At 34.1% G+C, this 121,424-nt stretch overlaps 6 protein-coding genes and 1 long non-coding RNA gene across 18 annotated transcripts; 4 read left to right on the top strand and 3 right to left on the bottom strand.

Moving 5' to 3' along the window:
- The first annotated feature begins 4,616 nt into the window (after positions 1 to 4,616).
- LOC120332750 (uncharacterized) lies at positions 4,617 to 5,140 on the top strand. The gene is made up of 2 exons (XR_013479886.1): positions 4,617 to 4,740; positions 5,019 to 5,140. It is a non-coding gene; the product is annotated as an uncharacterized LOC120332750 (long non-coding RNA).
- Positions 5,141 to 10,844: 5,704 nt separating this feature from the next.
- Positions 10,845 to 11,742, top strand: LOC120332899 (ribosome maturation protein SBDS-like). The gene has a single exon (XM_039400242.2). The coding sequence runs from the start codon at positions 10,902 to 10,904 to the stop codon at positions 11,658 to 11,660; it is 759 nt and encodes a 252-aa protein (XP_039256176.2). The 5' UTR covers positions 10,845 to 10,901; the 3' UTR covers positions 11,661 to 11,742.
- Positions 11,743 to 12,093: 351 nt separating this feature from the next.
- On the bottom strand, positions 12,094 to 48,140 carry LOC120332898 (sodium/hydrogen exchanger 3-like). 9 transcript variants are annotated; one of them, XM_039400241.2, is made up of 22 exons: positions 47,842 to 48,140; positions 47,288 to 47,344; positions 46,887 to 46,940; positions 46,368 to 46,460; positions 44,691 to 45,011; positions 44,126 to 44,286; positions 40,145 to 40,395; positions 36,365 to 36,585; positions 35,487 to 35,689; positions 32,912 to 33,001; positions 31,171 to 31,241; positions 27,511 to 27,650; positions 26,703 to 26,805; positions 25,931 to 26,069; positions 23,611 to 23,751; positions 22,585 to 22,660; positions 21,794 to 21,826; positions 21,491 to 21,511; positions 20,571 to 20,621; positions 17,334 to 17,447; positions 16,571 to 16,759; positions 12,094 to 12,938 (listed from the first exon to the last, which is right to left on the bottom strand). In XM_039400241.2, exons 1-22 carry the CDS (start codon positions 47,942 to 47,944, stop codon positions 12,817 to 12,819), a joined length of 2,754 nt encoding a protein of 917 aa, XP_039256175.2. In that variant the 5' UTR covers positions 47,945 to 48,140; the 3' UTR covers positions 12,094 to 12,816. The 9 variants fall into 9 exon arrangements, with proteins under 9 accessions (XP_039256175.2, XP_039256167.2, XP_077975652.1 ...); XM_039400233.2 differs by lacking the exon at positions 12,094 to 12,938 and adding an exon at positions 13,301 to 15,794; XM_078119526.1 differs by lacking the exons at positions 12,094 to 12,938; positions 20,571 to 20,621 and adding an exon at positions 13,301 to 15,794.
- A 1,933-nt stretch (positions 48,141 to 50,073) lies between these two features.
- LOC120333210 (uncharacterized) lies at positions 50,074 to 52,739 on the top strand. The gene has a single exon (XM_078119545.1). It carries the CDS (start codon positions 50,688 to 50,690, stop codon positions 52,050 to 52,052), a length of 1,365 nt encoding a protein of 454 aa, XP_077975671.1. The 5' UTR covers positions 50,074 to 50,687; the 3' UTR covers positions 52,053 to 52,739.
- A 10,355-nt stretch (positions 52,740 to 63,094) lies between these two features.
- Positions 63,095 to 66,972, top strand: LOC120332704 (galectin-9-like). The gene is made up of 8 exons (XM_039400007.2): positions 63,095 to 63,251; positions 63,344 to 63,432; positions 64,056 to 64,260; positions 64,687 to 64,812; positions 65,117 to 65,146; positions 65,489 to 65,577; positions 65,892 to 66,051; positions 66,146 to 66,972. The coding sequence occupies exons 1-8, from the start codon at positions 63,225 to 63,227 to the stop codon at positions 66,293 to 66,295; spliced, it is 876 nt and encodes a 291-aa protein (XP_039255941.2). The 5' UTR covers positions 63,095 to 63,224; the 3' UTR covers positions 66,296 to 66,972.
- A 3,519-nt stretch (positions 66,973 to 70,491) lies between these two features.
- LOC120332703 (macrophage mannose receptor 1-like) lies at positions 70,492 to 77,262 on the bottom strand. 2 transcript variants are annotated; one of them, XM_078119409.1, is made up of 12 exons: positions 77,183 to 77,262; positions 76,764 to 76,834; positions 75,911 to 76,143; positions 75,605 to 75,806; positions 75,010 to 75,257; positions 74,544 to 74,748; positions 73,933 to 74,162; positions 73,524 to 73,728; positions 73,144 to 73,379; positions 72,311 to 72,515; positions 71,441 to 71,679; positions 70,492 to 71,131 (listed from the first exon to the last, which is right to left on the bottom strand). In XM_078119409.1, exons 2-12 carry the CDS (start codon positions 76,813 to 76,815, stop codon positions 70,931 to 70,933), a joined length of 2,256 nt encoding a protein of 751 aa, XP_077975535.1. In that variant the 5' UTR covers positions 76,816 to 76,834; positions 77,183 to 77,262; the 3' UTR covers positions 70,492 to 70,930. The 2 variants fall into 2 exon arrangements, with proteins under 2 accessions (XP_077975535.1, XP_039255940.2); XM_039400006.2 differs by lacking the exon at positions 77,183 to 77,262 and having other exon boundaries at positions 76,764 to 77,120.
- Positions 77,263 to 92,112: 14,850 nt separating this feature from the next.
- Positions 92,113 to 117,353, bottom strand: LOC120332623 (E-selectin-like). Of its 3 annotated transcripts, XM_078119556.1 has the most exons (23): positions 116,909 to 117,353; positions 116,084 to 116,304; positions 115,788 to 115,989; positions 114,122 to 114,203; positions 109,918 to 110,024; positions 109,053 to 109,134; positions 108,252 to 108,343; positions 107,589 to 107,670; positions 106,786 to 106,877; positions 103,080 to 103,167; positions 102,547 to 102,644; positions 101,749 to 101,830; positions 100,877 to 100,983; positions 98,151 to 98,232; positions 97,388 to 97,479; positions 97,158 to 97,245; positions 96,625 to 96,722; positions 96,020 to 96,098; positions 95,306 to 95,400; positions 95,023 to 95,184; positions 94,669 to 94,902; positions 94,372 to 94,542; positions 92,113 to 93,507 (listed from the first exon to the last, which is right to left on the bottom strand). In XM_078119556.1, exons 1-23 carry the CDS (start codon positions 117,018 to 117,020, stop codon positions 93,344 to 93,346), a joined length of 2,712 nt encoding a protein of 903 aa, XP_077975682.1. In that variant the 5' UTR covers positions 117,021 to 117,353; the 3' UTR covers positions 92,113 to 93,343. The 3 variants fall into 3 exon arrangements, with proteins under 3 accessions (XP_077975682.1, XP_077975683.1, XP_077975684.1); XM_078119557.1 differs by lacking the exons at positions 107,589 to 107,670; positions 108,252 to 108,343; XM_078119558.1 differs by lacking the exons at positions 114,122 to 114,203; positions 115,788 to 115,989; positions 116,084 to 116,304; positions 116,909 to 117,353 and adding an exon at positions 112,906 to 113,259.
- Positions 117,354 to 121,424: the final 4,071 nt, after the last annotated feature.

Raw genomic sequence — 121,424 nt, 5'->3', positions numbered from 1 at the left:
AACAGTGTTCCCATGAGTAAAAATAAATACCGCGAAATTTTGTATGAAATATCATATCTCATAGGATTCATATAAAATTTGGGAATAAATAAAAGTAATAGCCTTCTGGGGAAAAATATAATCTTCACTCACTGAAAATTTCAAAGCAATTGGTCCAGTAATCAACGAGAAAAGCGATTTTTTCATAACGATACCAAGAAGAAGACAAATAAGAACAAGAGAGCAATGCTCAAATATATGGACACGCAGAACAATTCCCCAAAAATCATATGCGGTGACCAACGACTAACATACCGGCGGTGACTTACCAGTACCTGTATTGGGGTACCGTGACAGTACAGGGACTGTCATAGATATTTTAGGTCCTGTGACAATTGAAACATCAGTTGAAATATCTCGTGATATGAGTCAATTATGTACCGTATTATCGGATCAGGTACCGAACCACAGTCAAACATTTCAGATAAAAACGTTACTAAATAACATGCGTCAACTTAACACCAGCCGAATCGGGGTACAATTTTTGGTACAGTGACTGTCATAGCCGTTTAGGGCTGATGGACAATTCGACTACACGGACAACTCACCAGGCCTAGGGTGGTGTAGCCAGTCTGCGGACAATTTCATTCAAACCGCTATAAAACAAAAACCAATATATCTAACCCGTTAATTTTTTCACCGTGGGTGCATTGGCGGCATTTATTCTACACGCTAAACCTCGTATTAACTTTCTACGACAAAGGGTGGAAGCTATACAAATCCCCAAAGTACGGCACTCGAAAGACGTATTTGCGACCGAACGACCAGTGTGCGACCACGGATTTCAAGCCTTGATCATCGTTTATGCTGCGTCGAGACTATCGCATACGCAGCCATACAGCAATCAAACAGACAAAACACGGTGGTCGCAAATTGGTTGACAATTGTTGGTCTTGTGACAGCGTGAAAACATTGGGCTTCTAATTGCATTTCTGACCGTCATATATTTCAAGAACACGGTTATTTCGAACAAAATTCGTTAAATTATAAACAAAGCACCACATCACAGCAATCAAACAGACGAAAACACGGTGGCCGTAAATTGGTTGACAAAGATATGATCGACGTATCGGAAATGCACACCCCCTATTCCCCCTCCTTCAAATGTAGAAACGCGAAACTTTCAAATATGGTTAAAAGAAACACAACTCTACCCACCTGCCAAGTTTCATCTTTTTATTTCACATATTTGTATGGATTTTCAAGCTTTTGACAGCTACGAGTTAGTTCAGTGTCACCGCGCTGTGTTACGGTACCAGAACTCCTGTCTTGTGACAGCGTGAATTGAAATTGCAAGATGGTCCGTTGGACACAAAATGGCGTCCGATATCCGCAGAACGTTTAGTGACGTCATAGCAAACAAAAATAAATCTTACAGAGCTAACAGAAATATTTGAAATAAATAAAAGTAATAGCCTTCTGGAGAAAAATTTCATCTTCAACCACTGAAAATTTCAAAGCAATTAGTCCAGTAATCAAAGAGAAAAGCGACTTTTTAAAAACGTGTCAAAGAACAAGAACAAGAACAAGAACAACAACATAATATTGAAACGATCGTTATGTCCACTACGTGTCCAACAAGAACAACAAAAATACCAAAACGATCGTTATGTCCACTAACGTGTCCAATAATGTCATGTAATGTGCGATCCGCGTCAAATCTGAGACTGGGAGATGTAATTTGCGGCTCCAGAAGGCATTTGGGTTGGGCATGGCCGGTATGTTAGTCGTTGGGCATGGCTGTTCAAAACAAACAGGTTGAAGAAAATGAGCCCGAGAGCGAAGACTGAATGATAAAAAGGCAAATTTATAATAAAATAATTGACACACTACTGCACTAAATTTGATAGTGTTAACTGTAGTCTGTAATTGCTATACTACCATATTACACCCGTAGTAGTATATATTTAGGATTACACTACACTACCGGTGCCTGATTGATAAATTCATGGGGTATCGGAAATAAATTTTTTGTGTGTGTCAAATAAATTCCGATGCAAAACGGAATTTTTGTATTGAGAGTTTAGAATCGAATTATTATATTTTGAATACAAATTTTTTGTTTTCATGTTTCGGTTTTTTAATTTAAATCTGATTTCCCCCAATACATATAAATAAAATAATATAAATCCAAACAAATACAAATTCATACTATTACCATGATGTCATTAATTTAGTATATTTCATCATATGTCCCCAGGAGTTTAGTTTATCCACATTTAATCTAAACAGCAATTGTAAATTAGTTATTGGACACGTCAGTGTACATAATGATCGTTTCAATATCATTTTGTTGTTCTCATTATTCTTCTCCTTCGTCATGATGAAATCGTATTTCTCTTCGAATACTGGACCAATTGCTTTGAAATTTCCGATGATGGAAGTTTGATTTCTTGCTAGAATGCTATTACTTTTACCTTTTTCAAAAATTTCTGTAGACTTCAAAGATTCGTTTTTCATGTGTCTGAATAAAAAATAGCGACACCTTGTGACGTGTCAATATATTTGAGCATAGCTCTCTTGTATTCATATATAATTTGCAGTTGATCGTTTTATTAAATTTAGCATGAAAAATGCAACAAGAATACATAAATTAGACAGAGAATGAGGAAATACCAAGCTTTTATATTGTTTTTTTCCTTTTCGCCGCCTATGTCTCATACATCTGATGTACAAATTTTGAAATTGCAATAGCTTTCACAGGATATTAAGTATACTTGGCGTTGCATAGAAACTTACATCATGATTGACTTATGTATTAGATCAGCGTTTCCGAAACTTTTTCAACCCCGGAACACCAAAAAATGAAAAAGTAAAATTGATAAAGGAAAACGGTGTAATGTAATGTAACCAATGGGTTCGTCTGGCGAGTTGCCAAATGCGCCACGAAAACTAACAGAATTGTGTTAAATACCTAAAATATGATTGAATATTTTAAATATTGTATTTATTATTAATGTTTTATTGTTTCTTAATTTGAATGCTGTGTATATGAATCAACAAATTTATTTGACCTTTCTATGTCGTTTACTTTCCATTACGTAGTGTTTGTCTCTAATGTTACGTCTAATGGAGATAGAAATACATGCTGCAACTTTGCGAGCTGCAGTTTATTTATCTGCTGAATCGAGTTTAGCGAACGTGAGTAATTTTTTCAGCATTTCAAAGTAAAACCAGGCAGAGATGGCGGAAGATTTGCCTTTATTCTTTAGCCCTACTTGTTTGCCTATAGCAAAACTAAAAGGATTGCTGCAAACTTGATAACAAACTTAACAGTCGAAAAGCTTGGCCGACGGTTAGCGAAAATGCCACCACCTTACTTTATAGTTAGTCTGCTTTAGGCCGACAGTGATGCGATATTGAACGATCAGTTGGGCAACAATTTCACGATCGCCATGGCGACCCATTTAGACGTATTTTTGATTTAACACTAGGAAGACTAGTGTTCCGCGGAACACAATTTGCGAAACGCTGTATTAGATGTCCTATTTTTCTTACTTTGCAAAATCTTATAAATTTGTTTAGTGAATAAGTCTTTCGACCCATTGTACATATCAATTAATGTTCTTGTCTGTAATTTGTCCCGATAATAATTGAGGTCTAGGTCTAGTGTAGTTCAGTACCACAAGTACTTCTAGTGGGCTTGTCCTGACCAAAGCGTATAATATATAATCATATGTTATATATATGTAGCCTATATTATCATATTCTCAGCTCTCTTTGCGCAACAAACTGACAAAATTATGAAATTGCAAACAAACCAAAAAAAAAATGAATATCGGGCTCAAGGAATTTGTCAAGTCTTGATTAAAGTTTATAAAAGAGTTTATAATTAAATGAGCATTACATTAATATAAACTTAAATTACTATCAGGGAGGAAAGCCGATAACACGACTTAACATATGGTGAACCACGGCCTCTCGTCCGGTTACCATTTCATGTCGGGTATGGGATTAGTTAGGTATTTGTTTTCGGAAGCATGAACTCTATGCTATGTATATTTATATTTATGTTTAAATGGTTGCCTGCTATTCAATGCTGCTTCCCGTTGTGGGTTGGACATCGCTGGTTCAGAAGTTACATATCTCCTTCTGTTAAAACCTAACCGCAAAATCTTGGCAGAGATTCTGTCATATAGCTCCTACGTTTGTGGTCGTCCAAACAATGGCGTGTTTGCATTTTTTTGGGCAAACTTTTCATATAATGTTAAGTAATGAAGCGTATACATTATGATTCAATAGAGTAATAATATCTTTAGTATGACAAATGGGTGTCACTGATCTAACTTTAGTAGCAAAATGCCAATACCAGATAATCGTCATGTCTTGTTTCATTTTTTGCTAGTTCTATAGAATTGGTATTTAGTATTCTTTCGAGTTTACCGTACAGCTGAGTTATTCATTTATGTCCGCATATACTTATAATTTCTCTTTAATTATCCCATGATCATTTTTGCGTCAACAACCGGAAGAAGTTTAATTTCCGTATGGATCAATAGCTTCATGAATGAAAATATACTCTTAATCGAAAAAACATTAGCTCGTTGTTATCAGCTTGGTGAGAAGATGATGATGATACCACGAATCTTTCACTTCACGTTATTGTTCAACTTTTTCTTAGCACGCAGGATTAAATATGTTATTGCGATACCAGACCGAAATTGCAAATTACCAGAACAGCCTTATATAGATTGGACGAAAGTGAGTAGGCCGCTCTCTATTTCTTATATATTTGATTCACCAGTTTTTAGACAGCAATGATTCAGAGCGGTTCGTTGAGCGAGAAACTGGTTTTGCTTAATGAAATAAAGTGGGTTATCTACGTATTTCTTATTACAAAGTTTGTGTTTTTTTCAATTCACTTTCTCGTCTCACCAAGATATCATAAAAGTATGAAAAGATTATTAATTATATATAATATTGCGATATAAATACTCTATCAATAACATTTCTTTATTGAAGTATCATGCAAAATTTAGATGACAGGGAAATGGTATGAACACATGGCGAACGATGGAGAAAAACCACACTGCGATATAATAGACGATATTAGTTATCAATTATATGGATTCGATATGTGGATGACGCCGTCAAATCCAAGGTATATGAAATCATGTGGTCTCTGCTCATCTAATCTATTGAACTCGAGATACTGGTATCCTGAGTAAAATTTATATCGCGTAATTATTTTGTTTTATATTCTAGAGGAGGCATTATTTATTCTCTAACAATATCAATAAAAGATAATAAAGGGCCTTACAAGGTTTGGTATTTCGCAAGTAAGTGAGCTATTTTTTCATTCTCACTGATTAGACTTACTTTTAAATTACGAACGATTTGTTATCATATATTCACTCGTTTAACCAAGCACAAATCACAGACAGGTAAGTCATATTGAATTTCACAGTGAGTTTTCAGTGCAAGTTTTGTTCATATGTTTTAGATTCATTCATGATAGATGTGAATGTTTGATCTGGTATCGTTGATTTCAAATTGGATAATATTTATAACTATATTTTTAATTCATTTGTTCATTCCAGAAATTACGAAGCAAGAGCGCTCATTTTTGGAAGAACTAAGAATGAATTTTTGTCGAAATATGTCGAAAAGTAATAACGGTTAGTAGACGAAGTTTTCATGTATGGAGAGGACAATTGCATATACCGGTACCTATTATTTCAAATTGTCCTATATGGGGGAGAACAATTGCATATGCCCATTATTTTAATTTGTCCCAAAATGGGATTTATATATATCTTTGAGACTGTTTGAATCCGTGTTTTTTTAAACTCTCGTTCTTCAATATTGCAACAAAAATTGCTTTTCAGGAACAACACATATGGAAGCCGTTTACTTATCCGATTATAGCAATTACCTCATTTCATTACAATGTGGAGCAAGAGGTGAGATGTCCTACAATCCGAATAACAAACATTCGTTAAATTAAAGGATTTAATATTTCTTCCTCTGTCGAAAAGCGATATATATATATAAAATAGCGATAAATTTTGTAATTTTTTTTATTACTCGATTGTTAACATAGGCGAGCGATACGTTTGGACATTTGGACGCCATCGTACTCGAACACTAAATGACATTCTGCGAGAAAGGAACAAACTCGTCGAAATCGGTGATGGGTGGAACAATGCTGTACTTTATCTTTCAACATGCTAATTGAAAAACTATATTTTGTTATTCTATAAGGATCGCACCTCATTTTTTTGCTGCTATCCACATTTTCAACTTTATACATCGAGCACTATCAAATCGTAGCAGCAAGAAAAATAACATAGTCATGGGAAAGGCACCGCTTCTTCTAACTAACCATATCTTGATATACCATGAATATAATCCCATAAAACGTCATTGCAATTATTTTGTCCGTAACGAGGAACGCCAATGCTTTAGAAAATATAAACGAGACTTTAGACTTCTATCCTGAATAATGTTTTAAAAAAATCGGAAAACGATCGTTAATACTTAAATTTTGACTCCATACTCCATTTGATTAAATTATAAATGGAATAGTAACATATGTCACGGGTTGATTCACCAAAATTACATTTCGAGCTGTAAAACTGAAAATGGATCTTGATGGAATACCGCTGGAATATTCATATCAAATAAAATTCCTGTTAAGCAACCAATATAACTAATCCCATACCCGACTTGGAATGGTAACCGGAGGCCGTGATTCGCCATATGGATAAGCCTTCTTATCGGCTTTTCTCTCCCCCGGGATAAATATGTAAATCCTATCCTCCTAAGTAAACACTTGGTTCCCGGAAAAATAAGACAATATGTATATTCTCTTCTGATAGAGTGAAGTTTTCAGTGATGCATTTCTCAAGCTGATGTTCCAAATCTCTATCAATAGTCTATGTGGCGTAAATTCGGCAAGATACGGCTTATTACGATCTAGTGCATATATTTAAAAAAAACTTCAATCCTGATTGAAATCGGCAGCCTTTACCTCGTCAGAAGCAAAGTAACTTCATTTTTTTCTCTCTACCGACGGCATGAAATAAAATTTTCCGGAATCCGATTTCAAATTTTGAATATGTGAGTAAATCCTAAATGAATGGCTACATATCCATCGATGCTTTGTTTAATTTTGTCACATTTAGCGTTGCCAACATGTGAACAATTGACATTTCAATGTTCATTTTCTACGTGTAGAATTGATGCCCAAAGATCGATGCTAAGGTTTGTAAGGCCGTAAATATGGTCAGACCGATAATCAAAGACCCCGAATAAGACTTGACCAGAATGAGTACCTTTTTGTGTCATTTGTTTAAACATTTTGGATCAAAATGATATTTATGAGAAGTAATTCGCAAGAGTCAACTAAAAAAAAACACTCTCAAAATAGGCCTTCGTTTCACATATTTTTGCAATGGACCTTTCCCCGACCTTCGACCCCCGAAAAACTAATACTTAACCATTGCACAATTTTGGGGGCTATTTTAGAAGTGCTTTTGCGAGTTGGCGCTTGTAAAATTTGGTCAAGTGTTTCAAACCATCATTATAATTCATCGCATACAACAATCTTTTTTTAAAAAATGCCGGTAACGAATTTTAGCCTAGTCAATCACAGTTATTTCTACACTAATTTTTTATTACTGCAATTAAATTAAAACTCCTAGGAAGACAGGGTAATCAATGAATTATATAATTTATTTTTAAGTTTCCGAAACACAAATGAAAACTAACGAATATAGTTCAAAATCGCGAAAACGAGGTAATGTTTACAACCACGCTTAACAATCTGTATGAGTTAGAAAGATGTCTGAGCTGATGCGAAGTATAAGTATAAGTTTATTTCGACTCCATAATCAGCATAACAATACATTTGACAGATAAAAACAAATCAATAAAAACTAATTATGAAATCAGGGGAGCAAACGAAACCTTAGATAAAGTTTATAACGTACAAAATAAAAGATGGAAGATTTTGCATAGAGGAAGTGGTACGTGTTTACTCACTTAAAATTATTAAGGTATTTCACACACGCTCACATGCACCCACCGCCACACACAACCACTGAGAAGTTATTTAAGTAAGAATAAAACGCGATAAATTTAGGGTATACTATACAGTAAACAAAAAAAAAGTAATAAATACTAGAAAAGAAAAAAAGAGGGGGGCATTGTTACGAAACTTTTTGCATCTTACTGATTAGCCAATGCCACAAAGTAAACAAGGAAATCGATGCTCGGGGAAAGGTTTGAATGAAACTGGTTAGACATTGAAAATATTTGGGGTCAAGGGTCAGAAAACATCCATTGCGCAACAAAATGCTTGTAGGTACACTGGCATTACTATCACTGTGAGTTATAAATCAGTAGAGACTGCATTACCGTGCGGAATATTCTCATCCTATTCAGAAATTGCCAATGCTGGTAATGTTACGCCTTTGTGACTAGACCAGTAAAAACAAAACCTGGAATAAGAAATATAGCAGGAAATGATATGTGTGTGTTATGTGGAAAAGAACCAGAATTTGTTAGCCATCTATTTATGAATTGTGAATATTTTGATTATGTTTTTGATTTTATGGAAAATACTGTTAGGAAATTAAATAATGCCAGACTTTTGAAAAATTATGAAACTTGTGTTTTATTGGATTTAAGCTATTTGTTACATTCCAACACGAGATTTAGATATTATTGTTTATTTAATTTCAATCACTAGATATAAAATATGGATACAAAGAAATTCTGTTATATTCGAAGGTAATCCCCCTAATCAGCACCTAGTTATCAAACAAATAAAAACTGCAATCACTTACAGACTCAACATTGAAAAAAATAGAAAATCACCAAATTTTGTCAGAGAATTTGAAATACCTAGGAATTGTATTTGAACTATAAATCTAGTGTGTATAAATTTAGTATTTATTAGAATGAACATGTCTAATATATTTAATTTTTTACGTTTATTGTACATAATCTAACTCAATATACTAAAAATTGATGAATTGTATGCCGATGCGATCAACACCTCAAACACTGATGGAATGGACATATAAAAAATGAATATTGGATTATTTATCTTATGATTGCTCGAATGGTTATATACTTATTGTTATATTTTAATATATTATCCCATTAAAAAAAAAAAAAAAGAAACAACAGCATAGACTCATAGTGCTGTAGTGTTAGCCTTGAGCTCAGATAACTGTGTCTATACCAGTCTGCCAGTGGTAAGAGTGGTTCTCAAACTTTTTGAAAAACTATGCATAACGGTCCCCTCGCAATTTTTCTGATGACTAGCGGTCCACTAAAGAAATGGAAGCAAATAACAACGCGGTATATTAAGCATTCATCTATTGAATGACATTAAAACAGTTTAATGGGAAGGATGCGCCTAATTGACCTACAGGGGTGGTGACTCCACTACGACCCATGGGCCGGGGCCACGGCCCATCTAATTGGGCCACACGGGCCGTGGCCCATCAAGCTATGGGCCGCGGCCCCGTCAGGAAAAATTCAATTATCTTACCAAAAAATTCAATTATCTTACCAAAATTTTCAATTTTTACAAAATTGTCAATATTCGAACCAAAAAATAAACTCCTGTAGTATGTGTACCAGGTTAGGGTAAAATTTTGTTCAGATTTTTTACATTATAGTTCTATTATGAGTTTGGGGACTGTCTGTATTAGCCAAGTGAATAGTTCCTTTACACAACTTGATGGGCCGCGGCCCATAGCCTGATGGGCCTAGGCCCAATTTGACGGGCCGTGGCCCCGGCCCATGGGCCGAAGAGGAGTCACCACTTCCACTCTAATTGACTCCGACTAGTTCTTCTACCTTGGATTCTGTTTTAGATAATGCAACTCTCCTATCGAGTCCCACGTCCATTCTGTTTCAACATATTTTTTTAATGGCGAGTAACGTGGAAAAAGTTGCCTCACCTTCGTAAGTTGTTGCAAATGAAATGAGCATTTTAGTACCATCTTAGCGTCATCGGAATAGGACGGTGGTTTTCCTTTTCCTCCAGAACTTAGAAAAAACTTACAATCAGATGCGCACGCCTTCCATAAACAATACGCTCTTATTTGCCGTACTTGGCACGTTAACCAACGTTTGTTACGTAATAATGTTTTCAGGAGAGTGTGACGTTCTTTGGAGAAACACTGTAAAAACATGACATCAAAATTCCACCTCAAATCAAAGTGCTTCTGTGCCGAGGTTAAAGTTGTCAAGAGACAACTTTAACTTCAGCACAGAAGCATTTTAATTTAAAGTAAAATTTTGATATCATACTTTCACAGTGTTTTTCCAACGCACGACACACTCAACCGAAGACATTATTACGTAATAAACGTTGGTGAACGTGGCAAGTAGTGTAAATCAGAACGTATTGTTTATGGAGGGCTTGTGCATCTGATTTTAAACTTTCTCGGGGTTAGTTAAAAATGATTTGAGAGTGATGAGAGTTGCATCATCCAAATCATAACTCAAGGTAGAAGAACTAGTGGGAGCCAAGCAGGCCCACCTATCTCATTGAACTGTTTTAATGTCATTCAATGATGAATGCTTAATAGATATCAGGTTGCTATTTGCTTTCATTTCTTTAGTGGACCGCGAGTCATCAGAAAAATTGAAAGGGGACCGTTATGCATGAGACTGAGTTACGCTTATGACTGGAAACACATAACACCAGCTTAAAGTTAGCCTTGTTCTAAGATAATTGTCCCAAACACAAAAACACTATTTGCTTTTTTAAACCAATATTCATGTGAATTTATTCTGATATTCATCAAGCGTTCCTTTTTGATATTTTTTCATAAATAAAATAGACTAGGTGTTAAGAATAAATGAAAATATAATATCCTAGTTGGGTAATAGCGAGAATGTCATTAATATTCACTCCTGTCAACCAAGTGCGGTTGACAAATGTAGCAGTCGTGCGTATGAAAAAAGGTGGAAAGAGGTTTGAAATTGCCTGCTACAAGAACAAAGTAATGTCTTGGCGTAACAAATCTGAGAAAGATATCGATGAAGTGCTTCAAACTGATGCGATATTCACAAATGTATCTAAAGGACAAGTTGCTAAGAAAGAGGATTTGAAGAAATCATTCGGTACAGATGATGTCACAAAAATATGTGTTGAAATTTTGGCAAAGGGAGAATTACAAGTTTCAGAAAAAGAACGCAGTGACCATCTTGAATCAAAATATCGAGATATTGCAACAATGGTTTCTGAAATGTGCGTTAACCCCGAAACGAAGCGTCCATACACAGTTACTGTTATTGAGCGTGCAATGAAAGAAGACATACATTATTCTATCAACATGAATAGAAACGCCAAGCAACAAGCTTTACAAGTCATTAAATTATTACAAGAAAAAATCTCTATCGAACGTGCACAAATGAGAATGAAATTGTACATACCGGGTAAGACCTCAAAATCAATCAAAGAGAAGTTGAGACCGCTTTTCAAATCTATTGAAAACGAGGAGTTCACGGATGGACTTGAAATCGTTTGTTTAATTGATCCTGGTAGTTATAGACAAATTGAAGAATTGATAAGTAAGGAAACAAGGGGAAAAGGAAGCACAGAAGTTTTGAACTTGAAGGAAATGAAAGAAGTGGAAGAGGTTTTAGAATGAGTGTTGATTGTACGGAATTGTACCCTAAAACATGCATGCTAGCAATTCAATTGTGTTTGAGATATCTGCCTATACCTGAATATTGGGTATTCTAGTTAGCAACCAGTATTCCAAATGAACTACTTTACATCAATACTTTGTTATAAATCATTTTAACCAGCCTACTGACAAAGAGTGGCATTGATTCAAGGTCGCATACTGCTTCTTGCCGACCTTAAGCAATCTCATCTGTCTTGGAACTCCCTAAGTCCTAACACATGAAATACAATGCAGTATACCTATTTGCGGATGCATGTTGTTGTACTTCTTGAGTTCTACTATTTCATACTGCCTGTATTGTTGAACAATATACATTTTCTTTCTGCTTATATACAAATAATATATTTTTGGGTTTCTTGTTGATCATTTACAATAGTGATTGATGGCACAAAAAATAAGCAAGCTCAGGATTTGTTATATTCAGAATCAGATATTTATAAGCTTTAGACTACTTAATATTGCATTGCATTCTGGAATATAACAAATAGATGGATGTCAGAACATTGATAATAAGTAAGTTGAGGCAGTCTTGTAGAAATGATATATTGATTAACATTTGCAAAGAAAAATGGCTTTTAATCTTGTCGCGCTGGTATACACACAAGTTATATGACTCAAAAGCTTTGACAGTCTTTTACTTCAATCACATTATTAACAATGATTTTCTATAAAATATTCAAACAAAATGACAATTGTTATACAAAGATTTACAATTCCGGAGTGAAATTTATACTCTTGCTTCATGAAATCTGAAGTGTTTATGCATATGCAAGCTTTCTTGTTAATAATGTTTTTTTAGTTATCATCAGAAATTTCTACGCACGCTCTGTTAATAAAAACAGCAAAACTCAAACGACTTCAAAGCACTGACCAGAAGCACTATTAAGATTACACTTTATACTCCTGTTGGAAGGAGAATGCCACACATATCGCTTTACACATTCAAAACCAATATTTTGCTTGGGAATGACTTGCTTTAACAATACCTTTTATGCCTGGAACAGCTAGTTTCAAAACATGAGGATGGATGAATAAAGATATAATATGTCCTGATTAGATAAAGCCAGACTATGCTAGAAAGTTATGAAGAATGGCGTTCAAGATGGTTAATAAGTATTCAAATCCTCCACGTTGACTCTTTGTCATCTTCGTCCTGGGCAAAGTCATTCTGTATGACTGCGTCTGCGGTCTCACGAAGCTTCTGCAGTATTTCTTCAGGGATGATGGTGGCATCATTTGCTGCTTAATTTAAAACTGGAAGTTAATCTCGATCTAACTTGAATGAGAATGTTTAATCATGAAGGTTGAAACCACAGAATTTGTTTAATTGAACCTCAATAGTAATTCTAATTCAAGTTATGATTGTAGAGTTGAAATTTCAGAATTCTAAGGCGGTAAAAGAAGTCAAAAAACAATGAGTTTCCTAAGCTCTCATCCTAAGCTCTCATAAAAGTTTATAAAAGAACCTTGCATATATGGAATTAATTCTCTCAGTGTCTGAGACTTATAAATTTTGTTAACTCCAAGTCCGCAGATTGAGTTAAATATTTAGTCTTCCGTTAAAGTTCCAGAGCTGCACCAAAAGTAAACACAAAATACAATCTTGCATTTCAATTCTATATTGTTATTTTTACTGCAAATTGTTTAAATCACGCAAGAGTCACAAAACCAACACTCCAAACTTGCTAGAACTGTTGTTAAGTCTTTTATTAGCTCGGAGGCCAGGATAGAAATAGGTATAATAATTTTGCTCTTACTTATATTCATATAAAGATGCTCTTTCACTAAGAAATACATAAGCAATAGCATTATATATAGGTTTGGCATTTAGAAACATAGCAGATAGAAATAAGACCTATAAATTACATTTAAATTACTATGAACTAAGAATGAATCATCATAATATAAATCACAGGCAGTGCTGTTTAAGTGACCAACTTGGAAAATAGACTAAAGAATTGGAATATTTTGACTGAATCAATTACCATATCCAAATCAATTCCATCTTATGACTCACTACTTGTTAATTACGTAGGAGCTAGGCTAATTTTTTAAATAACTCAAAGTGACTAATTTACCATTATTTGCTATAAATTGTGAGAATGAAAAAGGGGGGGACTCCTTAAAATTGCACCGAATTCTATTTTTTGATTCATAATGAAAATTGTAAAGTTGAAATTGAGTCTTTTGCAGTTGGAATGTAAAAGGTACGTTACAGAATTACTGTGTATAAGTCATTGAGGTTACTGTATTTGGGAAATTATTTTTGTTTGATAGAATGTTGTTCTCCACTTAATAAATACAGAAGTGAAAGTTTGGTCAGGAGAGTGCAAAGCAATAGCACAGCTCAAGCAAAACAATAGATATTATTTAAACTGCCAATATGTGACATGCCAATATGTGATAGAAAATTTTAGTTGGTCATTGTTTGACTGATTATATTTCAGATAATATAAATTGAGATGGAAATTCCTTGAAAATGCTCGATTCCACAGCATCTATACTAATTTAGCATTGTAAAATATCTAGGTAGCAGAAATACACATAATATGATTATTATTTTTCGGGGAAAAAACACACTGCAACAAGTTTTTTCTCACCCCTGGAAGTCGACATAGAATAGTTTCCTTTTGTTCCATATTTTTGATATTTTGAAATATCAGAATTACCCAACCCTAAAAGGCAGACCCATATTGTAATAGAAAAATTAATTTAAGATGTACATCCTACATTAAAAATATGTAGTTTCTACAGAAGACAAAGCGTTACCATAACAACAAATTCTGAATTGATCCAATTTGACTATACTGTATATATCGGTTGAAAATGAAGAAAATGAAGTGCATCGACTTTCATATAAACTATACATTGTTGACGTTCTAGCATGTAAACAGCATCATCTTAATTAAATATCTTACAGCTGTGGGTATTCACAATTTGTGTGCAAAATGTGATTTAATATATAAATAAATATAATCATATGTTAAAAACTCAAGAAAAAAAATGATACATTTTTGTGTCCTTTGTCAGCAGCTCTACAACAAATGAAAAATTTACAGTAATGCATATTACAGGTAAATAGTTGACGCTGAAAAAAGTTTCACATGAAGCACAATTTTCTTCATTAAACTGGTATATTCCCTGAGTTTAAATTTACATTTCAAGAACTTTTCCAGTATTTAGTTATGTTAGAGAGGTGATATGGAAAACTTCTAAAATACTTTGAATAGGTATGAGTTGCAACATAGTCACATTATTCAATTAGGAACTTTATAGAATAAATTTTAGATTGGTCGTAATCGAAATAGGGCTATGACAAAGATATTAAAAATACATGTTGCACATTGGGCTATTCGTGCATGATATCATTTTTTGTATCCAGTTGTTATTTAAGACGAGATTTAAGAAAGAAGAGTGGAACTCGAAAATTTTTTTATCAAGAAATACATAACGTCCAAATTATCCCTTTCTTGGTTTCAAATTTACTTTTTCTGTGATATCATGATTTATGTCAAATTGTAAAGTATTTGGCATATATTGCAATTTCTCCCCTAAAAAAGAACAATACTGGTATGAATCGTGAAGCATTATTCAAATATCAAAAAGCTTATCACAGAAAAAATACCCAAACTTAACATTCCGCAGAAATATACGTTGACAGAAAATACTGTAAGAAATTTTTAAAAACACGCAAATGCACAACTGAAAAAGAACAAAAAATTTTTTCAGTGAAGCACGTTGCAAAGCATAGATTATAAATACTTTTGAAACTCCAGATTATATCAGTTGCAGCTACAGTATTCTATATGCAAAGCATGCTACGCAAAATGCCTCAAAAAGTGCTGAATCAACACAAATCAATGCATCAAACTTCATCTTCTGCCAGATTTTTAAAAATTTCGACTTCGATGTCCTCTGGTTTAAATAATAAGGGCACGGAGGGTGAAACTTCTTCAGGGTCGCATTCGAGTGTGACACTCGTAGTATTCTTTATTGCTGGCTCGCTATGAGTCCTTTTAGGAAAAAATGGACTTGAGGAGGATTCTTGTTCACTCTCCGCTGTTGCATTATTATTGTTAGTGTTATGAGAGGTTCCTGTTGTGTAGTAAATCAAAAAAACTTTATTAGTACAAAAAGGCATTATGCTGTCATACATAATGCCTCAATCAAACCACTCTCACAACACAATTCTACTTAGTAAAATGTTACAGATTTTGAGACTAGCATTATTACACCATCACTCCAAACATTTGCACAGGTAAAGGAAGTTTTCAAAAATGGCAATACCAGTGCTTTTTTTTGTTAAATTGGGATAATTTAAATAATAAATTGAATTTATGCATCATGTTCATTCACTTTCCTAGCAATTCATGAATTCCCTGGAGTTATTATTATTTCTTCGCACAAAATATTATCACCACTCTGCTTCTTCAAATTATATCAATATACAGGGTGTCCAAAAAATGTTGCCCAATTTTGTAGTGGTGAAAATTAAAAATTTCTTTGTCTTCGTTTATTACCTGATAGTTCCTATTGCGCCTGTATTTCTAATTTATTATACAATATAATTAAACTTTCTATAAAATCGGGCAGATTTTTTTATTGTTATTACTTTGGGATAAAGTGAAATTTTTCGAACACCCTTTATGGTGGCATTCTCATATAATTTTTATATATGTCCATACGACTTGCACAAAGATATAATATACAAAAACGGAGTTTCTGATAGTGTAAATTTTTTTATTAAACATTCCTTTGTTACTCATAGCTACTATCCACACCAAACTTAAATCTAAAATCACTCCATTTAGGCTACGCTTCAATCAAACAATTACCGGTAATTCTAAATTAATTTTAATCAAACATTTTACCTGGCTCCTCATCTTCAGAATCTTCACCATAATAATGTGGATGAAGAGATCCTGCTCTTTCTCTTGGGTCACAAATTGCTACTGATGGAATTTCAGTTCGCCATGGAAGCTCTTTATTCAATGCTACGTCATGATTCTCCTTGTTTGATTCTTTTGCTTCCTCATCATCAGGAAGTTTTGAATCAGGCTCTGAAAAAAAAAAAAATTTATAAAAAAATCTTTTTAATTGACCATTCTCCTCGGGCTCTCAAAACTTGGCAAAAATTTCATTTTTTTTTGCTTTTCATTTTTCTTGAGTGTGAATTAGCGTGATATACAATATGTTGATAGCAATGAAATGGGAAATGGAAGAAGTAACGATAAGTCATTAGGTAAGAACGTATTTGAATTGAATTAGGATCAAAATTATTCTGTTTGAAGGAGTTACGACTAAAAATATGATGGTAGCTTACAGTACTGACTTGGTTCCAGTGTGTTCATAGTTTCATATGAAAGCTAATACTGGCCTAGATTAACCAGAGTATTCTAAGTGTGTTACTGGTTCTTAGCAAGATACGCCAAATGTTGTTAGAATCATGATTCTCATGTAATGTAAATATACTTGTAAATGGATTTTCTCAATGAACACTTTCAAACGCAAAGCTACGAATTTACTTATTTTCAGGATGATTTAAATTTCAGTTCATTTTAAAGTTCAAGTATAGCGTAGTTGATAGAGAAGGACAGTCTGCTTTCTAAACAAATAAAAACTGAATTATCATACCATCGATAGCGGCCACTGAAAATGTGATTCCTTCATCTTCTGGTTCTTCTTTAATAGGCATTTCACCGTGTGATGAATTAAGAGATGGACATGTTTCAACCAAGACAGATGGAGCTTTTGAAAAATATCAAAAAATCAGCATTAATACAATTTGAGTTATATGGCTGCACAGAATGGAACTTTACTATAGATGTTAAAAATAATGGAACTTATACTTATAAAACTTCAGATATCATTGTAATTCAGTTGTTTGTGATGTAATTTCGACTTCATTTAATATTTTTACTGGGTGGTATCGCAAATTTTAATAAAAGAGGGTGATCTCTAATTCCCCAGCAAATTTTCATTTATGAACTAAGCGTTTTAAAAATGTTGATTTCCTTTGAATTACAAACAACTGTGATGAAACATAACCTCACTAATAAGTTGGTAGATAAATTTACATCCTAGAATATTTCTAGGGATATGTCCACATAGAGTTGACTGGGGTGAACAGTAATATTACAACTATTATTATCAGGAATCAGAGTTATAGGAGAGGTAAATAATAAGTGTACATTACGTTATCAATAAACAAATTGAATACACTGCAAATTACCACAAAAATTATCCAAAAAATTGAATCAAAATTTTTTTTTGGAGAATCATTGATTTACAGATGCAAATTTTCAATAAAACACAGAAAAAAAATTCCATATTAGTTGGTGTTTTTACGTGTTATGTCGTAAAAACACTGCTTATTCAAAACCAAAAAAACTAATAAAATGAGGTTCATGCTTTTTATTAATTTCTACTTTATGTTAAAAGAAATTAAAAATATCCTAAAACAAATTTTTAAAAAACATGCCTAAATATATTCATCTCAAAGTATTAGAATGAAATTATCAAAATCTATAGCATTGCAAAGATTTTCTAATTTAGCACACAAACTAAGACATATTGTCTATGTCATTTCATCAATCAAATAAGATAGATAAGAAGATATAAGTGACTATGTGGTATTTCATGTCACATATCTCAACATGAAAGTGACAAATCGTAAATATTCATGAAGAATGTATGTTTTTAAAATGCTCATAAATCTCATTTTACTCGGATATATTTTTCATTATTCTATGGGCAATTATTTTTCTTGTGATTAATTGTCATCACTATTGATATTTCGTTAGGGAGAATTTGTCATGAGCACTCGATTAGAAGTGAAGGACACTTGAAGGATGTAACAGGCACCACTGCAACAAAATTATATAGAACTATGGTATGGCAGTTAATACCCTTATACAATATCCCTTATCAAGTTTTTCATTCAGATCTCAGGACAAAAGGTTTTCATTTCCCAAAATGACATAAAACAAGTGACAAACAAAGCAAAACTTGCAAATGGTGAAAAGTGTCACTGAATAGAAAATCCTAAAGCATATTTAAAATTGGATTTGAAATATAATATTTATAGTTCTTTGTATTTGAGTAAAAAAAACTTATTGAATTTTCAAACAATGGCGAACCAACAAAATCAGGCGCTTCAAAAGTGTGTGTACCAATATGGAGATAACTAATTTTGTTCCCTACTTTACATGAAGTTGTGTATATTTACTTTGCTAACACAGATAGTCCCCAAACTCGTAATAGAACTAAAATAAGGAAAATCGGAATAAAATTATACCTCAACCTGGTACACACTATGGCAGTACCCATTATTATACAAATCTTGAATGAACGTCTGAGAAAATATGGGAGTAACTTCAATCCAACTAAATTTATTGTTTTGAATTGAAAATGAATTTCTTTGGTACATCTCCCCGCACTGTCAGTAGTGACAGACACCATAAAGCATTGAAATATTTGACATGCAGGCTTTCATAAATCCAAATATCAAAAAATCTTTATTATACAATTTAACTTCATGACAATAGGTTGTACAATACAAACAAAATATAGTATTTTTCGAGGTTTATAAAGATTTTAATTGGCAGTTTTGTTTTTTAGAATCTACGCCTCACATATTTGGCTTGTTTTCATTTCGATTATTTCTTTTCCCTTCCATTTGTTACAGGATTAAATCCGAAAATATTGAAGAAAGAATATATGAAGATCAGGCCCTATTAAATTATTTCATTGCCCTTCTAAAACACAATTATACTTTGTTTAGCAAGTACAGAAAAGTATCAATGTCATTATATCATGAGCTTAAATCCTGGAAAAACCCCACAGTTTCTTTCATTATATTGACATTATCATAATGTTCACAACCTTGAAACCTGATTAGAGAGTTTCTGATTGTGCTTTTCAAATAAATTTACCGTTATATTTTATCAACAATGCTAATTAGCGCTCAATTAGAAGAATATCAATGTTTTTTTTTTCACTTATACCCTATGTCACAAGATGAGAATGCCCTTATAGTACTCATGATTTGAACTTAATTTAAAATGTTATCAACATCCTTGAATTTCTATACTGTGTGTTTGTCTCATTGTTTTGTTCAATGGCGGAGTTTCAAAATAAATACCTGTAATTCATGTATCTATGGAAACATTGATTTTTTTCGATCATCAAAATATATATTATCAGGATTCTTAAATTATTTAGAATGAAGGATAAAAGAGAAGAGTGTTTAACCATGCAATTACATAGAACATAAAGTTTGTGAGTTTGAGTGAACAGGAAAAATGCATAAGGTATCTTTCCAACAATAGTATAATTTGAAACTTGAAAAAGAAAACCGAAAAGATTATTAAGGTTATTTCAGCGGAAAAAGAAATTGAATAAGTATTCTAATATCTCTATTCACATGCTTTTTCTAAAAATTCTTCAATTCCTTAGGTAGGATACAACATTTACATGTAACTTAACTTTTGGCAAAAATGAGGGAAATCTAATAAAATTACCTTATTATTAAGACTAAAGTAAGCATTCTAGAACCATGAAAAGAACACATCGAGTAAAACTAGCCCCGAATGCTAGGTCGCGCCATTAAGATATATGAAATCTAAATTTACCCAAAGCTGTAAAATAGATTTTGTAAATCTAGTAATCATCACCAATTAGAAGAGCTGCAATTAAAATCAATTTTTTTGCATCTCAAGAAATTAGTAATTTAGATTCAAATCAGCTTCCAAAAATACAGACCATTGAATTTTGTGAACATTTTTACACAACAGATCAGTAATTATTGAACAAAAATTAACCGTGCGACACAGTGCCGTGCTCGTGCTGTATGATTACTTATATTCTTACCAACAACACCCGTAAGAGGGTTAATCGTCTGCTCGATAAGTTGAACCGGTTCTGAGGATGATAAGTGACACAATATATTATAATAATTTGAGTGTATCCAGTAGGTATATATGACAAAAATTATGACTGTGTAAACCATAAAGATTTTAGGACATGTTTTCTTACGAAAAGACAATGTTAAACACAATATCAACACAGAACCAACATATGTGAATATGTTTTGTACTCCGTTTGCAACAATACTACAGTGTGCAAGATCATGGATCTCGTCTGGTAACCAAGATGTCAAGGGTTCGAATCTCAGTGGGTTTTGACACGCTATAGAAGTAAAGCTGAATTTGACAATATACAGCCAAAACCTCTTGGAATTGCTGAAAATCAAAACGACAGAAATAGCACATCACAGTCGCCAGACAAAGAAATAGTGAAATCTATTCATGAATAAAATACATTTAACAAATTTGATAAATCGCAAAGGCTTTAGAAAATCCAACTAATCTTATTCAAATAACTTTAATAAATTAAATAAATTGTTACAATTCAAAGAAACCGTTCTAAATCATTACAATGAACTTTATTAGAACATAAATCCCCTTAAATAAAAATAATTCATCTTATTAAAATGCTCGTTTAAAATTGGCTAAAAAAAAAATTCAAGGGGAATTTGAAATAACCTAAATATGAAATATGAATTTTGCCAAAATGGTATTTTTTATTTGTAGTTTGTAATAAATCACACAAAAATAAAAAACAAATGAAATATTTCGATTGAGTTTCTGGAACAACGAAAAAATTGTATGGGCCAATCAATGCCCATCATATTTTGATTCGATACAAAATGACAAACAATACAAAATGGAGAATCATTGTGACACAACAAAGGGACATAACTTAACATTGAAAATGCATTTGACGCTCACCATGACCATTTGAAAAGTGTACTGCAGTTTAGAAAAATCAAATTTCATCAAGATATTAGTTACCGCAAATAAATAGAAAATACCTACCACACCACACCCGAAAGTTATCATTAGATTATACCCAATTAAGCATGGAGAACTAATAAGAATATAAGACCCATGCTTAATCGGTGATAATCAAATCCTCAAGAAATGTTAAATTTGAGTTGTATTTAATACATTGTTTTCGCATAATTAAATACATTAATTATTATGTTAATTGAAAAGCGAAGAATAAAGGGTATGCCACATAAGCATAATTACCACTCTGTCTTCTGTTATAAATGGTGGCTAACGCTGGAAAGCAAAGACGTTTTTTATAAACTCGAACCTAGTCTAACATAATAATAATAATATAGTGAAGACTATAGAAAAAGTAAAAACAGTGAGAAAGTGAAAAAATGGTCTAAAAATTGAAAAAGAATGAAATGTTGCTCATATTTATGTCCTTATGAATTTAAATAATTCTACTCAATAACTCTAATCAGTGGCTCTTGGCATTTCAATGGTTGCCCACAACTCTGCTAAGAGATCAATCTCCTCAATTTCGGAGTGAGTGGCGTTACCTTGCGGCAAGCAAAGTTCCTCGAAAGGGAATATATATATTCCTTCACACTACTGTGCATTCAATATTTCTATCAGTTTTAAATAAGTGTATTGATTTAAGATAATTCAAATTATTATAAATCTTGGAAAAGTTTTTTGTAAAAAAGAATCCATTATATTATTTTCATATATCACATTTTTTGAGCATCGCTAATATTTTGGTATTTATTCTGCTATAACAGTTTTGACAATAATTACCGGTACTAAACATTAAAATATCCGTGCTCCAGAAGTAGTGTAACAATATGGAGGTAACTAATTTTGTTCATCAAGTTGTGTAAAGGGACTGAAACCTATGGGCAGGGGTGTGTGTTCGCTGGGCTAACACAGACAGTCGCCGAACTCGTAATAGAACTAAAATAAGGAAAATCGAATTAAAATTGAGGCCTAACCCTAACCTGGTACACATACTACGGGATGGGAGTACCAAAATATCTTTAAAAAAAAACCTGTGTGATGGTGGTGCGTCTTCGGTTTCATTTGAAACGAACCATTCCTTGATCTTGATGGTTGTTGTAAAACGTTCTGAAATTACAGGTAATTTATTGCCAAACTTACAATCGGCTTATGTATGGTTCTGAGATGGATAATATAAAATTGAAATCAAAGTCCATTGTCTCCAAAATTGAATATTTGGCTAATTTGCTGAAATTATCCAGTAATTTTAATATATTTATTATACAAAGTGTTCATAAAGTCCCCTTACGATTTCAATTTTGTTATGAAGTCAGTTCTCAATATATCTTAACCAGGTTTGTTTTAATATGATCAAGTTTTTTTTTCACTTTATTCAATAGGGGCCATATTATTCTGTAGGGGCCAACAAACTATATTATGGTATTGGTAAATATTATTGCAATTTATAAAAAAAAATTGAACTTTTAAAAAAAAAACCTGGTTTATATTTATATAAATCTACATTTATTCATATAAATAACATAAGAATGATGTCAAATTTCTAATAGGGTCATTCTTAATACGAGTGGAAAAAGGAGACTTACTTTCTTAGATTTGATTCAATAAAACAATATATATATTTGATTTACAGCAAACTAAAATTGTATCAGTTACTGTACATTTGAGCAAATTTTTGAGGGTTTTATGGGGTTCGGTTTTTGAGTGCGGCATCATCTCACTCGACGGCACGCTTGGGTTTTCAAGCACCAAATTTACGTTCGAGTACCGCAGCATTTTTTGGTCAACTACCAAATTGTTCAAGTATGAAGTCTTTCGACTATCGAGGTATCACTGTATTTTTTTTCTATTGGAAACCATGGGCCTACAGAGTGTTGGGAGTCTTTGAAAAGAGGACATGTATCATGGAAGTTTGAGAACCGCACATTCATATGTAATTTTGCATTTTAATATAATCAATAGGTATATTATTGTAATAAATGTATTCTGAAAAGCACTCTTCACAGATTTATTAAATCAAAAACAATATTTCTGTCTTATGCATGTCGAACAATACCTACCTTGAAATGTTTATTGTGCTTCCTGTGTTTTTGTGTTTTCTTTCTTCTGTTATGAATCCTTCTTCTAATTAAAATTTCTTGTTCTTGTCGTTTCTGAGTGTGAGATGTGTCAATTTCTCCACGTTTGTAATGGAAATCAGTCTGTAAAAAATACGATAATTTGTTAATATAAAAAACAACGATCTACATGAGGAATAAATAAACTGAGACTTCAATACCAGATGTGTAACCTGCAAAGCCAATACAGTTGAGTCTAACGCAAGGGTGTGCAACCTTTTATTTTGTCGGTAGGCCATATGACCAACTTTGGACATCAAGCTGAGCCACACGAAAATGAGGAATTGGAGCTATCGCTTATTCCTCCAGTAATAAAGGCACTGGGTAAAACGGCCACCGATTTAACGCAGCGACAAGAGCAAAAAACATTATATTTATTTATTCCTTATACCCATGTGAGCACTTTTTTGAAAAAACTGCCAGATTAAGATTTTTAAGCCTGATTGGGAAATATCTGAGCGTTGATAACGGGCCACACTAAATGGCTTGGCAGGCCGGGATGTGGCTCACGGGCCGCCTGTTGCACACACCCCGTCTAATGCTTTAACCACCTGGCAATCGCGCACGTTTTTCTAACAATGTTGACCATGAATATATCATGTTAACACCGGTGCCTACTGAGTCTACTAAATAGGGTTCTAGGATATTGCTTGATGCTCGAACCAGATAATGAATTTAATGATTTTCGTCCCCACAGTTATATCTCGTTTAGTTTGAAGAAGTTGGACTATGATCTAACGCAGGGGTCACCAAACTTTTTTGACCGCGGGCCGGATATGACTCAAATTGTGTTGAAACGGGCCGGATGAATATTTTTGTCAATGCAATACAATAAATTCACAAATGTTGGGAATATCGCAGAATATAGATCGAGAACATTCTAAGAAAAAAAATTAACATGATTTCCAGACATTTCCATTTCGAGACAACTATCCTGAGTTTAGATGTTATCAAAACGTTGCTGTCATGAATTAGGGATGTTATAAAATCCGCGGCAAAAAATGTATGCATCACGTCTGCTAGGTACCGTTACGCCGTGTTGAAATACCGCTTGTAAAAACGACTGCCTGCTGTAGCTTGGAATTCTATGAAATTTTGACATAATTTAGATAAAATAAACAACTATTATCTGGTATTTGATTTTTTCATTAGCTCATAAATTTCCCAACATTCGACGCTTTTAAAAATTACGCTCCAGTTATACGTAGCGCAAATTAATGATATTGTCTATGGACACCAATAAAATTTATGTGGACGTGTATATTTCTTTCCTAACATGATACAATTTTTATGAAGTTCGTACAATCAAAACATCGTTAATTATTACCCACAATGAACCACTGTCAAACTATCATGCACTCCAGCGTTTATTTACGACGATCTTTTGGCGGTGTCAATGACCGTTGCCAGAATAAAATCCTGAAATAGTCTCAATATTCCATAGATGTGACGCACAACGAAAGATTAGTGATTGATATGTGTTATTTTTCCATATTTAGTTCAGTTCTTATCAAAAAAGTAATACAATGTTTATGGAAAAAATTGGCCTGTCGGGCGGTACTAAAATTCCGATATCTCCGTTATTTCTTGATCATTTATTATAAACTTGGTATTGTTTTCTATTTTTACTCAGATCTTTCCACTGGAGCAGTTTTTATTTAAATCGGATGAACTTCAATTTTTTTGTAACATACCTACATGAATATCCGCATTGAAGCAGTACAAAAGTTAGTGTGGCTTTTGAAATTGAAGCAGTACGCGAGGGATTACAGTACTGTTAGCACAAAATGCACATTCGACGTTTATTTTAGCACAAAAAACAAACAGTTCCGCCGAAAGCACACGCCACGAGTGTACAAGTGTATCGCAGAAAACGTTACGTGCTGGTAGCATTCAAAGTTGCAAAAACGAAGTTTTGTTTACAACCACGACTGAAAATCTGTCAGGGTGACAAAAGTATCTGAGCGGATGCGGAAAGGCCTATTATTACGTCACTTTTTTGCATCTTGCCGATTGGCCAATGTTACGAAATAAACAAGGACGACGATGCTCGTGAAAATCTCCCTTTGAAAAAAATTTAGCCATTTCTGTGTGTTATTGCAGACCGGATAAAATGACGCCGCGGGCCGGATAAAATGACGTCGCGGGCCGGATCCGGCCCGCGGGCCGTAGTTTGGTGACCCCTGATCTAACGAAAGCTCAAAATACTCTGGAATTTGCTATTCCATGGAAAGAGATTTTATTATTCCTATTAAAAACATACTTTTGCTCTTGGACGATACATATTCTTCTTGAGTAAATGATGGGCATCACTAACTTCAGCAGCATCGCTTATTATAACAGCAGATTGTCGTTGCATTTCTAGTGCTCTCATATCAATACATGCATCTGATTGATTTCTCCTGTCAAAAAGGTTTCGATTTGGTTATTTGAAAAATAAACAATAAACTCTGACTGAACCATTGATATATGTTTTCGAACCAAAAAGGGACAAACGAATGTTATTCAGATTTTCCCAAACCACAAAAAAGCCAAACGATGTTATTCATATTTCTATTGAACACAAGTTGACATATAAACTGTTTTGTTGATTGTTGCTATTGTTCTTGTTGTTGTTGCTGCAATCATTTTTACGGTGGCTCCATAATTAATGAACCAATCAATTTCAAATTTCTACTACTCAAAAGATTTTTTTCAAATTTCCACAGAGTCATGCAATTGTTGCTATTGTTCTTGTTGTTGATGTTACAATCATTTTTGTATGAGAGGGAATTACTCCGTAACTAATGGACCAATCGATTCCAAATTTCTACTACTCAAAGATTTTTTTCGAATTTCCACAGTCATGAAATTGTTGCTATTGTTCTTGTTGTTGTTATGGACATTATTTGTTAGGGCCATTACCTTCCCATTTAATTTCTATGGAAATTTGTAACATGCAATCCTTATTCTCGCTAGGAAACAATCAAAAAAGGTTTTGCTAATTTAAACTCTCCAATAGTTAATGGACAAAAAATAGGTTTAGTTCATCTTACATTATAGAAGAGAAAGAAGTTGTTGAATATGATCTTCTCATCTCCATTGGCAACAATAAATTTGCTAGAGTCTTTTCAGAAACTAATTCATTGCTACTTCCACCTGAAAAATCAAGTGATGATGTCGCATTATATACCGGTAGGTAAATTAGAAAAAAAATTTTAATCTGTCTAAAATTCATTTTAACATGGAAAACATAATCTTAGAACCAGGAATGTGGTGTCAGGAGTCGGAGGTTGGCATGTTTTCACTGAAGTAGAACCTGGGGAATACATCACGGTTATTAAACAATATTAATAAGTCTATTAACTGAAGCTTGCATGTGCCAATGTTCTTGTTATCAAAATTTCAAAAGTTCAGAGTTGGAGTCAAATTCAAAATTTTTCACGTATTTCACGACCCAGTGTCTCAGGAATCGATAGCAAGTTTTTCCCAACTTTTCAGCCCTGTTTAAAATACAGTGATACCTCAGTAGTCGAATGAGCCGGTACTTGAACAATTCGGGAGCCGACCAAAAAATTCAAGGTAAAAAGGCTGCGTGTGGTACTTGAACAGAAATTTGGTGCTTATTATTGTTTAAATGCACGTTTTATTGATATTTTGGGCATTTTGGAATGCTTAGGAACTATCAAAATAATTACCATTATTTCTTATGTCAAAAAAGTTTCAGTACTCGGTCAAATTGGTAGTCGAACACCAATCCTGAACGAATTATGTTCGACTACCGAGGTATCACTGTAACAATGATGAAACTTCATTTTGAAACATCAATATTAAGACCACATAGCATCTTTTCAAGGCACATACCTCTCTCAATTTCCAGTAACATATCATGAGCTTCTCTCTTATTAATCCGGTGAAATGTTTCCAAAATAACTTGGTCATGTGTTTTGTAAGGTTCTCGAACAAACCATTTCATCAAGTAATCTGTATTGAGCCTGGTGAGCCTGTTAAAAAAAATAAAGCCTCATGATACAAATGTACAGAGCGTTTTCTCCCATCACAATTTTATTATGAAAACAGTTCTCATTCTTAACATGGTTATTCCAATTTTTTAATTGTAATTTGTAATACACCTGTAGGTGACAACAGACAAGAAAAAGAGTATTGATATAAATGAATAATATTCAATCACAAAACAATGCATTTTTATGTTGAAGATAACTTGTAATATTGTTTTTCCCAACCAGCCGACTGTTTATGCACAGCAACGCAGTGAAACATCAGAAAATGTGGCGCTCCAGAAGTAAGTGTACCAATATGGAGGTAACTAATTTTGTTCGGCTACTTAACATCAAGTTGTGTAAAGATACTGAAACCTATGTGCAGGGGGTATATTCCCTTGGCTAACACAGACAATCCCAGAACTCGTGATAGAACTAAAATAAGTAAAATCGGAATAAAATTATGGCCTAACCCTAACCTGGTACACATACTACAGGAGTACCAAAAATGCAACAAAAACTTCAGATTCTTTGAATATGAAATAGAGGGCAAAAAGGGGACATAATTCCATTTTAATTCTGTTAAAAGGTAGCCCAGTGACACCCTTGTTAAAAATTTCTACAAAAAATTATCATAATATGAAACTATAATAATAATATGGTATTCAATTGAGTTAATAAAACATAAATGACTCCGAGATAACAGACAGCTTTTCTCTTGAGAGCATACTAAATGCATTAAATTTGACACAAATCGACCTTAGACGAATTAAAAGCAGAGAAAGTGACATCAAATTTTCACTATGTGGTTATTCGTCGCTGAATAATTTATTTAAAGGGAATGATGGTTTTCAACTAAAACAGTAACAGAGTCGTTGATTTAATAAAAGCAAACCAGTGTCAGCCGGAATCGAATAATATTGTGGAATAATATCGCCAGATGAGAACAGAACAACCTAAGTCACAATTTTGAGGTTGAAAAAAATACAAAAAAACAAATTTGAATTCCAATATCCTTTAATTTCTAGATATTCACACTTAGTAAAGACCTGAGCTCTGGTTATTTCAATATGGATGAGAATATCTTTGTAATCAATATATTTTGGCACTTCCCTTCTGTTTTTTACCCCCCAAAAAGGCCCATTCGGTTTTCAACAACTTCTGAAATTTTTTGTATGGTATGCAAAGTAAAACGAGGTGACTTAGGTCCAAGTTGCACTGAACAAATTCTTAGAGATGTAAGTTTCAGACATTTTATTTCTGATGTCCAAGCCCATCATAGTGGAACTTATGGCTATTCTGTTCTTAACTTCTACAAAATATTATAGTCCCAAGTCCAGCTAAAATTTTTATTATTGAGAACTTCAGGATTTCAAGACCACCATCTTGTAGAGCATGGCTCAAAACCCCAAAGTATTGAAAAAAGTGAATTTCCCCAAAACGTGACTTAGGCCCCTTATATTTTAATCCGGCGATATCTGGTCAACGATATTTAATTAATTATGAGACAAATTTGATTTAAACAAAAACATAGCCTACATATCGACACCTCAAAACCAAACAGTGCTAAGTCCACTTTTCCAAAAAATGACATTTTTCAATTGCTGATTTTCCTGGACTTAACTCTACATTTTGGTCTATTTGCCTTATCTCTAGGTGCTCTAGCTAGATCTCAAGACAGCTATGAACATAACCCTGCTTTTTTTTAGGGCATTTGAGAACTAAACAGAGCTGTGTCTACTATAGTGGACTTAGCTCTGGATAACTGCATTGTAAGTTGGGGCTAAGTCCGTTTTTTGGACATAGCTCCTCTTAAAAAATATAATACAAAGCGCTAAGTCCATACCAGCCTCTATAATAACATAATAAAGGGGCCCTAAGTCCAATAAAATTGCTTCTGGTCCAGAAAATTGAGAGCCAAAAAGGGTTAAGTCCAAAAAAAAAAACCCAAAAAAATTGGGGCGGAGCACAATTTCTTCTATACCATCTAAATATGGCCTTCATTGTAACTTTGGTGGACCATAAAAACTAGACATCCTTGATGTAAGGTATTAGAGAAATAAAAAAAAGAAACAAAAAAAAAACGTTTTTTGCGCTTTTTTCAAAACTAGAAAAATGGACTTAGCCCAATTTGGATTTCATGCGTCGATATAGGGGCATATCCAGAAATTTCTAGAGAAAGTGTACCAATATGGAGGTAATGAATTGTGTTCGCCTACTTTACATCAAATTGTATAAAGGGACTGAAACCCATGGGTATGTTCACTTGGCTAACACAGACAGCCCCCGAACTGGAACCTGCGTCGATATAGGGGCATATCCAGAAATTTCCAGAGAAAGTGTATCAATATAGAGGTAACTAATTGTGTTCACCTATTTTACATCAAATTGTATAAAGGGACTGAAACCTATGGGTATGTTCACTTGGCTAACACAGACAGCCCCCGAACTGGAACCTATAGGCAGGGGGTATATTCACTTGGCTAACACAGACAGTCTCCAAAACTTGTAATAGAACTGAAAAAGGGAAAATCGGTATAAAATTATGGACATGGTACAATAGTATAATTTGGATACACAGTTTTTTGAATTATTAACTTCTTCATGAACAATAGTCCTCAAGTTCCGTTTAAAACCAATCTATTAAAAATTGCATACAAGTGTGTTGAATGTCCAAAAAAGCATGATACTAATATATATGTTATCCTTTGCTAATGTAAATGAATAAATGACCTGTCATATCTGTCTTATTATTAGTAAAATATTATTTCCTACACATGATTGCAGGACTTTTTCATTTAGAAACGAGAATTCGTCACATGCTGTCTGTGAAGCGGAAAGTTTCAAGACCTAACTTCACAGTTAATGATTTTATACTTATCCGCTTATGTCACTGATCTTTCTGTATACATTAAATATTCTCACAGAAAAAAATTGAAGCGAAATATAATCAAATAAATTAGGTTTTAAAGTGTTTTAATAATAACTTGCAAAGAGAATTTATCGATATAATATATAGTTTGATGGCCCCTATAAGTGTAATTATTAAAAGACGTTGAAAATTCCAATAAACACTCTTTAAAATAACATGAACTCGGTTGAGATATGTTATTAAGAACTGAATTCATAATAAAATAGAAATGCTTTATATATCGTCAAACGCAAAAAATTAAAATATCAAACTAAAATAAAAACTTACTAAAACTACAAACTAGAAAAAAGACGGAAAAATTACAGGAAGTGAAAACACATAACTGCCAAGTTGATATGAATAATGCCTATTCAATTATTTTCCACTTCCCATGCATTGCACTAGTAAATTTGCATGTAATGAATAGGCAAACACACCATAATTAGAATAGCTAACTTAGTTCAGTTCAGTTCAACAGAATTGCATCACACTACCTTACGTTCAATTTTATATATTTCCTAATGTAGCAATTTGAATCATGGATTCTATGTTGAAGTTGTTTATTTGAGAGAAAGTCTAAATACAAAACAATCAAGATAAAAAAAAAATTACCTTTGTGTCCAGTAATGGTGACCTCTATGACCGATGCAATCTTCAATTCCAGCCATTAGATGGTCAATCAACTGTGAAAACAATATATTACATTAGCATCCTTAGCTAAGGGTTTCCAAACTGGGTCTGCAAACCCCTGGGGGATACACACAATGTGGAAAGAGTCGGATCAATCTGTAATGATTGATTTCAATCGAAAAGCGGTTGCATCATTTTGGTTGAGCGTTGCGGACAAATATTCATTGCTGTGAGAAAAAGGCAATTGAAATTGTAAATATATGTGTGAGTCAGCATTTTTAGCTCTAACCAATATGATGACAGAATACAGGTCGAGACTTGCCGTAAAGTCGAACCTATTTTTTATTGTCACAAAAATGCTCCAAGGTTTGATAAATTGTGCAACCTCATCCATCATAGAATGTTGTTTGTGTTGTAAATGAAATATTATCCTTCCTCGTTCGTTAGGCACAGAAATTGATACGACATAGGATGCGGGTCCGTCAAAAATAAAATTCACAAACAGGGGGCCGTGGCCCAAAAAATTTGGGAAACTCTGCTTTAGATCATACAAAATAAGAGAAATGGAAAGAGGAAAGATGGGGACCAGCAATTTTGTTCATACCTCTTATTCTAATTGAGACCTGGTACAAGATACCATTCATTTCTGATGTGTTGGGAGCTCCAGTATTATTTTCGAATGAATCAAAATCTCCAGTTCGGCATTGGCAACCCAATTTTTTACACCCTGGGCGAAATTGTGGGTGTGGAATTAGAACCCAATATTTTGTGAGTTCAAACATGCTTTACAATGAATTGTATCGTGATGAGGGGTTTAACAAATGATAATTTCAATGACTTAAAATGTTCATATTTAATTCACTCAACTCTTCTGAATTACAAATTCTAAAGTAACAAAAATTTGATATACTGTCTCTAGATTGATAAAGGTGAAAATTTTAAGTTTTTTTTAAATCGAAAGAATATAAATGGCTACCTTTCTCAATGTCAAAAAATGACCGAACATTACCTATATTAATTAGAAATCAGTTAATCATACTGCATGTCTAATTTTAATGAACAGCAGACGCAAATTTATAAATTTTTAATGTCAATGAGGCACACCCTAATCTACCAGACCAGAATGAAATGTAACACTGACTGCCTGTCATTTAAGTCAATTAGATTTACGACGAAATGAAATTATGTTGTACATTTGTTTCCGATATTCTTTGTTCAGGTGTCGCTAAGAATATTAAATTACATCCACTCAATTATTTAAATTAGTTTGTGACATATGCTTAAATAAAAAAATAGAAAATATGTTTGTTTATTGTTTACACTTAATAAGTGAAGTAAGGCTGACGCCTGACGCGGCAATCAATAAAAAACAAAGCCATTCAACTAGTGATATATTTTCCATCAAATTCATAATTAAAAACAACAAATACTTTCTATCTTGTTAAATGGGAATGATTTATAAAGGATAAATCTGCCAATTTCAATGAAAAAATGAGCATCATGAAAATTTTAAATATCAAATATTTGAAAAAATGGAAAACAACTCAAATTTGTAGTCAATTTCCCCTAAAATAAATGTCATTATCAACATTTTTTCAAAAAAATATCAGAAAAAAACATAAAAATTTAAAATAGCATCTCATTTGTGAAATTGCAACACTATTTTTAACCCCCTGATACACTCTTTACGCATTAGGCCATCGCCAAAATAAATACTCCATACCCTCATGTTAATGTCTTCAAACATCGTTTCTTTATGTTCATCTGCCGTCGCTACATGTAGTAACTCGACAATTGGTCGAATAGTCGACCCCTGCGAAAAAAATTAATAAGAGAAACCAATTAGAAATGTTACTAATATGTCACCAAATATTTATTTTTCGGTCGTTGGTAATGTCAATGTTAGCACAGACACCGCCATTATCAATGTTTGTCTAACCTGTTTTAAAATACCATTGAACCAGATGTCTACTAACTACTATACGAAAGGAATTTATCAAAAGACTACAAACTAGAATATTATTTTTTTAAATCAAAATTAACGGAATGCACTTATGTGATCTGGATGTGTGGATAGTTTTCCCGTATTTCATTTTTATATGGTGAATATTGATGCATTTCTTCCGAAAAAGGCAATGTGCTGAGCAGTGAGCGGCCACTAACGAAAAGTACAGTAACCTAAGAAGATACTATTTTCAGAAGAATCAGAATTTTTTCGGTTTAGCATTGCTCACCCAATTTTTTACACCCTGGGTGAGGTGGCAATTCGAGACATGCAACCTGTGATGTCAACACAGTTATTAAGACTAACCGGCATCAATTTTTATTTCAAATCTTGCAGTTGTGTTATCAGCCGGAATAAACAAGATATCCTTTGTAAAATTAAAAACAAAACCCTGGCAGCCTTCAAAAGGGCTAAATAACATTTCAATATAAATTAATTTTCCTGAATTTTTGAAAATCAACGTTTTTGATTTTGAACATTAATTTTGAATTCAATTAATAACAAGATTGTGTATAATATTTATTAAAAATGAGTGAAAAAGCTCACTCAGCCATGAAGTTACCAGCATAGATTGTAATTTGGTTCTAACACAAATGGATATAAGGCACTACCCAAACCAAAAGATGGCAGAAGTCAATTATAATGACAAAAAAGGTCCCTTTCTGAATACTAATTTGGTTTTACTGCGGTGATACAATTCTACATCAGCATCATATCACAGCACCACATACATTCCGATCACCACATACAAAGATTGTTACAAACCACAAACCACTATGACACAATAAAGACAACGAAAATAATTATCCCTGACATTAGCCAAAACAAAAATAATTCTAATTTCGTACCTTGCATATGAATAATTCTAATTTCAAACCCTGCACATAAATAATCCAGACCAAATTTGATTAGTCACAGATTTTATTACTATAACTCAATACAGAGAAGCTAATGCATTTTAATAAAATAACTTAATTAGAATGACTCGACTGCAAATATAATTATGTCTAATGTACGAGAAATGTCATTTTGTCCACATAACATTCATAATTCTGAAATTTATTTGATTTGTTTCGGACATCCACGCAAACAAGACTCATGAATAATAGAAAATCCAGCCCTCAGTAAATTAAGATTTAAAAGTTGATGAGAAAAACTGATTCCAGCGCCTAGTAAGCTGGAGTCACTACACAACAATTAGGAATATTGACTAAATAAATATAAGTATTGATGGAAAATCCAATAATGTAGAAGTTCTGGTTATTCATTTGTTTATTGACTGCTATTTGGCAAACAGAGATAATACTAGTCTTAGAATATTGATGGTGTACAATAGGATGACATAATTTCTGATGTCTTTTTTATAGTTTACAAAAAAACTTCCCCCATTTATACTATCCAAATTGCCAACTTCTTTCAATACCAAAGTAATTTTCTAGTTTGAAATCAATTTGCCCATAATAAGAAAATTAGTTTTATATAGACCATGCTTCACCAACCATGATCTAATGATAAATCAATTCTGAGATTGCTCGCAAAAAGCCATATGTTAGAAGACATTTTAATCAATGTTAAGAGTTCAATAGAGAAGTGATTTATTGGCACTGTGACATCATAAAAGCTTTTACGAATATAACAAATGAAGACAACTGTCCTTCTTTACATAAATGAATTTGATCATGATAAACATTCATGGTCATGTCACTTTGAATATTCTTTTTATTCTAAAATGTTTAGCATATAACACGAAGCAATACATTATTTCCATATTTAATGACATGAATGCATATGAAATATCAATCGGTAAACTTGATACAACTGCACTAATTCTTTTTTTTATATATTTGCATGCTTGTTCTGCGGAGGGCTGTACAATTATCCACTGACCTTACTAGGATCGTATAAAAAACGGACATATTATATCATGAAATGTATTTAATTAAAATATGGGGTAAAGTTGACAACAATATAAATATCTACATAAAGAACGAAGGGCAAACCTTGACCCTTTTGTGCAAATATCATTTTAGGTCAGAGTATATAAATCTTTCAAAAGTACATTCATCGCAAAAGCCAAAAAATGTCATTTAAATGATAACATCGTTTTGTTATCTATATTCCTAACAAAACATTAGTCCTAATAAATATTTTAAAACACCATCCCAACATAGAAAATACCGATAAACAAAAAAAGATTCACACCAAATGTTTTTTTTATCTTTTTTTAAAAAGCTTGGAATCATGATACAGATAAGCCTGTCGAAGAGAACATGTAAATTAAACTAAGATTTACCTGAACGAATGATGTGAACAAAATGCAAACGATGCAAGCGCAGACCATTGTTTTGATTGCCGGAACAACTTCTGACGATGTGAGAGAAACCAGTGAAAAAGCAATAGCTCCACGTAAACCACCATAAGCCATAACAAATTGATCAACGGCGTTGATTTTATCCAATCGAATATAGTTTAGAATCTTTGTAAGAACAACAACGCCTGGAAGTAATAATTTGATTTGCTTTAGGACAGGGGTTACCAAACTTTATTGGCCGCAGGCCATAATTGGAATCAGAAGTATATTCGCGGCCCAGAAGAGTGTAGCACCCGAGAGTGCTTGACAGTTTAGCTGGGGTTCTGTGGATTCACTTTTATTTGACATTTTTTTGAAATATATTTGTTTGACTCATTATGACGCATAATGTCTTATTCCTTCGGAACTGGAATAGTTCGTTGGCAAAGAACCTATAGGACTTATAAATCAGGGATTCTCAAACTTGTTAATCTCGCGACTCCTTCCGATATACAGTATTAAAATTTTCCCCCACCCAACATTGTTATGCAAGCGCACGCTCTTCTCTGATCCTATGTATTCTCTCAAAATCATGATATTTGTGTTTTGCACTAGTTTTAAATATTTGGGTTTTAATAAATCAAAAGTCTAAAAAAGTACATCAGATCTGGTACTTTGTGTGAAATTGGTGTAGTCTTTGCGGCCTTTTAGCCCTCAAATTTGTTGCGCGCCCCCTGCGAGGTCACAACCTCCAGTTTGAGAAGCCTTGCTCTAAACGACTGCTCGTAAAGAGCCTTGTACGGGGCAATTTGAAAAACAATATTTAGGATGTTTTCGTAATTATAAATTATTCACTTTTACATACGAATCACATATCTTACCAATAGCCCTGTATATTGTAATAAATATCAGAGTCCATATAACGAATCCAGTATTCCAGTGTTGCCAGAAATCACTTACTGCTGCAATACCCAACAACATGAAAATAATAGTCTCGCACATTCCAGCAAGCATTTTCATTCCGTATTTTACAGTCGTGTGAGATTTCGGTGAAATGTTGTGCTCGACATATGAATTCATAATAAAACCAGCAAACACAATCCTAAAAGCAAAAACAAATGATATTATACTATAGTTTCTACTATTTTGAAAGCCGGGTATCGGGTTTTAGCAGTCTCAGCGGCAGGCCGGTAGCTCAATATATTATTTTTCTATCTAAACACCCAACCTACTGTTACAACATTGGTACTTGGCAAATGCTGTCTTCAGCCCTTCACAACTTAAAAATCACCATTCATACAGAAATTTTCAAATGCCTGACGGAAATTTACGAGTCAGCAATCATTATGACCTTATATTGAGAAACAGGTTTTGCCAAAAAATTGGTTTCACTTTCAAGCTTCAAAAAGTGCTCCAGACCCAGGGTTTCTGGGTTTGGGTAAACTCGACATGAACACTACTCAAAATATGATGAAATCGCATGTTACAACGACCTACCCCAGGGTATAATGAAATGAGTGAGGAATACCGAACCGAGAACTTTTTGCAGTAGAAGAATGATAAAAATCGAACATAAATCAAAAATATTGGTATGACATTGGCAATGGTGAATTTCAGCACGTAGATGAATTCTCTTGAATAAACAGTGAATTAATTCACAGCTGCCTACGTATTATCACTCCATTGTTATCTAAGGATCAATACTAAATTACAGAAGCGAAAAATAATCACAAATGACGATGTGAAAATAATAAAAAGATAAAAGAATAAAACCGAAAGTATAACTCGAATAATATAAAACAGGTATTTTTGAGCTGATCTTTAACAATAATTGAAGCAATTTTCCACAAATTATTTCGATAAAAATTTACACAAGTTCAAATAAATTCAAAAATAATTTTTTAAAAACATCTTATTCAAGTTTTGCCTCTTTGTTTAATTAAAACTGTGCTGGCTAAAACTGGATAGACTTTCCACAATGACCCTATTAAATATGAAATATTATTCTGGATTACAGCAAATTACACATAGAATCTGAATTTATTTAACGCAGAGTAGGCTGGTGGGTGATGATAAAAGCCAATACCTCAGGGGTCCCTTCTTGGTCCAAAAACCTGTACGTGTGAATTGAAAGTTACATTTTATGAACAATATTTACAGTGTTACAAAACCAAAATGGAAAACAATGAACCTCATCTCATGCCTTTAAATCAAAACAGCAGTACATGTGAAAAAAAGGTTTGTAGAAAATATTTATCTAATAACTGTTGTTTTGCTCTTACAGGCCATAATCTGTGAGGTATAATGCAAACCATACTTAATAATTAAAGCTTGAGGCATTATTAACAACAAGAATTATGAATGAAGGCTTCTGTATCAACAGATTAACGCTTAGAATTTAATTTTTATATGAATATCAATTTTTTTATCAAATTGGACTGTTTGTTACAAAAAATATATCAGATTTATTTGCAATTGTATTTTAAACACATTTTTCAGTAAATAACATAATTTCGCTGACAGAATAAAAATTTACTTTTGATAGCTATACCTAATGATAATGAGTTGATGAAAACTGCGGTGAAACTAATTACACATAGCCTACATTAGTGATTTACTCCACACCACAGGAGGAAATACCATCCAAACACCAAAATAGAAAAATGTACCTAACGATGACTTGCGAAATACCATAAGGGGTTTTTAGATGTGTCATATTATGATCATGTGCAATGGAAAGCAAATTACACCAACCACACAAGTATTTGGTATTTACTCAGACCATGCATGGGGTAACCATGATATTGCAATGATTCAATGAACAGATTGAATATGAATATTCAAACTAAAATACAATATTTTTAAATTCCCATGCAAAAAAGATCTTTTTTGTCATCAACATGTTGTAATTATACACTCCAATTCCAACACATATCACAATTAGTAATATTGCATTTAAGGAATATAATCAATAGCATTTCACTGTACCCACGGGACTTAAAATTATTTTTGAAACTCGTTGGACAGTCTCATAGTATTTATTATAATAATTAATCAATACATCAAAACGAAGATTTTTGAAAAGTGCTCAACGCACGGTCAAACAGGCATTCACTCAGAAGTAAAGGAGATTCATCTCTAGAACTAAGTTACATGTGACCTGTTGAAGAAATGGATTTGTACCATAATCCAATTTTATCATACATTTCATTATTACTTTGGTTTTCATTTTTTTTTCATACATCTAGTAGTGATGTGGAAAAGAGTTCATTTTAACAGATCATAATTATAAGTTTTTACATGAAATCATTATGAGTTTTGTTTTGAATAAAATGTTCAAATTTTGTTCCGTAGAATACAGAATAAAACGGAATAATTCAGATACAGGGTAGCCTACTCAAAAATAAAACTAATCACATAAATTTTGTGAGTACATCTACGAAAAAAAAAAAGGAAAATTTATTTTGACTCTTGAACTTATGTTTGTGTATGATTGTTCCCAATAGTTCCTAGAACGATTTATACAAAAGTTCTCTCTAGAATATGTTCCAAATGACCAGGGTTATCATTTTTTTTGTTTCTACCCTGTAAATGCCATGCAACCATATTATTAAAATTTTCTAATCGGCCATAAATATAATTCCTTTAGACCCAGGAATTTGAAACCAAAATTCGTTTCTCATCAATAATCTCCATGAAATTCAGCGCTTGCTATCCAATAAACTGCAATATTTCCCATGGCACCCGTAACTAATTTAGAATCGAACTTTGAAGACTCAATAAGTTTCAAGTCGATAAAGTAATTATAGAAATAAATTTATAGATTTTTTTACATCCAATATAATTCTTCAGTTTAATTTACCTACAATAATAGACTTCCATCGATATTGTATTATGGGTCAATATAAAACAAATATATAGTAAAATTTGTCTGCTGCCAATTCTAGACTGCAAAACTGCTAGCTTAATTAAAAAAATGTTCTTGTCAAAGATAATTTACATATCCAAAGTTCTGAGATTACTATACCTCGACTATAAGCATTCCAATTTATTATCGTTTGCCAGTAAGAATGATTATGATTAATTAAGAGTATATACTGTATATATTATTTAATGTTAGCTGACAACAAGCACAGTAAATTAATCTCAAAATTGCAATCGGCCGGATATTTTATTATCAAAATCACTAATTTGAAATAAAACAACATTGTAGGTAGTCCAGACTCCAGACAAATTTGCAAAACCTTAAAAATTTGTCAAATAGCATATTTTGGAACGTTTCCATTGTTATTTATTGACAAATTTAAAAGCGTTTGATCCAGTAGTTGTACAGTAAAGGAATACTTTTGTATGACAACAACAACCTGAATGCCCTCAATTATGTGAGGCAAATGGAAGGTACATTTCTTGCCGAAAACAATTTTACATCTTTGAATTCATTGAATTGTTTTCGAAGAAAATGAAACTCAATGACCATTCTAGCTATGATTATAAATTAATAAAAAGGGCTTAATAATAACTGACCCCCAATTGAAATTGAACACGAGGAAAGACCGTTACTAGGGTGAAATTAATTATATAAGAGATGAACCCATGCTTGGCTATTACTTGAATCGATCATAAAACAGTACTAAATTTGTCATTATAACCAATGAACTTACGCAATGATTCCAGAAAGGTGAAATACTTCGGCAGTGAGGTAAGCGAGATAACATGTAACGAACACAAACGTAGGTTCGATAACTCGATTGTTGACTGTGTATTTGGTGATAAATGATCCAAAATATCCATAAATGATTCCGAGTGATAAACCTCCTAATACAACGACGAAAAACGACATTACTGCCGCTATATAGTCGATAGGTAGGATTTCATCCATCTCAATATATTGCTCAAATATGTGATATAAAACCTGAAATAAAAATTGAGAAATTGGTAAGTGTTCTTGTAACATGACAGAGTACATTAAACAGAATGAATCCTTTTTAACTTTGATTGTATTTTCAACAAGATTGTCAAAATGAATGGAATGGAATATTTGAATACATTCAAAATTCATGATCACGGATTCGGGTTATACTGTAGTAAGTGCAGAATAGGCATAATATGATAATAACAAGAATTAGAGTTGTAGATGTGCATTTGAAAAAAAGGAGATTTGTACATTAGTTCTAAATTATTATGACTTATAAAGAAGCCTGTAGTGCAGGGGTGTGCAACATTTTCCGTCGGTGGGGTTATGGGGTATATAACCAACTTACGGACATTTAGCTGGGCCACACAAAAAATAGTTTTTCCATGTAGACTACAAAAAAAATTGAAAAGTTAGCAACAACCAGGGCACCATGGAAAAGGCAGGAGAATAGAATGTGGCCACGCTTCCAGTAATAAAGGCGAAAAGATTTAAGACAGGGACAAAAGCAAAAATCATTATGTAGTTTTACCTATGTGAGTGCCTTTTCAAATATAATATAAATATATAATAAATCAAATAAATAAAAAAAATAAAAATATAAATTGCCCGATTAGAATTTTATGCTAGATGGGGAAAAATCGGAGTGTTGACATGGGCAGCACTAAAAAAGTTGGCGGGCTGAGTTGTGGCCTGTGGATCGTCTGTTGCACACTTCTCCTATAGAACCACTGAGATGATGACATCACCAATAATATCGTTCCTAAGCACTCGGCATGAATTAACTATCGAGATTGAGCCAATCCCGCCCTTTGAATTCAGTTCAAAAAATCAAGGCTAATTAATCTAACTGGAACAATGGAATATTTGTTTTCTATAAAATCTATAGTTCATGAAGGGTAGAAGAAAACAAATTAAATTAATATTCAAAATATGTCCTTGAAAACTAATCTTGAATCTTAAATATTGAATAAATTCTACATAGGATTTGCATAATTCAATAATCTCCACGGAAAGGCAAAGATAGAGAAATTACTAATATTTTATTTGGTAATTACATTCTCAATATCAGAGGCAAAATTGTTTCACAAAGAACAATCCATAAAAACATTAAAATAGAAAACTTCTCCAAACAAGTGGTGTTAACATACCAAAGTTAATCTTGGAAATGTTAACATAGCTGTATGCAAATTGAATAATTAGTCTTGCGTAATCTCAACAGATAACTATATCATCGATTATTTGAAGTTAATTGGAGGAAAGAATTCTAAAATAGCATCTCTATTCTATACAGATAAGTTATCTGAGATAGCAATGTGTTTATTAGACAAGGAATGTACATAATATATGGATGGCTCTGTTAAATTGCTGTTGTATTTCTGAAAAAATGACTTGCTACGACAACTCAATTTCAAATTTAAATACTTGTAAAAAGTAACTATATAACTATCACTTTTTTTCAAGTTTTTCGATGGGCATTACCAGGCCTGATTTTGCCCCAATTTTGTCGTTTCATTCCAATTCACTGTTATGACATTTAACCTTTGTGGCCATATATTTGAGCAATGCCCTTTTATTCAAATTCAAAATCAATGTTATTGTGCAATTTTTAAACAATATTTAGACCAAAAAGAAAATCATTTAATCAATAATATAAGCTGATTGAAGCAAATCGCAAAGCCCAATCTCAAGTGTTCTTTTAATATGGATTAAAGGAGATAAAACGGCTTGAATAATTGATAAGAAAAAACATTGTGTTAATGTGACTATAGGATTATATAATGTTTTTAATACATAAAAAAACAGTTGTTAAATGTGCATTTTTGTATGTGATAAATAGTACTATAATTATTTTAGTCACTCATACAATATAACAACAAATGTTAAATTCTCAATAATTCAGACATATACGAAATATAACATACCGGCAAATCGCATAATTTGTTGTTAAATATTTTCGACTAAATTGGAATTTTCTCATTTACATTAAGTTTTCTTTATTTAGACTATCAATTCTTGTTTGCAGGATGGTATTCACATATTTATGCCTTAGGAAAGGGAAGCCAATAGGATGGCTTATCATATGATGAGTCCATGTTGCGTATAGGATTAGTTAGCCAGTTATTTGACCAGCGGTTATGTGAAACACCCTACGTTGACAAGAAGCCAAGCAATCCTCTGACGCATAATTATCCCCGAACAGAATTCGAACCCACTCAAGTTAATCAGAGGTGCGGTGGCAAGCGTATTTCCAGTGCTCAGTATAATGCGCCACATATGTCATTAACAGGTTTTCATATTCCATTCCAATCAAAAAATAGGAAATTCCAAATTACCTAGGTATGTATTTTATTAAAATGGAAATATAACGTATTCAGATATTTATGACGTTAACAAATCATTACACAAAAATTTGAATGCATGGATTGATTCTGTTTGCGCGTATGTGTGATAAATAACAATAATTTTGAAAAATCACATAACATTGTTATTAATACAAACTGGTATTGGAATCTAATTCCTACGGCTGATATAATGTATGTTTTACCAAAACATGGGTTTATTAAGATGATCTGAACTTTAATAAAGATATACTTCAAACCTGGCCCATGCACAATCAATCATGAAAACAAATATTTGATGGGGTCAGAATTATAATACAGAAAATATAAAAATAGGTGTGTAAATAGGTGAATAATACCAGTGCATTTTTCTACCATTTTGGTTTTTAAATTGATTATTAAAAGTTGACCATTTTGTTTACTGAAGAGCTCATTGATAAGGTATTTTAAATATTGACTCCCAAATACTTAGAAAACAAGATAACATAGTCATAGTGTTGAAACTATTTTAAAATACAAAAACTAAAATGTGGAAGTGGAACAAAACCCATTTTAACAATTAGGTATGATTCAGCAATATTTGACAGAAAAAGAATGGAAATTGATTATTAACTTGCAAAAAAAATCTTTTGTGAAAATATATCTGCTTTTATGTAATTTACCACTGAGAGTGCGAAAAAAATTTATACAAACCTAGATTTTTATTGAAGCATTTTAGAAAAAATGTCACAAATTAGAAATAAATAATCTTAACCAAAATTGCAAGGGAAATTACAATCACACATGTCACCCACCCTACAAAATATAGCAATCACTTTGCTAGATTAATGAAAGATGGTGAATACACAGCAAATGCATGTAGCCCACAAAATTGCCACAAAGTAACTTATATTTGTCAATATTGTCCGTATAATATAAATATTTTTGTATGCCAGTAACGCTTTTACACAATCAATTTTACTCTGTCCAATGCCAAAACCTGACAAATGAAAAGATGTAATGCTTACAAGACAGATTTGATCATTTCTTTGTAGCAGAAAATTATAAATATGACAAAAAACAATTACTGACAACTGAATTTCCCGATAACCATCCAATATGGTGGTAAGCTTGGCTCCAGCTCCACCAAAATGTCAAAGCTACATGGCTCCAGGTTCTGGCTTCTGAGCGTGATATTAACTAGCAATTTTAGCAAATTACCTTTATTTGGGTCGTGAGTTGGAACTGTTATACATGATAATAAAGTTGGGTCGCAAAGTAAAAAACACTAATAACCACCGGAATAAACAGCATGGTAAAGTTTATGAACTGAGGAAGTCACAATTAATAAAGAACAACATTTCTCGATTGAAAAGTTTGATGCCTCAATGTAAAAAAAAATAACTTACCACCGCGACACCATCATTTAGGAGTGATTCCCCAAAAACACAAATATATAAAACTATATTGACATGAATTTCTTCAAATACTGATATTACGGCAACAGGATCCACAGCTGATATTATACTTCCAAATAAAAGGCACTGAAGAAGAGTAATGTGCTGCATCGCTGTAATAAGACAAAAACAATGCAATTGAATCTTTTCTCCATAAAATTCACAATTGCCATACAATCATAGTTAATTTGTGTCTCCTCTATGGCAAATTTCAGATGAAAATTGCAGAATTACATTTAGCAGTTTAAAAGTATAAATTGAACATAAGAATTAATGATCCCTTATTAACGTGGTGGTACATTGAACAAAATTGTGTAGGGATTTCATCATAAAAAATACCTCCAATGCCTATTGTTTAGCCCAAGGGTGTACAATCTGCGGCCCGCGGGCCAAATGCAGCCCACAAGGAAAAATTATGCGGCCAGCGGAGAAGTGGAATTTTGAATGTTATATATAAATATAATGCTTAACAGTGAAACTTGAACAAAACAAAAAAATGAATACAAAAATAATATACCTGGCATAAGTCCCGCTGTGTAAACTCCATATAATGATAATCCAATGGCAAAGGCATTAAATATAGTTCCTATGATTGCATATGTTAGAATGCTTCCCAGATTATCGAAGAAGGGTTCCTTTGGCATAAAATACCCAGCTTCAAGAACAATGGGCGGTAGAATGAATAGAAAAAACGTGTCGGGATTAAAAAGCAATTTGTCAATCTGATGGTCTTTGTTAATCGCGTATGCAATTCCGCCGACAATAAGTCCGAGACAAATAAGAAGACAACTTTCGGGAACTCTTGAGACGACTTTGTGCATGTATTTCGATCGAAAAACTTGAAAAACAAATGAATTTATCAATTAGAAAAAATGTTTGATTAAAAAATTGATCCTAAAATCCAGTGGGAATTATCATTAGGTATGTAAAGTTTTACATACTGTTTTGCTTTTAAATGTATTATGGTAAATATATTAAAATGATTGTCTGCGAGAAATTGTTGAGTAACAATATAATATTATTTTCATCTAAAGCAGATGTTCTCAACCTTTATCTGTCAAGTACCCCCGAGTCACGAAACAATCAACGCGAACCCCCGGTAATCAGACACCGAACAAACTTGTGATATATAATACAATTTTATATTGACTAACGATTTGTTGAAACAAAAATTTATTGGCCAGACGCAACTAAATTAAATCTTCGTGTTGATATTATTGCCCTTGTCCTCCGCCTAACTAAGGAATTCTTAAAATCTCTCCCAAGTTTTAATAAGCATAATCACTTTCCAATGATCACAGCATGCGGTTTTTTAAAAATTCCACAGTTTGCCTGAAAGCCATGAAGTTCACATTGTTGCGCCACAATTACAACAACACAACATCAGGTAAAATCTACGTTTCAATGGACCTTTCCCCGAGCATCGACTTCCTTGTTTACTTCATGACATTGTCAAATCAGCAAGATGCAAAAAGTGACGTTACAATGCTCCCTTTTTGCATCCGCTCAGACACTTTTCTCACTCAGACAGACTTTCAGACATGGTCGTAAATATTACCTCGCGTTTGCGTTTTTGAACTCTATTTGTTAGTTTTCAGTTGTGTTTCGGAAATTTAAATATAAATCAGATAATTCAATGATCACTCTGTCTTCTCAAGAGTTTAATTGCAGTAATATTAAATAATTGTAAAAATAGCTGTGATAGACTGGGCTAAAGTTCTTTAACGGTACTTTTAAAAAACAGATTGTTGCATGCGATGAATCATAATGATGGTAGTAATAAAGGATATTAAAAAGCAGCAACACACAAAAACACGACTGCCGATCAAGTACCCCTGGAAATCTTCTCGTGAACCCCTGGGGGTACCCCAGTTTGAGAACCCCTGATTTAAAGCATGGAGTGGTAATCTTTTTTTGTGATGGGGAGAAGGGTAAAAATTGACTTGTCATAATCTCGGCAGGCCATACAGAAGTTTTATTCAGATTTACTCAGATAAAATATTGTATGTAAAGTTGTAAACTATTATAGATATCTTTTCAAAACATTTGTAAAGCATGAGAATTTTATATATGGCTTCCTTAAAACCGACGTTTGTTTTATTCCACTAGCCACGACTTGAATTTGAAATCGATGTAGTTTATGACTTTGTTGACGACTGATACAATACGATAAGTATATACAAAACCAACAAACCTATTTTAGCTAAACCAGCGAAGATAATCCAAATACAGACAATGAAAGGATTCTCCACTCTTCTCCAGTTTATACTTGCAACATGATACCGCTCTACAAATAAAAAGGAACAAATTTTTTATTACAAATCAAATTTCTATTAACTACTCATTTTATAGGAGAAGAAATGAGAAACTAACATTTAGTTTATAGTACTGACACTCAGTTGTCCTCAGTTGACATTATTTAGACCAATTTGTAAAGCAAAGCATGATTTATGGCATATTAACACTTCTTAATCAAATGGGTTGTAGCATAATATAAAAAATTACTGAATATTTTTAAAAAACCAAACCCTGAGACATATTGTGGTTATTGAAGACAAAATACAAAAAAATAATACTGCAAGAACATGAAATGAATCGGAAAATAGTTTTAAAAAATGTATCTAAAATATTCAAAAGGTAAGTAGGTATTATACAAATTTGCTCTTAAATAGGCTCCAGACAAGCCACTAATGCAGTTACTGCTACAGAATACCTGGATGATGAGAATATTCATCAGAAGATGTGGTGTTGTCATGTGATATTTCATCTAGAATTGAGAATATCAGTGATGATTAAGAAATACAATAATAGTAGCCCACCTATTTATTAAGATGAGAAATATTTACAGATGTGAACAATAATGTGAAACTAGCTTATTTTTGCTTCTTTCATATTACTGCACTGTAGTTTCAAAATGAAAAAGCTTAGGCAAATGCAAACTCATCACCTTAAGGTAATTTCCTCATTTTGAAATTTTTTTAATTATATTCTGAACTGCAGTGGTAAGTGAAAAATATAAAACTTTTTGAAAGAATGTCCTTCCTTCGATGGCCCGTACGTAGTATTACTTTTTGAACAGTAGTAAATTTTATATAAAAAAAAATATCATTGCACCTTCTGAACTTCTTCTGATTCTATGATACCAAACTTGATAATTGTTTTCCTTAGCTTCTGAAACATAAAAATAAAATCGTTAGATAATGAAAATATTGAAGGCTACACACCATATCAAAATGGAGGAAATAGTATATACAAAAAAGTAAACGTCAGAGTAATCACAAATTCAAGACTTCAACTAACCTAGTCATACATGTAAACCAGGGAGACACATCAAGAAATTTTTTGAAGGGGGTCAGAAATTTGTATTTGGCAAATTAGACTTTACCAACAAGCGCATAGATGGGCAACATACGGCCCGCGACAAGATTTTGACCGGCCCGCTGACTGTACATCATGATATTACATTATTACACTTTAAGTATATTACGATAATTTCATTATGTGTCTTTATTTTTTGTAAAGTTTAAACTTTATTTTAAACGCGATTTATAACTTTCTTTCTTGCATTAGCAAATAAATATGTGATTAAGATATTGAATACTATTCATGTTATAATCCGGCCCACTGAAGACTTATGTAACTGATAACAAAAACAGAACAATACTAACCATCTTCGAGGGATATATCATGCTCAGCCGATGAACAACTTGAAAGAATAGAAAACAACAAGAGAATTGTAAACAGAGGAACATATCCAAGAAAATATCCCATTTTTCTTTTCGAAACTGGTCTCAAAAATCTCAGAATGTGGATGTGTAAGAAGAATTATCAACGTCAATGAATTTTGTCAGAAACGAAGCGTGGTAGGGTAGAGTATGCTGTTGCTCGCATCGCAATCATAAACCAAAATCAAAAAGTAAGAAACACAAATTAAATTTGCTGATTGTTGTTAGTAGCAATTTATTTTATTACTGCAATCAGAAAATAGGAAATTAATGAATGACTGTATGGCACGGTACCGCATCCTAGACTGGCAGAATGGGGAAACATTCGGGTCTCGTGTAGTTTCGTACCTAACGTACTTCTAGTAGGCGCAGTATTACAATCTTTTGACATGCCAATCCTAACCCTCACCTGACTACGCCATTCCAAAATTACGTCACAATCACGTCATAGAGCTTGCTAAATACTCGTACGATTGCCCGAAATGTCATCGGCACCGACGATAAAGAACTGACTAACGTCAGCGATCTCTCTCCTATCGGGATCGTTGCGACTAGAAAACGAGAGAAATGGCTGTTCGATTTCGGGTTCTCGTCTGCGTGTCTTGGATGACAGTTCGCATAGTTTGAAGGACTCTATTACAGTATTACGCCACTGTGCCGTTGTAGTGAGGTAATTTTTGGATGATGTGGTCAGGTGAGGGTTAGGATTGACACGTGAAAAAATTGTTATGCTACGCCTACTAGAAGTACCGGTACGCTAGGTACGAAAGTACATGAGTCCCAAACATTCTGTAATAAAAAAAAAACAGCAAAATGTAGCATGCTATAGGGGTAATGGCTATGGGCTTACTGTAGAATAACGGAACCAGTAGGCTACTTGCTGCTGCTGACATTACAGCAAACCAACAAACATTACCGTTACAGCATTAGCATACAGAACCCCCGGAACCATGTTACCGGTATACTGTCTGACTGTTCTGTTATAGTATAACTTATCGGTCTTACTACTTACTGAATACAGCGCAAAACACCGCAAAACAGAGGGAAACAGCGCAAAACAGTGTGGAAACAGCGCAAAACAGCGCGAAACAGTGTGAAGCAGAAAAAAATTTTGCAATGAGTTCGGGGAACCTTGTTTTGAGTTGGAGTACCACGGCAGCAAATTAAAAACACAAACCAAAGTATGTAGCCAGTAATGCTGTAATGGCAGGTCTGCCCCTGCTGGTGACACATTTTGGGTACCATAATTTAGAACATTTTCCATATGGATATGGTTGGCTTTAGGGTTAGGGTTAGGTAAAAAGGGACCTCCAGAAGTGTGTGCACCAAGAATGCGCACAACCTGAAAATAGTATGTGTGTGTGTAGCGGATTCAGGTTGTGCGACATATTGCTGCACATACTTCTGGAGCACCAAAAAGGTAGATAAAATTTCGCATGATGACCTATAATCCGGTACATAACCTTGTAAATATGCCGGAAATAGCGCCATAAAACCATGGCGAGAGGCGCCGTGGTTCTTTCGTGGCAGGAGGTGGTAATGACTGCGTCTCCTGTTTTGCGGTGTTTCCCTCTGTTTTGCGCTGGTTTCCTTCTGTTTCGCGCTGTTCTCCTCTCTTTTGCGCTGTTTCGCGCTATTTTGCGCTCTTTGCGGTGTTTCGCGCTGTATTCATTAAGTAGTAAGACCCTATAACTTATACCTGTATACTGTTGCTATATACCGGTACTGCTTTGGCATGGTACAATGTGAACTCATTCATAAAACACGTAACAAGCGAGTGTTAAATGAAAGTTCGTCGTCGGAACTAAGCTTTACAGTTTTCAGGGAGGGATAAGATACGGTATCTATCTCCAGATCCAGTTACATAAGGCAGCAGGACCGCACGCTAACGAACTGAAACAGTGCGTGCAGCGCTTCTGGTAGTCTGAAGTTTTGCAAAATTTCCCTTTTTTTGTTTGTTTTGATTATTTTCTTGTGGTGCAATAGCGCCATCATGTGTCTAAAAAATTAATTTGGTCATGGTTCACTGAACGTTGTCTTAACAACGAGTCCCTGTCAAAACAAACATGGCGGCCTCCGAATATTTAAAGTTTGCTTGCATTTACCTTGGTAAAAGAATTTCAGATGATACGAAATTTTGGTAGTGGTATGATTTATATTTTTTCTATTTTAATTGTTACTTGTGGGGAATTTTTTTAAAAATTTGAAACTGTTTAATCAAGAAAAAAAAGTTGGGGCAACTAATTCGACACTAAAATCTCGAAAATTGCGTACCACAGTATGATGACTAAGCCGGCTTTTCTCCCGGTACTGGTACTGAAGTATCCCCAGCAGCAGTAAAATGATAAGACAGATAAATTATAGAACTATGGTGATATACGGTTTAGTTACGAGGTCAGGTATGGGGATATTTAATGCGTTGGTGGTAGAAGCAAGAAATCCAACAATTCCCCCACAATATTCCAATTAACTAAGAATTGGAATTACATGGCTCTAAATTATCCATCACATATTTTACTACTTTAATCTGGATATGAACCGTCATTATAGGCCTAGTAAACTCGAATCTCAGAATCTGTAATGGATTGTCAGTTCTATGTAGTGACATTGCACTACCAATTGCTGAATTTTAATATGACTAAAACGTATTGTTTTTCTTATATTCGTATGGTTTAATGAAGCTGTTTTCATCAAAACTTCTTTGTAGCTATATAGCTCTTGCTTAATCTTTGCACAATACCAGCTAGTTTAAATCATGGTGTGTCACAGAAGACATTTTTGACATCTTGATGGAATCCTATACAAAATCATTTGTTTTACAAACACCCTTCAATAGACAAAAAGCACCATCAGTCTTTAGTGAAGATGTCTCACAAAAATCAAAGCTAAAGAATACACATGCATATAATATCAAAAGCAAGAGCTATGCAGGAGAAGGCACTTTTGCAGATGTATTGGAATACAATAAACATCTGGCTGCATTAAGAGATTTAGAGAAATTGAAGAATCAATATTATGATGAATATGTAGAGAAACTGGAACGAAAAGTTTCGAAACAAAGAAAGCATCTTCAAAAGAAAGATGCGTCAACAGAAAATGGAGAATATGGACATAAGTTACCACTGAAGACAAATAAACTACCTCACCATCGTTTACGCCATGATAGGGATTACATGCAAAAGGTTACAAAATCTAGGTTTTATCATCTTCTTGCTGCTCGAGATCTGATGCAACGTCGAGGTTTAATAAAAAATAGAACTGACGAAGATATCTTTTGGGAGAGAGCACTACATGATAACCATATATGGTCAAATCCACTGCCATCGGGACTTCCAGCAGACACTGTGACCAGAGTTATGGCAAATCGGTTCAGCTCAATGAGCACTTATAAAAAACAAAGAGATAATCAACATGTTACATTTGGCGATTCACCTTCAAGATCAAACAAAATAAGTGGTAATGAAACTGATCCTGATGAAATATTAAACCAAAAATTAAAAAAATTTAAAGTGAAAATGAAACTTCCAAAACTACATTCTTTGAGAAACATTACACCACTTCCACCAATTACACCATCTAGTAAAAATATACCAGACACAGAGAAAAAACTGAGACGTTTAGAAAAACTTCGATCAACAAAACATGCTTATGATCTTGCAATGGTTCATCATGCACTAACAAGAAGAATGATTCATGAACATGATTTATTAGCACAAAAAGAATCAAAATTTCTTTTACATGATATATTACCATCTATAGAAGATGTTAGCAAGAGAGAAAGGGAGGATGATCAACTTCAACATGCAGATAAGATTGAAGAACCACTTTTCATTACTGAGCCAGTGTATGGCAATGACCAAGTTCTAATACCTGATCTTGAATATAAATATGCATCAGGGCATGTAAGCCCAAAAAAGGATTCAAAATTGAAGAAAAAATCAGGTTCAAGGAATGGTAGTGAAGGGGAGAAAAAAATAAAACTAGAGGACACAGTGGAACAAACAACCTTTCCTCATCGGAACCATTTTGAAAATGCTATACCACTAAATTATACAATGATGCTAGAAAAAAGTAACCTGAAAGTTAGAGAATCAAAATCTCTTAGCTCAATGTGGGTTAATTATCTGGATTTTAAAGATAATGCATCAACATAAATTTAAAACATATTTTGGATTGAGGAAAAATTCGATTTTACAAATATTTGTATATTTATAATATAAAATTAAATATGGGTCATATCTGAAGATATCAGTCAGATATATATATATATATATATATATATATATGCATCATGCTTGGAAAGACAATTTTCTCTTTATTAATTATTTGAAATATTCTATGTTTAGAATGGATTTTGTACAAAACTTTTATACATGTGCTGTTCTGAATCGAATTTTTTTTTTATTAAACATAAATAATCGTATTTTTTGTAACCGTGTATGCCCCAATTGATATTGTTGATACTCTTGTTTTTTATAAATTTACACATTTTATATAATTGTATATATTACCTTAAAAGACAATACTGCTTATATATATTTCAAATGAAATTATGATACACTTTCATACAAGCACCTTTTTGATGAACATTTTGCATACTAATTAACATTCAACATTTTGGTGAAGATTTACTTTGCCAAATTATGTACATTTTGCCAAAAAGTTATGTAAAGATTTTTCACTTTCTGAATAATTGTGCCAAATGCTCAGTACCAATCATGAAAATTGTCTGAGATTTTTATTATTTTCATCATGCCTCTTACGCTACCTAATTTAAGGAAATTTTACCTAACTTACAATGCATTTTTTTGTTTTATGTTAATTGATTGAATAGGCCTATGTTATCTCATTTTTCCTATTACTCATTAGCTCTGTGGTAATTAATAACTAGGAGTTAATATCGAAATTACATATATTCTTTTATTTGTATGGCACTTTGAATAAAACTTTTATTGTGCTGTTTGTGGCATTATAGCAGGGATCGGCAATGTTTTCTTTCAAATGCACCAATTTGTAAAAAACAAAGTCAAAATCTGTTTCTACATACTCAACTAAATTTTACGACAAATCACTTAAGTTATTTTTAATACATACACACAAAAATATTCTCAATAGCATTGTATTTTAGTGGGTTCTCTGTCCTTGCTTCTTATCGCCTATAGCTTCGATGTTTGGCTTATATTTTGTGACATTTAGCTGATCACAAGCTTCGAAATTATCAGCTGTGGGACGACAGCAATGAGGGCTTGAGACGAACTTCATGTTAATCCGAATACAGGAAGCAAAGCTTTTGCTAAGTCCCTAAGATCACCAAAAGTGATATTGGTTTACTGTGTATGCTTAGTCAGCATTATTTCGCAATTCTTTGTTGTCATTGAGGCATATCCTTCTTACAGATGTCGCTGTTGAGTCATATAATACGATGTAATCATTGTAGTATCTCAGTGTTTATTTCGATTTTATTTTGTTCTTACTCTGTATGATCGAGTTTAATTAGGCAAATATCTAATACTCCATAGTTATTATGACATCCTGTATTTTATTTCTCAAACTTTGTTGTTCCTTTTTGTGATTGAGTCTAATCAAGTGAATGTTTAGGTAAATTTTCGTGGTCATTGTGGCATTCTTTTTGTTGTCCCTTTTATATATATGATTGTGTCGAATTTAGTAATTTAAGACTATATAATATTGAGTTGTTCGGTTGCTATATTTGCTGCTTCAATGCAGCTACAAGGTGTCGCTGACTGGATGACTCTTTGAGTCTTTCGCGATCCCTCGTCCATTGCAACAAGCCGATATCCGTCTTCGTAATTTGTTATATGTCTTTTTTTATTTTTTCAAATCGTATATTGGTATCGCATGACGAAAATAAAATCTGAATATGAATCTGATCCATTGGTAAAAGAGTTCATGCGCCTGGCGATACATTCTGTAACTTTGTAGTTACTATTTGATTGTACTGCGGATACCGGTAGCTTTTTTAAAAACGCTACTTTGTTTTTGGTGAGGCGAAACTGTCTTTTGAAGAGCTTCATTTTCCCAGTATTATCCTTGATTAATTTTTTATGTTTGGTCAAAATGACGTTTAATACTTGTGGCACGGTATACGCGATTTTCACAGAAGGGTGTACATACAGCCCTGTCAGTGCGGGAGGCAAACCCAAAATCGGTTGTTCACGAAATTGTCTCACATCTGATTTTGACCTCCTGGCTGCAAACATCACGGTTAAGTACGCAAATATCGACATGCCATAGTCATAGTCAATTTTATTTTTTCCAACCAGCGAAAAAATTAACATACAAAATTTAAAAAAAAATAAAATTCAACACACATTTTTACTGGGGAAGGAAAGCCGCGGGGAACCAAATTTAGTTATCGAGCAGCGACAACCAAGATTCGCCATCTTATTTGCTTTGGAATCTCGGAAGTTAAGTTTTCAGAATAAAATGTACCCGTTTGTAAATCCTATCCTACCGGATAAAACGTAGGGTATTCTCCGATTAACCGGGTAAACAAAGGTCTGATATGCGTAAGTAGCTGTGGATAGCCTGATTGCTATCACTCAGTAATCAGTAGTATATATTTCACCATACTTAAAATAGGCACGACCATACAAATTGCAATAAATTATGAATAGGCCATATTATTTCAGGGTAAAAGAGACGCGAGGAAACCAGTACTGGTTATCGAGCGGCGGCACCCATAAAATAAGTCCAACAACTATACTATATTATAAAGAAAAGTCAATCTAAGTATAAGTTAATTGAGAAAAAAAAACATACAATATCTCGAGGCGATCTGCTAGCAGCAGTCGCTCGCTTCAACAAAAGGAAAGACGACTCCGAACACAAACGAACAATAATGAAAATTTGATAATGACGATAATTTTGATAATTGAAATAAAACAGCAAATATAACCTTGTGTTTAGCCCCAAATGTGCATTCTTGTAATATTTGAACATTTTTAAACCACGTTTTTGAAAGAATGTTCCCGACGTCACATGCCGTGTAAAATCACCTCGCGTGCCGGTAACTAGAGTGGAGCACAGAGGTGGGCAAAGTTTTATGACCAGGTTTTTATTTGCCCACCTAGACTGGCGGGCCATGTGAGTGTGATGTAAAAAGTCATAATTTATTAACAGTGTTACATAAGCTAAATTGGAAAACAATGAACCTCGTGCCAAAACTAAATTGAATCGTTGTTGTGTTGGTGTCAAAAAGAATATGTTCTACAACGGCAGTCTTGTGAGCAATGCGCTTCTCCAAAATTAAGGAATTTCGATTCGAGAACCTTAGCAATGTTCTAATCTACCTACAGTTTTATCAATCGCATGTACGTTATGCTGTTTATTCTACAATCTACGGTACCCTGCATCGGTGAAATTTAGGGGAGAGTGGGGCACAGTGGCCCTCATTTTTTCTTTGGCGATTTTCGAACTATTTACTACGCTATTTCAACTTCTAAAGCATATGACTACATTGTAAGAGAAACGAACTTTTTATTTCTTACCAAAGAATTTGCTCAATGGGAATATTTTTCCTGTGAGCCAAGTTTTTAAAAAAAAAAATTTTGTCCCACTGTGCCCCGACGTCGGTATACAGTGGGACGGTGGTTGGGTCACAGTGGGACACTGAGAAGGAAATAATTTATAAAGAACAAAACACCATCAGGAAAGAAATTTTGCTGAAATATCGAGCCCTTATTCGTCCTTCAAAGCTACTGGATATTCCATTGTGTGAGATCTTCACTAAATCGGTAGTGTCTGGAAGCTCTTGCCGTGCCGCCAACTTTAACTGGAGCTTCAAGGCGACAGACTACATCTTCTTCATCCAGCCCGAATGTGCTTTCTTCATCTTTGGGGAAAACAAAAGCGGAATTTGTTGCTTTCGACTGGATTCTTTGCATAAATATAACTTCAAATTCCTTCTCGTCGTCGTCCTTGTCAAGAATTTTACCGACGTAATGCAACGCGTTTCCACCACGCCTTCTACTGAATTTAATAATGGCAAAATCCCCCACGGCTGCCACCCGATCTACACTATCGTCTACACGCGAATCAACTTCACTTTCCAGATCGCTATCGTCATTCAAGGGGACAGATGATTCATCACTGCTCGTTTCAGCAGGTGCCGCAGCCTTCTTTCGCTTGGGGTTCTTCTTAGAGCTTTTGATTTTGGATTGTGAGGTAGTCAATTTAGCTGTTAAAGCCTCTTTCACCGGCGTATCCGTGAGAACAAGCGTCTTTGAGCTCTTTCTCGCACACCTTTTTCTTCGCGGACAGGCTTTGTTGAACGGTCTGACATCTTCTGGTGAGAAATGTGCAGTAGTGCCGGAGGTCCCAGGCATAGAGCTTACATCGGCGTTGCTTGGCGCAGCCTGACACTCTTCGCTATCATCTACTTTTGGTTCTGGGCGATCTGTAACAAAGGAAGACAAGAACTCATGGTCGCCAAATATATCTCGATCAAACGGAAATATTCCAGACACCCGAAATCCCGACTGAATATTTTCAGGCGTGAACGCGCGAATGTATGCTGTTTTAGCAACTCCGGCGATATCGTATATCGTTAGAGTTTTGCCTGCATGTTCTGGAAGAGTTAGCCACGCATCAACGGCGTTATTGTAGTAATGTTTCAGCGGCCCGTATACAGACCTGTCCAGAGGCTGTAGTTTGTGACTACAGTGGGGTGGAAATGTGAGGAGAATCAGACCATTTTCCTTTGCGTAATTGAGAGAATCAATCGTGATGTGACTCTTGTGGTTGTCCATTAGTAATAGTGCGGGAGTTGAAGGTGTGCAGTTTGCATGTTTTACGAAATGTTTCATCCATGAAAGAAAGATTTCTGAATTTATCCAACCAGATTTGTTTGCAAACCCAGCTGCACCAAGTGGCGCACCTCTCAGCATATGTTCTCTGAAGTTGACTCTAGGAAAAATGAAGCACGGAGGTATGGAGTTTCCTAGTCCATTGACTGCTCCTATCATTGTCACAAGAAGTCCCCTTTCGGCCGAAGTAATTTTTCCCACTTGCTTTATACCTGTTTCGGCAATGATCTTGGACGGCACTTGAACGGTAGTTAACCCGTTTTCGTCCATGTTATATATGGAATTTGGCTCAAACTTGTTACGCTTCATAACGGAATCAAGGTTATCAAAGAATTCGCCAACATTTTTCCTGTTGAAACTGGTAGCTCTCGACAAACTTGTGGCTTCTGGTTTGCGCAGAGAGAGTTTAGGATGACGCTGCATGAATCCGTACAGCCAGTCGCTTCCTGCCCTACTGTTCTCAATCCATGACCGCGGAATATTTGTTCCATTTTTAACTGCCATTTTATACGCTAGCTCTCGAACCTCGTCTTTTCGAAGCCCGTAGTGGTGTCTGGATGCCTGTAGCAGATAACTCGAAAGCTCACCTTCTTCCTCATCCGAAAATATTCTTCTTACCGTGTAGTTAGGACGAAAATACTCGAGGCTATCTGAGGGCGCTGAGTCGGACACAGAACTTTCTGACATAAACTTCAGTTTTTTGACGTACCTTGATAGGGTTGTTTTGGGAATGGCATTTTCTCTTGCAGTTGTACGCAGTTTTTTGCCTTCATGAATCACCTGCTCTGCTGCTCTCTTCATTACCAATGGATCGATCTGTCCTATGGAGGTTTTTCCTTTTACGTGGCATTTTGCTAGTTGTTTATTTAAATCAATTAGGATTGCTTTGAAATAGGAAGACAATCCAACATTGCAACTAGCAAGCAGGAGCGGGGACAGAAGGTAGGCTACTCTAGGTCCCTCAAACCCTACAGAGCTGTGGAGGGGTTCAGTGGGACACATCCCAGTGTGTACTCGTGGTTGATGTCCCACTGTGCCCAAGCCCACCATTATGGGATAAATGACTCTCTCACGACAAGTAGGCTAGAGTGCCGATCTATCTTATACCCCGTCATAAGCCACTGTGGGGCACCTACCTGGCATGCCAATATGGGCGACAAAAGTCATGCGGGCTGCAGTTTAGAAGAAAAAAACTCCGGCAATTTATTTTTACTTTGGCCCCCTAAAAACAACGAAAGTCTCCTAACTTTTTCCAATACGACCTACCGGCGCAAATAAATTTCCTAAAGGACAGGCTTGACCGTGACTTTTTTCAGTTTGGTCACGTGCCCGGTACGACCACCGGTGTCGCTAGTGAGTGGATTGGACCACTATGCCCCATGGGCCACCGTGCCCCACTCTCCCCTATATTATTGTGAGCTGCTATAGCAGAAGCAGTATTTTGGAGAGTTGGCGCTTACAAACTGGCTCACATGTTCAAAAATATCATTTTAAACAATGAACCACATAGGTAAGTAAGTATTAGTGTAAAATAGAGTGTAGATAAAGATACACGAAGAAAATCTGAATTAAACAATATATATATAATATTAGTCTGATAAGGATCCCTGAACAAAAAATCAAAAACAGGGGAAGTAGGTAAACAAATTATTATATTAGAACTGAAATCACCGTGACCTAGATTGCGATCGATGGCCATGAAGGAATCAAGAAAATCCATGCTGCGATCAAAATAAAAACAATGGTAGAGAATTAGGAAGAAGAAAAAGATAAGAAAAGTGCCGCTAGATGTGTTCATAAGTTACTGACCGTTTAGTTGCTGCTTGCTCTACAACAGTGGTTTCACTTTTTTATGGCTCGTGAAGTCGTGGCCTCCTGGATATTTATATCACTCACAAGTCGCAACCCCCTGTGTATCATTCCTGTGGTATTTATAGTGTTTTATCGATTGTTAGATTCAAAATTCCATTATGTTCAAACAATTTCTGCTCAACAAAGTGGGAAGACCCTGTGAAATAATTTCATCAAGCAATGAAACTAGGAAGAACGGGAGTGAAGTAAAAAGTAAAATCAGTTTTGCGCCTAGCATTCTGGTCCCGCTCCAACTGCTCTGTGGCCCTCTTGGAGGCCACGAGCCCCCGGTTGGGAACCGCGGCTCTACAACATCCAATCGGGTAACATCTACTGGCTCAAGCCACGTCTAAGTAATGCACAAATATTTATTATTTATAGAACGATAAGGTTCCATTGTATATTACGAATTTAATGGTCAGATAACCGCTGGCCTTGATAAATCAAAAATCCTATATATATATATGTTTTATTTATTTTTTATGTATTTTTTTATTTGAACACCTGCCAAAATATGTATAGGTTTTTTTGTGTGTTTTTGTTCGAATCAATCACAATAAAAATGAATTCTTAACTCAAATATATTACATGTTTTATATTTTTGTAATCAATGATCAGTAGATACTAATGGGCTCAGCAATTTATTGTTGACTTGAACTACAATTGATATTATCATGGGTGTCTTAGCTGCATAGTTACTGAAATTGAAAATCTACGTTAACAATTCTTTCATAGTCAATGATAATGTCTATCCATTTTTTCGACATATTCTAGAAATATATTTGATAAGATATATAATATATGAAGAAACAATGGAACGAGGACCTATATAGATAACTGGTAAAACGGGTCACGATATTAAAAATAAATTATTGAAAACTTTATTTTGTATTATTTCCCGTGTTTTTGAATAAGTGGAGGTAAGTGGTGAAAAAAACAAAAAATATTATTTAATATATTAGAAATATATAGATTCGCAGATGAAGCCAATTGAACTTGACTCGGTACTCCTAATAATATGTCACCTGATACTGTATTCTGACTGAATCGATTGTGGTTGTTTAATCGTAATTAGCTCATAGACTTAAATTATAGAAAGTTTGATGTAGCTCAATGCATACTACACTGTTCGCGTAAACCTAAATTTTTAAACAACAAGTGAACCTGTGGATCGTTTTGTTATTATAATGATGTCGTTGTTGGTATGTTTTTATACTTTTTTTGTTGCTGTGAAAAATAATCATGTACCAATTGATTGGAAATTTTGAGTGTTGTTTCGAGACTTTGAAGTTATGTGTGATGTCGTTATCACAATTGAAAGTGCGCACCTGTAACAGGTTTGCAAAGTCGTTCAGATCCGGTACCGTACTGTTGACGTTTACCGTAAAAGATTTGATTTGGTCCTTTTGTTCATACATGTAATCGTTGCTCTTTGTTTAATTCAAAGCAAAATCACTCGCATCCTCCAGAACTAATGGCAATAAGCAACCATTATTATACGCTAATAATTAGCGAATTTCGTAAATTGAAAAAGATTTGATTTGGTCCTTTTGTTCATACATGTAATCATTGCTCTTTGTTTAATTCAAAGCAAGATCACGCGCATCCTCCAGAACTAATGGCAATAGGCAACCATTATTATACGCTAATAATTAGCAAATTTCGTAAATTGAAAGTCCAATCAAAATAGCAAACGGAAAGCAGAAGTGATTAGTAAAAATAGATCGCTTCATGTTTATTGGATTTATATTGAATATAACAGAATTTATGATTTTATGAACGAAAAAATAAAGTTATTTTCTCTTGTGTATTTCCAACTTGGCAAATAATTGTCTATGAGTCACAGTCTAGTGAAATCAAATAGCTTATGCCACTGCCAATACGAGAAAAATTTATTTGAAAAAATAAAAAAGAGCACAAAAGTCGACGAGTCTGCACGTATGTTTCCACACAATACACATACATAACGTCTTTCAGTGCTACCAGACCATGAAATGTATAAGCTATATACAGCATTATATCATGTACCGCGGGTGCGGTCGTCTATCAATAAATATTTATATTTGCATTCATGACTCAAGTCAGAAAAGTAGATAGCTTGAAGTTTTACCCTACTTTTTGGCCGTTGTGGGGTACACGCACCCCTTTAGATACATTTCAACTTTCTGGCTGGCGGATATTACATTTAGAATAAATAAAAGATGCGTCAACATCAGTTGCGTCCGACCCACCGAACAAATCATATACAAAATACAAATATAAAAGTTTCGCGAGGGGTTTCATAATCCAGCGATGGGTTCTAAATATGGAGAATATATATGCAACTGAATTTTAGTTACAACTCGCCTTTTTCTGTCAAACAGGGTAAAATTCTGAATTGCCAAAGGTGGAAAAACTTGCTTAAAAATCAGATTATAAATGAAAACGATCAAACTAATGAATCAATAATATGTCACCTTGTAGGCCTACTGTATTCTAAATGAATTGATCGTGGTCGTTTAATCGTAATTAACTCGTATGCCTAAATGACGGAAAGTTTGATGTATAGCTCTATACTTACTACACTGTTCGCGCAAACCTAAATTTTTTGACACTAAGTGGACCTATGGATCGTTTTGTTATTATTGGACGCGAAGTGGACATAACGTTCGTTTCAAAATTTTGTTGTTATTAGACACGTAGTGGACATAACGATCGTTTCAATATTATGTTGTTGTTGTTGTTCTTGTTCTTTGACACGTTTTTAAAAAATCACTTTTCTCTTCGAATACTGGACCAATTGCTTTGAAATTTTCAGTGGTTAAAGATAAAAATTTTCTCCAGAAGGCTATTACTTTTTTTTTCGCTATGACGACATCAAAATTATGTGACTCTACGTGTCCATATATTTGAGCATAGCTCTCTTGTTGTTATTGTTATTTGTCTCCGTCTCCATTTTTAAAAAATCGCTTTTCTCTTCGAATACTGGACCAATTGCTTTGAAATTTTCAGTGGTTGAAGATAAAATTTTTCTCCAGAAGGCTATTACTTTTTTTCGCTATGACGTCATCAAAATTATTGCCATTGGGCTACGTGTCCATATATTTGAGCATAGCTCTCTTGTTATGTTATGTTGTCGTTGTTAGTATTTTTTGATCTTGGTACTCCCCTTGTTGTTGTGAAAAAACCACGTAGGCTACCAATTGATTTGAAATTTTGAGTGTTGTTTCGAGACTTTGAAGTTGTGTGTGATGACTCCAACACAAGTGAAAAGTGCGCACCGTGTAACGAGTTTAGATCAGGTACAGTACTGTTGACGTTTACCGAAAAAGATTTGATTTGGTACTCTTGTTCATACATGTAATCATTGCTCTTTTGTTTAATTTGAAGCAAGATCATGCGCATCCCCAGAACTAAGAGAATTCTAATGATAGAATGGCAATAAGCGACCATTATTATAAGCTAATAATTAGCGAATTTTGTAAATTTAAAGTCCAATTAAATAGCATTAAAATGAGCTCTTTCCACGAAATTTTCTGTTGTATATTTCTGTCTTGGCAAATATTTGTCTATGGAAAATCGACAATATTTTATAGCACGGAGTCTATAGCTTCTAGGGTCTGCACGTATATTTCAACACCTTGCGCATACACAACGTGTTTCAGTGCTATCAGAACATAAAATGTATAGGCTATATACAGTATAATATTTACCGCGGGTGTGGCCGTCTATCAATAAATATTTGCACTCATTACTCAAGTCAGAAAAGTAGATAGTTTGAAGACTTGAAGTTTTGGCCGTTGTGGGGTACACGCAGCCCTTTAGATACATTTCAAGTTTTTGAGCGGCACTGTAGGATAAGCTGGCCCTACTCTCCGTATTATTACCCCAATACTTTTTAACGTAATTTAGTGCAGTAACCCTAACTAACAATTGTAATGTCGAAATTGTGTCAGTTGCAATGAATAGAATTAATACTAATGGCTCGGCAAGTAGCGCGTTGTCTGGCGGATATTACATTTTAGAATAAATAAAATATGAGATAACGTCAGTTGCGACCGACCTACCAAACAAGTCATATTTATACAAATAAAAATAAATTTGCTAAAAAATCAGATTGTAAATGAAAATGATCAAACTAATGGATCAATGTGAGAGGAATTGCCTATATTTCACGTGTATATTAATAAGAACGAAATTTTTCTTTGTTTTCGCTGACTTAACCGTTCAGTCATGCGATTTGAATCGCGTTATTGGCTCGAAACGTTGCCTTTTTATCCGTGTTAGTACTTTCACTCCATTGTTCTTTCTATTTATGTGCACGAAGCCGAACGAAACCACATTGACTATACAAGGGTAGGAAAGTTACTGCGAAGGGCGTCGACCAATATTATTTGCACGCCACGTTGAGATTTAATAAGTGTTTTTGTGCCAAATCTGCTAGATAAAGAAGATAACTCTTTTTATAGTTGTATATCGACAGCTCGCCCAATAGTATACGAGGACGGTTAGGCGATGACTTGAAGGTGTTTATAAGCAGGAGAATACTTCTGCGTTTAAGATTTAAACGATATAGATAAACATATAGGAGTAAGTAGATATTGAAGTAACTTCTTCTTTTACAGTTTATGTAACATATTCTTTGCTGCGATAAACAACTACACCATCATGGCGATGAAACCAGCATTCAATCCGGTAATTATTTGATTTATTCTTTTTGAATATTTTGGACATTTAAAAACTGGCATTTTATTTGTCATGTTTTGACTCATTTTGATTTTTTAAAGGAAACTGGGAGCGTATTAGATATTAATGGAATGTTTGTTGGGAAGACAATTCATGTCTATGGAAAATCTCATGAAGATGACAATGGCAGGTGAGATATTACATTTACATTGACTTCACGTTTACCGGCAGTTGGCGCACCGTGTCAAGCGTTTGAAATTTCTGAGCGCGACTCTCAGAAACTAGTCTGAAGGTCGTGGCCCCCTATATGATTATTTAAACCAACTATTGGCTATTTCTCCTTCCTAAGATTAATATGCAACTCCTTTTATATCCTTAAGTATAGTTTCTCGGTTCGTCGTTTCCCTTGACTGACTTCTGCTTCGCGTCTCTTTACAAACGGCCAGAGAAAGATTCCCGGGAAAAAAAGGAACATTAATTTTTCAAAACATCTTAAACGAAATGTTTGTGTGTTTTGAATCAATTCCCAAATGGCCAAACAGGTGTATATGAAACGTCATGAAGTAATGCAATTTTTATTAGGAAGGTGATTTTTATCTGACGCCATGAACTGCGCTATATATGAGCGTATTCGTGAACCAGATCTTAGAATTCAATCTTGGAAAAAAATGAAATGTAATAAAACTTTGAATTTTTTTTGAACGATCTGATTATACTGTGTTCATAATGCACTCTATTTCTTCCTATAATTCCGCGCTACAGAATTTTATTATCGTTAGTTGTTGTATTAAATTTGCTCTTGTTAACTTTAAGAATTGCGGTAAATCTTCTTTGTGGACCCGATGCTGACGACCAAATTGCTCTACACATCAATCCGCGTTTCGAACAACAAACTGTTGTAAGAAACACCCGGGATAGTTCGGGTTGGGGTGGGGAAGAACGAGATAAAGAATTTCCTTTCAAGAAACCCGGAAGGCAGTTTGCGATCTGGATCGTTTGCCGAGAGGAGCATTTTGAGGTTTGTTCCAAATAGAATACGGAATTTAAAAGCATGAAATACATCATCATCATCACCAAATCGTTATTTTAAAACTTTTTTCTTATGGCATAATGTCATTGATCTATTCCATTTCAATTTTATCTATTCATAAATTCGTATTAGTATCAGCGTAAAATGGATATATATTTTTCTATGTTGCCTTGCATTCAACGGAAAGGGAATATTAATGCCGTAGTTGATTCGAAATTTGCCATCGCCCGTATATGGAAAAAAGAGTCGATAATGAGAAAAATTTAGAACTATGAAATGTAACGATATTAATTTTGAGACACATTCAATAAGAACAATAAACAACGACGATAATATTTCGAAGAATATTCATCCAATATTCGTTTACATATTACAAAACCAAAAAAACTTCAAAATAATTGTAACGCATTTTAGATCTTCATCAATCGTTACAAACTATTTGCAACATACAAACATCGTATCCCGCTGAAGCTTATAACCCACGTTCAAGTGGCACAGAATTGTGATATCAGTCTTGTATGCTCTGGAATAAAAGGTTTGGTAAGTGAAATACGTATTTGCGTTTAATGTTCCGAGTATCTATAACTTTCTTGGAAATTACCTTCTGGGTCACTCACTAAATGTGCAAAATCAATTTAGAACTTAAGTATTGAAATGAGAGAAATTCAAACTACAAGTCATTACTACAATAAAAAAATAATTCTGGTCGACTACAATATAATCTAGTTTTTCTAAGCTGACCTGAACAGAAGCAAAAACAGACGATTTTGCCCCGATGTCCTTTAATTATGTTCTACACAAATTCACGTAAAGATATTTATATTTCATCTGTTTTTGTTTCTAGGACGTCCCTGTTCAAGTCTTTGATGAACCTGTGAGTATAATTGAAGCAACATGAGTTAGTCTCAAGTCTTTGACAAAATTTACATTTATTTCGGTGTTGGTGCTATTGAGGATTAAAGTAAGCTTCCAATACTTTACAAATAAGGAAACCTCGAGCATTGAAAACTTTCACGCACTAAATCGGACTCAAATTATGTGTTAAAGCGAAGAAATATACGTTTGGATATTATTAGCTGTCTCCTCTCCTTTACCATAGAAGTACAACCACAATTTTGCGTGTAATTTCACATTCCATTGCGAATAATACCATTCTTAAAACACATAAACTAATCCTTATTTTCATCATTAACCTTTTGCAACCGTTATGTTTCAGTCAGCTCCACTGAATATTGAGGTGCCATTTTTTAACATCAGAAATCATTCTGTTACCATCTATGGGAAGCCAAATGACTCTGACGGCAGGTAAGGCTGGGAATTTAAAATCAGCTAAATGGGGCTCTCACCTAACACCAAAAACACCAAATGGTTTGTGATGTGAACAATTCGTCTCTTTTATTATTTTATCCCCACGAGCAGAATCTCCTTGTAATTGTGCCATGTGCTATGCTTGTATCACGTAGTGCAAGATTCTGCCACCAGAATTTGTTTTACAGCTATCAAAAGTATGATTTCCCTATACTTAAATCTTTTTTTATCATGAGGTGGTAATAAAATAGTAGGCCTACATTATTAAACTGTCACAATAATAATAATTTTATTTCTTCAATTTGATTTAGGTTTACTGTCGATTTCTGTCAAGGTGACAAAATTCATTTCCATTTCAACCCAAGACTGAGTGAAGGTGAGATCGTACGAAATACAAAGGATGGAGGATGGGGATCTGAAGAACGGCAGTTGGAATTTCCGTTCCCGTTTGTCAAAGACGTTCCCTTCGTGGTAAGTTCTATTTTGAATATTCAATTCTATTTACAAATATATATATAAATCATTCTTGGTTTCTTGGTCTTGTTTTACACGTTTTCTTTTGCAGGCAAAAATAACAGCACGAAAGCATGGTTTTGACGTTGAGATAAATGGCTGTAGTGCATTCACTTACGCCAAGAGAATCAGATCATTGAAAGCTATACGTAACATCGGCGTCCATGGTGATGCGGAAATCATGAAAGTGGTTATTTCATAAAATGATATTTCGTCAATTATGCTCAAATAGAGAACTCTTCATATTATTTTGGAATCATAGTTTTGCTGACTACCGAAAAGTATATTATAATCCGCTCAAAAACGCATATATATTAGCAAACCGCTTTTCAATTTCAGTAGATTTTTTGTGCATGCTTTAAAAATTCCAAATTGTAAAACCAGGAAATTAAAAAGAAAACCGTCTAGTAATGCAATTCTGCAGCTAAATTGGTACTGGCACTGTTATGTCAAGTGTCGCCTCATATCAAGTTCGGTTGATTGAAGCGCTTAAATGGCTTTATACTTGTCTGAATAAACTGCAGGTCGAATTCCACGATTTCACCCTTTTGGGGGTGTGCTCGTTTTGCCGGCCTTTGTAGACCTTACGTTGGGTAAAGTCCTATATATAAACACTTTTAAAGATTAAAAAAAAACTTCAACTTGTTAGGGAGCCAGCATATGCTTCTTGTTTTAACATATAATAACTTTCAGTTTATACCGAGCCTTCTTCGAGAGCCGTAAGGGCTAAAAATGGTAAATCATCACATCTAACATGTATACATTCCAATTCATTGATATTCTTGATTGAACACGTTACTGTTGTTTTAAATTCCAGGCCATATCTATACCCATATCGCTTTTATGACAAATGTAGCTAATAAAAGATGTAGCAAATTATTGATTTTGTCGTAGAGGGCTGGGTAGGTACAGTTTTAGTGATACTTGGTGAAGGTGAAAGAACATTTAAGAATGAGAAATGATTGAAATATTCGGCGTAAGGTAGTATTTTTTGTTTCTGTGATATTAGTTTTATCACGATGCTAAAACCTTGCGCAGGCGAAGCGATGTAATGTGATTATAGTACACGAAATATTCCCTGACAACTATCAGAATATTATCTCTGTTTTTCTTTGCAATGCAGTATCTAGTGAATTTTTAAACCATTTTAGACTAAAATTTGATAAAGGGTTTATAGCTGATATGATACGTTAGCTCTTCGTCAGTCCCACTCAAATACCTGAAACTGATCATACAGCGTTCGCGGCGAGGAAAAACGTGTTAAATGAGGAGGGCGCTGTTGAGTAGAATGTTAATATGCTCGCTAGACATCCCTGCACATAAATAATTTGTTCGAGCCATATCACAGACTTTTTATTGATGAAAGTCAAAACGACATTCGTGACGACTGAAGGTGTTATATGCTTCAGAAATTTGCATATAGTCTCAGTCATTTTCTGTCATTGTCACATTGTCTGGTGTTGAATGAAAACTTACTACGAAAATTACTGAATGTATGTGATTGATATAGGAAATGGCACTATGTTATATATTTCAGCCCTATGCAATAGGTTATCTCTTAAACGCATGAAACAACTGCTTGTCTCTTGACTCTTCGGTTACCATCGGCTGAGTCTAAGCGCTGGCTACACGTTTTGTTACAAGTCTTTGAGTCTAGAATCCACGATCCTAGATGAATTGAGACTCAAATCCATGCCTTCGTTCTCTTTGAAGTTTAAATTTCAATTGATGTCACGCTGAATGTCTGTGAACATCAGTTTAATTTATTTTATCATTGTCACTAGGCTTGCACGTAATTGACAAAAATCAATTCCGTAATTACGGCCAAATCGATTACGTAATGACCCCGTAATTGCGAGATTTTTTTCACACATTTAAACCTATCATAACCACCAATTTAATCCACTTTTATTCCGAATGGGACATCGAAGTTTGGTTTTCATATTCCCGGCAGTACTACACGCCGGCAACAGATGTTAAAGACAAATATCAAGGAGTGAATTCAAAATAATTTTATTCTGATTTTTATCCTTTGTATTAGCTTTGATTTTTTTTATCCACTATATCACCAAATTTTATGCGATCAATTTTATCATTACCAACACTGGTAATATATTTAAGAAACGATAGTTCACTTTTTTAAAATCGTATGAACGTATTAATACGACTTTCTTATTAAATAAAAATTCCGGGTTGCTAATTTATTAATCAACTACAAGCGTATTCTCTCGTTTGATTATACTTTCGCTTGCCTGGCGACGAAGACTTGTTATTTCACCGTTTTTTACAATATCCGACTTTACTACTTAGTTAGCATTTTATAATAATTATTGATGCCGACTTATTGACGATATTCCGAATTCCATGCTTCATTTTACATTAAATCATTTCGCGGCCTAAAAGTTATAACATTATTTGCGATAAATTTAGATCAAATATTAATTATTTGCGCATTATTTAAAATACCGTACTTATATGACATGCCTTCTCCGAAAATACAAAGTTATATCGCAAAACAATGCATTTTGTGACATTTATTTTGCACTCATGAAAATATTAATTTATTTTTCTAACTCAAGTCGACAATCCTATTTGCCAAGATTGACACAAGTTTGGTCGAGTGCCGGTGGTATTCGAGTCGACGATAAATCAAAATAAGTTTGCCGCATTTGGTAAAGACAGGTAATCATATTTGGCCGACATATTGCGAGGCATTGTGAAAAACATATTGAGCAATGCCAAGGACAGATATACAACGATAAAATCGGTAACAGAACATCAAGATTTTATAATAGAAAATGGATCTCGCGCAGAATAAACACGTGAAATCCCGTCGTATTGTTGTTTCTCTGCCGTCTCAATCGCTTTACCGATGCCGAAAAGACTAAGTTGCGTTGTTCATTACGCAATTTCTCTTCCGTCTTTATATTGCTGTTTGATAAGCGCGACATTAATTATCACGGCATTTACAAATAGACCATGTTTTATAAGTTGATCTCTTTCATTCTTTAGTCATTTCACCCGAAGAAGTTGAAACCAGGTGTGTTGACGTCCATCGGTCTCAACACAATTCTATTCCTTATCTACGGTTAATATGTACGTTGGCCATCCTAGATAAGTTGATGATAGGTTAGTAAATGACGCGTTATGCCTTCCCCATCTGCCTAACAAGAGAGAGAGAAACGGCTGCGAATACCGGAACTCTAACTTCTTTTACTTAAACTTTAATTTTTTACAATCGACGGAATTGACTGCTCTGAAGAGAGCGCTCGACCAATAATTACGACTTTACGTAATTCGTAACTTCGCTTCCGTAACTCGAAATAATTCCGTAATTCCGTAAATCCGTAAATTACATGCAAGCCTAATTGTCACCGGCGGGCAAACCCCACCCACTATAATTTGCAGCCCAAGATCTCCGGCCCGCACTCAAGCAACCGGTTCCATGCATGGTAACTCGCGGATCTGTAACGACAGCGTTATTATGAGAGCGGGTTACCGAAATTAACAGTTCATTTAAGTGGTGCGCGTTTCGTAGACATTCTTGCGTGAGTGATATACTGAAGCTAATAATTAAAATATTGTTCACTAACATCCTTAAGGCTTCCCTACTCTACGAAGTATCGATTAGAAGGACGACTTGTTCGAAAGAGTATTTACTTCTGCGGAAGGTAGTCAAGTCTTCTCGAAATTTCAATTTTCGGCTTGGTTGACTAGAAAACTGCGATAAATTGTGAAAAAATTGGAAATTTCATGACGATCAGCGCGTTTTTTTTCGTTGTTTCCATGGAAACCAAACTTCAATCCGGACTTCTATGAAACGCACATTCTTAGGGTGACAGGATAATCCACGTGAAAAATTTCATTCAGATTGATCCTGCCGTTTAGATGCTACATCTGAACAGACAGACAGTTAAACGTACACATAGACAGACAACAATCGATAGATAGCACACAATGTGAAAATAATAAAGAATTTCCCATGAGAAAATTTCTGCGTATTTTAGATTTTACATTTGTGATAGCCGAGTGCTGTACTTCGATTCCGCGTTTCGCAAAGACATTGCGTTCAGATTCACAAATATGGTGCTTAAATGTGCATCTACATACGATCGTCTCTCACCGACCTCATCGAAGGAGTAATAAATTGCGATTGATTTACTTCTTATTTAGCATTTACCTTAAGGCTTGAATTCAGTTCTACACTCAATTGCTAATTTACGTGAATCGGCCTGTTAAAAGACCTTTTGAGTTTTAAATAAAGAATAAAATGAAGTGTAAAAGCAACTGTTTAATGATAAAGAACAACTTTTATTCCGAAAGTTACCCCTTATTCATTTTCTGACTCATTCACGAAACTATGCTGATTTATCTAAATTATTCTCAAGAAATCAAGCATTGTATCCATTTTTTTTTATATTTTTTGCCACCAAAACTTATGCTTATTAGTCATGTTAAATTGAGTCAAGCAAGTTGTGGATCACTAGATTGGAACTGTTTTTGGCTAACTATTGCCCACAATGAAAGACAACACCCGTCGCCATAGCTTATGTTAACAGAATTATCCTAAAGAATCACCAAGAAGTAGAACCTTATAACTTTTGGTTGTAAAACTATTTATGGAATTATTCTGTTTAAGATGTTTGAGAATTTAAATTTAATGCTTTGTTTTGAATTTTGATAAAAGCAAATTAAAAAAGTATAAGAGTAATTTATGAGCTTATTATTATTATCCACATTGCGATAATTTAATAAGCTTTTGATTACACACCCATAAAAATTAAAAAGTTCTTTTAGTCCATTTTTTGTCTAATTTATCCTGGTATTAAATCAAATTTTAACGTTCGCAGACAACACCCTTCTTTTCCCAGCTGTGTACAGAAGTCAGCATTCCGTTCCTCGTATCAGATGGATTCGGATACACGTCAATGGCGACTTTATCCATTGGTTCATCGTCTCTCATTGTTGGACGAGGATCCCCGGGTCTCCAGTGAGCGTAGGAAGCGGTCGAGCCGTCGTAATACTTCAAATTTCCTCCCTATATATACAAAACAGATGAACAAATAGATACAAGGTGATTTACCGATTTAGCAACAGTCATCGCATCGGGATCATTGCATCACTGTCTAAATATCTAGAACCTGCCTACATTGCTATCGTGTCTTCAATATTCAATAGTAAATTTGAGATTAAAAGTGACAAAATTGTTGGTTATTTAACTTGTCCTTGCAATATCTTGGTTTACTTGAGATTGATTGGCACCATTGGCTTTTTGTGTCGTTTATTGTGGTGTTGTTCAATGTATTTTGTCTTCATAAAGTTTTGTCGAAATGTATATTATTCTCACCTTATGATCCATTCCAAGATAAACGTAGTAAAATTCGTCTTTGACTTCTCTCAAATGAGACATGGTTTTTGCGTAGTGTTCGGCGTCGTATATATTTGCCGGAGTTCCTTGTTTTGAAGCGCAAGCTTGTTCTGATTCGGCGAAATTGTAGCCGACGAACATGCCCGATTCATCGGCCATATCAACCCAGAAGCATTTATCCCCCCACATGAAGTAATTGTCCAAACCATGGCATGGATCTGTAGAAATAAAGAGTTAAAACTTTTTCATCAATGTTGATTTTAAATTTGTATATATTTGTACATATGTGTATATATATATTGTTATTCCTCCACTCGTGGCTGCCTTCGTTATGCTTATCCACCAGGATATACTCAAGCAAACTCTGTGCTCAGCTAGACTGCTAAGCCAACATTGTGACTATGCGACTTTCTTGCCCAATTGATATGAGCCTAATGATAATTTATCAATCTGTAATAGTACGGTCTAAGATTGTTTTTTACATCTAATAATACCGTGTTTCTATAATTTTTAAAAAGTGTTCTATGAATTCAAACAATAAAATTTGTGATGAATATTAAATTTCATGATACACAGGGGAAGTTTGAACAAATTCAACGTATTAGCTTTCAAGAGGCGTCAACCATTTTAAGGTACTACACATTTGAAATTGATCCATCCATGAGTTGACCCCAACCTCTCCATCCCTAGAAGGAGCCATTCAGAAAAACGATCCATAAGTTCACTGGAAGTCTAATATTAAAATCGTAAAAGAAATTTGGGAACTTTTGAAATCACATATGTAGATCGAATAAACCACATTGAATGCGCCGATCTCTTCCTGAAAAGTTTAGTTACAAATAAACTTACTAATTTTTTGTTCACACACAACTCCTTTCTTTTCCCAATTTGGCGCAGAAGTCAACATGCCGTTGCCACTGTTAGATTCTTCGGGATAAACATCAATCGCAACTTTAATCATTGGTTCTCTGCTGGCCACAGCTGTGACTGGATCACCGTTACGCCATTTAGCGTAAGGTGCAGGACTTCCATCGTAATACTTGAGTTTCTGATTCTAGATTGAAATTGATATGTATAACGGTAAAGGCTGCTCACATTGAAGTATACGTGAGCATGTTTAATTCATAATATTTCAATTTTATGAGACTGTTATGAATATCTTTAATAACCAAATCGGGTGAATATTTAAATGAATAGAATGAAAATTGAGTATCATCTTTTTCCTGATTATATTGTTAAAACTTGTTCTCGCCATTTTTATTCTGTTCATTTTTAGGTTTTGTCAAGTGAAGATAACTACAGATTTGTGAATATAAACTACTATTTTATATGGTGGAACAACAATTGCACTTGCATTGCAGGAATAATGCGATTCATGTAAAGTTTAGGTACTTAAGATAATCTATAATCTGTATTATAGTTTACGCGAGACGATATCAAGTGTTATGGGGGAGTCATTTTCCGATGGAATCTGCTTCGAGTCACCAGTTAGTGAAGATTGTAATTGACTCGAGTCTTTCAAATGGAATGAATCGTCCCCAACTAAACCTCAATGAGGCTCAACTTAGTGATTTGTTCGACTCCGGATTCGGACTTGACTCGACATTCAGATTATCTTTGACTCGACTTGTAATTCGGGACTTCTATCCAACACTGCTATTGAATTGATATTCATAATTTACCTCATAATCCATTCCAAGGTAAACGAAGTAATAAGATTTATGAACTTTTCTTAACAGCGACATAGTATCAGAGTAGTGCTCGGCATCATATATATTTGCAGGAGTTCCTTCTTTATCACGACAAAGCTTCTCGGCTTCTTTGAAGTTGGCTCCAGGATCCATCGATTTTGGCGCCATTTCCACCCAAAAGCAGGATGATTTTCGTGTTAAGTGATGTTCATGGTCAAGGCAGCGATCTTGGATTAAAAAATAATCGCATGGTGAAAATGTACCAATTCGAGTATTTTGTTATTCGAATTTATTTCTTTTCATATAAATGCTACATCTCAGTGTTTTCTTTGTATAGATAAATATAGTACGAAAATTTCCAAAGCACTTACGGGTTTTTTGTTCACACAAAACTCCTTTCTTTTCCCAATTTGGAGCAGAAGTCAACATTCCATTACCACTGTTTGAGGATTCTGGGTAAACGTCAATAGCAACTTGAATCATTGGTTCTCCGCTTGCCACAGCGGTCACTGGATCTCCGTAACGCCAATTAGCATATGATGCTGAACTTCCGTCATAATACGTGAGTTCTTCATTCTAAAATGTTGGTTAGTTAATGAGTGAGGTGCACGTGCATTTATGAGTTCAACGAACGTAAAAACAATTTTTAGTGAATTTCAACAATTTTAGTTTATTTTATAACTCTGAACTCAAACTCCCCAGCCCTGAAATTCCGAACCAATCCACTGGTCTAGATTTGAGTAGCTAAATGGCACACTAAAAAAATTAGTAGTTATTTACCTTGTAACTCATTCCCAGGTAAACAAAGTAATACATATTATTAGCTTCACGCAGTAGTGACATGGCATTGGTGTAGTGTTCAGCATCGTATATATTTGCCGGAGTACCTTGTTTGACACGACAAAGTTTTTCTGCTTCTTCGTAGGTAATACCAGGTGTTTTTTGCGTCATTTCTACCCAAAAACACGAATCTCCATGCAAAATGTGATTTGCTTGGTCAACGCAACGCTCTAAAAATTTGATTGATTAGTTATTGTGGCTTATTGCAAGGCAAGTACTCTACGTACGACATCAAAACGTCTAACATTATTTCCAATCCTATTGGACGCGTACCTTACAAACTCGATGATGATTTGTACTTGTTTTTATGATTAAAATGTTAAACCATGCTATTTTGTGTATTCATAAGACATAAGTGATCTCTGAGGCAATCCTCAAAAACTATATTTTGGTTGAACTCAAGATAGCATAAACTGGAAAACAACGCTAAAGATAAATTTTGATGAGTTTTTATCAGTGAACACTGATATCTTTCAACAAAATTGTCATTTGACGTAACAGAAAAATATACTACCTAGTTCGTTTGTTGAAAAAGAAAGAAAATGATTTACTTGTGTATTCTTCACAAATCACTCCATTCTTGCCCCAGTTAGCAGCAGAAGTTAGCATGCCGTTTCCAACGTATGACGCATCTGGAAAAACATCAATCGCAACGCGGTCCATTGATTCGCCACTGGCTACTACTGTTACTGGATCTCCACTGCGCCAGTGAGCGTATGAAGCCTTTGATCCATCGTAATATTTCAAATCTTTATTCTAAATATATTTTAGAAAATTTTACTACAAATGGGCCCAATTATATGGACAGTCCCTTTTCAACAATAACAACAACATCAATTTAGCATGAAAATTCACATGCATACTTCGTGTACAAATCGGGGGAGTAGCGTAAAATATTACAGAAGGTGGTTTAAAAGCTCAAAGCATTATACCAAGTAATATTGTATACAAATTAATTTGAGTTTCGAGGGTTTACGAAACACCCACTCGGCAACAGAAATCTAAAACTGTTTTTACCGTATAATCCATTCCAAGGTAAACGTAATGAAATTTGTGGTTTGTTGTTCTTAGGTGATTCATTGTGTCATCGTAATGTTTGGCGTCGTAGATATTTGCTGGAAATGCATTGTCGTCTAGGCAAAGTTTCTCAGCCTCTGCATAGTTAACACCGTGCGAAGTTGGCGACATTTTTACGTAAAAGCATTGATCTCCACGGGTAAAGTGTTGATCGTCTTGTAAGCAAACAGATGCTGAAGTTTCGATGACTGTATTGAAATAAATGAATATGTATATATAAACACTCAATAAAAAGAATACCAATAACTTATTGGACACATCGTTTTACCGAATTGTTGTTGTTGTTGGGGTTTTTGAAATCTTTGCAACTAATGGGTGCAATTGATTTTAAATTCCCAGATCTTGTATGTGGAAGAAGTCGTGAGAAAGATATTTTTCAAATTTTCTTTGGAGCTAGCTGTCAAGGCTCTATAGTTCAATTCAAATTTAGCTGGTTGTTATAATTTTTAAACATTTCCTCATTTAGTATTGGAAAAATTCAATAAACATTTTACATGAAGTTCGGCTTATTAATGTGAATGACGTCAGATATTACCTGGTGCCTCGCATACAACTCCCTTTTTCTTCCACCCTTCGTATGATGTAAGCATTCCGTTACCGCCGTTTGTTTGATCGGGAAAAATATCTATTGCAACCTGTGTCATAGGGACCATAGCTGCCACGACTGTTATCGGATCACCGGATCTCCATTTCACATATAATGCAGCACTTCCGTCATAATTTTTCAATTTTGATTTCTAAAGTGCAAAACGGAACACCCGCGATAAAAAAAATATTGGAAATTGGAATATGAGTATAAACTTGAAGAATAAATGGGTATATGATATAAAATAAAGCTTACGTCATATTTCATTCCAAGATAAACGTAGTAGAAATCTCCTCTAGCTTTGCGAAGGTAGGCCATGATGGAATTGTAATGACTTTCGCTGTATATGTTTGCTGGATTAGCGTTCTTTTCTTCGCATAGTTTTTTTGCATTATCGTAATTAACGCCAGCCGATGTTGGCGCCATGGTAACCCAGAAGCATTTATTCATATATTCTACGCTTCCTTCCACAGGGCATGACGAGTGTGCTTAAAAAATAAAAATAATGGCTTGCTTAAATAATATATGATTATTTGTAATTTTTATTTGAATATTGTTATTGTTTTTATGGGGTAGGCCAAGGATACTGACAAATTAGCCACAATTTCTTAAAAAATTGCGTGAGAAAAATCGCCAAAATTACTTTCGATTTGAAAAAATTTGAACACTTCACAATCGTATAAATTTGAAAATCGGAAAGTCTGTGACCAAATATAATACTTTGAGCCACAAAATTGTTGTGTCGGATAAAAATAGCAATCTAACAATAAAACACATCGAGTGATTCGAGCAATAACGAGTTTGCTATATAAGGTGAAATTATTCCGGATTAACATTTATTTGAATGTTTCCGTAAAGAGCATGTCTAAAGCAGTACATCGTATTTTAAGACGGATTATTATTTCGTCGTTTATCAAATACAATTAAATGCATACAGTCGAAAACATTTGAATTTTGATTTGAAAAAAAATTTTCTCTAAAATATTTTTTCGAATATTTAACTCTGATATTTATAAAAGTAATGCTCTTTAAAATTTTGAGTGCAATTTTATCGTTCAAACTTTCCAGCACAAATATATGACCTTATACTTTATTAAAATTAACTCACCGTATGATAGCTGGAAAGTAACTGACAAAAATACAAAGAAAAGAATCTTCATGGTGTGCAGTAATTTAATACTAAATGTTAGACAAAGTATGATGAAGAAAATGAATATCATAAATAAAAAATAAAGAAATGTACAGTTCAAGTGAAAAATCTCAATAACTGATGGCGCTTGAGACAATCTGTCGATTTGATTTCAGAACTATGACAATAAACATGATAATTTGACCATGTCTTCCGGATGATTTAGTGCAGAGCATTGCTTTATGACTCAACATTTTTAAGTGTCCAATTGTCGTTTCTCAAAACAAATGAAGAATTTGAAATTTTAAGGAAAATATCATTTAATTATTTTTTTGTGAAACATTTTTTTCAATCTCTTCAATTTTATGTACTATAATATTAGAAGACAGGGTACTCACTAATATTTACATGACTTGCTGCAAAATAGGAAAGAAATATTTCCTGCAATATACCTGTTGGCCAACACGTTCGCTAAGTTATTAAACCCAACTGATGAGTTAACGAATATTTCTGCAATATGTATACAAAATATTTTACCGGCGGGCGAGTTTTGTAATTGTGTGACAAACAGTTATTGCAAAACTTGTTTTGCAAGTTCAATTCTCAGAAACGGAGAAAACTATAATTTCCAGCAGTTGCTTTCGTGTATCATCATTTATATTAAGCATTTTATGATACCTAATCGTCATTTGGCGGATGTATTAATATAAACATTATTTTATTAAATATATAACGCCAGACATGGTTGTGTAATAAATAGCAAGTTGCGTCCGTTTTTGGGAGTTACTGTTAAAAGGCAGGTCATAATATTATCTTGATTGATCTTGATAAAACAGTAGATTTTACTATTTTAACATAACATCAATATATATATATATATATATATATATATGTATCAAAATATGTTTTGATCAAATATACGTAATTGTAAATAGATTAAAATCATATTCGTATTTACCTGTCTCAATGGCGATTTCTGTTACTTGAAGTCATGATACTTAAATTAAACAATTCTTGTGATATAAATTATGAGTTCCGATTTACTATAGCAACATGGAACTTTGCAAATCTTTATTTTTTATTAATTTATAAAGACAAGAAAAACAAGTGACACGGTACGTTATCATTTTTTGGTTTATTCAAGTTCAACTCAACTCTTCCAAGTACGAAGAAGCCGCAACTCGTGATATAATTTTGCGGGGACGAACTAGTGTTTATGCAAGAATAAACCATTCCGAAATGAACATAAAACTAATCGGACTGGTGGTATTCCGAATTTAATAATGTCTTCACCCGCGGGCAAACTCTGCAATGTCGTTAAAAACAATTCTACGGATCAATGTTATTATTGTCATCATTATGTACAGCAATTTATGAGATATTAAATCTAGTGCAAAATATAATTAAATAGTAATCATCGTTTCAAGAGAATTCGTCGATCACTAAAATGCCATAAAAATATAATTAAAAGAAATACCAGTTCGGTCATATGCACAAAAAAACACAGGCTAACAAATAATTCTTATTTGCATATAATTCAGTAAACTGTGGCTTCCAAATTAACATTGTGTTTTGAGTAACCTGCAAGGCTTCAAATTAGGAAATGGAGTCCTGTTTTTTTAACGTGCTAGAATTCTGCATTGTAATGTCCAACTAACTCCCAATAGTCCTGACACGATAGATATGATATCATAAGTAAGCTTTCGTACTCATCGTGTTGTTCTGTAGTTTAGTACCGAAGTTAATATTGGTTGACAGATGAAATTTTTACCTGATTCTATAGCCCGTTCAATCCAATATCACTTGTTTTAAAATGTAATGAGGCATCTGTGTTTGTTCATTATCTGTACTTGTATCAAAGCGGTTTTTTAAATTTATATTTATTGATCGAAACATTAAAAAACTCGGTTCTCAACCATTAAGTAAAAGAATATAAAAAAAATTATGTCGAAAAGTCTTGTTACTTATCGGTATTACTGGCTTAGTTTGAAAGAATTTCAAAATGATTATCCTTGAAGGCACTAAAAAGTGTAATAATGTACCTATATAGTACTGTACTATAGTTATTCTTTGTAAAAATTGAATGTTTGATAAATTTTCTTCTGGTATATAATCATGAGCACATCGATACTTAAAAACCGGATTGCCCAACTAATTACAGACCAAAAGAAATATGTTCATTCACATCTGCTATCCAAGATTACCAACAAGTGGTCGTGTAAAGTTGTGCGACAACAGGGTATGTATAGTAAAGTACCCTGTGTTTACAAAACACTTCAATATAAATTTCGAAATTTCGTATATACCACGCCCTCGAGCATTCTTTCAGGTATTGTTTGTCGTAATCATATACATACAACAAAGAAAAATACATATGAATCTTATAACACAGGGTGGAATATTTCACACAGTTCAATGTGATCTATTTCACATGTTTGAATTCATCTGCTTACTCAATCATGTGATACCGCCAATAAAGTATTCTTTATAATTATAAACTCCAGTTTTTGTTAGATTCTGTTAAAATCCAATAATATTAAAGAATTATTTATCCGAAATATTATTTTTAATCTCATTTTGTATGTGAAAATTTTAAACTATAGTGTTTTGCCAACAAGACGTTTCTGCGGAATGGATGAACGCAAAAACCGAGTATCAACAGATAAGAAAGTATAAAACTTATTTAGTTTTTTTTTATTTCCATTTGATAGAAATAATCACACGAATATGTTTATAATTAACTTTCTAATTTTTATATTATTAAGATGATGATCGAGGATGGTTGCAGATACAAAAAATAGAAAGAAAAAAGACGTAGGCATGATAACATCGTTTTTAATGACATGTCATGTTTTAATCTAATTATTATAAAAGAAACAAATAAAACAGTTATTTTGAACAGAACAGATACAAAGTTCATTTAAATCGATTGGTTTAAAATAAATTTATCCTTACTATACAGCTCCAATTACAGGATAAAATGCAGAACCAGCTTTTTGTAAGTTGAATGTTGACAGTCTCTAAAAAAAAGCAACTGCAAAATCCAAGTAGCCATTCAAAAGCAGCCATATTTTGGGGACCCTTTTTGGGATAGTAATTTTAATGTCGGAGATTTCTCCAATTGTCCTATTTTGATAGATATAGTCAAATACTTGAAGGATTACTAAAGTAAGTGAGTCTTTTGTGTGTAAAATTTAATTCATAACTATTTTCATGTTTTCTATTTTTCCTTTGATTTATGTTACTATGATAAAACTTTTTGTAAAAATAATTCCCCTAGTTTTAATAGTGTCAGGCGCACATTTTTAAAATTGTTAAGACTGTTTAATTTAAAACTGCTAAAGTGCAGAATACATATTTCTCCCGTTTATAATATGGAGGTTTATCTCTAATGTTTTGTTTAGAAGGAACCTTGTGGAATTTAAAATGAAATTTATGGAATCTCATCCTAAGCAATGAGTAACAAAACATTGAACAGAATATTTAAATTCTACAAATATGCATATATATATATATATATATATATATATATATATATATTCATTATCGGCCATGAATGCAAGTGCCATGAGATAATGTAGACAAATAAACACAAGTGACAAGCTGCATATTTACGCTAGAGAAGGAAATAAAATATCTATTGAGCTTCAACTTTCATCTTCGGTACAAAACCACGTAACTAAACAATGACTAAGAAAACTCAGAATGCGATCATGTTTTACCAGTTGAATATATGTATCGTATGTTTTCTATTAAAGGTCGAAAAGTTAGAAATTTCAACGCAGACTCCGAGAGCTTTCGAAATAAGTTTCCATCGCCAAATTCAATGCATGCAGATGTACCAAACACAAACTTCACTTCTTAGATAAATTTAACACATTAAATTCGGAATAAACTCAGCTCGATTAGTTTTATATTAGTTTTTGGATTATTTTATCGCTCCATTCATTCTCACATAAACACACCCGCTAATTTATATCACAAGTTGGAAAAATAGAAAAAATGGATGATATTCTAGATGCCGATATAAGACACCGACATATCGGTACATCCATGGTATATATTTCACAAAGTCAACGTCATATGCATAGACACCTAACATTTATGCATGTAGAGCCAACCAATTAGCCGTATCATATACAAATTCAGTCAATGTCATATGCATCCGCAGCCAAGGCTACAGCCAGAGCATATGCATATAGAAGCAACCAATTATACATACATGTATATACAGCTCACATACAGCCAATATCGTATACAGCCAATGTCATATAATTATACAGCAAATGACATATGCAAATAACGTTAATGTCATATGCATATACAGCCAATGTCATATGCACATACAGCCGGTGACATATGACAGACAATAGCATATACATATACAGTCAATATCATATACAACGCTGCTACATAAAATCAGCAATTTCTCGGTTTGTTTGCAAAATTTCTTCGGTATTGATTTAGTTTTAGTTCAGCGTTCAGTACAAAGTTCCTTTTAATGCTTCATTTACTTTCATTTTCACCTTCGATAATTTACATACCTCGCTAAACAAGCTAGATGTGTGGCGCAAAAGATAATTGCGTTTCAAGGTACACTTATTTGAGTCATCAGTCAGTTTATACTTCAGACCAGTGGTTCTCAACCTTTTTCAGTTCGCGGACCGGTAAAATTTCAAAACAAATTTCGCGGACCGGCGGACCTTCAAAATTAACCAAAAATGTCATGAACACAAACATAATCAAAAGAATTCAATTACGACAAAAGTAGGAGGTGCAAAAGAATACAATCCAATCTAATGAGAAATTTGCGGCTGTCTTTTTGATATTATTTTTTGCGTTGGCTTTGCGGGTTTTATTGCATAGTTTGAAAGAATTTTGGCGCAGACTTTGCACATGGGAAGCGGTACTTTTTTGCTGCTGGGAGCAATGGTGAAACTTATAGCTCCAAATACTTCTTATCATACCAGATCCATATCAACTTTGCTAAAAGGTCGTTTCGGGGCATGTTGTAAAGTTGAAGTAGCAGTCTCTTCATCGGTCCTATCAACACCACTAACTTAGTTTTCACCACTGGGTTTCGTTTGGAAGAACTGGATAATACTTTGTTGTTTATTTGTCTCCATTTTACTATCAAACCTCGCTAAATATAGGCCTATACTGTCAAATTACGGAACGTGCAAACTGCAAAGTACTCAATCAGGTACCGTATCGTGTGTAGGGATTTGTTCAAAAAGAACTTTTTTCAAACAATTGTTTCAATTAAATTCATTTTTTGCATGTTTTGTTTAAAATGGCTGTACTATTTGCAGGCGCTCTCGTAGTATGTGGACCAAGATGGCGGACACCGGACACTTAGTATGTATACCAGATTAGAGTTCGGGAATAATTTTATTCCAATTTTTCTAGCCAAGTGCCTCCCGTAGTATTTGTACCTAAAATTATGGCCAAACCCCAACCTGTTACACATACTACGTTCTGGTGTCCGCTATCTTGGTTCACATACTCCGGGAGTTCCGATTTTTTTGTATTAAATGTGTTAAAGAAAAATGAATATAAAAACATGCCAAGCGCTTCTTATTTGCAATAAATCCTCTGAAACGCCACAAATATCGACGAAGGCTCATACAAGCCTTCTCAAGCTTTAGTTCAATGCGTCCGCAAACGTGGTTGGCGCAGGAAGACGCAAGCGATAAGACGATATTACGTGAAACCGATATTACGTGAACGACCCTGCGACGAGAACGACCTTGCAAAAATAGAAATACGACCGAATAAATGAGTTTGTATAGCTTTGAAAAACTCTAACACTTATATTTTGAAAACAATGTATGCTAAGCATGAATCAACCGAACAGTTTTAACTGTAACAATGCCTTTATTTCATGAGAAAAATGTCAGTACAGAACCTCAAAATCCTTAGTATGGGGTCATAACAGATTAGTGGGATCATAATTAGTGGGTTCATAACAGATTGATGGGCCAGTGGTAGGATTCAGCCTGTTTGCAGAGGTTCTATAGAACCGGCTCAGGGAATTTTATGAGATCAGAGAACCGGTTAGCATTACTGGTTACTGCCGATGTTCGGTTTGTAACAGAACCAGCTGGAAAATATGACTTTTGTGATGGAACCAGCTGACAAAAATTTGAATTCCACCACTGGGTTGGGCCCATGTCCCATCTCTCCCTACGCCCCAGCACGTGATTGACTAACATTTTTTTGCAACGGATGAGCTATCTCTAATGCCGATGGGAAAATTTGGAACATATTCTAGAGAAAACATAACTTCTGTACAGAGCATCCTAGAAATATGAAAACTTTGCGCCTAATCATAAACAAACAGAAATTTGAAGAATTTGAAAAGAGAAGTTCACTAAGCTTGTATAAGCTAAGAATATATGTATTTGAGTTGGTTGAATATGTACATTTTCTGCTGTACTTGTATATCGCATCTGAAAATGCAAATGCCCTCAGCCTAATGCAAAATTACGCCGATGATATCTCAGTAGTAAGTCATCAACGGACCATACAAGTTATCATTCTACGGGGTTGACTTTTATTAAAAATTTGAGTTCACAAACGAAGCAAACATAGAACCAAAATTCCACAATAAATTGTGCGTGATACACCCGACTTTAAATTTACAGGGTGTCTCAAAAGTAAGTATACACTTTTAATTTTGATTTGCTTTTCCGGAACATAGAGCGTTCATTTCTTCAGAAAACATAGTATGGATTAGTAGTAAAATTTAGGTATTGTTTGCATTTTTCGTCAACCTACAAAATGACAAGGAGCTAAACCCAAAAAATGAGGTGTAAAATTGTTGGCAAGCAGCATATAAATCAGTAAGGAAAACTCAGCGCCTCCTTACCAGAGAATTTGGAATAAATTCGGCTTCTACACGACGAACAATTTTTGCAGTTCCTCATGAATATATGAAAACTGGATCTGTAGTTTATGCACAAATATCAAGAAGACCGAGGGGCGGACGCCCTGAGTAAACCATTAAACATTCAGAGCCTGATTAATTCCAAATTCTCTGTTAAAGATGCAGTAAGTTTGACATACTGATTTATATGCTTTTTGGCTTTTTCTCCTTATCTTTCTGTGAATTGATGAAAAATGTAAACAATACCTAAATTTTACTACTTATCCATGCCATGTTTTCTGAAAAAGTGAACGCTCTATATGATGAGTACCGTACCTGAAAAGTAAATCAAAACTAAAAGTGTATAATTACTTTTGAGACACTCTGCTGTATATATATATATATTCATAACATACGTACAACAGAACATTTCATAAACTTGTTAACTTTCCGCATGTGTCTAAACTGACTTATAACTCACATAAATGTACACTGGAATGAAATAATCTCTTGCCGCACACATCTAGCTTGTGGAGTAAAGTATGTAAATTATCGAAGGTGAAAATGAAAGTGAATGCATTAAAAGAAAATTTGTACTGAATTCTGAACTAAACCGGAATCAATATCCAAGAAATTTTTGCAAACAGTTGGAAAAATCGCTGATCATTATCTAGCAGCCGTGAATTAGGTACACGTTCAATAAACTTGTCTATAAATTCGGGAAAGAAATGAATCAAAGAAATGAATCAAAGTTAATAATTTACATCTATAGTCTGCTTTATTGGCCTGCTACAGGAGTATCTGTAAATTAATTGAAAAAAAAATTGAAGAACTTTTAATACAGACGATAACGGCTAGCAATGGTAAAAGACAAAGATGCTCAAAAGAATAAAATAAACAAACAGTTTGGGAAACATCAGCTACGGGGCAGTGTATCGAATGAAAGAACTAAGAGTAAGTATATTGAACACTTAAGTGGAATTCGCGGATTCTGGAAATCGTTGCTCAAAAATTGTAAGTTTTTTTAGGTTACCGGTGATGCTAAAGGTACGGTAAACCGTACTGCACTGCTTCGCTTGGTGTGAATATAATTTTAGATTGTGGTATTTGCTGTTATAATACATAAATCGAATTAGTTGCTTTTGCAAAGAAGAAGCGTCTGGCAGATACGGTACTGTCATAATTTAGGGGTGGCAACTAATTTGCTATTAGCGATAAAACTATTTGTATTCTTAAAGGATTGATATGTATTTAAGAAACGATCTACACGAAGGGTCTCTCAAGTTGTCATCGCGAGTCAAAATACACAGCAGAATAAAATTTGAGGGCCAGAAAAGGGGAGCGACAAAAGCTCGAGACAGCACGGCCGGGGTTCAGGTTGCGCTCAAGCGCTCTGCGAATTTTGAGAAATAGGCACCAAAATAGGCTTTAAGCTTGATTTTAGATACACCTAGCATCGCAGTTTGTCATGTAATAAAATTAATGATTTTAATAGTTAGCTGATAGAATTCCCGAGAAATAAATAACAAGCACGACTTTCAACAAGTAATTTACAACTGATAGTGACTAATGAAGTTACTTGCTCATCTAGCATATTGCATTGTATGAATGGCTACTTGTTTTGGCTTGTTTTGCTACACAAAAAACATCCCATTGTGTATATATATATGAAAAAAACTAAATGCCAACATAATTCAGTTTAGTTAACATAGTGTATGTGTACATTGTATATATATATATATAAATCGAGTTCGCTCGAAATCATATGTTCAAAACGTGGCTCCAATTCATTACATTGTATCCAAATAACGCAATTCAAGTGATTGTCTGTCAGTCTCGACCAAAGTTTTGATTTGTAAGGTTCATAATTGTCTTGTTAGAAAGACTGATGCTGGAAAATTTACTTTTTCTATCAGGAGAAATGACTTCCAAAACTTGCAGCATTTATTCGCGCGAAAATTCCTCTTCAACAAACGGCCGATTTTTTTGGCAATGTTGCGGGCTACACTACAACTTCCTAACGGGAATATCGGTCAGAGACTTATCGATCGAAAGTTAAGGGATCCCCCCAAACAGCGCTCATACTCCATAGTGACACCTTGTGTCCCATCACTCATTAATTAATAACTCTCTAATTATACGACCTAATTCATCCAAAATCAATAGGCTTCTGATCCAAGATATGATGAATGCATATGCAAAATTTGGAGCGGATTCATCCTCGTTTTCGTGAGATATCGCGTGTATCTAACAGACGAACAAACAAACGAGGATATTGGTCAGAGACCGAAGACTTATCGATCGAAAATTAGGGGATCCCCCAAAACAGCGCTCTTACTCCATAGTGACACCTTGTGTCCCATCACTAATTAATTAATAACTCGCTAATTATACGACATAATTACATTACATTTATAATTCACGCCTTCGTGAGATATCGCGTGCATCTAACAGACAAACAGACAGACAGATAAACAGACAAATACCTATCAACATACTTACCGATTAAAATCGATAAGTAACAAACAGACAAATACCTATCAACATACTTACCGATCTTAAGATCGATAAGTAATAACGCAGATTCATTTTCATTTCACATTTTTGTGAACATGTTGCTGCATGAACGCTGCCATTCATCTAAAAGAACGTCTGTTTTCAGTGCCTAGTTACCTATAGATTTTAATCGGTAAGTATGTTGATAGGTATTTATCTGTCTGTATGTATGTCTGTATGTCTGTATGTCTGTATGTCTGTATGTCTGTATGTCTGTATGTCTGTATGTCTGTATGTCTGTATGTCTGTATGTCTGTATGTCTGTATGTCTGTATGTCTGTATGTCTGTATGTCTGTATGTCTGTATGTCTGTATGTCTGTATGTCTGTATGTCTGTATGTCTGTATGTCTGTATGTCTGTATGTCTGTATGTCTGTATGTCTGTATGTCTGTATGTCTGTATGTCTGTATGTCTGTATGTCTGTATGTCTGTATGTCTGTATGTCTGTATGTCTGTATGTTTGTATGTCTGTATGTCTGTATGTCTGTATGTCTGTATGTCTGTATGTCTGTATGACTGTATGTCTGCATGTCTGTATGTCTGTATGTCTGTATGTCTGTCTGTATATCTGTTGGATGAATCTGTTGAATCTGCTCCAAATTTTGCCTGTGCATTCATCATATCTCGGACCAGAAGCCTATTGATTTTGGATGAATTATGTCGTATAATTAGCGAGTTATTAATTAATTAGTGAAGAAGAGATCTGGATTTTTACAAAGCGAGAGATTTTTGAGACGCGCTGAATGTGTGTGTGCGTGTCCGATGCGCAAGTTTTCACGCTAGTGAGTCAGAGCGAAGGATACACGCCGCGAGATCGTATCTCGTTACTTATATTTACTTAAGCAATGTCCATATCCCTCTATCAGGTTCGGGGTTGCAGAATTCCTTACCAAAAAATATCGCTAGGCTGTGCTTGAATAGCCGTCGCAACCCGGGTTAGCGCCGTTGTATTTGATTTAAAATATAGCATTGGTAAATAGGCTATTGGCTGGAAACTAATCGAAACAATCCAGTTCGGATTTGTAGAATTCATCATAAAAGTATTTCCTCGATTAGTATTTCGACGACGACATGAGTAATTAGCTATTGTTTCCTACGTTTTTGATATTGGCTGAAAACGAATCAAAACAATCCAGTTCGGGTTTGCAGAATTTTTCGAATCGAAACCGCAGTTTCTGTTTTGGGGGATCCCCTAACTTTCGATCGAGAAGTCTTCGGTCTCTGACCGATATTCTCGTTTTCGTTTTGTGATCTTTGGGCTTTCCTAATATACGGCTGATATATATCTAAAATACTGCAGTGTGTAATCTTAATACGGATACGTATACATAAGATACTTGAGCTGGGAATTTCAGGAAAAACACTCTAACCGTTAACCGGGTAAAATTAACCGGTTAACCGAAGCGTGACGTTTTACATAATAAATTATAATTTTAGCTTGTTACGTCACAATGGTTACAAAGCAATTTTGCGTGACCTTATCCCGGTATCGCTCAAAATTATTTACGAATCGAGATAACTTATTGATCGTTCTGTGGCAAGAGATATACAGCGTGGGTAGGACATATGGAAGTATTTTAGTTAAACCCGATTCCGTTCTCAAATTTCATTTATGTGCCAAATTCTCAGTGTTTGATGTGCAAATTCTACTTCGAGATATATAAAGAAAAACAGCATCAACTATACGCGCTTGTTTGTTGACATTGAATATACGATTTTGAAATAAAATCGTGAACAATATATATTGACCAAAGACTGATTCATAATTAATTATTGTCAAATTTTCATAATCAGCAATCTTAGTACTTCAATTATTTTCCACATTTATCAGTTTCTCACTAATACAGCCCTATAAGATACCGATATAAGTCGATTGTTACGAAATAAACGTGCTTAAACTGTGATAATGATGTAATCATAGACGGCATCTAAAACTCAAAATATAAACACATGGAGTGTTGTAAGTTACCGTACCGCATATGATTATCGGGGAATCAATATTTTTTTTATTTTGCCCTGGTACCGTAATGGATAGGTGACTTGGATCACTTGGTATTTCAATTCACGTTGAAATTGGAAGTGAGACAAAACAGGCTTTTAGTGGCCGGAGTAGGCACCTGTCAATCAAGTCATCGATCTAATCACACTAGAGTGATTTTGGCGTTAATCTACGTTCTCGGAGCGGGAAAGCATTCGCCCGGGCAATGGGAAAATTTTCAAGTGGCATTGGGGGTGGGGGCGATGCCTCCGCCCCCTCAGTGGTGAGGAAACGTGTGTAAAGACACGCCCACGTGTTACCTAATCCTAAAAAATCGCTTTTCTCTTTAATTACTGAACCAGTTGCTCTGAAATTTTCAGTGCTTGAAGATAAAAATTTTCTTTAGAAAGCTATTACTTTCATTTAATTCAAATGTGTCCATATATTTGAGCATAGCTCTCTTGTTTACAAATATTGTTGAATAAGGTCAGTTGTTCATCATCTTATCGTATTCAAACCCTTTAGTTTTAGGTGGAATATAGGCTGAAGTACTGAGTTTTGCACGCTTTCCATGATATACATTATATTATGAATTTTTGTGACAATTGAGAATGCACAGTGTTTCTGTGAACACAGCATCATCTAATTACTTTTATGCATTGGATATAAAATTTATGAAAATACATAGTAGTGCCTGCTAAGGACGCATTCACGCCGTATAATCTTAGTAGAGTGACTAGGTTGGTATTTCTTTCTTTGGGCCCCCCAAAGTGTTCAGCCCAAACGACTTTCAACAACACTTCATGGTAATTATATGTCGTTTTGTGGAATCGTTCTTTAATTCGAATATTTCCATTATTGTTGCTTCAATTCATATATACGTGTTGTACATAGTACTTTATCATAACGTTTAACAACAAACAGCAAATATTTGCCGAACATTTTTTATGAAACCCACAAGGATTCGGCAAGTTTTAAATAAAACAAGTTTGGAACGTTTATCGCAGGATTGACTCTATCTATAAGCGTGCAGCAAAAAAAGGAGGTCTTTTGAATATTTTCTAAAAAGTCTAATTTCAGTATACCATGATATAGTTTACTATATTGATAAGCATGTAGCTATGACATTGAGATATATTTTGAGAAATCTTTTATTTTGCGTTTATGTTTTCTCAGAATTTTGTGAATTAAAGACGAAAAAAGAGGTCTGTGTTACTGGAATAAAATCCATCTAAAACCTAATGTCGATTATTTACGAGCAGTTTCTATCTGCAAAAAAAGGTCGATGCAAATTGCTGCCATGCCGAATGATGACAACAGTATTGATACGTTCATTTCTACGCAATTGCTGAAAATGAATCCTCCACATCGTTATTGGGCAAGTGCACGGACAAATATGACTGTTGATTTGAAGGTACAATCGTAACTACCGTCAAGCGTAAAGTGTTTGAGATTTAAAACTTTTCTTAGAGTTTATCATGGTGGATTAGTTTTGAAGATCTGCGTTTCTATCGATGTGCTTTTGCAGAACCAGTTTTATTCTCTTTGATCAAAGATCTCATCTCCGATTATGCTGACGTTATTGCTTAATATTGACGTCTATTGATAAATGTTATGATCAGATATAACGTTTGGATCTCGCATAGGTCCTGTGCGCAGACTTAATTCGGGTTTCTAATTGCAGGAAAGCAGTGGCAACTGGCGAAGTTGTTTCACTTCAGAAAAAAAGATTCCATCGCAAATCGATATCAATCCAATGCCATGACAAACAATGGATAATTCATTTCGTTCATAACAAGAAATCTTTTTGGAATTTTGATTGGGTAACTAGGTCTCACGAAAAATGTATTGTATTGAAATTTACAGTTTATTCGCGACAATGTAAATTATTTTCATCTCGACTGTTAAGTATTTTCGCTGTTATTAATGAAGGGGGTCGACAACCTACGACCCGCGGAGTAGTATAACTGAAATACTTCGCTGAATTATAGTAACAAATCAACTGTTTTGACGATTATATTCTTTACGTAACAGAATTTATTGTGATACACGTGTAGTCTAAATTATATTATATTCTAACAAGTATAAAATTACTCGTTTAATGAGCCTATAATTAATTATAATTAAACTAATGGCAACAGAACGCAGAAAAGTTGACGCTAAGCGCAAAGGGTTCATGGCGCCGAAAATATTCAAACGGGATTTTTTGAGATGCAATGCAACGCGAAAATAAATCTATATTTTATTCGAGAGATGTATCCCTGCTTGATTTTTATTATAAAAAGTATCATCTGTTAGGTCTTCATGCCGCCGCAAAACGAAAACCGTGATGAGCTAGCCTAGGAAATGACCGACAATTGGCCGTTCCAGGAGAGGTCAGAGGCAAATCACCTTCAACTTTCTACAGGGGTGATGTCTTACATATTTAACGGAGAAAGTACGTTACTGCTCGTAGGATTAGCTTTTGGTAAAATTCAAGCAGAGATAATGAAGGTGGCTGGTGGTTCGAGAAGACTAACCGAATGAAGGTCGTAGATATTGGATCACACCAACATGCATTTCCAACCAAGCGCCATCGGGAGATGGTGATTGACGCAAAATTCTAAACATGGTATTTAGCAAAACAGCATTAATTATAAATAATCATGTTTCCAACTTGTTAATTATTATTATTTGCAGATGTTGAATGTCGACCTATCGACTTAAGATTAAAACGGACATATGAGATGTAGTCTACTGATGGCTTCAATTACGGAAGTACATGCCCGTGAGTTTTTATATAAATATATATATACTGTTAAATATTGATTCAACAATTTGTATTTTTCCCGATAGGGAGGAGAATAATAAGATGGCCTATTAGTGTGGCGTTCCCAACATTGCGTTTTGATGCGTTCTCTTCAACAACATAATTGTATGTCAATGCACTTTTTCATTATGATTCAGGTTTGTTGGTTAAATTCTGAAGAAACAGTAATTAGAGACACAATTATAATGTTGGTAACTGTACTTACAGTTCATTAGGGGAATGTTTATTTGTTTTCTAGGTTTGAATGTGACTTGGAACTCAGATTATGCGGTGCAAAAGTAGTGGCGTATTTGTGGAATGGAAAAGGAACAGATTTCGAAGAAAATATTGTTTGTAATTTTTATCTCAATTAATCAATGTCGTTTTCTAAAATTTGATCCGAGATGTCCAGCTATAACAAATGGTCATTCTTGCACTAAATAAAATGTGAGGACAATCAAGACTGCAACAGCAAAAATGAAATTTGCTTTCCGTCGGAATGCGGATCAGTTTGCACAGAAGTCAAAAAACCAAAAGGATTATCACTTGGTAATTTGTACAAGTATATTTTCCAGTACAATGAGTAATCTAGATTCTAAATCTAGAATATAATTTATTAACAAGAAAATAGAAACGAAAAAAAAAAAATTTCTGAAAATATTAGATGGTCAAAGTAACTCCAGATGTCTTGGTACTGCTAGTCTATGACTCTGTCTTGTTTTTCCAAAGCATAGTAATAACACTTGCACAAACAACATCGCTATTAATTAAATAAGATGATGGCAACCAACTAAAAAATTCTACTTGTCATTTTATTAACTGACATCGTTGCCCACGTTGATCGTTCAACGCTTGTCTTGTTACCAAATGTCCAGCAAATCTCAATGCAATATGCAGAACAACGTGTAGCGGATGTCGAGCTCATTTTTATTATTCAACGAGCCCATATCGTGAAATTACTGATCAATATAAGTTCCATTTGGAGATATATCCTACTTAAAAACAGTTCAATCTCGTTGAGTTTTGGTTATAGTATCATACCAGTACATGACCATTACAGCATTTAATGTTTGTTACAGAGAAATGAAACAACTTCCTTCCAAGTTTTCCAACATTTATTATCCAAATAATTATGGATATAAAATAGTTAACGGCAAAAAGATGATAGTAGCTGCTTCAAAAATATTCCTATTTATTTTATTTTAGAAAACCATCACCACCACATTCAATGTTAAAAACGTATGCATTATAACACCGAGAAATTTGAAAAAAATCGTAACGACATATGTAAAGTCATTAAAATGATTCGTACATTATTGTTTGATTAAATTGTAAACAAGGTCAGTTATTGTGAGGTAGAGAGATGAAGCAGGTTGTTAGTAAGATGAGTATCTAAAATTGATAGAAAAGTGGAATATAAAACAGTTAAATTGCAAATGGTTGAAACAAAATAACAAAACTTTAAACAATACAGAGCAATAGCTATATATATAACCTAGAACATACTCGAAATTGAGATAAACCATAATTTGACTTGATTCAAACTTCAAGTTCAGCTGTTTCAGTATAATCTGGCTCTGAGCAGCATGTTTATTTGTTCAAATCGATTTATTTAGGACTTACTGGTAATTAATCAGAAACCGTCCATTCCATAAAAGGTTTAAACATACAGAATTAAGCTTTAAAGTCATGGCCATATAAAACAACAAATAAGAATGAAAATGTACAAACATCAAAGAAAGTTAGATAAAACCCCATGAGGCAACTAAACAAAGATTCAAATTTTTTCTATCAAACCAATGCAAATTTGTTTCAAATTTCAAAATTGGGCTCTCAAAATTTCACACACATTCAAACATGAAGAATACTATTTTTAATAAAACCTAATACACAAAATGATCGAAACAAGGTGGGATGCATATCCATTTGAATTCTAATTTACGCCAAGCATGATGAACAAACTTAAACAAAAGGGGAGAAAATGCAAAGAGAAATTTGACTAAAAAGCATAATATAAAAATTACTTAAAAGGAGTAAGTTTTTTTTAACCTTATTTGCGGTAAATATTAGTTTGAATGCAAACAAAACTTATAGAAATCAAACTGATAAACTTACAATAAACAGAGTTAGAAATTTTATGAATATTCCAATATTTTCGTAATCAAAATTTAACACAAGCTGAAATTATGAAATGATGGCATTTTGTCAATTTAAATGTAAATAAAAAAAACAATGTGCTCAAAAATTTGTATTTTCTGACATTACATTACTATAGGTAATGAATGAAGCTCCGATTTATCATGTCGCAATAATTTTTATTAATTATACAAAATAGATGGATTCACATAATAATATAATCCCAATGTTTTTAATTGCAATTTGTGATAGGCATATTCGTTCTTTGATCAAAGAATTCAGCAGGGCATCCATTGCATCGTACTCGACAATGAGCTGCTGGATATTTCGGACAAGACGCACTGAGGCATGCTCTGGCACAAAGACCAACTGAGTTTATTCCAGGCTGGCAAGTTGCTAGAACAAATAAAAATGAGTAATAAAATTACCCTGGGTGTAGATTGTGGTTCAACCTGGGATATTCAATCTAGGATGCTCTAAATCTAAGCACTAACGAGGAAGTGAATCAGTATAATACAGTGATCGTCTAGGACTTATTTTGGGGGATGCCTTTTACTTTTATTCATCAAAAACAAAATTACCAAGTATAGAATTACGAAATTTTCAAATATACTTACTTAATTTTTATTTAAAATAACTGCTAAATATAGATTATATTCTTTTGAAACGTGTATATGTCTTGCTATCGAATAGGTCAAAAAAATAAAATAAAATTGCGCTATCGACTAGGACTAGGTTTTATTTTAAGGAGAGGGCCTATATAGAAATCATTTTAAAAATCCAGGCTAGGTCTTATTTTGGGGGAAACAGGGTATGTGCAGTTGATCTCCTCTTGGTTTTCATGTCTGCGTTTCAATTTTCCCATTATTGATTCTCAATGAAATATTCCAGACATTCAAAATCGGAATCACATTTTGATACATTATTGTGCCACAACTTCATTTTCATTTTAAAAGACTCAATCTTGCTACTAACTTCAAAAATATTACATCCTTTCCCCTTGATAATTTTAACTGATTTGCGATTTTAAATATGGCTGTTAGATGAGACAATTTTGCAAGCCGAAAGATATCTTGAAAACTAGCAGCCATCGAAAGTTTTTTCCTGGGTTAGATGCATATTATCATGTGATAATGTGTACCTCACAACATTCGGCATGGTACACCCCTGGTACACCCTATCGACGTGGTACACCCTTCAAACTTTTTGGTACACCCTGGGGTGTACTATACACCCGGTTGACGAGCACTGGTATAATACCTTGTTGTATACACGATACTCTTCGTCCAAATCTATTGAAAAACTGCAAATAGCATGTTGGTCCACAACCGTACACACGACACTCAGCTTGTGGGAAGTTTGCACATCTAACTCCGTTGCACATATATCCACCACACCTTGGGTTTGGTGGAATATTTTGTGGACATAGACCTGAGTAAATGAAAGTTTGTTAAAATTATTTTTCGCTTTCATATCTGCGATTTAGAACATTTTTTTTCATTTAGGCTGGTTGAAACAGCAACTAAAAAGTATAATACCGTACAGTATGTCACTTACATCGGTTTCCTACTTCCACTCTAGGATTATTACGATAAAGGAAATGGGCTCTACATCCATTACAAGTCGTTCCACATAGAGCATTGAGATACGTTGGACAACTGTACAAGCCTGTTGTACATGCATTGCGGTTGCATCTCGGACACTGAGGTGGGCGTCGCACTGGTGGACGTGACACTGGCTTACGTTGACTCGAAGCGGCCAGTAGTAAAAGCAATGTTTGTTTGTTTACATCTGAAATTTTAAAAAATTTGCCATATTCGATAGATGAAATTTTAAACTGAAAAGCACTAGTTTAAATTGTGCATAAAATGTTAATATTAAAAAATTCAAAACAAAAATGATTCAACTCACTTAGGAAGGGATTCTTGGGTTTTGGTTCATTCTTAACTTTTTTGCATGTTAGCCCACATGAAGATGGACAACAAACCTCATCAACTTCACAGTCAGAATTGTCATCACAATCATCTTCACAACTTAGCGGCTCAATTGCATCATCACATTTTGGAGAAAATTCTGAAAAAAAACAAAAACAAATGTAATAATCCTTAATGGGGTCAAAACAGACAATGAAAATAAGACCATAATGGTAAAAAAACATATTTTCATGAAAAATACCAAAACTCGAAACACCTACCTCTGCATTCTGGTACACCATGAGACCATTCTTCACTTGACAAGCATGTTGTCTCATCCGAACCATAAAGTTTCAGAGGAAAACTGCACTCGAACCTTTCAAAATGATATATATAAATGATTTAAATGTGTATGTGCATTTGTATTACCGACAAATAAACCATGCATTCATTTTAACCTTATTGTTTTATATTTCAAAATGCACATATGTAACAGAAAGCTAAGTATTTTACTTTATAAACTCTCAGTCACTATGTATATGCGCACGGTTAAAATCCCATTTCCTCAACCTCAGTCCTCACCTCTAGTGTAATAAATTATGTAGACAATGCCGAACCAACAAGATTCTGGCCATTATAAACTACACTTAGCAGTGGCTACTTAGCGTAAAATTATGTCGTATAAAAAACAGCTTCGGTGCGAATCATTTTTAACTCCTATTTTTTCGCTTGACAACAAACGCAGTTTGTTGTGTAAAAATAAAATGAGAAATGTCACCTCAGATTAAGATCAGTTACTTACAACTATTTAAAACCTGAGTTAACACACCATGTATCTTTTCAAAATCATTTTAAAATTTTTCCTGTTTTATATTTACATAGTTACAAACATAAACAATTAGACCCAGGATTGAAGTTTTCAGATTTATGTATAACAGCATTGTTTAAGTGTTGCTTAACTCATATAAAGTATAGGTAAACATATATATGCTTACTTGCATACTGCGGCGTAGCCAGTCCCGTCTGGACAAGAAACTGTTCCATCTTCGAAAGATAATTTGTCGCATATAACATCTTGGAAAATATAGTAATGAATTAATAAATTATTTCAATTGTTTTATAGTTTTACGAAATAACTACAATTGAACAGTAACTGATTTGATTTAATGGGAGAATTACAATTTATTAACAGAAATTAGCAGTTTATTTTTAGCTTATTAAAAACACACATTATACATACAGAACGAAGTAAAAACAGCATTTCATGGGTGAAAAGAAGATTGATAAACCAGTTTTAGTTTTCAAGCAACGACATCCCTGCAGTAATCTGATATTAAACTACACGAGATTAAAAACTCAGAATATTGCATACTGAAATATTTGGCGCATGAATGCCCGTTTCACGAAAAACAAGCGTTGACAGGCGAGTTGCTAACCATGGCATCAGCACCGCGAATAATACGATATAAGTCTAGGGCACAATTGTCTGGATGTTTTATCAACATATCGTGTTCCAGTATACAACATTACTGAGTGTATTTACTGACGATATGAAAGGTGTTTAATATAGTAATTGTCTATTTAAATGATATTAACTTACCCTTGCATGTTGGTTCAATGCCATCCCACTCTCCATCACTCTCGCATGTAAGTTCTGATTCGTCTCCTTTTAATGTGTATCCGGCATCACAGACGAAACTAAAAGTATTGAACAATGATCATACTGTAATTAAAAAATACCTAACATAATCTAGAACTGAACTCAATCAAGACTTCAAAATTTTTCAGATTGCTTGATCCTAAAAATTTAAACTGCATATCTCGACACACTCATCACCACAAGACAAGGTTTAAATATGATGAGTGCTCGTCATTTGAAACAATTCTTCCTCATTTGTTTTGCTTTCAATTTCTATAAGAAAAGTTTATCCATATTTGCACGAGCCATGAAGATGCAAATGGCAGTTTGAACAACACTGGCCTATGCCAAGGCATATTATCCAAATGACATGCCATTGGGTAATATATAAATCTTATCGTACAGATATAATAAGGAAATAGATATTAGACATGTATCACACACAATATATTGTTATTGAAGATGAATATTTATAGCTGTGTATAACAACTCACCTACAAATGCTTGGATGTCCAAAACCAGGTGGATCGCACATCATTTTACCAGGTTGATTACTGAATTCGAGAGACCGGCATAAGATTCCTGATGAAAAAATATTAAAAATGATAAATTAATTGTAGAGTAGAAATTAACATAAAAATAACATTCGAGAGAGACAACAAACACCAAAAGCGTAAAATGTGAAATATTGAATATTTTGTTCCATTAACAAGAATAAACTCACTTGAACACTCGAGACGTGGTTGACTCCATTGTGCATCAGCTTGACAGTGTGAGGTTCCTTGCACTAGTTCGTAACCGTTCCTACACGTGACACTAAAATATTATATAAAATTTTCAGCTAAATATCTAATTAAATATCTTTTTAAGATTGTTTCATTCATTAGCACAAAAGCATAATGTAAAGATTAAATAATTATTTCAACAGCAACTAAGCCGATACCATGAAATTGAAAATACTCTATTATAAAAACGAAGCAACAAAATAATAATAATCAGTAGCATTTTCAAAAAATTGAAATTTTTGTTGCCACAGGTACGTAAATGAATACCGTATCGACCTGATAATTCGGCTCAAATTGTTTGGACACTATCTAGCTGCGAGAATGATTTTGGGTAAGATATTTAATAAGATAAACTAATTTAACAACCATCGATGCATTGAACTGTTGCACGAATCATGTAAATCGAATTCATCTACTGATTGATATCTTTGTTGAATAAACAAACTTATGTATAGCTCTTAAGACAACATTCATCATTTGTTAGTGGTTAGTTAGATAGTATTCAGTTAATTAAGGCACACAACATTTCTTCAAACAAAATTATTATGAAGAATATCCAAAATATGGGCTACTTGTTTCATCTGAAGAAAATACCATTTGCAATTTGAATTACTCAAAATAATTTTCTTCTTTCAACGAAGTAAAATTGCAATTTTTTTTAAAAGCATAAAAATAAACATAGTACATATTAAATTAATTAACCTGCATGTTTGTGAGTATGTTGTACCACCATCACATTGTACTGACCCGCCTTCAACGTATCCGTACGAGCCACAGTCGACAGCTGGAACAATTAAAGCTTATTTGTGTCGATAAAATTATGATCATTTTCGAAGCATTCATTTAATATTCAAATCCATAGTATTGTGTGCGGTGATATGGAATTAGTCTTTAACTTTAATGGCACACGATTAAAATCTTGGGTTCAAATCCCCTGCCCACCACCTCGTCCAAGGTGTAACAAAATTATGTATGCAATGCCAAATCGGAAAAAAAGTCCTTCTGATTTATAGTATCTTTTTACATAAAAGTGGATTTTTGTACAGAACCCTGTTTAGAGCAAAATACGAATAAACAGGCGTGTAATCGAGTTTTGAATGTTGGTTAGGATATTAACGGGATCTAGTAGTCCGGCAGAATCGGGCCTCAACATTGTTTTGGGACATAAAGTTTTTTTTATTGTTTAGATATATTGTATATGGCATATATAATGATACCCAGGTGAGTGTGGAGTATATAATGTTGAGCAAATTTTTTTTAAGTGGATTTGAAGAATTTGGTCCAAGATGACGCACATCCTGAACCTCAACCTGGTAAACATACAATGTTAAGGTTGTGCGCCATCTTGGACCAAATTCTTCAAATCCACTTAAAAAAAATTTACTTCAGGAGCGCCTTTTTGTTAAAAACAATTATTTCATAACTACATGGTTTAGTTTTGCATACATAGTAACATTGAATCTCCTTACAATGTCAGAAATTTAATTTTAGTAGAATAAATGGTAATTTATTTCACTAATACAAGCCAAGATCCATCGACAGCATCTAGCCCCTTTCTATTGCGCTCTTCAAACTACATTTGCGTTGCCGCGCGCATTTCGTTTTCCTAGTTTAATTAAGCTTAGGGACTTGGGAAATATTTTATTAGTTGAATTGGATTGGAATATTTGACCTCGTCTTTCACTCCGAACAAGGCCATGTAAAACCGTCCACTGGTATCTAAAGATGTGTAACGTGTTTTCTTTTGGAAGAACCGCAACCTTTCAGTGCTGCATTGACTTTGGCAAAATTAATATATTCTTGTGAAGATAGAAGGTATGCGTATGCGAAACCGAGATGTGCACTTGTTATGCCAACATAGTTGAGTCAAACGTTTTGAATACTAGTACATCACACACATTTTCTCGCGTGCTTCGGTTGTACGTAGTAACGGCACATTTTTGCGCACATGCATCAAATTCCACTTGATTATTGAGCTATAGGTTTTTGACGAGCTTTCGTGTATGATTTCATTCCATAGAATTTGTATGCTGTTCTAAAGAATACTAGTTTCAGCTTTTTCATTCTTTCAAACCGCGTGTTGAAAGTAAGTTTTGTAATATTGCGTGTTGGTTTCCAACATCCTTAAATCGGTGATGCCAGTAAATCTTTAATACAAAAAGATCAGTAACATCTGCAATAAAAACAGCAGTACCCACTCAAATGACAGCTGGGGGGTGGATACTCTTAGTATCTGCTCCATCGCGTGCCTCTTACAGTCTTACCAGTTTACATGAAGCATCAACAGATGCATATCACCAAGTAGATATTGCTGAATTAATCTTTATTTTACCATTTTTCATGTAATTCTTTTTTGTAAACCTGTTATCTATCGTAAATACAGCACATTTGACAATGTTGTAGTGTGACTTTTTTGGCCTCACATTTTTGATATTTGTTGTTAGAGCTCTTGGGGCTCTGTCAAACAAAGTTACATACAAGATATTGGTTGTAAATTGCAAAACATGATAATGTTGTTGGAATATCTTGGCATTTCACCTCCCGTATATCATTCATTGTTGAGAATATTAATAAAATCATAAAATTTAAAAATCCGTTTTCGTGAAATTTTTGTTGTAGCTGAATTCCAGGGACAGCATGACAACAGGCAAGAGAAGCACGGTCGCCTCTTTTAGTTTATGACAGGGTTTCTTAAAAGGGGACCCCGTCCTCCTTGGAGGCCGCTGATCGGTAATATGGGAGCACGAACAAACAGATGGAAATGCGAATATATAATAACGATGTATTTTTATAGAAGAGAAGAAGCAAAAGTGTTGAGAGTCTTTGGTAGTTTGAAAAGCATTGGTATGGAACATAAGAATGAACCACATTCTTTCCCAGGGATATACTATAAAATGTAGCAATTTTTCTCATTTCACCCGTTTTTTCTCAGTCGTGATCACCCCGCTGCATAACAATTCTCGCTAACAAATAATTGACTGTTCTCCACCGGGTGTATATCCACTTGAACCACTGGCGACTGCATTAGCATGCTTGTATTGTTAATTGCAACAAAAACGGGTATTTTGAAATAGTACTCTTTAGTTTACGCTTATGTTTCGACAGTATTTCCAAATACTGTATATGGGTCGAGACCCAAAGCTGGGCTCAACAAATACCTAAGATTTATTGATTTTATTTCCTAGTAAATTTGGTGCTTTCCTGGTAAATTTGGTGCTAAATGGAGGAGCAACAGGGATCCGCAACACATTTCGGTTGTATATGTATAGTACGACAGCAAATGGAAAATGTCAAGTGTTCGATGTACGTAATTTTATCACGCAAATTTCAATTTTGGTATGTACATGCACAATTTGATGTTGAATTCATACCAGACACTGCACAAGAAAGATAAATTAAAGTGATTATTCATAAAATTTCAAACTTACGGTTACACTCTTCTGGCATATTTTCAAGATTTGACCATGTTTTATCCAGTTCACAAGTGACTGTCTGACTAGGTATATTAGGCTCATACCCAGTATTGCATACAAAACTGAAAAATAAAACTTTTCAAAATTCGGAATTCGATTCTGTCTATATATTCAATGCAAATATTCAGAAGTGATCCACAGACAAAACTGTTCATTTTCTGGTTCTTTTGTTTTCATAGTCAATGAGACAAAAGGATAGTTTGGTTAAAATAAGCTTAAAAAAGTACATGCAATTAATATTTTCAATCCGACGAGCGAGCGGATTGCTGGGTCTTCGTGGCTCACGTAACCGCGTCAGGCACGGGTCCTTCCGCAATAAGGTCCATGAATCTGGGATAATTTTTTTTTAATCGGGGTATTCACATACCCGACATGGACTGGTAACCGCACGAGAAGCCTGAATCGTCATATGATCAAGCTTTCTTAAAAATATTGAAAATCCTATCCTATTTACCCTACGACTCACATTTAGCACCCAAATTTATCATTATGCTAAGGTGTATTTATCCGTTATATATTGGTATATTTAACTAGTGAACGACTTCAAATAAACGCAAATAAAATAAATCTTGAAAATTGTATCAATTATCACGTCTAGCCAAATTTTTATCCAAATTAAAAATAATCCATAAGTGTAACATTAAAATCTTGCATATTCACAAGGTTCAGGGTTACTAATATGCTGGTTGATACAACATGAAGTTTTAATTATATATTAACGTCCATACTTCTATTAAATACATTAGGAGTAGATAAGATAAAGTCAAGCGTTTAACATATTATATAGTTTATAAATGTACACTGAGATATGTTCATGAACCTATTACCTGCAGACTGTTGCGTAATCGCGGTTGTCCGGAGTGCAACTAACCCTCCCAGGGGGGAATTCAAGAGACGAGCACATCTGAACTAAAAATGAAAATTAGATTAAAAAAATGATATTTTTGTATTGCATACATGGAAATATTTAGGATAATTACTGAGGCTTGAGAGTTGTCAATAGGCAATGATTATGAATATGCAAAAGGATTTTAATTTTTCTTCGTTAAATAATAATAATAGTTAATCACACAAACTTCACACACGAATAAAAATGTTAAAGCTATTATTCTCTAGCCTTATTCCAGTTTATGTGGTGTTTGCTACCTCATTTCCGAGCAAGGCTTCCGACAAGCCGAGAAAGTCAAGCGCGATCAGTTATATTCACGGAGCTCAAGTATTCTATTAGTCAATTTTAGGATAAACTTAGACGGAGTTTTGCAAAAACGGTTGTTATTGTTGCTTTATTATTATTGTTGTAAAAAATGGGACTTCTAGCAACTAATAGGCCAATTCATTTAAAGTGTTCAGAACTAATATATGAAAAAAACCTTCAGAAATAATTGACGCATATTTTTCATTGAATTTGATGTAAGTCAGATAACGCTCGACCTATAGTGCTCAGCCTTCATCATCCGACTGGGTATCTGTAACAATTTTAACCAATCCAATCAGGACTAGTAACCAGGGGGGAGGGGCTGCTATTGCCTTTTGTACGATTAATCCTAACCTATTGAAATCCCTAGCTGTTGTAAGTAGATAAAATAAAGTGGGCCGATGCAAAAATTTTAAAAAATATTACAAACTTCTGCACGTAGGCGCGTTCTCATCCCATTCTCCACTGGCAAGACACCGTTGAATTTTACTCCCAGACACTACTTCTGTTCCTTCAGGACATTGAACACTAAGTAACACATGATATTGAATAAGACTTCGGATATCTCTATATTTTATTAGCTTTTGTGAATTTCAGAAGAATGGTTGAGCGAACATCATTTTTAACTTAATTCATCATTCTGTTAAAATGAGTTTTTACGACCAAAGTCAAAAAACTTTCAAATATAGTGGTTTAAATCTTGACAAGAGGAATGAAGAATACTTCACAAAAAAAAAAACGAACAGAGAATTAAACACATTACCGAAATTGAACTGATATCAGGACCAATAGGCAAAAATTAATTTATTACTTTTTTTTAGCACTTCGTAATTTACTTTATCAATAATGCTATGAGGTCTGACGTTTGTTCTGTTTTATGAATTGGTATTTTACTCTATTTTTCTTTGGAATCCCTCACGCTACAATTTTAACAAAACAAAACGTGTTCAATTCATCCCTCACCTACAAGCTGTTGTATATGCAAATGGAGGGTTATTAATCGGGACACATGTTCTTGTACCGTCATATTCGAAATCTTCACATTCTACAACTGTAAAAAAAAGATGAATTTTGTGGTATGAAACATGAATATTAACAAGAAAAAGAGTGACTATTTCGTATACTTTGTTGCAAAGGAAACAAGTCGAGTTTTATAAGCTAAACAAAAAGATGCGGAAGGTTATCATCAGAAGATAAATACACAAGGTTATTTATAACCCGACATTTTCATACGAACAAATATTTGGCAGCGTTTGTCTCTGTTTTGATTCATTTTTTGCGCCACTTATTTACACCTTCCCTTCGTAACATAACTTTATGCAGTAGACAATATTACTGAGTTTGTAATATTTTGTTTGAGAAGAATTAACTCACTTGAACACTCGAGACGTGGTGAACTCCATTGTCTATCAGCTTGGCATTGTGAGAATTCTTGCACCGGTCTTACACGAGACACTAAAATATTACAATCAAATATTAGATATATATATAAAAATAAATTTAAATATTCATTTTTAACTGATTACTTAAAAGTATGGCGTAATTGTTCAAATTATTTGCAGGAGGATCCACTACCACAAAGGCATATGAGGATAAATAGTCCAACAGCAACTAAACTGATCTCATGAAATTGAAAATACTGTATTTTAAAAACGGAGCAACAAACTAATAATATTCAGTAATATTACTGAGGAAGTTATTTTTGTAAAACACACTATTGAGCGTTTGTAACTCGTTCGTATTAATAATATTTCTACACAAAGGAAGGCACAAAGCCTTCCTTTAAACAAAATAGTTATGAAAAATATCCAGAACGTGGACAAACTGTTTCATCTGAATAAAAGGTACTTCGGTAGCATGAGTACCAGGTTAGGGGTGGGTGTATAATTTTATTCTGATTTTCCATATTTTAGTTGTATTACGAGTTTGAGGACTTTATTCAAGCAAATATATCCCCTGCCCATTGTTTCAGTCAATTTACGCAACTTGATGCAACATAGGCGAACAAAATCAGTTACCTCCATACTGCTACACGTACTTTTGGAGCGCTAAATGGATGCCATTTGTAATTTGAATGTTTTTCATCTTTTAACGAAGTAAAATTGCGAATATTAATTTGAAAGCAAAAATAAAACTAACAAAGTACATATGAAACTAACCTGCATGTTTGGGTATATGTTGTACCACCCTCGCAATCTACTGATCCGTCTTCAACATCACCGTACCAACCACAGTCGACAACTGAAAAGATTATTCGTGTTAATTAAATTATCATCAATTTTGAAACATTGATTCAATTTTCAAACGCATATTTTTTTCGTGCTCGGTGGTCTGGCAGTAGACTTAACTTGGGTTAAAATTTTGCGTTGAAATTCCAAGCCCACCACCCCACTTGTTCAGAACCTAGATTAGATCGGAAGGCAAATAAATACAAGTGCAGTTTTAAGTATTCTGTGGCATCTGCAGCTGCCGCAAAACCATAGCGGTATTTCCATACCATGGCCGCTACGGCCAAACTCATGGCAACTGAAGTTTTAGCTGCCACAAACCAATGTCGAGCTGCCGTTACCGCGGCGGCAAATTGAAAACCAATGGTAGGTAAAATTTTTCTGCCGTAACCGCGGCAGGTGGGCCGTAAAAACAGGGCTGTCTATTATGGTGACAAATATTGGGTAAGTTAGAACGTTTTTCTTATGGATACAGTTTTGATTGATTTGGGGTTAGGGTTAGGGTTTAAGTAGATATAATTCCACATGATCAATTAAAATCTGGTACATTAATTTGTGAATATACCGTTAATACTGATTACTGAATACTGAATAGTGCTATAAAACCATGGCAAGAGCTGCCGCGATTCGTTCGTGGCAGGAGCTGCCATGAAGTGGTAAGAACTGCGCCTCAAATAATACGCCGTATAATCGAATCGTTCTGAATGTAGGTTAGGATGTTAACGAGAACTAATAAGTAAAGACAAATTTGTCTGCAAAAATGACCTATATGAGTCCAAAAAATAATATTTCCCAAAAATGTTTTCGTGCCAATAACTGGATAACACATATCAGTTTAAAATCAATCGCTAAAGTGACGAATAATTTTATCTTGTCCAAATTTGGGATTTTTTAAACGAAAAGATCGACGACCATAACCAGACGTATGAATGTATAGCAGAGTGTACGAAGTACAACACTGAAACACGCATTAAAACAGATGATTTGTTCACACCTTCCCTTCGTAACAAAACCTTATGCAGTAGACAATATTACTGAGTTTGTAATATTTTGTTTGAGAAGAATTAACTCACTTGAACACTCGAGACGGGGTGAACTCCATTGTCTATCAGGTTGGCATATTGAGGTTTCTTGCACCAGGCTGTAACCGGTCATACACGTGACACTAAAATATTACATTCACATATTAGATATATATGAAAATAAATATAATCATTCATTTTGACCTGTTTAATTGAAAGTATGGAATAATTGTTCAAATTATTCGCATGGGGATCCACTATCACAAAAGCATATGAGGATAAATAGTCCAACAGCAACTAAATCGATATCATAAAATTGAAATTACTACATTTTAAAAACGGAGCAACCAACTAATAATATTCAGTAATATTACTAAGAAAGTAATTTTTGTAAAACACACTATTGAGCGTTTGTAACTCGTTCGTATTAATAATATTTCTACTTTCAGTTAAGACACAAAGCCTTCCTTTAAACAAAATTGTTATGAAAAATATCCCGAACGTGGACAAACTGTTTCATCTGAAGAAAAGGTACTTCCGTAGGTAGTAGGCTATGAGTACCAGGTTAGGGGTGGGTGTATAATTTTATTCCGATTTTCCTTATTTTAGTTGTATTACGAGTTTGAGGACTTTATTCAAGTAAATATATCCCCTGCCCATTGTTTCAGTCAATTTACACAACTTGATGCAACATAGGCGAACAAAATTTAGTTACCTCCATAGTTCTGCACATACTTCTGGAGAGCTAAATGGATGCCATTTGTAATTTGAATGTTTCTCATCTTCTAACGAGGTAAAATTGCAAATATTAATTTAAAAGCAAAAAAAAAAAAAACTAACCTGCATGTTTGGGAATATGTTGTGCCACCCGCGCAATATACTGCTCCGCCTTCAACATCACCGTACGAGCCACAGTCGACAACTGAAAAGAATATTCGTGTCAATTAAATTATCATCATTTTTGAAACATTGATTCAATTTTCAAATGCATATTTTTGTGTGATCGGTGGTCTGGCAGTAGACTTAACTTGGGTTAAAATTTTGCGTTGAAACCCCAAGCCCACCACCCCACTTGTTCAGAACCTAGTTTAGATCGGAAGGCAAATAAATACGCCGTATATTCGAGTTTTGAATGTAGGTTAGAATGTTAACGCGAACTAATAGGTAAAAACAAATTTGTCTACAAAATTGACCTATATGAGTATTAAAATTAATATTTTCCAAAAATGTTTTTGTGCCAATAACTGGATCACACATATCAGTTTAAAATCAATCGCTAAAGTGACGAATAATTTTAGCTTGTACCAATTTGGGATTTTTTGAAACAAAAAGATTTACACCTTCCCTTCGTAACAAAACCTTATGCAGTAGACAATATTACTGGGTTTGTAATATTTTGTTTGAGAAAAATTAACTCACTTGAACACCCGAGACGTGGTGAACTCCATTGGCCATTAGCTTGGCATTGTGAGGTTTCTTGCACCGGTTCGTAACCGGTCTTACACGAGACACTAAAATATTGCATTCAAATATAAGATATATATATATATATGGAAATAAATATAATCAATTATTTTTAACTGTTTACTTAAAAGTATGGCGTAATTGTTCAAATTATTTGCAGGAGAATCCACTACCACAAAGACATATGAGGATAAATAGTCTAACAGCAACTAAAACGATATCATGAAATTAAAAATACTGTATTTTAAAAACGGAGCAACCACTTAATAATATTCAGTAATATTACTGAGAAAGTAATTTTTGTAAAATACACTATTGAGCGTTTGTAACTCGTTCGTATTAATAATATTTCTACTTTCAGTTAAGGCACAAAGCCTTCCTTTAAACAAAATTGTTATGAAAAATATCCAGAACGTAGAAAAACTGTTTCATCTGAATAAAAGGTACTTTGGTAGTATGAGTACCAGGTTAGGGGTGGGTGTATAATTTTATTCTGATTTTCCATATTTTAGTTGTATTACGAGTTTAAGGACTTTATTCAAGTAAATATATCCCCTGCCCATTGTTTCAGTCAATTTACGCAACTTGATGCAACATAGGCGAACAAAATCAGTTACCTCCATACTGCTACACGTACTTTTGGAGCGCTAAATGGATGCCATTTGTAATTTGAATGTTTTTCATCTTTTAACGAAGTAAAATTGCGAATATTAATTTAAAAGCAAAAATAAAACTAACAAAGTACATATGAAACTAACCTGCATGTTTGGGTATATGTTGTACCACCCGCGCAATCTACTGATCCGTCTTCAACATCACCGTACCAACCACAGTCGACAACTGAAAAGATTATTCGTGTTAATTAAATTATCATCAATTTTGAAACATTGATTCAATTTTCAAACGCATATTTTTTTGTGCTGGGTGGTCTGGCAGTAGACTTAACTTGGGTTAAAATTTTGCGTTGAAATTCCAAGCCCATCACCCCACTTGTACAGAACCTAGTTTAGATCGGAAGGCAAAAAATACGCCGTATTATCTAGTTTTGAATGTAGGTTAGAAAGTTAACGCGAACTACCAAGTAAAGACAAGTTTGTCTGCAAAAATGACCTATATGAGTCCTAAAAATATTATTTCCCAAAAATGTTTTCGTGCAAATAACTGGATCACACATATCAGTTTAAAATCAATCGCTAAAATGACAAATAATTTTATCTTGTCCCAATTTGGGATTTTTTTGAACGAAATGATCGACGACCATAATCAGACGTGTAGATGTATAGCAGAGTGTACGTAGTACAACACTGAAACGCGGCATTAAAACAGATGATTTATTTACATCTTCCCCTTCGTAACAAAACCTTATGCAGTAGACAATATTACTGAGTTTGTAATATTTTGTTTGAGAAGAATTGGCTGACTTGAACACTCGAGACGTGGTGAACTCCATAGTGTATCAGCTTGGCATTGTGAGGTTTCTTGCACCGGGTTGTAACCGGTCATACACGTGACACTAAAATATTACATTCACATATTAGATATATATGAAAATAAATATAATCATTCATTTTGAACTGTTTAATTGAAAGTATGGAATAATTGTTCAAATTATTTGCATGGAGATCCACTATCACAAAGGCATATGAGGATAAATAGTCCAACAGCAACTAAATCGATATCATGAAATTGAAAATACTACATTTTAAAAACGGAGCAACCAACTAATAATATTCAGTAATATTACTGAAAAAGTAATTTTTGTAAAACACACTATTGAGCGTTTGTAACTCGTTCGTATTAATAATATTTCTACTTTCAGTTAAGACACAAAGCCTTCCCTTAAACAAAATTGTTATGAAGAATATCCAGAACGTGGACAAACTGTTTCATCTGAAGAAAAGGTATTTCCGTAGTATGAGTACCCGGTTAGGGGCGGGTGTATAATTTTATTCCGATTTTCCTCATTTAGTTGTATTACGAGTTTGAGGACTCTCTGTAATAGCCAAGTAAATATAACCCCTGCCCATTGTTTCAGTCAATTTACACAACTTGATGCAACATAGGCGAACAAAATTAGTTACGTCCATAGTGCTACACATACTTCTGGAGCGCTAGTTGGATGCCATTTGTAATTTGAATGTTTCTCATCTTTTAACGAAGTAAAATTGCGAATATTAATTTAAAAGCAAAAACAAAACGAACAAAGTATATAAGAAACTAACCGGCATGTTTGGGTATATGTTGTACCACCCGCGCAATCTACTGATCCGTCTTCAACATCACCGTACGAACCACAGTCGACAGCTGAAAAGATTATTCGTGTCAATTAAATTATCTTCATTTTTGAAACATTGATTCAATTTTCAAATGCATATTTTTGTGTGCTTGGCGGTCTGGCAGTAGACTTAACTTGGGTGAAAATTTTGCGTTGAAATCCCAAGCCCATCACCCCACTTGTTCAGAACCTAGTTTAGATCGGAAGGCAAAAAATACGCCGTATAATCTAGTTTTGAATGTAGGCTAGGATGTTAACGCGAACTAATAAGTAAAGACAAATTTGTCTGCAAAAATGACCTATATGAGTCCCAAATATAATATTTCCCAAAAATGTATTCGTGCCAATAACTGGATCACACATATTAGTTAAAAAAATCAATCGCTAAAGTGACGAATAATTTTATCTTGTCACCAATTTGGGATTTTTTTTAACGAAAAGATCGACGACCATAACCAGACGTGTGGATGTAGAGTGTACGTAGTACAACACTGAAACGCGGCATTGAAACAAATAATTTGAAAAGTCTGATTTTTGAGTTTTTCTAAATCGTCAAATGTGGAGGAGCCACAGGGTCCACAGCAAATTTAGGTTTATGTATATAGCACATACAGAAATATGTGTATAGTACTGGTCTGGTCTATACACATATTTCTATATACTGGTCTGGTGCCTGTCAAGTTTTGTTGTCTATAATTTTATCGCTCAATTTCAATTTTGGTATGTACATGTGCAATTTTATGTTGAAACCATTTCTGTCACTGCAGAAACCAGCTAACTGAAAGTGAATATGTTTAAAATTTCAAACTTACCATTACACGTAGTTGGCATATTTTCAGTATTTGACCAATTTTGATCCGCTTCACAAGTGACTTCCTGTCCAGTTATATCAGGCTCATACCCAGTGGGGCATACATATCTAAAAAATAAAATTAGAATTCGATTGTATCTATATATATAATGCAAATGTTAAGAAGTAATCGACACGAAAAAATTGTCCATTTCTGGTTCTTTTGCTTCCGTAGTCAATGCGATAGAGAGATAGTTCGGTTAATATTAGCTTAAAAAATATAGGCAATGAACGTTTTTAATCCGGAGACAAGCGGGAGGATCGCTGAATTTTTCGCGGCTCACGTATCTGCGCCAGGCTATTTCCACCATAGAGCCATGAATCTGAGATGAAAACCCTCTGTAACTGGGCGTCCCTAGGTCATTCTGACATCCCTGTATAATTTTTTTAATTTCACATTAACCAAAAACGCCAAAATCATCAAGAAGGTGTCGTTAAAAAGGTCGTTATTATCGCTATTTGAGATCCAACGCTAATTACATATAACGTATCACGCTTTCGACGCGCGATGTGAAAAAAAAAGAAATTAGGATTTTTTTTGTGGAAGAAGTTTTCTAAGTCTGCCACCTATAGCCCCTCAGAAGAAAAGGGAGCAATATCTCGTTTTCATCGTGAAGTGCATTACGTCAACATTCAGACAAGCAGATGATACAATCCAGACGCGATATGTTGAAGTAAATATCATCGCTTGTCGATCACGATCTGCAGTACTAAATCGTCTGGGCTAGTTCCTTGTGCTTTCTGTGACAAAGATTGATTTGCTTTCTCTCTCTTTCTTTTCTTGCCAAGTAAACACAAATAAATTGTATATGGTAAACATTTATTTATTGAATTACACACACAAAATATCACAGTAGTGATTCAGTTCTTTTTCTATTGTAAATTGTAAAAAAAAATCGTGAACAGCCATGGGTTCGCCTGTTTCGGTCGTGGTGGCCAATATGGTGATGGAGGACGTAGAAGAAAGAGCCTTGACGTCCTTCCCTAATACCCGAGAATTTGGGAAAGTTATGTTGACGATACCTTTAGTATTATCAAAGGAGAATTCTGCGATGCGTTCCATGACTGCATAATTACAATTGAACCCAGTATACAATTTACAATAGAAAAAGAACTGAATAGGACTATGCCTTCCTAGATGTACAGATACATGGAGAAGAATACGGAAGTTAACGACCGACATATTTAGAAAAAGGACCCATACAAATCGCTATCTGATTTTTAATTCCAACCACCCGGTAGGCCATAAATAAACGTTCTGTTGTCAGTGGCCCTATTAATCGCGCCAATACTCTAATATCAGTTGAAATAAAACAAAAGCAAGAAATCAACTTCATTCAAAAAGACCTTTAGACAAAATGGATATCCAATGAAATGTTTATAAATCAGAGCAACCTTCAAGATACGAATGAAGAACTGAGACCGATCGCGTCCACTACCATCCCATATGTTAGAGGACTTAGTTATAAAATTCGAAGAATTTTAGAAGACGTAAGGATTAAAGTTAGTTTCGAACAACAAAATACAATAGGCCAATTGCTTTCTAATATCAGAGACCGCCCGTGCACCAACAAGAAAAACGGCATGGTATATGGCTATGCAATCCCATGCAGTTATTGTTCCTCTATTTACATTGGAAAACGGAACGGAGTCTCGACACTCGGAGAAAATAACATCAGCGAGATGTAAAACAAAATAAATTCGAAAAATCGGCTCTCTCGAAACATGCCCTTTCTACAGATCACAGCATCGATTGGGAAAAAAGCAGGATATTAGAAAATGAAATTTACTACAGGAAAAGTCTATTTCTCGAATCATATCACATTAGCAAAAAGAAAAATTCAATGAACGATAAAGAAACTACATTGTTCCCGCGTATTTATAATTAAGTCATTGTTTAGACTTTAGATAGTCGCATATTTGTTTGCACCTGGGCAAATTCACTCGGATTTAACATCATATTATTGTCACATTTTTCAATTCTTCCACGCCGTGTTAATTTTTACCTTTTATTTTTTTTGCTCTCTATATATATACGTGTTCTACATATCATGTCCTGATGAAGTTTTTCTGAATAGAAATTCGAAACGTCGGCAAATTAAATCGTTTTGTCAAACACCGGTTGTGCTTTACTTATCTTCAACATGAATATACCTGGTGGCAATTATGCGCTAATTGACCGGATGCTCTACAGTCAGTGAAGCCTCTAGTGATTTGTTTGGTAATGCTTTTGATTATGAGCTCTTTTTGAAACCCTTTCCGATTGGGTCGTATCGTCCCGCAGGCAAATACCCCCCGATCCAATAAAGAAGTGAACAGCTCGGTACTAGAATAAATATTATTTACTTATAGGTGATAATTTTGATGCTCAAATGGAACGATAAGGTGATTCATCACGACTCTGCTAGCTTGGCCCACCTCTGGCGGAGCGTTGCGTCTTTTTCCGTACACTATTGTTTACGTGCGTGCCCTCCGTCTTCGATTTTATAAATTAGCGAAAACCGATTCTAATCTAACTTTCAATGAAATAAGGGAATCATCGATGGAAACTTTGCGGCGAGTAGTATAAATGGACAGCAGCTTTGGTTCAATAAAATTCAAAACAGGTCTCACTTTGTAGAGTTTGTCTCTAGCAGGATCATCGCGCGATGGGACATCAGTTTGTGAAATAGAAAAAAATCGATCTCTCGACATGATCCTGCATGCCAAACGATAAGACACTGAATATTTAGTGTTTCTGCTGCCAATACATTGACGCGACAGCTTCACAATTCCCATCGCTATAGTGAGACCCAAAAATGCTTTCATCTACTCGAACGATGCCGAATTGAATTGTTGAGGACAAAGCTGTCTGGTTACACGACGAGCGTTGATATCTGAAAACCTCATAGACATTAGAAGATAATATTATTCAGGAAAAAATATTTTGCTGCTTGAAAATTTTACATACCTCGAATCGTTTTTTTCGGCGTTCAGATTTGTCATCTCCACTATGAAATTCATTACTTGGACAGTAAAAAACTGTATGAAGAAATCTAGAGGAGACGAGGAGGGAGAAATACCCCGACTTCGGATACCCACTGCCCCTCCGAATTGAGATATCGTTCTTTTGGGTGGAGTTTTCCCCCAGTTGAATTATGGTTGTGGGGAAACAAAAAATCTTTCAAGCCTGAGTCTCGCTCTATCATTTCCTCTTCTGATGATGACATATCGCTGTCATCATAATTATCGTCGTCCACGTCAAACTCTTCCAAAATGCGGAACAAAGCTTCATCAGCATCAAATTCGGTACGTTGTTGCTTGCCTGCCATAACATTTCGTGATCCACCGAGAAGTGAAATAATTATATGGACACAAAAAATCGCTTGTTATATAGCGGAAGTCTCCTTTGTTCTAACTATTTCTTCTTGATTTTTCCTCACAGCGTGAATGTAACAGACGCGAGAACTTGCTCGTATTAGCATCGTAATTCGCAGCTTGACAAGATTTTTTTTTGTTTTCATAAATAACGAAAATTTGGCGCTAAGTTGACCTCGATATACACAGCTCAATAATAACGGCGTAAAATTACTTCGTAAACGGCGAAAATATTAATAAAATAAACAAATACAATGCGTTTACCATCTGAACTATCGACGAAAACAATGAAGGCGCGTAAATAATTAGATTGCAAGACACGTTTTGAAATCTCTCGGATCATGCATGGATCATGGTTAAATTCAAACATTTTGGTTTTGAAATCGGTTTCGTTTTGGTGCAGACCACTATGAATTACTACTGACCCCCAAAATACATATAAATTAGCCCTTAATCCCAAACCATGGCAGAGGTTACCAAGCTGTCTTGATAAATATGAAAAATGGCCAATAAATATAAATATGGCCATGCTTCAAATAAACGCGAGTAAAATAAATCCTGAAAATTGTATCAAATATTAATTCTTTTAAAAATTCTTTTCCAAATCAAAATTGAACTATATGTGTAAAGTAATAAAATTGCGATATACAAGGTTCCGGATTACTAATACGCTGGTAGATACAACATAAAGTTTCAATTATATAAACCTCCATACTTCTATTAAATACACTAGTAGTAGATTGGATAAAGTCAAGCATTTAACATATATAGATGTATAAATGTACACTAGGATACATTTAATAACTTACCTGCAGACTGTCTGGAAAGCGCGGTTGGCCGGAGTGCAACTAACTATCCCAGGGGGGAAATCAAGAACCGGGCACATCGTAGCTAAAAATGAAAATTAAATTAGGAAAATAATATTTTTGTATTGCATACATGGAAATATTCAAGATAATTACTGAGGCTTGAGAGGTTTGAAAGTCGCCGATAAGCAATGATTATGAACATGCAAAAAGATTTTTAAGTTTTCTTTGTTAAATAATAATAATACTAAATCACAGTAACTTGTTGTTTGGTGATTGGACAAGTAACTTGAACTCAAATGTATAACAATTATGAACTACCGTCCATATTGGATAGAAATATTAAAGTTATTATCATCTAGCCTTATTTCGTTTCATGGGGTGTTTGCTACCTCATCTCCGAGCAGGGCTTCCGACAAGCCGAGAATGCCATGCGCGATCAGTTATGTTCACGTAGCCCTCTCGAATTTAATTATTAATTTTATAATAAACCTAGACAAAGTTCTGCAAAAATAGTTGTTCTAGGTGGCGTTATTTTTATTGTTGTGAAAAAGGGGACTTTCTGTACACTAAAGGGTCAATTCATTTTAATAAATCTCTGAGGGAAGAAAAATAAATAAGTTCAAACGAGTTACGCGCAAATGTAGGCCATATCCGTAGCAACAAATGCCGATATTCACACTGATCTATCGCGTCTGGCTTGGAGCTATGGAATCACTTTGGTCTTGTTTGAACACTGACGTATTGCTTGCGATAAAAACGAGATATCGTTCCTATCTCCTTTGAAGTTACTATAGGTCGCAGACTTAGAAAACTTCTTCCACAAAAACTTTTTGAATTTCACGTCGACAACGCGGTACCTTAACTTAACACGTCTAGCGACGGCTCTCAAGTGAAGATGAAAACAAGATCTTCATCGACACCTTAATGATGATTTGTCATTTTTGTACAATGAGATATTAAAATTTTTATAGTGGGGTGTCAAAATGACTTAGGGAAAACCGGTTACAAAGGGTTGTTACGATTAGTCGTACCAAAGACAATAGCAGTCCCGCTCCCAATTACTGGTCCAGATTGGATAAGTAAATAATGTTGGTCGGCCAAGCGTTATCACCCTCGCATCAAAATTCAATGGAAAAAATACGCGTTAAATATTTCAAAGGCTTTCCCATCTTTTATAACTGAACACAGCCCGTGTTGGCGACATTTTACGTAGTAGCATTATCTTCACGGGTAAAGTTTTGATCGTTTTGTAAGCAAACAGATGCTGAAATTTCGATGATTGTATTGAAATAAATAAATTTCATAAATATTTTCATAAACGATTAAATATATATAAACAATCAATGAAAAAATTCCAGTAACTTATTGGACACAAAGTAGACCATGGATCGTTTTAATAAATGATTGTTGTTGTTGGGGTTTGCGAAACCTTCGCAACTAATGGTGCAATTGATTTTAAATTTACAGCACTTGTTGGGAAGAAGTCGTGAAAAAGCTATTTTTTTTTTAAATTCCTTTAGTGCTGTCTCTGTCAAATTTTGTTGTAACTTTTGAGCATTTCTGAGCATTTCTGCATATTATTATTAGAAAAAATTCAATAAACATTTTACATGACGTTGGGCTTGATAATCGGAATGACTTTATATTTCAGCATTTTTGTGATTACCTTCTATCTCGCATAAAACTCCTTCTTTTTCCCACCATTGGTTTGTTGTAAGCATTCCGTTGCCGGTGTTTGTTGGATCGGGGAAAATATCTATTGCAACGCGTGTCATCTCGTCTTCGTTGCCCCACATATCTAGCGGGTCACCGGCTCTCCAATTCTCATATAATGCAGGACTTCCGTCATAATTTGTCAATACTTGGTTCTAAAGTGAAAGACGGAATACCAGCGATAAAAAATATTGGAATATGAGTATAAACTTGAGGAATAGATGGGTTATGATATAAAATAAAGCTTACGTCATATTTCATTCCAAGATAAACGTAGTAGAAACCTCCTCTTTCTGCGCGAAGGTAAGTCATGATGGAATTGTAATGACTTTCGCTGTAAATGTTTGCTGGATAAGCGTTGTATGCTGCGCATTGGTCTTTTGCTTGATGGGAATCAACGATTACATGGATTACCCAAAAGCATTTATTCATATATTCTACGCTTCCGTCCACAGGACATGAAGGGAATGCTGGAAAACAAATAGTGGCTTGTTTAAATAATATATGATTATTTGTAATTGTTATTTGAATATTGTTATTGTTTCAAATGAGGTAGGCCAAGGATACTGACAATTGAGTCACAATTTATATAAAAAGTGCATGAATAAAATCGAATTTGAAAACTTCACAATCGTACAAATTGGAAAACCGGAAAGTCTGTGAGCAATTATAATACTTTGAGCCACACAAAGAGTTGTGGAGGATAAAAATAGCAATTGAACAACAAAACACATCGAGTGAGTCAAGCAAAAAAACGAGTCTGCTATATAAGGTGAAATTATTCCGGATTATAATTTATTTGAACGTTCCCGTAAACAAGATGTCTAAAGCAGTGCATCGTATTCTAAGATAAAGACGAACTTTTATTTGTTCGTTTAACAAACGCAATTAAATGCATACAGTTGAAGACATCTGAGTTTGAATTTAAAAAAAATTTCCACTAGAATAAATATTTTTCAAGTATTTAACTCTGATATTTGAAAAAAATATATTTTTTGAAAATATTGAGTACGTTTTTATTGTTCAAACTTTCCAAAAAACATATACGACTATACTTTATTAAAATTAACTCACCGTATGATAGCTGGAAAGTAACTGACAACAGAACAAAGAAAAAAATCTTCATGGTGTCCAGTAATTTAATACTAAATGTGAGACAAAGTATGACGAAGAAAATGAATATCATAAATAAAATATAATGAAATGTACAGTTCAAGTGGGAAAATCTCAATAACTGATAGCGTTTGAGACTATCTGTCGATATGATTTCATGACCATTTCATTTCGGATGATTTAGTGTAAGGCATTGCCTTATAAATCAACATTTTAAGTGTCCAATTCCCCCTTCTCAAATCAAATGAAGAATTCGAAATTCTAAGTATAATATCATTTAATCTTTTTTCTGCGGAATATTTTTAGTTTTATTCCAATCTTACGATTTAATGTACTGTAATAATAGAACAGTAGACACTAACAATAAAACTAACTCATATTTACATGACTTGCTGCAACATATTGGAGATTCATTCCCTGCAATATACCTGTTGGCCAACACGTTCGCTAAGTTACTAAACCCAAATGATGAGTCAAAGAATATTTCTACAATATGTATACGAAATATATTGCCGACGGGCGAGTTTGCAAATGTACTAATATAAACATTATTATATTAAAATATATAAGACATGGCTGTGTGATAATAGAAAGTTTTGTCCGTTTTGGGAGTTCATTACTGTCAAAAGGCAGGTCATAATATTATCTTGATTGATCTTGATAAAACAGTAGATTTTACTATTTTAACATACCATCAATATATATATATTTATATCAGTTGATAATTATCAAATGTTTGGAACTCTTTATATTGATTAGAAAATTGGGCTTGCAATTTCTTAACAGACAAAATTTAGCAAGTAAGTGAATAAGCTTTTATAACTGAGCTCACATAATTATATGTCTTACGTCACATATATAAAATATGTTTTGATCAATTATACATCATTATAAATGGATTGCAATCATTAACAATCTTATATCATATAAGGATTATTTATACGAAATATTAATTTTTAATTTTCATTTCGTATGTAAAGAATTCACTCTATAGTGTTTTGTCAACAAGACGTTTCTCAGGAATGGATGGCCGCAAAAACCGAGTATCAACAGATAAAAAGTATAAAACCTATTTAGCTTTTTTTTATTTCCATTTGCTAGAATTAATCACACGGAAAATAATCTTCATTTTGTTTGTAAAGAATTTATACTATAACATTTTGTCAACAAGACTTTTCATCGGAATGGATGAACGCAAAAACCGAGAATCAACAGATAAAAAGTTTAAAACCTATTTATTATTTTTGATTTTATTTGCTGGAAAAAATCACAAGGGGATTTTTATAATTAACTTTTTTTATAATATTAAAATCTTGATCGAGAATGATGGCAGATACAAAAAAAAAGTAGAAAGAAAAAAGATGTAGACATGATAACATCGATTTTTAATGTCGAGCTCAATAAGCATGCATATATGTAAATGTTAAAGTAAGAAAGTATAAATTGTTTTACAGCTTGAAAAGGGCGAATAAGTAAACCATACCTGTGGCGTTACAAAATGTACATTTGGCGATAAAAATCGATTAGGCATGATTTTAATCCAATTATTATAAATGAAACAAATAAAACAGTCATTTTTTTGAACAGAACAGATACAAACCTCATTTAAATCGATTGGTACAAAACAAATTTATCCCTACCATTAAACTTCAATTACAGGATAAAATGCAGAACCAGCTTCTTGTAAGTTGAATTTTGACAGTCTCTAAAAAAAGTGAGTACAAAATCCAGGTACATTCAAAAGCAGCAATATTTTGAATTCGTGACAATGGCAGCGGTTTTTATATAAAAGAAATGCACATAAAATCGGGTCGGCTGCTTTTTTCTTGTTTCATTTGTCCACAATGGAAACAACAAAAACTGTGACCAATGGCGAGCTCGCCTGGAGTTGACCAACATCAAACTGTGACAATAGCGAGCACGACGACGGATTTGGTTCAGAAATTGAAACGAATTTCAGCTCAGAAAAAATGAGTAGCGGAAGCGTTACCTAGACCTAAACAACTTTAACATCAGCGTTTTAGTGCACATTTTCGCAGAGGCGCAGCGTAATAGGAAGGAAAATTGACGGTTGAATATCATTTTTCACATGAGTGTGCTGTCCTATAGTAATAATCGTGGTCCGACAGACACACTGTGGCCAAGGCTGGCTGGAATTTTTTGTGACTGGTTTCGGATTTGGGATTTAGTGTATTTTCTTCGGTGGTGGATACCGGTATGGCTACAATCCCATGGTGTGAAGAAGCCAAAATAACCAAGTTGCAGGTGCATATTGAAGCGAGAACCCTTTTTGGAATAGTAAGTTTATTGGGGGAGATTCCTCTAATTGCTATATTTTTGCAGGCTACAGTCAAATATTTGAAAGGATCACTAAAGTAAGTGAGACTTTTGTGTCTACAATTTAATTCATAACTAATTTCATTTTTTTTTATTTTCCCTTTGACTTATGTGTCTATGAAAGAACTTTTCGTTAAAATAATCCTCCTAGTTTTAAGGGTGTCAGGCGCACAATTTTTAAAATTTTAGAAATTCATTTTTCAATATTCTGTTATGCGCAGTTTCAATATTTTCCACGTTTATGGTATGGAGGTTAATCTCTAATGTTTTGTTTAGAATGAACCTTGTGGGGTTTAATATGAACTTTCATCCTAAGCAATAAGTAACAAACATTTACCCTCGATGTTTTTTTCGAAAACAAAAATTTTTAAATGATAAATATACACTTTTCATTTTGATTTGCCTTTCAGGTACTAATCATAGAGCTTTTATTTCTTCAAAAAACCTAGTATAAATAAGTAGTAAAATTTATGTATTGTTTGCATTTTTTATCAACCCACATAATGACAAGGAGATTAAACCAAAAATGAGATGTAAAATTGCTATTTGGCAAGAAGCCTATAAATCAGTAAGGCAAACTTATTCATACTATGTCTTCTGAAGAAATAAAAGTTCAATGATGAGTACATGAATAGCAAATCAAAACTAAAAGTGTATACTTACTTTTGAGACACCCTGTACATTCATAAACTGCCATGGATGCGAGTGTCATGAAGATAAGAAACATATCATTTTAGAACAAACTGCTATATTGGATTGAATGAGCTAGAGAAGGAAATAAAATATCTATTGAGCTTCAGCTTTCATCTTCGGTAAAAATACACTAAACTATGACTGAGAAAACTTAAAATGCGATCATGTTTTACCAGTTGAAAATATCTATCGTATGTGCCCTATTAAAGGTCGAAAAGTTTGAAATTTCAATTCAGACTCCGAGCACTTTCGAAATAAGTCTCCATCGCCAATTCAATGCACGCAGATGTACCAAACTCAAACTTCACCTCTTTGATATATTCAACATAAATATATATATATACACACACACAACTTAGTGTGACTTAGTGAACCACGTATTTATTATCGCTCCAGATTATATTTTCCTGCCATTTCAGTTATCCGAGTGGCTCTGCTGGGATCAACTTCTCATAAAACGATAATTACTACTTGATTATGTTTTTACGTTTAAATTTGCCAGTTTTAAAATTGCGTAATCATTGCTGATAAATTGCTGAATAATTTATCGACCCATGTGGCGATAATATCACTGTATTCCGTATACTTGTTTCCGCCGGTGGTAACTAATTAAATTCGGAATAAACTCAGCTCGATTAGTTTTATATTAATTTTGGATTATTTATTGTTCTATTTATTCTCACATAAACCCCTTCGCTAACTTATATCACAATTGAAAGAATAGAAAAAATGGATGATATTGCCGATACCGATATATCGGTACATCCATTGTATATATTTCACAAAGTCAACGTCATATGCATAGACAGCCAACGTTTATGCATGTATAGCCAACCAATTAGCCGTATCATATACCAATTCAGGCAATGTGATATCCATCCGCAGCCAAGGCGGCAACCAAATATATACGAGGTAAGGCTAAAAAGAAACGGGACTGACGTCACAGATTGCGCAACACGATTAACCATCGGTAATCAACACTTTTGCAGTGTGGCGTAATATGTGTTCTATGTTTAACAGCTGTTTTGACACAATATCGCAATTATTTTTGCTTTTCAGGATCCATAAGTGAATGTGATAAATTTCTTGTTGAAAAAAAATGCTGTGCGAGGTCTGATGGAGTTTTTTGGCGATAGGGGGTTCAATTAAAGAATGACGACTGAGCAAAGAATTAATATTAAATTTTGTGTCAAACTTGAAAAAACGGCGACTGAGGCTTTGCAGATGTTGCGTGATGTTTATGGAGATTCTTTCATGTCCAGAACAAGAGTTTTTGAATGGCACACGCGATTTGTGGAAGGCAGGGAGGATGTGGAGGATGATCCGAGGTCAGGGAGGCCTTGCACTTCCACTACTGATACCAACATCGAAAAGGTTTGACAGTTGGTTCGCAGTGACCGTCGCTTAACAATTCGCGTCTTGCCAACGAAATTGGGATGGACAAAGA

This window comes from Styela clava, chromosome 13 (assembly GCF_964204865.1).
Source record: "Styela clava chromosome 13, kaStyClav1.hap1.2, whole genome shotgun sequence".
Classification (NCBI taxonomy): domain Eukaryota; kingdom Metazoa; phylum Chordata; class Ascidiacea; order Stolidobranchia; family Styelidae; genus Styela; species Styela clava.
This window is presented reverse-complemented; position numbering and strand designations above follow the sequence as displayed.

Bases quoted from the DNA above. Each gene is read 5' to 3' on its own strand.
- LOC120332704 (XM_039400007.2), top strand. From the start codon at position 63,225: ATGGCGATGAAACCAGCATTCAATCCG. The intron at 63,252-63,343 runs GTAATTATTTGA...GATTTTTTAAAG, and splicing joins TGAAACCAGCATTCAATCCG to GAAACTGGGAGCGTATTAGA. The intron at 64,813-65,116 runs GTAAGTGAAATA...TTTTGTTTCTAG, and splicing joins GCTCTGGAATAAAAGGTTTG to GACGTCCCTGTTCAAGTCTT.
- LOC120332898 (XM_039400233.2), bottom strand. From the start codon at position 47,944: ATGGGATATTTTCTTGGATATGTTCCTCTGTTTACAATTCTCTTGTTG. The intron at 45,012-46,367 runs GTTTGTTGGTTT...TTGTTTTTCAAG, and splicing joins CGCTGGTTTAGCTAAAATAG to TTTTTCGATCGAAATACATG. The intron at 23,752-25,930 runs GTATGTTTTTAA...TATTTTTTACAG, and splicing joins TGTATCGTCCAAGAGCAAAA to ACTGATTTCCATTACAAACG.
- LOC120332703 (XM_039400006.2), bottom strand. From the start codon at position 76,875: ATGATATTCATTTTCTTCATCATACTTTGTCTAACATTTAGTATTAAA. The intron at 75,258-75,604 runs GTAATATCTGAC...ATTTCAATACAG, and splicing joins AGTTGTATGCGAGGCACCAG to TCATCGAAACTTCAGCATCT. The intron at 72,516-73,143 runs GTAAATTATGAA...ATTTCAATCTAG, and splicing joins ACCTTGGAATGGATTATGAG to AATCAGAAACTCAAGTATTA.
- LOC120332899 (XM_039400242.2), top strand. From the start codon at position 10,902: ATGTCATTAATATTCACTCCTGTCAACCAAGTGCGGTTGACAAATGTA.
- LOC120332623 (XM_078119556.1), bottom strand. From the start codon at position 117,020: ATGATATTCATTTTCTTCGTCATACTTTGTCTCACATTTAGTATTAAA. The intron at 110,025-114,121 runs GTAAGTTATTAA...TTTATTTTTTAG, and splicing joins GCTTTCCAGACAGTCTGCAG to ATATGTATGCCCCACTGGGT. The intron at 95,185-95,305 runs GTAGGTGTTTCG...GTTTTTTTTCAG, and splicing joins TGGTGTACCAGAATGCAGAG to AATTTTCTCCAAAATGTGAT.
- LOC120333210 (XM_078119545.1), top strand. From the start codon at position 50,688: ATGGAATCCTATACAAAATCATTTGTTTTACAAACACCCTTCAATAGA.